The 144,179-nt window shown below is 37.4% G+C and overlaps 2 protein-coding genes and 2 pseudogenes across 2 annotated transcripts; 1 reads left to right on the top strand and 3 right to left on the bottom strand.

The window, feature by feature from the left end:
* Positions 1-30,365: 30,365 nt before the first annotated feature.
* On the bottom strand, positions 30,366-43,759 carry LOC110288972 (chitinase-like protein 4). The gene is made up of 11 exons (XM_085835256.1): positions 43,735-43,759; positions 39,212-39,241; positions 38,505-38,706; positions 36,026-36,082; positions 35,215-35,380; positions 34,550-34,674; positions 32,635-32,758; positions 32,229-32,414; positions 31,308-31,427; positions 31,084-31,225; positions 30,366-30,397 (listed from the first exon to the last, which is right to left on the bottom strand). Exons 1-11 carry the CDS (start codon positions 43,757-43,759, stop codon positions 30,366-30,368), a joined length of 1,209 nt encoding a protein of 402 aa, XP_085691382.1.
* Positions 43,760-52,415: 8,656 nt separating this feature from the next.
* Positions 52,416-54,318, bottom strand: LOC110288973 (chitinase-like protein 3; annotated as a pseudogene).
* A 17,653-nt stretch (positions 54,319-71,971) lies between these two features.
* On the bottom strand, positions 71,972-74,074 carry LOC147005478 (ubiquitin carboxyl-terminal hydrolase 39 pseudogene; annotated as a pseudogene).
* A 13,498-nt stretch (positions 74,075-87,572) lies between these two features.
* On the top strand, positions 87,573-121,038 carry LOC110288201 (chitinase-like protein 3). Its single transcript, XM_085836039.1, has 6 exons — positions 87,573-87,705; positions 88,212-88,413; positions 117,069-117,198; positions 117,697-117,882; positions 118,683-118,802; positions 120,895-121,038. Exons 1-6 carry the CDS (start codon positions 87,573-87,575, stop codon positions 121,036-121,038), a joined length of 915 nt encoding a protein of 304 aa, XP_085692165.1.
* The last annotated feature ends 23,141 nt before the right edge of the window (positions 121,039-144,179 follow it).

Genomic DNA, 144,179 nt, shown 5'->3' with positions numbered 1-144,179 from the left:
GGAATCGGTGTGTAGGGAAGTGGGGGGGGGTATGGGAGACTTTTGGGATAGCATTGGAAATGTAATTGAGGAAAATATGTAAAAAAAAAAATTTCATCTCCTCTTTCCAAACACTGTATGAGACTAGCATGTTTTACTAAATTTTTGATTTCTAGAAATTATTTACTTACCACCTTAAAAAAATCTTTTGTGTGCTTCTCCTCAAGCTCTCTTGACCTGTTCTTTCAAGTCTAGATCAAAAACTCTCTTTACCACACAATAATATTCTCTTTCTCATATTCCCTGTGGGCATTGCATCACATATTATCTGTCCTGTCAATATGAGCTACATAGTAATACCCAGATCTCACCTTATGGCAAAAAGTATATTTATTCATGAAATGTTGGCTCTTTTCTGGGTTAATGGACAATCAAATAAGTGTCTCTAGTTAAAATATTTTGTAATTTAAACCTGCCTGTTCAACATAGAGTGATTAGGACTTCAACTTTTGTTACTCATTCAGAGGAGTATTCAGATGTTGTAGAATCCCTATGTGGAATTATTTCCTTGTAGAGTTATCATGAATAAATTCTCAAAGCACTTATTTTATTTTAGAGTTTGGATAAGGTAGGTCATTATGCCACTATATCATTTCTCATCCACTGATAAAATTCCAAAGAAGGAAGGAATAGTCTATCTTAAAATTTGACACTATTTTCCATCTTTGTAGAGAAACCAGGAAGGACCAGAAAGCACTACAACCACTGTCAAGACCTTACAGAGAATAAAACATGGCTCCTCACTTGTTCTTCTCTAACTACATTCTGTCATTTAATATTCATTACCTAGAGAAATCTGTCTAGATAGTTGAGCATCTCACAATATTCACAACTTTACTTCATCAACTACTATAAAAGACACCCCATGCATATTGCCACATGCCAAAGAGTTGTGGATAACCCTGTATCATGACACACTTCACATGTGATTACAAGTTATGTTAGCATGAGAAGCAAAACTGGACAGCAAACTTTTACTAATCTATGTATTAGTTATAGGCATATGCATACAGGTAACAATGATCAGATTGAATTATTGTATTTATGTGCAAAGAATATATCATGCATAGGAATGATAAATATATGGTGTGATTTCAAAAGTAAGTTAAATACATTCAAAAAAATAATCAGTCACTTAGCATAATCTAGCAGTCATCTGTACAATTAAATGTAGTTGAATTCAGTAATTTTTTCTTATTTTTTGCCTTCTGATTTTGTGATTATATGTAATTATGTCATTTCCCTGCATCCTACATCCAAAGCCTTTCATGTATCCTTCTTTGCACACTTCACATTCTTTTTTTTTTTTAAAAACATAGGTTCAAAGACATCATCTACCATGATCAAGTAGCTTCATCCCAGGGATACAGGAACGTTCACTCTCTGTGTCCTAATTGTTATTCAATGCTAAGTTTACTATAACTGCAAAAAGTTAATATTGAAAGAATTCAAAATTCTACCTCCTTAGTTGACATACATTTATTCCAAGAGCTGTAATGAATCAAGTCTTCTCCAGCTGCTCACCTAAAGTAGAACAGAGTATCTATTGGAGACTTTTTGCTATGTGAAAGCGTGGATTAAAAGCAGTTGCTAGAGGAAATATGATGAGTGACTGACAAAATATTTTGTAGTATTGTACAATAAATATATTGTACTAAAACAGTTTGAAATCTCTTCTCTTTAAGTTTTAGTTTGTTTATTTGTTTGATTTCTTGTTTTGTGTGTGTGTGTGTGTGTGTGTGTGTTTGTGTGTGTGTGTGTGTGTGTGTGTGTGTGTGTCTGTCTGTCTGTCTGTCTGTGTCTACATATCATGGTGTCTCATAAGTTACCCAAGATTTGTTTTGTATTGGAAAATCTTCTGACCGTGCTTTTATGTGGTGAGGTTTTAGTTGTGAATCATTGCAATGAAGTTCCGGGAACTCTAATCTGATTCTTTTACATATTTTCTGAAACTGTACACATTTTGTAAATCACAGATGCCCAGAAAACAATAAGCTTTGAACAACTTGACTTAGAACAGTGACTAACTTTAACTATAGCGGTGATTGTATGTTAATCTAGGACAGTTCTATGTCATCAAAGAGAAAGGAAAATGGGGGACAAATGAGAAATGATTCTCAATAGAGAAGTGGCAAGAAATGTGGATAGTACTATCTCCAATTCTACTGATTTCCACCCCCTCAAAATAGGCTGCATGACAGCAATCAAAATAAAGTCACAGAATTACACTTTCAGTAAGGAGGCATAGGAAGAGGAGGAGTAGGGTAGTAAATTGCTGGACAAAAGAAAAATAGCAAATAATCCTTGAATGATGGTGACACATTATTGCCATGGTTGTGGCATCAATGTAGGCATAAGTGTTCTCCCAGCAGATAGAGTTATGAGAGCTAGAAATATCCTGAATAAGGTGACACAGTTTAAAATGATGAATGAAGAATCCTAAAACATAATGTTGTAGAGTTAAAACTGCTTCTTTGGTATGATATATTGAGGAAGAAGAACTACACAAGATTAAGTCTCTATGTCTGATTTTTAACTTACTTGTGAAAAGAATGAGCTTGGCCATGTGTGCTACAGAATGCTCATTTGGCTTTTTACATCATTTCAGACCCTGTTTATCACATTTTCTAGGTAGTAAGTTTTTACCAGAACAGGTGTGTGGCCCATTATTAAGCCAAGATTCACCTACTCTCTACTTATCTCTACTAGTATATCACCAATACCTTTATTGTTCTGTAAAAAGTTCCTTGTTTCCTAAGAGTAGGTGAAAATTATCATCATAATGAGTAATTCATTTAAGATAAATTTGGCAGTTCCTAGACATGTATAATCTTTTCCAATATAGCAACTCATTTTTACTGTGTATGCTTCTTATCTAATCAAACAAATTCTTATTCAAAAGTAGTGAATTGATTCAGTGGAAGATTAAGTCATTTCCCTACCTTTAGTCACTCACATAAATCTTTTAAGGCCAGTGTCTGGGGGACTTGTAACCTTTTACAGCCACTTCCTAAATACTGAGCCAACTCTTGTTCCTTAGAGTGATTTCCAGGTAAGTTTACAAGATATTTTTTTTCTCAAAAATATATATGCACAAGTACGTTTATTTTCCAGCTCCTAAGTACTCCCTAGTCTTCAATATGTATGCTGATATATTGTAAAAATAGAAACCTTTCCTATTCATAAATATGTAAAGATGTTTATGATAAAATTTTTCCTTCACTAGAGTATCAGACATCTGCTTTAAGGCTTGTGCATTTAAAATCAACTCCAATTTACTCTTCCAAATTCTATATGATGCTAACTTATTATATTAAATCTTGTTTTACTAATTCAAGACCGCACACACATTGTAAAATTCTATCCCAACCCCAATCATAGTAACTCTTCAAATTATAGATCATTCTATATATCTATCATCCATTTATATCATCTTCCTTTTCACTCTTATAGAATTTCTTGGGTATATTTTCTATATTTTCTGTATGGTATTGACATGGGATTATATGGTATATGAAGTTGATGGAAATATGTGTTGTTCATGGCACATAAGCACCATAACATGTAGAGAGAATATCTTGTTTCTCTATGAATGTGGTTCCTTTCAATAATATGTGATGACAGGAAACAGGAAGTGGTCATCTGGGAGACAGAAAGGATTCTAAGTTAGTGCCAGGCACTAGAGATTTGCTGGCAAGATTTGATGGGAAGAGACTGGCGCATGGTACCTGAGTACAGGTAACCAGCCAAATGGCAGAATATAGGTTAAAATTGATGGAATATTCTAAGTTATATTTAGTCAGAGAAGAACCTATCTATATGCACAAGATGTTTATGAATACATTTTGAGTCTGTGTCTAATTTCTTGGGCCATGGGGCTGGGAGGAAGAAGCAAGACCAAAATTTTACATTACCAAAGTTCTTGTGAGTCCAGAAAATTTTACCTATTTAATAAGTTTGCAAGTTGAATGTATGCATTCATTCTAGGATAAATATCACTTGATTGTTTGACAACCATTTACAAGTTTATACAGTGTCTAGTAGATATTTTGTGAAGAATGATTTACTTGAAGTTATATCAACAGATTGTAGAAGCACTTGTTATATTCTGGGTTAGTATGAGAAATTCATCCCTCTGCTTTAGATCATACCTGTGGCTGTGATGAAATAAATACTTGTAATATGCCACAGAGATCAACTGTGGTTCACTTGGATAAAAATTCTATACTATTGATCATTATGTGGTGAATTCAAGAAGATAAAAGCAGTGCATCCAAAGTCAAGTGTAGAGAGAGATTCAAAAAGAGAAGACTGCTGTCTTCTAGGTGTCTCCAAATATTGGTATTTAAGGAAATCTTACCTTGAAAATTATGACTCACTTAATATGTAGAGAATTCTTATATCAATTAATTTTTAAGAAAGAGATAATTACACAATAATATATGTAGAATCCAAATGGATTTAAATAATTCCTAAATTAGTCTGATTTCTGAACTCATTGTATTTTGCCTCAGATTGATACATACATTTTAGCTGTCACCTATGCTTAAGATTAAAGTTTACTAAAAATACAGCCAAGGAGCTTGCTCATATTGTTATGTTTTAGAGGTAGAAAAAATTTACTACATCAAAGATATGTACCCAGAAACCTGCTTTTGATTAGATAAACATCAAGTGGTTTGTTGTTTTTGTTGTTTTGGGTTGGATTGGATTGGTTTTTTGGATTAGGGTAAATTAGGAATGGAAGTTCAGGATGGTAATGTCCAATTGCAGTTTCCATGTAAAAATCATGAAGCACAGGAGAAACAGGACACTAAAAGAATATATACTGATTGTAAAACACAAGAACTTCAAGTAGAAAATGTCAGAGCATTAGGTATTTTACCAGAAGTCCAATTTATTGGATTAATATCAGTTGAAGTTTTCAGAAGCTGATAGGCAGCAACATTGCAGCACATAAATAATGAATTGAAAATATTGTGAATGCCAAAAATCCCACAATTTTGAAAACACATTACACCACAGTTTCTGAATTATTTTCATAAAGAAAGAAGAATGTTCAAAGCCAAAGGCATTTTTAATATTTTCAACAAAATCATAGAAGGAAATTAATGAAATTGAGAGTAAAAACATACCCACAGTCATAGAAGATTCCCACACTACAAGCAATATATATGACCAGAAGAGGGCCTAGGCACCAAATATTATACCTAAGACTCAACAATCAACAAACTGATCAAAGGATAATGAAGAATATGAGAGAAGTACCAAATTGCATATGAAGTTAGACCCATCAGAAAAATTACTTATGTGTGAGAAACTTTACAGACAGAAGGGCTTAGAAATATGTATTCCAAATCCTTGAACATGAGGACTGATAAATCAAGTTATTATTCCCATCAATACTATCTATAAAATTTGAATGATACATGAAATCTCAATCATGGGAGGCAGAGGGAGAGTCATGGGTGGAAGAGGGGAGGGGGACAGGTAAAAGGGAACATGATCAGGTATGGAGGGTGGGGAACAGGAGAAAAGTCCCGAGGGCCTGCAGAATGAATGGAAACATGCAACTGCATGATGTGGGAGGTGGGAGACTCTCTAGAAAATACCAGAGACATGGGAGGTAAGAGACTCTCAGGACTCAAAGCTTCTAAAACAATAAAAGTAATAAATAGGATACATGAAATCTATGTATGTTAAAAAGATGTTAAAAGAATTCAGAAACAAATCAGTACCTCAGAGAATTCACAAACAAACAAACAAACAAACAAACAAAACTTTGGATTAGAGATAGAGATAAGTCCCCAAAACACAGGAGGAAACAAAACAGCACCAGAACAGTTTATCAAATGAGATCTGACAAAAGAAAGCAGAACTGTCTTTTTTCTAAAGCTATATACTTTTTAAAATTAGATATTCTCTTTAAAATTCTATCAGAGAACTCCTAAACCTGATAAACAGCTTCAGTGAAGTAGCTGGATATAAAATTAACTCAAACAAGTCAATGGCCTTTCTCTACACGAAGGATAAATATGCTGAGAAAGAAATTAGGGAAACAACACCTTTCAAAATACTAACAAATAATATAAAACACCTTGGTGTGACTCTAACTAATGAAGTAAAAGATCTGTATGATAACAACTTCAAGTCTCTGAAGAATGAAATCAAAGAAGATCTCAGAAGATGGAAAGATCTCCCATGCACATGGATTGGCAGGATCAACATTGTAAAAATGGCTATCTTGCCAAAAGCAATCTACAGATTCAATGCAATACCCATCAAAATTCCAACTCAATTCTTCAATAAATTAGAAAGGGCAATTTGCAGATTCATTTGGAATAATAAAAAAAAAACCTACTATAACAGAAACCCTTCTCAACAATAAAAGAACCTTTGGTGGAATCACCATGCCTGATCTAAAGCTTTACTACAGAGCCATTGTGATAAAAACTGCATGGTACTAGTATAGCGATGGACAAGTAGACCAAAGGAATAGAATTGAAGACCCAGAAATGAACCCACACACCTATGGTCACTTGATCTTTGAGAAGGGAGCTAAAACCATCCAGTGGAAAAAAGACAGCATTTTCAACAAATGGTGCTGGCACAACTGGTGGTTATTATGTAGAAGAATGCAAATTGATTCATTTACATTTCAAATGTTATTCCCAAAGTCCCCTATAACCTTCCCCAACACTACTCCCCAACCCACACACTCCTGCTTTCTGGCCCTGGTATTCTCCTGCATTGGGGCATATGATCATCTCAAGACCAAGGGCCTTTCCTCCCATTGATTGCTGAGTAGACCATCCTCTGCTACATATGCAACTAGAGACACATATCTGGGGGGGGAGGTTGCATTGCTGGGTAGTTCATATTTTTGTTCCACCTATAGGGTTCCAGACCCCTTTAGCTCCTTGGTTGCTTTCTCTCGCTCCTGTGCTCCATTCGATAGATAACTGTGAGCCTCCACTTCTCTATTTGCCTGGCACTGGCAAAGCCTCACAAAAGAGAGCTATATCAGGGTCCTTCCAAGAAGAAGGAAGACCAAAGTGTGGATACCTCGCTCCTTCTTAGAATGGGGAACAAAATACCCATGGAAGGAGTTACAGAGACAAAGTTCAGAGCTGAGACAGAAGGAAGGACCATCCAAAGACTGCTGCTGCTGGGGATCCATCCCATATACAACCACCTAATCCAAACACTATTGCATATGCCAGAAAGATTTTGCTGACAGGACCCTGATATAGCAGAACTGTCAAAATGACAGCAGTGTATATATTTCATTTTAGCAACATATAACTTTGAGTATTAGCTGTCTCACTTCTGCAATAAACTAACTAGATGAAAAAAGGAAATGAAATCTGCAAATAGTGATATTTTGATTTCTTCCTTTCCAATTTGTATCACCTTGAACTCCTTTTGTTCTCAAATTGCTCTGGCTAGGACTTCAGGTTCTATCTTGAATAGTTAGGGAGAAAGTGGGCAACCTTGTCTATTCCCTGATTTTAGTGGGATTGTTTTGAGTTTCTCTCCATTTAGTTTGATGTTGGCTACTGGTTTGCTGTATATTGCTTGTATTATGGTTAGGTATGTGACTTGAATTCCGAATCTTTCCAAGACTTTTATCATGAAGGGGTATTGGATTTTGTCAAATGCTTTCTCAGCATCTAAGGAGATGATCATGTGGTTTTTGTCCTTGAGTGTGTTTATATAGTAGATTATGTTAATGGATTTCCGTATATTGAACTATTCCTGCATCATTGGAATGAAGCCTACTTGGACATGATGGATGATCATTTTGATCTGCTCTTGGATTCGGTTTTTGAAAATTTTATTGAGTATTTTTGCATTGATATTCATAAAGGAAATTGGTTTGAAGTTCTCTTTCTTTGTTGAATCTTTTTATGGTTCAAGTATCAGAGTAATTGTGGCTTCATAGAATGAATTGGGTAGAGTACGTTCTGTTTGTATTTTTGTGGAATAGTTTGAGGAGAGTTGGAATTAGGTCTTCTTTGAAGGTCTGATAGAACTCTGCACTAAACCCATCTGCTCCTTGTCTTTTTTTGGTTGGGAGACTATTGATGACTACTTGTATTTGTTTAGGGGAAATGGGACTGTTTAGATCGTTATTTTGATCCTGATTCAATGTTGGTACCTATTATCTGTCTAAGCAGTTGTCCATTTAATCCAGGTTGTCTAGTTTTGCTGAGTTTAGCCTTTTGTAGTAAAATCTGATGATATTTTGGATCTCCTCTGGTTCTGTTGTTATGTATTATGCTTCATTTTTAATTTTGTTAATTAGAATACTGTCCCTGTGCCCTGTAGTTAATCTGGCTAATGATTTATCTATCTTGTTGAATTTTTTCAAAGAACAAGCTTCTGGTTTGGATGATTCTTTAATAGTTCTTTTTGTTTCCACTTGGTTAATTTCAGCCCTGAGTTTGATTATTTCCTGCAGTCCACTCCTCTTCGGTGAATTTGCTTCCTTTAGTTCTAGAGTTTCTAGGTGTCCTGTCAGGCTTCTAGAGTATGTATGCTCTCTCTAGTTTCTGTTTGGAGGCAGTCAGGGCTATGAGTTTTCCTCATAGGACTTCCTTCATTGTGTCCCATAAATTTGGGTATGTTGTGGCTTCATTTTCATAAACTCTAAAAAGTCTTTAATATCTTTCTTTTTTATCCTTGACCAAGGTATCATTGAGGAGATATAAATCCCCTCTCCCCACTGTCTGGAGTTTTCTCAAAGGTCACTCCCTGTGAGTCCTGGGAGTCTCTCACCTCCCATGTCTCTGGTGAATTCTGGGGTGTCTCCTAACCTACTATTTCCTGAGGTTGCCTGTTTCCATTCTTTCTGCTGGCCCTCAGAGCTTCAGGTCTTTTTCTTCACCCAAAAAGTTATGTGTCATGAATGCCCTCTGAAAGACCTAAAAAGCAGCTGAAAGAGTCAGAAGCAGATATTTGCACCAAACCAATAGACAGAAGCAGCTGACCCTTGTTGTTGAATTAGGGGAGGCTGAAAGAAGCTGAGGAGAAAGGTGATCCTATAAGAGGACCAGCAGTCTGAATTAATCTGGACCGTTGTGGTCCTTAAAACATTGGACCACCAAACAGACTGCATACACCACCTGATATGAGGTCCCCAACACACAAACAGAAGAGAGCTTCCGGGTCTGTATTCATTCAGAGATGATGCACTTAACCATCAAGAGACTGGAGGCCCCAGGGAGTTTAAGGTCAGATGGAATGGGAAAAAGGTATGGGATATGGAACAGCCAGTTGGAAGGTGGACAGGATTGGGGGAATAAAATATGGACTATATAAGCAAATAAATAAATCAAAAAAAAAAGAAAAAAGAAATTAAGGAAATAATATCCTTCACAAAAGCTTTAAACAATCTTGGGGTAACTATAAACAGTCAAGTGAAAGACTTTTATTTATGTCTTTAACCTATTATTTTATTATAATTTGTCTATATTTGAAATGATATCCCCTCCAGAAAACCTTTATCCTATCATCCCTCCCTCTGCCTCAATGAGATTGCTCACCCAACCACCCACTCCTACATTACCACCTTGGCATACCCCTACACTGGGGTATTGAACCCAATCAGGCCCAAGGGTCTCTCCTCCCACTGATGTCCAACAAGGCTATCCTCTGCCACATATGCAGCCAGAGCCATGGGTCCATCCATGTGTATTCTTTGGTTCGTGGTGCAGTCCACAGGAGCCCCAAGGGGTCTGGCCAGTTTCCACTCTTGCTCCCCCCATTTGGCTGCAACCCTCCTCAGTACCTTCAGTCCATTCTCCAGCTCCTCCACTGCAGAACCCTGCTTTTAGGCTAATGGTTGGAAGTGGTCATCCACTTCTGCATTTGTCAAGCTCTGGCAGAGCTTCTAAGGAGATAGTCATATCAGGCTCCTGTCAGAAAGCAGTTCCCAGCATCGAAAATATCATCAGGGTTTGTGGACTGTATATGGAATGGATGCCCTGGTGAAGCAGTCTCTGGCTAGCCTTTCCTTCAGTCTCTACACCACCTTTGTCTCCACATTTCCCTCTGTATTTTGTTCCCCCCTCTAAGAAGCACTGAAGCATCTACAATTTGGTCTTCCTTCTTCTTGAGCTTCATGTAGTTTGTGAATTGAATTTTGGGTATTCCAAACTTTTGGGATAATAATCACTTATCAGTGAGTACATACCCTGTGTGTTCCTTTGTGACTGGGTTACCACACTCAGGATGATATTTTCCAGTTCCATCCACTTGACTGTGAATTTCATGATGTCATTGTTTTTACTAGCTGACTAGTATTGCATTGTGTACAAGTAACACATTTTCTGTATCCATTCCTCTGTTGAAGGACATCTGGGTTGTTTCTAGCTTCTGGCTATTATAAATATGGCTGCTATGAACATAAAGGTTCATGTGTCCCTTATTAGATATTGGAGCATCTTCTGGTTATATGACCAGGATTGGTTTTGCTCGGTCCTCTGGTAGTACTATGTCCAGTTTCCTGAGGAACCGCCAGACTGATTTCCAGAGTGGTTGTACCATCTTTCAATCCCAACAACAATGGAGGAGTATTCCTCTTTTTTCACATCCTCACCAGCATCTGTTGTCACCTGAGTATGTATGTACATATGTATGTATGTATGCATGTATGTATGTATTTATCTTAGCTGTTCTCACTGGTGTGAGGTGGAATGTCAGGGCTATTTAATTTCCATTTCCTGATGAATAAGGATGTTGAACACTTCTTTATGTACTTCTTTGCCTTCAAGTTTCCTCATTTGAGAATTCTGTTTACTTTTGTTCCCCATTTTAATAGGGTTATTTGAATCTCTGGCGTCTAATTTATTGACTTTTTTGTATGTATTGAATATAAGCTATCTATCAGATGTATGATTGGGAAAGATTTTTTTTCTGAATCTGTTGATTGCCATTGTGTCCTATTGACAGTGTCCTTCACCTTACAGAAGCTTTGCCATTTTATGAGGACCCATTTTTCAATTATTGATCTTAGAGTATAAGCCACTGGTGTTCTGTTCAGAAAGTTTTCTCCTGTGCCCATGTATTCAAGGCTTTCCCCCACTTTCCGTCTATTAGATTCAATGTATCTGGTATATATTTAAATTAGATATTATCTTTATTTACATTTCAAATGTTATCCCCCTTCCCAGTTTCCTCTCCAAAAATCCCCTATCCCTTTCCTTATTGCCCTGCTCCCCAATCCACTCACTCCAGCTTCTTGGCCCTGGCATTCCCCTATAATGGGGCATTGAACCTTCATAAGACCAAGGGTCTGTCCTCCCATTGATGGCTGACTAGGCAATCATCTGCTATATATGCAGCTAGAGACGCTAGTGCCACCATGTGTTTTCTTTGATTGGTGATTTAGTCTCAGGGAGCTCTGGGGATACTGGCTAGTTCATATTGTTGGTTTTCCTATAGGGCTGCAAATCCCTTCAGCTCCTTGGGTAATTTCTCTATCTCCTTCATTGGGGACCCTGTGCTCCATCCAATGGATGATTGTGAGAATCCACTTCTGTATTCTCCAGGTACTGGGAGAGTTTTCGGGAGCAAGCTATATCAGGCTTCTGTCAGCAAAACTTTGTTGACATCTTCCATATTGTCTGGGTTTCGTGGTTATTTATGGGATGGATCACCAGGTGGGGCAGTCTCTGGATGGTTATTCCTTCAGGCTTCCTTCCAAACTTTGTCTCTGTAACTCCTTCCATGGGCATTTTGTTCCCTCTTCTAAGAAGGATAGAAGTATCCAAACTTTGGTCTTCCTTATCTTGAGTTTCATGTGTTTTGCAAATTGTATCTTGGGTATTCTAAGTTTCTGGGCTAATATCCACTTATCAGTGGGTGCATACAAAGTGACTTCTTTTGTGATTGGGTTACATATCCTCCAGATTCATCCATTTGCCTAACAATTTTATGAGTTAATTCTTTATAATAGCTGAGTAGTATTCCATTGTGTAAATGTACCATATTTTCTGTATCCATTCCTCTGTTGAAGGACATCTGGGTTCTCTCTAGCTTCTGGCTATTATAATTATGGCTGCTGTGAACATATTGGAACATGTGTCCTTATTACAAGTTGGAGCACATTCTTGGTGTATGCCCAAAAGTGGTATTGCTGGATCTTCCGGAAGTAGTATGTCCCATTTAAAGAGAATCCACCAAACTGATATCTAGAGTGGTTGTACCAGCTTGCAATCCCACCAGCAATGGAGGAGTGTTGCTCTTTTCCACATTCTCACCAGCATCTGCTGTCACCTAAGTTTTTTTTATCTTAGCCATTCTGACTGGAGTGAGGTGACATCTCAGGGTTGATTTGATTTGCATTTCATTCATGATTAAGAATATTGAACATTTTTTGTTTTTAGGTGATTCTCAGCCATTCTATATTTTTCATTTGAGAAATCTTTGTTTAGCTCTTTCCCCCCATTTTTTAATAGGGTTATTTGGTTTTCTGGAGTCCAACTTCTTTCTTGAGTTCTTTATGTATATTGGAAAATAGCCCCCTATCAGATTTAGGAGTGGTAAAGATGGTTTCCCAATCTATTGGTGGCCTTTTTGTCTTGTTGACAATGTCTTTTGCCTTACAGAAGCTTTGCAATTTAATGAATCCCCATGTGCTTATTGTTAATCTTACAGCACAAGCCATTGGTGTTTTGTTCAGGAAGTTTTCCCCTGTGCTCATATATTTGACGATCTTCCCCAGTTTCTCCTCCATAAGTTTCTGTGCCTCTTTCAAAATTTTTATTAGATATTTTTTCATTTACATTTAAAATGCTATCCCAATTGTCCCCTATACAGTCTCCCTGCCCTGCTCCCATACACACCCACTCCCATATATTGGCCCTGGCATTCCCCTGTACTGGGGCATATATAGTTTGCAAGACCAAGGGGCCTCTCTTTCCAATGATGGCAGACTAGGCTATCTTCTGCTACATATGCAGCTAGAGACACGAGATCTGGGGGTACTGATTAGTTCATAATGTTGTACCACCTATAGGGTTGCAGACCCCTTCAGCTCCTTGGGTACTTTCTCTAGTTCCTCCATTAGGTGACCTGTGTTCCATCCAATAGATGACTATGAGCCTCCACTTCTGTATTTGCCAGGCACTGGCATAGCCTCACAAGAGACATCTATATCAGGGTCATTTCAGCAAAAACTTACTGGCATATGCAATAGTGTCTGCATTTGGTGGCAGATTATGGGATGGATCTCTGGGTGAAGCAGTCTCTGGATGGCCCATCCTTTCGTCTCAGCTCCAAACTTGGTCTCTGTAACTCATTATGTGGGTATATTTTCCCTATTCTTAATAGGAATGAAGTATCCACACTTTGGCCTTCCTTCTACTTGATTTACTTGTGTTTTGCAAATTGTATCTTGGGTATCCTAAGTTTCTGGGCTATTATACACTTATCAGTGAGTGCATATCAAGTGAGTTCTTTTGTGATTGGGTTACCTCACTCAGGATGATATCCTCCAGATACATCCATTTGCCTAAGGATTTCATAAATTCTTTCTTTTTAATAGCTGAGTAGTACTTCACTGTGTAAATGTATCACTTTTTCTGTATTCATTCCTTTGTTGAGGGAAATCTGGGTTCTTTCCAGCTTCAGGCTATTATAAATAGGGCTGCTATGAACATAATGGAGCATGTGTCCTTATTACCAGTTGGAACATCTGGTTATATGCTCAGGAGAGGTATAGCTGGATCTTCTGATAATAATATGTCCAATTTTCTGAGGAACCTCCAGACTGATTTCCAGAGTGGTTGTACAAGCTTGCAATCCCAACAGCAAAGGAGGGTTGTTCCTCTTTCTCCATATCCTCACTAACATCTGCTGTCACCTGAATATTTTTCTTAGCCATTATGACTGGTGTGAGGTGGAATCTCAGGTTTGTTTTGATTTTCATGTCCCTGATGATGAGGATTTTGAACATTTTTTCAGGTGCGTCTTAGACCTTCGGTATTCTTCAGGTGAGAATTCTTTGTTTAGCTCTGAGCCCCATTTTTTAATGGGGTTATTTGATTTTCTGGAGTCCACCTTCTTGAGTTCTTTATATATATTGGATATTAGTCCCCTATCTGATTTAGGATTAGTAAAGATCTTTTCCCAATCTGTGGTAGCCTTTTTGTCTTATTGACAATGTCTTTTGCCTTACAAAATCTTAGCAATTTTATGAGTCCCATTTGTTGATTTTTGATCTTACAGCACAAGCCATTGCTGTTCTATTGAGGAATTCTTCTCCTGTGCCCATATCTTCAAGGCTTTTCCCCACTTTCTCCTCTATAAGTTTCAGTGTCTCTAGTTTTATGTGAAGTTCCTTGATCCACTTAGATTTGACCTTAGTACAAGTAGATAAGAATGGATCAATTCCCATTCTTCTACATGATAACCGCTAGTTGTGCCAGCACCATCTGTTGAAAATGCTGTCTTTTCGACTGGATGGTTTTAGCTCCCTTCTCAAAGATCAAGTGACATAAGGTGTGTGAGTTCATTTCTGGGTCTTCAATTCTATTCCATTGGTCTACTTGTCTTTTGCTATACTAGTACCATGCAGTTTTTATCACAATTGCTCTATAGTACAGCTTTAGGTCAGGCATGGTGATTCCTCTAGAGGGTCGTTTATCATTGAGAAGAGTTTTTTCTATCCTAGGCTTTGTCTTATTCCAGATGAATCTGCAAATTGCCTTTTCTATTTCGTTGAAGAATTGAGTTGGAATTTTGATGGGGATTTCTTTGAATCTGTTGATTGCTTTTGGCAAGATAGCCATTTTTTCTATATTGATCCTGCCAATCCATGAGCATGGGAAATCTTTCCATCTTCTGAGATCTTCCTTAATTTCTTTCTTCAGAGACTTGAAGTTCTTAGCATACAGATCTTTCACTTCCTTAGTTAAAGTCACACCAAGGTCTTTTATATTACTTGTGACTATTTAGAAGTGTTTTTTTTTCCCCTAATTTCTTTCTCAGCCTCTTTATTCTTTGTGTAGAGAATGGCCATTTAGTTTTTTTAAGTTAATTTTATATCCATCTACTTCTCTAAAGCTGTTTATCAGGTTTAAGAGTTCTCTAGTGGTATTTTTTGGGTTACTTATATATACTATCATATCATCGGCAAATAGTGATATTTTGATTTCTTCCTTTCCAATTTGGATCCCCTTGATTTATCTTTGTTGTTGAATTGCTCTGGCTAGGACTTTGAGTACTATACTGAATAGGTAGGGAGAAAGTAGGCAGCCTTGTGTAATCCCTGATTTTAATGGGGTTGCTTCCAGCTTCTCACCATTTACTTTGATGTTGGCTACTGGTTTTCTGTAGATTGCTTTTATCATGTTTAGGTATGGGACTTGAATTCCTGATCTTTCCAAGACTTTTATCATGAATGGGTGTTGGATTTTCAAATGCTTTCTCAGCGTATAATGAGATGATCATGTGGTTTTTGTCTTTGACTTTGTTTATATAGTGGATTATGTTGATGGATTTCCCTATATTAACCATCCCTGCCTCCCTGGTATGAAACCTACTTGGTCAGGATGGATGATTGTTTTGATGTGTTCTTGGATTTGGTTAGTGAGAATTTTATTGAGTATTTTTGCATCGATATTCATAAGAGAAATTGGTCTGAAGTTCTCTATCTTTGTTGGGTCTTTGTTTGCTTTACATATCAGAGTAATTGGGGCTTCATAGAATGAATTGGTAGAGTATCTTCTGTTTCTATTTTGTGGAATAGTTTGAGGAGAACTGAAATTAGATCTTCTTTGAAGGTCTGATAGAACTGTGCTCTAAACCCATCTGCTCCTTTGCTTTTTTTTTTTGGAAGACTATTAATGACTGCTTAAAAAGTTTTTTTTTTTTTTTTAAAGCCAAGCACCACCCAATTCTTATTGTGTCATAATTCCTAATTCTCTCAAGACAACTTCTCCCCTGCCTTTGGCTTAGAGCCAGGCAAGTTCTTTAGAATCTTATTCCTCTTAAGAGATCAATACCCATGGAAGAACTTTGTTAATATTTACTCTCTCCTTTTTGAATAATAGGCTGTGCCTAAACCCACTTTAATTAGTCAGTGTCCAAGACTATGCATTCAACCATAATGATCCTAGTCTTTTCTATGTACTAAACTGATATTTTTTTATCTATGAGTTACACAGCTAAATCCTGAGGCAATAGGTTTATACTATATCTCCCAACATACCAATGATTAAAACTCACACATAAGTGATAAAATAACTAATTTGATGCATTAATTATACTGAACATTTATGAATGGTATCCTCAATAAATATGAATAGAAAACTCTGAAACTACAGGACAAAGGGTAGAAAGCTTTTAATTCCTAGCAGGTTAGATAGTTTGCTTAATACTCTGTTTTCTAATGTAGGAACCAACACTGATAAAGTCGGACCAATATGTCTGCCCAAAGATGTGTTAAACAAGATCAACAGCAATATATATGCCAATGAGAATGGACAAACTACACTAAGATTCAGTTCTATATAATGAACTGCAAGTAGAGGAGTGCTGAGAATGGGACAAAATACTCTCTAATGAAGGAACACACCAATTACTTATTGAATATCAAATACCAAAATGTTTCATACAAACAACATTATATCAACTGAGCAGGTCATATTTTAAAAGTACATATATATATATATATATATATATATATATATATATATATACTTTTACAAATGCGTTTAAGGCATGTAAAATAAGTAATAGGGGGACCAGACAAAGAATTGAAGTGGGCAAAGAGAATACATGAAAGGATTTGGAGGTAGAATAAAATATTACTTATAATTTCAAAAATGGAAGGCAAAAAAATAGGAAGAAAATTGTACTGAATTCTCTTAATAGTAAGTACAGGGATACTTCCCAAATTAGGCTAAGTTATTGTGATTCATTGTTTTTTTTGAGTATATTTTATTTATCTTTGCTATCATAATAATTATATGATTCATATATACCTATGTATTCATATTATTCAGAACAGATATATAATGGCTCAATTTAAACATTGTTACTAGTATAAATATGATTATAGTTAGTACAAAGATGTGCCTAATTTGCTTTCCTTTTTATCTTTCTTGCTGACACAACCTGTAATCACCTGTGAAGTGTTTCTCGGTGAGAGATCACACACACCTCTTTGGCATGTAGAAATATTCATGAGGTATCTTTTATAATAGTTGATGAAGTAATTCTTTCTGTATTGTGGGTGTACAATTATCTGGACAGAATTTCTCTAGGTAGTGAACATAAAATGACAGATGATAGCTAGGTAAGAACAAATGAGGAGCCATGTTTTATTCTCTCTAAGGTCTGGACTGTGTATGTAGTACTTTCAGGTGCTTCCTGACTTGTATAAAATAATGGTATGTGGCCTGAAATTTAAAGCCAAACAGACTATTTCTGCCTTAAGTGGCATTTTTTTTGGAGGGTGAGAAATGATACAGTTACATAAAGTCCATATCCTAACTCTAAAATAAAATAAGAGCTTTTGTAATTTATTCATGATTTATTTTTCAAAAGCATTATTATAGAGAGGATTAATACAAGATTTTTGTACTCCTGTGAGTGGGAAAGAAACAATGATGTCCTAATAATTCTAGGTTGAATAGGTAAATTTAAATCACAAAATGTTTAAATAGAGATGATTATGTGATTGTCCATAATCCCAGGCAAGGGGGGATGTGCTATGATAAACTTTTGCCTATAACCTGAGTGTTGTGTCATGTCACTCCTTAAAATAAAGACAGAAAAAAAAATATGTGATAGAATATCTATAGGGATTATGAGCAAGAGAGTATTATTCAATGGAAAAGAGAGGTCCAAATTCAGAAAGTGTTCTGCTGAAATCATGGCAGAGAAGAGACCTTGAAGAGTGGCATATAAATGGTAATTTTAGGGTAGAATGTTGATAATTTTGGAGAAATCAATATTTAATAAAACTTGTGAGTATCACAAGGTGTTTGGAAGTATTGGAGTGAATTCTAAACATAGAATTCTAAAAGTATTTATGTGGCTGACATTGGCATAAAATTGCCATTTGAATGTAATCATTCATATGCAGCAGCAGGAGGGGATAGCTTTCCTAACTATGTATGTCAAGAGACAGAATGGATGGACTAGAAAGGACTTGGGGATATTAGATGCAACATGATTTGACCCACAAATTTCCTCCAAAAAAAAAAAAGCCAAAAACACTGGAACAATGTCCAAAGAGCTGCCCACAACATCCAAAATGCCCTAAGATAATGTTCTCATGATTAAGGTAAATGAAGGAAGGGAGTGCCATGTCTTCCATGGAATCAACTTCATTATTTTTCAATGTGAATGAGATTTGCTTAGGTATAAAATATATACAATAAGCATTAATTCTAATATCCAAAGATATGCTGAGTCCCTGGAACTGCTAAGATGGTCTTAGCTGGACGATTAGTGCACAAGGTGAAGATATACTCACTTCTTGGAAACAGCTACTTTGTCTGAACCAGTGATAAATGTTGCTGGTTATGTAATAAGGGAGCTTATTCAACAGTATGAAGCTATGGATTAAAAGATTACCCACAAAGACTTCCTGCTGCAAACTTTCCATTTTCAAAACATTATGAAAATCATGGTCTCAGAGTATATAAAAAGCCAGCAGAGGCTCTCCAGAAACAATCTTGAAGACACCATGGCCAAGCTCATTCTTGTCACAGGTGAGTTGATAATCTGATATAGAACTTCAGTGTTGCCTGTTTTTTCTCTCACAGGATCTGACAAGGAAGCAATTTGTACACTACAGATCTATGCTTTTCCATTCTTTGTTATTGCAACTTTTCTTTTCAGTTTTCAGTGCTTCCTTAGGTCTGATAAGTTTATGGGCTCAAAGGATACTTCTGCCTTCACTGATACCACAGCCATAACAGTAATAGCTCACCTTCATTCAAGGCTTGTTTGCTCTGTGTTTCCCACTCATTTCTTACCATGATCCCCTTGCTGTATCATGTGTCTGAAATTCCTATTGTGTTTATTTGCATGGTGCTGTTCTAGAATAACTTTTTCAGAGACAGGCAGCAGTAGAATCTGAGATAGAGCTATCCCAGATTTGTTTGCCCTTCTCCTTTCAGAATTATTTTACATTTATGCTACTTTGTTCTTCTCCATTGATGACTGAAATTGACACATGAAGAAGAATTAAGTTAATCATAGAGCTAGAATCAGGTGTTTTAAACCAAGTTTTTTCAAAATATATGAGTTGTTTTAAATCTGTGCCCCTCAACAGTTTTCAGTTTCATAAATTCATTCAAATGAAGGATGAAGCTCAATGTTCAAAAAACTCACAGAAGAGGTGCTCTACTTACATAATGATTCAAATCCAGAATCTCTGCATTGAAGAGGCACAGTCAGAACACTCTGCAATAGAAATCCAGCCATACCTACATAACAAGTTTGCCTGACTTAAAAAGCAAATCAACACAAAGAGAAAACCTCTTCAAAACTAAACTTCTCCCTTGTTGATAAAAATGGCATCTCAGACAAAATAATGTATATCTGTGGCACAGTTTCTTGACCGTTTGTTGCAAACAATTACCAAATTCAAACGATTTTGAATGGTGTATTTTAGATGCTGTCTTGGCTTGGGGAAGGCTTGGTGCTTTACAGGTCTGGAGACTGAGGCTACTATATGTTTGTTCACTAATTAGAGGACTTGTGAAAAATTCCATTCAGTATCACTTGCAGAGGGAACAGATTTCAAATTTTATAATAATTAGGATATAGGAGTTGGAACATGAGGACGTTTCCTTGTTTTACTGATCACTATAGATTTTAATGGCGTTGTGTCTTCAAGGTCCATAGCTCTTGTAACTGTAGTTTCTAGGGGAAGTAATGATCATGAGCCAGTAGGATGGCCCTGTAGGTTTTTTTCTCACTAAATTTCATATAAAATGATCAAAAATCTTGAACTTTATGTTAAATGAGCCATAGCTCATTTTAATAGGTATTTTACTAGGCATTTACTTCATCAGAATAAGAGATACGTTACTAACAGGGAAATGTGAAAGTCTTATGCCAACCCAGCATATAATAAATGCTTTTACAAGTTGGTGATGTAACTTTCAAGTAAATAATCCTCCAAACATATCTCCCTAGATTTTATTAAGTCTTATAAATGGTAATGAAACCATAAAGTATTATTTATTCTAAAATGAATACATAAATTGAACTTGCAAACTTAATAAACAGGCATAACTTTCCAGACTCCCAAGAACACTGATACTGTAAAAGTTTTATACTGGTTCATCCTGACAGTTCCATGTACACAGAAATAAGAGTCAAACTCAAAATGCATTTATAAATCCCTTGTACAGATAGCTTGACTCTTCTCTAATTAGATATCACATAAAAGATACCCTTTATTCTAACCTATATCCTGCCACATAGCTAGTTACCTGTGTGCAGATAGTAAGCATCCATCTCATTGTCCCATCGTCCCATCTTCCCAGCAAATATCTAGTGCCTGGTACTAACCTAGAATCTTCCAAGCTTCCTAGAAGCCCCACCTTTCTTTCTTACTTAAGATATAGGTTATCAAATTTATTATCAAAAGGAACCACATCCATACAGAAACAACATATTTTCTATATATTGTAACGTATTTATATACGAAATTTTCATTACCTTTGTATATTATATGACACCATGTCAATACCATACAGAAAATACAGATAATATTCTTTGGAAATTCTACAGAAATTAAGAGGAAGATGTTATCAATAAATGATAAAGAATGGATACGTTATTGAGTTTTAAGAATTAATATTGGGGTTGGGATAAAAAATTACAATGGACTATGTGTGCTCTCTTGAAGTTGTAAGTACACAATTTTGCTTAACTTGAAATTTAATATGATATACTAGTTTCAGAAAGAATTTGAAAGAGTAAACTGGAATGAATTCTAAACACAAAATCCTAAAATTATGTGGACAATATTGAAGGAATGGAAAAATTTTACAAAAATCAACTTACATATTAGTGTCTGGGAATGGTTTCTACTTATTTTCTATCAGCATACATACAGAACACTAGAGGAAGCTTCTGAGCTGGAAATGGAACATGCTTGGGCCCATTTATCCTTAGAGAAAAAAATGTCTAGTAACCCTACCTAGAAACCTTTCTACAGTACAAGAGTTGCAGAATATTTATAAAGTGGCCATGAAAAAGATAAATTTTCTCTAACACTGGCCTTAAGACTTTCCTGTGACTGACTGAAAACAGTTAATTGTTTTACAATGGCTAAATCTTGCACTAAATCATTTCATTAGTTCTGAATACGAATTTGGCTACATCGGAAGCATGCACAATAAAAATGAATTGCTGTATCCGAAAAGAATATGCATTTCTGGGTCCTTCCAAATTTATTTAAAATGAATTATTTCGTAGGTTGATAGTTTTCATCCATCTTAGGAGTATGAGAGGGGACACTTTTAGTTATATGGAACCATAAAAGTGTTGGTCAGATATTAACAAAGATAAGTCAACAGTAGGAATCTATTGGACTCATAATTGTCCACACACGTATTCTAGCAAAAACTCACTACCTAGAGAATGTTGTAATAATCAGGGTCTGAAATGATACAAAAAGCCAACTGAATGAAGAATTCTGCAGCAGTCCCAAAGACATCATAGCCAATCTCATTGTTGTCACAGGTAAGTTGAAAATAAGACATAGAGCCATAGTCTTGCCTGAAAGAAACAGTATTAACTACACAACAGTATGTTTTCTAATTCTTCATCTATCATTTCAAATTGTGTCAATTTATTCAGGATTTTCTAGCTCTCATAAGTCTATCTTCAGGGACAACACTCATGCCTACATTGATGCTGCAAGCTCAGCACTAATATCTCACCTTCATTCCAGGGTTCTTTACAGTTTGTTTTTTGTTCAGCCATTCATTACCCTACACCTCTTCCTATGCCCCATTTCCTAAAATGCAATTTTGTGACTTTATTCTAATTGCTGTCCTGGAACCTATTTTAAGGGATGGGAATGAGTAAATTCTGAGAGAGAGCTGTCTTCATTTCTTGCTTCGTATCTATTCAGCATCATTTCACATTAGTCTTCCATTATTCTTTTTCTTTGAGGATATAGATCTGTCATAGACAGACAGTTATCTGAAGAGTTAGTTAGTCACTGTTTTATTCAAGTTGTTCAAAACTCATTATAGTCTTTACATCTGTGATTCAGAAACATGGTACAGTTCAGAAAGTTATTTGAATAACTTGATTCTCAATGTGCAAAAAATCAGATTAGAGGAGCTTTAGTTTATAATGATGAGTCACACCTAAAACTCATCACCTAAAAGGCACAGTCAGAAGGTTTTCCAATACAAAATCAGATTTGTGCAACTAATGAGACATCATTTATTCAAAGTACACACACACACACACACACACACACACACACACACACACACACACACACTACAAGAAAACAAAAATGCCATCAACAGGAATAATTCCCATCCTAAGCTGCACACTGATAGTCCAAACTGATAATTGGAGTCAGTCATTATGTTTTCTCTGGCAACTGCATGTGATCAATGTTTTCAAACATCCAAAAGATTCCTGGAGATACTCAGTTATGTGCTTTAGATGTTGCATCAGCTGGAGAAAACTTGATTCATTACAGCTCCTAGGACTAAAATTCATACATATACAAACATTAAGCAGGTGAAACTCTGAATAATTTCATTCAGAAATGTTTCTAGTTCTGGTAGACTTAATGTTGGATAACAATTTGGACACTGAGGGTGAAATATGAAATATTGATAGGTTGTACTACAGGGTAAAGCAAATTTTGGAAGACATGATCACGTTAAGGTATCCACATTGTTGAAGCAATATTTTTTTTTTTTTTTGCAAAGGTATTCTTTTGTATGATGTAATGATCTACAGGTAGTAAGATGGTCTACAAGGATTACAAATTTTATTTTATGCCAATTGTTATGCTTATACCAATTTATCCAGCACAAGAAATGTGTTCTCCCTCTCTTTCTCTATTTCTAGGCCTGGCAATTGTTCTGAACATACAGCTGGGTGAGTTTTTGATCAAACTTTTCTTCAACATAAATCTTTAATACTGATTCATTATTTTTATTGTGATTTTCTGCTACTCATTATTCATTTTCATTTGATATACAGACTCAAATATCAAGAGATAATTGGTTGGTAGAAATGTAGTAGATTTTCCTCTTGGGTAGTAGAATCATATCAGTTTTCTCTACTGTCTTAACTAATGAGCTGTGTTGAGAGTTTTGAAATTGACAACTTTTGGGTTTTACAGATATTGTACTTTTCTCTTTTTTTTTTTCATGAGGCTTAAAAATTTAACTGAGTTTTGACTACGAATTTGTTACAATTATAAGCATTGGCTGGTTAGTAAGTGATACTCTTTTGCACAAATATCTGCAGCATTCATCTCTTCCTGACTAGAAAATGTCTGATACTAAACAAAGAAAATAATAAACGCAAAACTGTTAGCCAAAGTTAAGGAATCTACATCAAGACACTATTCCTCTGATAACTTTCCATAGGATCTACCTACCAGCTGATGTGCTACTATACCAGGTGGGCTAAGGAGAGGCCAAGAGAAGGGAGTTTCAAACTTGGTAATATTGACTCCTACCTGTATACTCACCTGATCTATGCCTTTGCTGGGGTGCAGAATAATGAGATCACTTACACAAGTGAGCAAGACTTGCGGGACTATGAAGCATTAAATGGTCTGAAAGACAGGTAAGGACAGAGATATCTGGTGGGTATTAGTGTTCCAATATTTGCTTTATCTCAGTTCTTCCTAAAATGTATGTCAGAATCATCAAAATTGTATGTTGATTCCATCAATGTATTCTTCAGTTTTAAATTGAGACAGGCTGTACCTTCATCCTTATTTATTTTATCACTAATGTGCTTGGATTTTGCATATACATCTGTATGTCTCACAACCATATGTTATGCCACTCCATATTTTGTAAGTAGGGTTCTCTCTATACATATTTCTTGAAATATTCTTCCTGCTTCATTCCGCTGTTTGACCAACACTATATTTCTATTGCTCAGTTAGAATCATCATTTAATGTTCACATTGTATGTGTTTAAATATTATAGATATCATTTGTACTTCAGACCATATTTTATTTGTCTGTCTTACACCTATTTCATTTAATACTATGCCCATGAGTTTCAAAAATATATTTCCAAAAAATTTTAATTTTAATGTTTGAGTAGTGTTTCTGGATATATGTGAAACACAACACAACACATTTGTCCTTCACCTAATTCTTGATGATTACTGTGACTTAAGTTGTATTTGTGAATCAAGCTACAGTTACTCTTGACACACTGCCTCCTCTTGAAAACCTTGGGTATGTGTACTTTGGAGATAAACTGAAGAATGAGTTTTTTTTGATCATGTGGCATGGCAGATCTACCATTCTGAAATGTATTCATAATGATTTTCTGTGTAACTGTACTTAGTTATATTTACACCAAGACTGTACAATTTTTTACTTCATTCATATACTTGATGATATTGATTTGGTTTTATCTTCTACTGTTATAGCTGCCTAGAGAGACATGAAAAGATAGGCCAATGCAGATGAAATTTAAATTTTCTTTTAATCATAGTGTTAGGTTTGGTAAATTCAACTGTTAAACAAGTGTCTTTCTTTGAGAACCGTGTCTCAGGATTTTCCTTTTTTACAAAATGGTTTTTATTCTTGATACCCAATTACTGATTTATGCATTTTATATTAATTCATAGTCATATTATATTTTGCAACTCACACCAGTCTAAACCTCTAAATCTGTATTCAGTTTATTTCATTACCTACTTTATTTGTTAGAAAAAAACAACAAAGCTATTTTAATCTTTCATTAGTAACTTGTAAATTTGCCATACATAATAAAAATATTCATGGTCCAAATCTATCACATCGAGGTTTCTCCATGTTCCTTCAATACTTTAGAAGGTTCATATCTTATGTTTACCTCCCACTCCACTTTCAGGTTATTTTGTCTGTAGTGTGAACCTGGGACACAAGTTCTTGTAGAATTACTTATGTGAACACTATTTTCCTAGGAACCTTCTGCCCTGGGAATTCTATCACTTAAAATTACAAAAAACTGGAATAACAAAAAAACCTAGGGTAGCAAAAACTCTTCTCAAGGATAAAAGAACCTCTGGTGGAATCACCATGCCTGACCTATATCTGTACTACAGAGCAATTGTGATAACAACTGCATGGTATTGGTATAGCGACAGACAAGTAGACCAATGGAATAGAATTGAAGACTCAGAAATGAACCCACACATGTATGGTCACTTGATCTTTGACAAGGGAGCAAAAACCATCCAGTGGAAAAAAGACAGCAATGTTCAACAAATGGTGGTGGCACAACTGGTGTTATCAAGTAGAAGAATGTGAATTGATCCATTCCTATCTCCTTGTACTAAGGTCAAATCTAAGTGGATTAAGGAACACCACATAAAACCAGAGACACTGAAACTTATAGAAGAGAAAGTAGGGAAGAGCCTTGAGGATATGGGTACAGGAGAACAATTTCTGAATAGAACAGCAATGGCTTGTGCTATAAGATCGAGAATCAACAAATGGGACCTCATAAAATTACAAAGCTTCTGCAAGGCAAAAGACAACTTCAAGAAGACAAAAAGGCCACCAACAGATTGGGAAAGGATTTTTACCTATCTTAAATTAGAAAGGGGACTAATATCCAATATATAAAAAGAACACAAGAAGGTGGACTACAGAAAATCCTATAACCCTATTAATAAATGGGGCTCAGAAGTAAACAAGGAATTCACACCCGAGGAATACCGAATGGCTGAAAACACCTGAAAAAATGTTCAACATCCTTAATCATCAGGGAAATGCAAATCAAAACAACCCTAAAATTCCACCTCACGCCAGTCAGAATGGCTGAGATAAAAAATTCAGGTGACAGCAGATGCTGGCGAGGATGTGGAGAAAGAGGAACACTCCTCCATTGTTGGTGGGAGTGCAAGATTGTACAACCACTCTGGAAATCAGTCTGATGTTTCCTCAAAAAATTGGACATAGTACTACTGGAGAATCACACAATACCTCTCCTGGGCATTATCCAGAAGATATTCCAACTGGTAAGAAAGAGACATGCTTTACTATGTTCATCCAGCCTTATTTATAATAATTAGAAGCTGAAAAGAACCCAGATGTCCCTCAACAGAGGAATGGATACAGAAAATGTGGTAAATTTACACAATGGAGTACTACTTAGCTATTAAAAAGAATGAACTTATGAAATTCCTAGGCAAATGGATGGACCTGGAGGGCATCATCTTGTTTGAGGTAACCCAATCACAAAAGAACTCGTACAATATGTACTGACTGATAAGTGGATATTAGCCCAGAAAATCAGAATACCCAAGATATAAGATACAATTTGCTAAACACATGAAACTCAAGAATAATGACGAGCAAAGTGTGGACATTTTGTCTCTTCTTAGAATTGGGAACAAAACAACCATGGTAGGAGTTACAGAGACAAAGTTTGCAGCTGAGACGAAAGGATGGACCATCTAGAAACTGCTGTATCCAGGGATCCACCCCATAATCAGCTTCCAAACCCTGACACCATTGCATACAGTAGCAAAATTTTGCTGAAAGGACTCAGATATGGCTGTCTCTTTTGAGACTATGCTGGGTCTGGCATACACAGAAGTGGATGCTCACAGTCAGATATTGGATGTATCACAGGGCCCCCAATGGTGGAGCTAGAGAAAGTACCCAAGGAGCAGAAGGGATCTGCAATCCTATGGGAGGAACAACAATATTATATAACCAATATCCCCCAGGAGCTCGTGTCTCTAGCTGCATATAAATTAGAAGATGGTCTAGTCGGCCATTAGTGGAAAGAGAGGCCCATTGGTCATGCAAACATTATATGCCTAAGTACAGGGGAACACCAGGGCCAAGAAGTTGGAGTGGGTGGGGGAGCATGTGGGAAACTTTTGGAATAGCATTGGAAATGTAAATGAAATAAATACCCAATAAAAAAACAAATTGGAAAAAATTACAGAACCATATGTTAAGAACAAAGAAGTACATAATTAAGAACAAAGAAGTACATAATTCCTTTTTTTTTTTTTTACACAATCTACACTTCCTGTGTAAAAGATATCATAGTGTTGGAAACATCAGTGGTGTGGTTCATCTTTTCTTTGTCAGAGTTTTTTTTTTTTTTTGAAAACAACAAAATCTACAATCTTTGCTAATTACTTCAGGAAGCTAGGATTGTGGGCTATTAGGAGGTAAATATCCCTGCTCCCAAGATCATAAATGTTTGATATCTATAAATTTTTTTTATATTTAACAATAAACTGAACATTTATTTCCACCAATTGACATGTTAGGCAGTTTATTCATACCAATGGTCTAGAAGACTCAGGTGACATCTTCTTTATGTAGTAACATTATCTTTAGGAAAAATCTAAGCTATAATTTCAAACTGGAAATGAGTTCAATACAAAGTCTTATATCTAACAATATTGCTCACATGCCTTTCATCAAAACTAAATGGATTACTGAAAGCAATGCCTATTCCTACCACAGATCACAGAAAATGAATCTCTAAGGAAAGGGAAGGAACCTAGTTAGTTATATACTCCATTTTTTATTGGGTTGTTTGGATTTTTGGTGGTTAGATTCTTAAGTTCTTTATATAATCTGGATATTAGCCCTCTGATGCTCTACAGTGGAGAGAGTGAAATTGTAATGTCCACCTCTAGTGGTGGAACACGATATCAATTGGAGGGATAGGATTGCCATCCCACTGTCATAAGCACTTTCCCAGAATTTGTCCTGTCAGAAGGAACTTCAGGGACAAAATTAGAGAAGAAAATAATAGAATGGAGATCCAGTGACAGGCCCAAATTTGGTTGTAGCTCAAGGAGAGGCCCCATGGCCTGACATTTTTACTTATGCTGTGTTGTGCTTGTAGATAGGAGCCTAGCATGAATGGCTTGCAAGAAGCCCAACAAGCAGTTGAAGGACTGTGCTGTAGATAACTAGCACCCAACCAATGGACTAAAGCTGGGGACTTCTGTGGTTGAATTCGGGAAAAGCTGGAGGAGGAGGGCAACCCCATGGGAAGACCAGCAATCTCAACTAAACTGGAACCCTGAGAACACTCAGACACTGAGACACCAACCAGGCAGCATACAGTACTTTAGATGAGGCTCCCAACACATATACAGGAGAGGCTGCTTCGTCTGTCCTCAATGAGAAAGAATGCACCTAACCCTGGAGAGACTTGAGGACCCAGGGTATGGGGAGGCTTGCTAGGTTGCAGGTAGGTGAGAGGAGTTATGGGAAGTGAAGTGGTCAGGGGGCAGACAGAGAGTGTGATGAAGAATGGACTGTAAAAAAAGAATTAAATTAAAGAATATAAAAAATAAAATAACACCAATAATTCAATGTAGTCACTGTCAGCAGTGGGCTTTGAAGTTAGGAACTAGGGATAGACATGACACTCACTGGGTATATCCCTTAGTTACACTTTTCTAAAATAAAACCTATAATGTGAATGATCAAATATGTCAAAAAAGTAGTGAATTATGTTGTTTTTCAATTTTAATGCATATTTCTATATATACCTAAGAATTCATAATATATATTTAAATATAGGACATATTTTAAACGTAATATATGATATGAAATGTATATCATATGTATTATATTTATGAATAGCTTTCTAATACTTAAATATAATTTAAATATATTCAACATCAACTGTTCTACCTAAGAAATCTGGGAATCTCTGCTCACATGCGTAGAGCCTCACGAATAGACTTTTTTTCTACCTCTAACTGAATCAAAGTTTATCTACTCTTGTATTCATGATGGTGGAGTTCTCTTTTTTAATACATGGTATAGCAATTTTATTTCCAGGTATTCATTCAAAAACTAAAATTTACATTGAAGAGAAATTTGTAAATTGTCCAGAGTAATAGTCTGACCTACAGATAATGAAGAAATAATTAGTATTATTTGGGGGATAAAAAGCTTAAATAGAGTTAATTGCATGCAATTTACATTAAGCTGAATATGGTGATGAATGATAAAATATCAAAGATCTATAAAGACATTATTGTTAGTGTCAATACAAATTCTCAACTTGATAAAATATGTATGTGCACACAAATATCAGGTTTGGAAAATCAAAGTCAGAATAACAAAGAAGAATGAGTATGTCCATGACTGATATACAAATGTTTGAAAGTGGCTGAGTTTTAGTGATACCATGAGTCCTGTGATAAACAATGTTGTAGGATATTTTGGTGGTACTGTTTGAATAACATTTTAATACAATAATGAATATGTCTGAGAGATATCAAATTCATCCAAAGAAGGTGAGTATTGTAAAGTCTATATTCACTCCTAAAACAAAGTGTGCAAAATGACTTAAAATCATTTGATAATGAACGCCAAGTAAACCAAAAGAGAAAGAAGTTAGAAGTTGTGGGAAACAAATCTGACGCTAAGAAACTTGGTGTTTTGGGAGGAATGTGTTTCAATCTCAGTATGCAGAAAGTAAATCATGAGGAACATTTAGAGGTCTTCAAAAGCTGTAAACTCAAGAAGGGCTCAAACAACTCTGTTTTATCAAGACCTGTATAAAACTGACTTGGAGTGCATAACTAGTTATGTCAAATTTCACTGTGTGTATGTTGTAATCCTGAGACTACTGTAGCTACTTCTGGATTATAGACAAAGCACCATAACGCATCCTCTTCATGTTGTCATTCTCAGTCTGAACCAATCATTAAACATTTCCATCTCAAAGCCTGAAGCCAAATAGAAAATCCAGAGAAAATTGGTTTAATCACTACTTCCCACAGCCATTTTATTACTATAACCCTATGAGCAGAAATGATTTCCTCAAAATTTCACATGAAGCACTGCAGATGCTGATGCTTTGAACATGGAATTTATTATGAAAGCAAGGAAGGTGGTTTTACAGGAAGCAAAAATGTTCAGAGCTTAGCCAAAGCTGACAGATGAAGATAATTTTTTGTTTCTTCCCTGCTGGTATAGCAGACAAAACATATATCTTAGTTCTACTCTGGGATTCAATTCAAGAAAGATCGTGAGTTAGTTCTATTATTCTCCATGTAAGCATGATGCAGAATCCATAGTGGAAAAACCGTTGAATTTGCTCTTCTTCTGAGAGTTTCAAGTAGAAATCATTGTCTAAAGCTCCCCTCGATAAGGGGCCTTGCAGCCTGAAACACACAGAGTAAGACACAGCAGTTACCCTGGAGGCAAGTGGGAAAGAAATCTACAATCTAGGATCTAAGAAAGCATTTTACTTCAGTGTCTTTCAGTTTATATCAGACAATAAATCCAGACATAGTATTTTGGGAATTTACAACATCATCGCAGTGGTTAACCTATTTCCAGGTTTCAAAATCCTACCTCAGAGCAGGCTGGACTAGCAATTAAAAATATTGCTTTTACCATCCATGCCATAAGCAATACTTCCTTGATACCCAGTGGGTAAACCAGTTTGTTAAAAATCTCAGAATAAAGTAGAATATACAATCAATATGGACAGACACATTCATGCCAGTATTTACAAAGTATTTCTGAAAAAAAGTCCCAAAGGATGACATGGCTAGAAGAGGAGAAAAATCTGATAGCAAGGGTGAATATAGTTTCTGCAATCTCATAACATGAATAGTTAATAGTCCTCGCAAAACCTGCCTCACATCAAGGTATTCCTGGTTGCTAATAAGTGTGCAACATGAGTTAATGGAATTGAAGAGAGGGGCGAGGTGTATATAACTTTTAAAAGAGCACATCAATGAATGGGAAAATATGACTCAGGAGTTAGATTGGGGGTATTCAGGCAAGCTTTGAGTGAATGAAGGGTATTATATACTGTGCTTAAAACTCTAGTGTCTCATACTTGCACTGTGTATATAGAGATCGCTCTTTAAAGTAGATGTCAGAGGGAAACGTCCCTGGTGACAGAAAGAACCACTGAAGTCATCCATGTCCAGGGGCCAGACCACAGCACCTCCTAAATTGTTGTCCTTGAGCCACTGAGCCTGTTGAAACAGAAGACATTTAGTCACTTGATTTCCTGGGAATCAGACTGCTATCTCAGCACATTCAATGTTCTAAGCTTACCTTCAACTTGAAGCTCCTCACATTGTCATAACCAACCCACTCATTACCCAGATAGGCATAGGGTACTTCCTGGGTGGCATCAAAGATCTCAGTGGCTCCTTCATTCAGAAATGTACAAATCTTTAAATAAACAGATTCAAATCTTGTAAATATTAATTCCAAGAAGGTAAAAACATTCAAGTTATTTATCATTTCTCCATTCTCGTATGGAGTTTTCTCTATTTTCTAAAAATGCTTTAATTGTCTTAGAGTTAAAAGATATTTCCCTGAGTTTCCTGGTCCTACAGGCCACAACTAGACATTTCCCCAGACTAGGGATGTAAACTAATTTGAGGTGCATCACTAGTCCTCTTTAGAACATTATTACTTTCTGAAACATTGTCCTGATTAATAGCTAAGATAGTAGTATTCAAACGGATGATTCTTATATCCCAGGTTCCTAAAATTTGATATTCTAAGTATTAATTATGAGGGTTCTCAGTAATCTTCTTAGCTTATACTGCCATAGTGTGATTCCATCTATGTATACACACTTCTGTACATTGAATTTGAGGTCAAGTATATCAAACTAGGCAAGGACACAATGGAATATTAATGCTTGAATTATTTTTAAAATGATCCCATGTTGCCCTCATACTTGTTCTGTATTTTTAGAATCAACCCCAGCAGTAAATAGACATACTATAGTCATATTTATGAATATTATTTTTTGGTATGTTGTACCAACTTGTATATTCTAAATTACCTCTCATTATTAATTACATGAATGTATACTATAAAATATGTAAGCACTTGTCATATTGTATCTGCTTAGGAAGAGTACATACTGTCTACACTAAACATACACTTCAGGTGATTCCAATTCTCAAACATAGATATGGGTCTGTAAATCACTAAGCACACTAAAACCAATATACTGACCTCAAAGTAAGCCAGGAGTCCTTGTTCATTTGTGTACTTTCCTGGTGGTCCAGCACTAACAGTAGGGGCACCTATTCCATTCTTAGAAGGGTCACTCAGGATAAAGGTATGCCCATATGCTGGAAATCCCATAATGAGCTTCTCAGAAGCTCCTCCATGGTCCTTCCAGTAGGTAATAATTGAATCCTGTAGTGACAGAAAGTAAAATTTTTGCTAGAACCTCTGGAAACCTGTGTTTATATAGGTTAGTTCTCCCTTCTTGTATCTCAAATTGTGTGAATTTATAGGTAAAAAATAAAATCTGTTTTCCAAAATGGATTACTTAGTTATAATTTTTCAGATAAAATAAATGGCATAGGCTCATGCATTAATTTCTCAATTCCATTTGAATCTGTTAATGTCTTACCACATTTAGATCAGCACTCTTTCCAATGTCATATGGAGATTTATAGAGGGGACTATTTTCCCCAGTGTAGCCATCCTTGGAATCATGGAGATCATATGTCATGACCTGAATATAGTCAAGAGACCTGGAGTAAAGGAAAGTTCTTAGAATCAATGTTTCTGTTAATTTTCTTCAAGTTCATCCTTGTATTCTTCCCTAATATACATTCTAATATATGCATCATTTTTCTTCCCATGGACTCCTGTGTAGTTCTCTGATTTCATTTTTCTACTGCTATGTGGGCTGAAAGACAGGTTTGTGTAAAGTTATCATCTGCCAGTCCAAAGAACAAAAATCAAGCAAAGGTATAAATAGACCATCATTGAAATAAAACAGTTAGGAAGTAGATTGTTAATAAACTTAAGCATGGAGCTTGGGGGAGACTAGGGAAAAAATCATGACTTGGAAATAAATAAAGGATATAGAAAAGATAATCTAGTGAATATACTAACTTGTAATCTAAAAATATATAATATTCACAGTTGAATAGATGTAATATGAATCAGTAATACTGCTACTGCAAAGAGACATGAGCTATTAAATGAAAACATCAGTGTCAGGCATGTTATACTTCTAATACATTATTTTTGTACGGTCATCATAGACACCAAAAATAATCCAGCATATTGTAAAAGCTCTAGGATGTTCACCATAACTTGATGCTAAAACCATACTGATGAACAATGCACATTAACTTTAGACATAGCAAAATCAAACCACCAAGCAAATAGTACAGATAGGGAGACCTTTGGCTCCATTCCTGTATGTAGCACAGGATAGCATTGTCTGGCATCAATAGGAGTAAAGGTCTTTAGTCCTATGAAGGCTAAATTCCCCAGCATAGGGGAATGCCAGGGCAGTGAGGAGGGTATAGGTTGGTTTGAGGGGAAGCTCCCTTATAGAAACAGTTGGCAAGGGGTTGTGATGGGGGTTCCTGGAGGGAAAACTGGGAAAGGGGATAGCATTTGAAATGTAAATACATGTAGTATCTAATAAAAATGAGAAAACATTTTGTCATAGCAGCTTGTGTTATATGCACAATACTTGCATGATATTATGTCTCACAAAATTCTAGCACTTTGGGCATGAGTTCTAGACCCAAGCCCACCATATTATAAAGAAGGTATTACTTAATGGCTGCAAAATGAATCAGTTTCAAGCTGTCTTAGGAATGAGGCCTTTGGTAGGTGCCTGTATTCTCATGGATGAGCCATGAGCCAGGTGTATATTGGATTTAGAACTTGTGTAAGGGAAGATTAACTTCATTAAAAACTGAAAGCATTTACCCTAGAACTCCCTGTTACTAAACTACCAATCAAAGAAACCACATGGTGGGACTCAGGGCTCTAGCTGCATATGTAGCAGAGAATAGCCTAGTCAGTCATCAGTGGGAGGAGAGGCCGTTGGTCCTGTGAAGGTTCTATGCCCCAGTATAGGGGAATGCCTGGCTCACAGAATGGGAGTGGGTGTGTTGGGCTATAGGGGCATGGGAAGGGGTTAGGAAATTTTCAAGGGAAAACTAGGAAATGGGATAACATTTGAAAATGTAAATAAAGAAAATATCTAATAAGTAGAAAACATCTGAAAGCCAAAAACCTATAATTCAGAAGAATATACTTACAGCTATTAGGATGATTTACAGAGGAAGCTATTAGTGAATGTATATGATCAAAATGCATTATATTAATGTATGAAATGATTCTATAGATAAACACATTATATAAGACAAATAAATATAAAGTTAGAATTCTTTCTTAGGACCATTTTCATTCCTATGTAGTCAAAGCATACACATAACAGTGCCTTGAAGCAACCAATAAATAAGTGACCTCTGCTTAAACCTGCACAGGAGTCCTGAAGATGGATTCTCACTTACTGAGACAGTTCAGGGATATTGTAACCAGACTTGATTAAGTCTATGATTCCTGCTCCTGTGGAAGTGAGTAGCAGCCTTGGAATGTCTTTCTCCACGGATTCTTCCTCAAAAGCTTTACGCATTTCCTACAAAAAGTACAATGTACTCACATGTTGTTTCATAGTTTTATGATAACTATGAGTCATGTAAATTTTTTCAATGGACGTTTACAATTTATTTTTACTTTATTGTGTAAATACCTCAATAAATCATTGAAATTGATCATATTAATTTATGGCAACCTCATTTGTATAGAAATTTAAAAAACTTCTGGCTTATAAGGATTGAACTATGCATGCAAACAACAAAATTAGTTGTGAAACTTACTAGCTATGTGATCCTGGAAAGTTACTCAAACACTCTCTGTATATTAATGGTTTTTTTGGTAACATGAAGATCATGACACATGACTCACTCCCCAGAGGGCATATTATGATGTACTATTGTTCTTGAACAGCATGGAAAGTAATGTCTCACATGTTTGTTGAACAAAGGACTCATAAGTTAGGACACACACAGTGCTGAGATTCTACAATTCTGTATTTTTTGGTTTAGTAAAATTCATAGTTCTTGAAATGGAGAGATTTAAACCTTTTAGGACCAAAGTATTTTTCCAATAGACTGACCTGCACCAGAACACTGAAGAGGTGTTTGTCCTTAGGAGGGCTTCCTCGAGACCCAGGGTACTGCCAGTCAAGGTTGAGGCCATCAAACTTATATTGACGGAGGAATCTGATAACTGACTTAATGAATGTCTGACGGGTCTGAGGAGTAGAGACCATGGAACTGAACCTTATGCATATTGAAAGAAGTTAGCGTTAGACTTCTATGACATGGATACCTTGGGCACAAAACAGTTCACAGTTGATTTTTGACTCTTTGTCCTTCACCTAGGTGCCCTGTTTCTCTCCCATCCTCCCTTTATATTTACATCACCTATCTAAATAATACCCTTTATTTTCCTAGCATCATATTAACTACTAATAACTTTCCCCGGCATTTGAAATTTATGTTCATCCTAACCCATATTTGTCTTCAAACATTCCAAGTTCATATCTAATACACAAAAATCTCTTTCTAATAAGGGGCCATAGTTTTATTTCTTGAAAAGTTAGTCTAGAGCAAAATATAACATCTGTCTGTGCTGGAGAACATGAAATACTGTAAGTGAATGACTGTTCATTTATTAGTAAAAAAAAATATTCTCATAGCATGCATCCCGAAATATTAGGACAAATGTGAAATTTTGAAGGACATACATGTACATGGGAAGAACGTTTACTGTTTATTTGAGGCCCTATTAAAATTATTTACATATTAACCTACATACTCAATTCATTTCCTTCAATTTCCTTGCAAAATGTGAAATAATCAACATGTGATTTTACATCTCTAGCTCCCCTACAAAGTCTAGTAGTCCATGTTTATAGAACTTACGGGGCAGGTCCAAACTTCCATCCTCCAATGGCCAGGAGAGTTTTTAGCTCAGTGTTCCTCAAAAAGGACAGAAAAAGCAAAATATCAAAACACTTGGCATCCTTTATATAAAATATTTGTGCTTTTTATAAATTACTCATACTAGTCATTTTTCTGACATAACATTATAGAAGTTTTTCAATATTGAGTAATACTTAATAGTTCTTCATTATCATACTTTAAGCTCAGGCTACTTAAATAATAGTAAATTTCAGACGTGATTACCAAGTAGTGTAGTGACTACTTGTCAGTTCAAGTAACTTAGAACCATAATTAACTCACATTCTCCCTAGTAACAAAAGTGACAAGTATATGGATCTTTATTATTTCTCAATCCTCATCAGTAAATACAAACCATTCCTTTTGGAAGTATACATCTTCACTTAAATACTTTGTTTGACACATCAAATTCCATAATAATTGATTAGCAACTTTGAGAAGACATTAAACTTTTAGGGTCCTTGCCTTTCCTCAGAGATTCATTTTCTATGATCTGTGGTAGGAATAGGAATTGCTTTCAGGCATCTACTTATAGTTTTAGTGAAAAGCATGCCAGGGATACTATTGGGTATAAGACCTTGTATTGAACTCATTTGCAGTTGGAAATTATACCTTAGATTTTTCCTAAAGTTAATGTTACTACCTAAAGAAGATATCATCTGAGTCTTGTAGACCGTTGGTATGACTAAACTCCCTAACCTGTCAATTGATGGAAATAAATTTTCAGTTTATTGTTAAATATAACAAAACTTTTACAGATATCAAACATTTCTGATTCTTGGGAGAAGAGATATTTACCTTCTAATATCCCACACTTCTAGATTCCTGAATTAATTCATAAAGATTGCAGTTTTGTTGTTTCTCAAAAAACAAACAAATGACAAAAAAAGATGAACCACAACACTGATGTATCCAAAACTAAGATATCTTTTACAAAGTCAGAGAAGGTAATAAAAACAATCACGTACATCTTTGCTATTAATCATGTGGCTTTCTACTTTTAAGTGACAAAATTCCCACAGCAGAAGGTTCCTAGGAAAATAGTGTTCACACAAGTAATTCTTACAGGAAGTTGTGACCCAGGCTCATACAACATAAAAATATTACCTGAATGTGAAGTGGGTTGTAAACATAAGATATGAAGGTTCTAAATAATTGAAAGAACATGGAGAAATCCCCATGTGGTTGATTTGGACCATGAATATTTTTATTATGTATCAGAAATTTACAAGCTACTATTGAAAGATTAAAATAGCTTTGTTGTTTTTCTTTCTCACAAATAAAATTAGGGAAAGAAATAAAGTCAATAGAGAAAGGAGGTTTAGACTAGAGAGAGTTTCAAAATGTAATATGATCATGAATTAATATGATCATGCATAAATCAGTAATTGAGTTTCAAAATGGAATATGATCATGAATTAATATGATCATGCATAAATCAGTAATTGAGTATCGAGAATATAAACCATTTTATAGAAAAGGAAAATCCTTGGAACAATGTCCTCAAAGAAAGACTTCTGTTTAACAGTTGAATTTAGCAAACTTAACACTATGATTAAAAGAAAATTTAAATTTCATCTGCATTGGCCTATCTTTTCATGTCTTTCTAGGTAGCTATAACAGTGGAAGATAAAAGCAAATCAATATCATCATGTATATGGATGAAGTAAAAAATTGTACAGTCCTGGTGTAAATATAACTAAGTACAGTTACACTAAAAGCATCCTGAAAATCTTTTAGAATGGTATAATTGCCACATGATCTAAAAACTCACTCTTCAGTTTATCTCCAAAATACACATACCCAGGGTTTTCAAGAGGAGGCAGTGTGTCAAGAGCAACTGTAGCTTGATTCACAAATACAACTTAAGTCAGAGTAATCATCAAGACTTAGGTGAAAGGACAATGTGCTGTGTTTCCTATATATCCAGAAGTATTACTCAAACATTAAAAGTATTAAAATTGGTGTTGTTTCTGTGGAAATGTATTTTTGAAGCTTGTAGTCAAGGTATTAAAATAAATAGGTGTAAGACAGACCAATAGAATATGGTCTGAATCACAAATGGTATCTATAATATTTGAACACATAGAATGTGAAAATAAAATGATGATTCTAACTGAGAGATAGGAACATAGTGTTGGTTAAACAACAGAATGAAGCAGGAAGAATATTTCAAGAACTATGTATAGGAAGAACCCTACATATAAAATATGGGGTCATATAACATGTGGTTATGAGACATTCAGAGGTATATGCAGAATCAAGGACATGAGTGATAGAATAAATAAAAAGATGAAGGTATAGCCTGTCTCAATTTAAAACTCAAGAATACACTAATGGAATCATCATTTATTTTGTTGATTCTGACATACATTTTAGGAAGAACTGAGATATAGCAACTATTAGAAAGCTGATATCAACCAGATATTTCTGTCCTTACCTGTCTTTCAGACCATTTAATGCTTCATAGTCACGCAAGTCTTGCTCACTTTTGTAAGTGATCTCATTATTCTGCATCCCAGCAAAAGCATAGATCAGGTGAGTACACAGGCAGGGGTCAATATTACCAGGTTTGAAACTCCCTTCTGTTGGCCTGTCCTTCACCCAACTGGTATAGTAGCACATCAGCTGGTAGGAAGATCCTGTGGAAAGTTATCAGTTGATGTCCTGATGTAGATGCCTTATTTTTGGCTAACAATTTTGCCTTTATGACCTTATTTGTTTAGCATCAGACATTTTCTTGTAAGGAAGAGATGAGTGTTGAAAATATTTCTGCAAATGAGTATCTCTTACTAACCAGTCAATGACTCGGTTGCTTACAATTGTAACAAATACATAGTCAAAACTCAGATACATTTTTGTGCCTCGTGAAAAAAAAAACCCAAAGAAATGTACAATATCTGTAAAATCCAAAAGTTGTCAATTTCAAAACTCCCAACTCATCTCATTAGTAATGACAGCAGAGAAAACTGATGCTATCCTACTACCCAAGAGGAAAATCTACTACATTTCCACCAACCAATTATCTCTTGATATTTGAGTCTATATATCAAATATAAAGTAATTATGATTATCAGAAAACCACATTAAAAATAATGAATCAGGATTAAAGATTCATGTTGAAGAAAGATTTGATCAAAAACTCACCCAGCTGTACATTCAGAAGAATTGCCAGACCTAGAAAGAGAGAAAGATAGGGAGACAACATTTCTTTCCCTGGATCAATTGATATAACCATAACAATTGGAATAACATAAAAGTTGTAATCCTTGTAGACCATCTTAGCATCTGTAGCTCATTTCCTCTTGCAAGAGAATTTATTTTGGCAAAAACAAAAAAAATACTGTTTCAACAATGTGGGGACCTTAAAGTTATCATGGCCTTCAACCTTTGCTACACTCTCTAGTCCACACTATCAATATTTCATGTTCCTCCCTCAATGTCCTAATTGTTATTCAACATTAAGTGTACTAGAACTACAAGAATTTCTGATTGAAATTATTTATAACTATACCTGCTTAATGTTCATACATGTATGAAACTTAGTTCTAAGATCTGTAATGAATCAAACCTTCTCCAGCTGATGCCATATCTAAAGCACATAAGAGTATCTCCAGGAAACTTTTGGATGTTTGAAAACATTGAACACCCACAGTTGCCAGAGAAAACATAATGACTGACTCCAGTTATCAGTTTGGACTATCAGTGCACAGCTTAGGATGGGAATCATTCCTGTTGATGGCATTTTTGTTTTCTTGTACTGTGTATGTGTGTGTGTGTGTGTGTGTGTGTGTGTGTGTGTGTATGTGTGTGTGTGTGTTTTGAATCATGGTGTCTCATTAGTTACCCAAATCTGGCTTTCTATTGGAAAAACTTATGAGACACGGTGAGTTTTAGGTTTGAATCATCATCATGAATTAAAGCTCCTCTTATCTGATTCTTCTAAACATTGAGAATTAAGTCATTTGAATAACTTTCTGAAACTGTACAACATTACTGAATCACATGAACAGAGTATAGTGAGTTTTCAGCAACTTTATTAAAACAGTGACTAACTATCACACTTGGAATAACTGTGTGTTTGTATAGGACAGATCTATGTCATCAAATAAAAAGGATAAAAAAGGACAAATGTGAAATGATGCTGAATAGAGAAGAGGCAAGAAAAATAGACACTTCTCTCTCAGAATCTACTGATTCCCTTCTCTTAAAATAGGTTCCAGGACAGCAATTAGGATAAAGTCACAGAATTGCATTTTCAGTAAGGAGGCACAGGAAGAGGTGTAAGTTAATGAATGGCTGCACAAAAGACAAACAGTAAAGAATACTTGAATGTATATAAGATATTAGTGCTAAGCCTGTGGCATCAATGTAGGCATGAGTGTTCTCTCACAAGATGGACTTATGACAGCTAAAAAAATATCCTGAGTAAAGTGACACAATTTCAAATGATAGATGAAGAATTTGAAAGCAAAATGTTGTGGAGTTAAAACTATTTCTTTCAGCAAGACAAAGGCTCTCTCTCTGATTTTCAACTTACCTGTGACAACAATGAGCTTGGCTATGATGTCTACAGGACAGCTATAGAATTCTTCATTCAGTGGGCTTTTTGCATCACTTCAGACCCTGATTATTACGTTTTCTAGGTAATACCATATTTTATGGTAGAAAGTTTTTACCATAATATGTGTGTGGACAATTATTAAACCAATAGTTTCCTACTGTTGACTTATCTACTTTAATATCTGACCAACAATTTTATAGTTCCATATAACTAAAAGTGCCCTGTCTCCTACTCCTAAGATGGGTGAAAACTATCACCCTAGGAAACAATTCATTTTAAATTATTTCGACAGTTCCCAGAAATGCATATTCTTTTCAGATACAGGAAGTCATTTTTATTGTTCATGCTTCTTAGCTATTAATATTCTTATTCAAAAGTAATAAAATGATTCAGTTGCAAATTTAGGCACTGTTAAACAATTTACTGTCTTCTTTCAGTCACAGGTATGTCCCAAGGCCAGTGTTTGTCTTTATCTTTTTAATGTCCACTTTGATTGATTGATTGATTGATTTACTATTTTTATTTGATATTTTCTTCATTTACATTTTAAATGTTGTCTTCTTTCCTTGTTTCCCCTCTGAATATCCCCTATGCTTTCCCAACTCACCCTGCTCCCAAACTTACACACTCCCATTCCAAATCCTGGCATTCCCCTACACTGGGGCATAATACCTTCACAGGACCAAAGGCCTCTCCTCCCATTGATGATCGACTAGGTAGGTCATCATCATCTAGATATACAGCTAGAGCCACATGTCCCACCATGTGTTTTCTTTGATTGGTGATTTAGTTTCAAGGAGCTCTGGAGGTACAGGTTAGATCATTTGATGTTACTCCTATTGGGAATCAGACCTATTTAGCTCCTTGGGTATTTTCTTTAGCTCCTTCATTAGGGACCTTGTGCTCCGTACAATGGATGATTCTGCCAACTCTTGTACTGTAGAAAAATTTCTAGGTACGGTTATTAGACATTTCTTTCTCTAAGGATAAATGGGCCTATGCATGTTCCATTTCCAGCTCAGAAGTTTCCTCTAGTGTTCTGTATGTATGCTGATAGGAAAAAAGTAGAAACCATTCCCAGACACTAATATGTAAGATGCTTTTGGTAAAATATTTCCATTCCTTCAATATTGATCAGATATTATTAGGACTCTGTGTTCATTCCAGTTTACTCTTCCAAATTCTATATGAAACTAGTATATCATATTAAATTTAAAGTTAATCAAAAATGTGTATTTACTAATTCAAGATAGCACACATAGTCCATTGTAAGATTTAATCCCACTCCCAATAATATTAAATCTTAAAATACAATAACATATCCATTCTTTACCATTTATTGATATCATCTTCCACTTAATTCCTGTAGAATTTCCAGAGAATATTATTTATATTTTCTGTATGGTATTGACATGGGATTATACACTCTACTAAGGAGGTGAAAATTTGTATTTTTCATTGTACATGAGCACCTTACCATATAGAGAAAATATCTTGTTTCTGAATGGATATGGTTCTTTTTGATAATAAATTTGATGACCTATATATTAGGTAAAAAAGAGGAGGTAGGGATTCTGGGAGGCATGAAATATTCTAGGTCAGTACCAGGTATTAGATTATTTGCTGGGAAGATGGGACAATGAGATACGTACATGATATCTCCACATAGGTAACAAGAAATGTGGCAGGATGTAGGTTAGAATAAACAGTATATTCTATGTTATAGCAATAAGACAAGAGCCAAGCTATCTGGACAAGAGATTTATAAATACATTTTGAATCTGACTCTTATTTTTGGGAGTATGGAACTGGCAGGATGAACCAGTACAAAACTTTTACAGTACTAGCTTTCTCATGAGTCTTAAAAGTTATACCTGTTTAATAATTTTATAAGTTAACTGTATGTATACATTCTAGGATAAGTAATATTTTATGGTTTTATTACCATTTATAAGACTATACTAAATTTAGGAGATATTTTGATAAGAATTATTTACTTGAAATTTACAGCAACAAATTATAAAAGCATCTATTATGTGCTGGGTTGGCATAATAATTTCATGCTGCTCTTTTGTAACTTATCTCTTTTTCTGATGAAAGAAAGAACTAGTAAAATACCACAGAGATGAGCTATGGCCTATTGACTTAAAGTTCTAGACTATTGATCATTATATATGGAATCTAAGGAAAAATCCTACTGGGCCATCCTACTGATTATTGATCATTACATCCCCTATAAACTTTACAGTATATGAGGTATGGACCTTGAAGACATAATGCCAGTCAAACTCCTCCACAGTGATCAGTAAAATCTGGCAATGTCCTCATGTTCCACTTTCTATGTCCTAATTGTTATAAAATTTGAAACCTGTTACTTCTGCAAGTGATATGGAATGAGATTATTCACAAGGTCCTCTAATTAGTGAGCATACATATAGTAGCCTCAGTCTCCAGAGTAGTAATCAACCAAGCCTTCCATAAGTCAAGACAGCATATAAAGTATGCTATTCAATATCATTTGAATTTGGCCATTGTTTACATCAATCTGTCAAGAAACCATGCCACATAAATAGAATGTTTTGTCCAAGATGCTATTTATAGCAACAAAGTAACAGTTTATTTTTGAAGAGGGTTTCTCTTTGTGTTGATTTGCTTTTTAAATCAGGTGTCTTATCATGTATATTTCTATTGGTGAGTGTTCAGTGCAAAGATTTTGGATTTGAATCAGTATGTAATCTACTGATTACACCTCTCAGATTCTACTCCGGCCTCTCTCTGAAAAAGTAACTGAAATAAACACAATAGGAAATTCAACAGGTGGCACAGCAAGGAGAGCAGGGTAAGGAATGAGTAGGAAAGGAAGAGCAAAACAAGCCCTGAATGAAGGTAAGCCATTATTGTTATGGCTGTGCTACCACTGAAAGCAGAAGAATTCTCTCAGCTCATGAATTTATGAGAGCTAGAGAAACCCTGAAAATGGAAAGAAAATGAGCAATTACAAAGAATAGAAAAGCATAGAGCTGTAGTGTACAAATTGCTTCCTTGTCAGATCCTGTAAGGGAAAAACCATGCAAGAGTGAAGTTCTGCATCAGATTATCAACTCACCTGCGACAAGAATGAGCTTGGCCATTGTGTCTTCAGGATTGCTTCTGGAGAGCTTTTGCTAGCTTTTTATACACTCTGAGACCAAGATTTTCATAATGTTTTGAAAATGGAAAATTTGGAGCAGGAAGTGTTTGTGAATAATCTTTTAATTAATAGCTTCACATTGCTGAATAAGCTCCATTAATATATAACCAGCACCTTTTATCACCGGTTCAGTCAAGATAGCTATGTTTATAAGAAGTGGACATTTCTTTACATTATGTATCAATCATCCACTAAGACCATATTGGCAGTTCCCAGGGACTCAGCATATCTTTGGATATTGGAATTAATGCTTATTGTATTTATTTCATAGCTAAGCAAATCTTATTCAGATAGAAAATTAAACAAGTTGATTCTATGGAAGACATTTTGCTGACCTCATTCATTTACTATAATTCTGAGATAATTATCTAAGGGCATTTTGGATGTTATGAGCAACTCTGTGGACACTGATCCTGTGTTTTTTGGTTTGTTTTTTTTTTTTCATGAGGAATATCAGTTTAATCATAAGAAAGAGTAGTATCATTATCTTTGAACGCAGAGTTTTTGACACTGAATAATTAAATGGAATATAGGCACACCCTATTCTTCAGAAATAAGTGAGTAAATCTTACAAAATTCTTTCATGGATATTGATTTCCTAAGAGTTCCAAAGAACTTGCATGGCTCTAAGCCAAAGGCAGGGAAAATGTTTTCTTGAGAGAATTAAGAATTGTGTCAAGGTAAGAATTGGGTGGTGGTTGGTATTAAAATCTATTTAAAGATTTACACAACCCTGAGGTTTGCTAAAGAGCAGAGTAGCAAGTAATCAGAGAACTATGAGAAAGAATTAAGTTTTGTCTCCAAATATGGTCAAAGGTTTAAGTTCAGATTCATTAGTATATATACAATGATCTACAAAACTGTTCAAGGGGCAGACAAAAGAAAGTGACCCTGCTGAGGATCACATAATTAAGAAGGACATTAACTAGTGATCAAGGGAAACATTGCTACTTGTCTCAACATGTCTGCTCCTACCCCTTTTTCTATATTCACACACTGTTCCTCATCTCTTTTCCTTGGTGAGATATTACTTTAATTGCTCTTAGAGAACTTAGAGAACATGAGATTGACAGTGAAATAATCTTGTGTTGATTTAATATTTTTGAAATTAAGATTGGTCTAAAGGCAAACAATACTATTGATAAACAATCACTGTGATAGATGAGGTTATAATTTAATGATAATATAGAGTGGACACTCAGAAAACAAATCAACAAACTGCCCATTTCTTTCCCTCAACATAACTCAGAAGTATCACCTCTCTTCACACTTATTCCTTCTCTAAATTCAGTTGTAAGAACACATGTAAAAATCACGTCCTTTTTCAGCCTTTGCTCTTGATAAAAAATTATGTTTCTTTAATTTGGCTATTTCTCATTTTCTTCTTCTATGTTGTATTCATCATATTACAAATACTTTCCTTGTTACTTCCATGCTCAGCTGACTCTTCCCCATATTTCTCATTGTTATTCAGATCTCATCACTGGATATCACATCAGGAGTCATCAGACAGTGGCCTCAACATTGAACATCACATATTAGCCATCAGACCCTAAGATAGTTATATGTGCAGTGCAGATAATATGTCACCCGATACTATACCCTTTCTCATTTTTGTGGCCTTTGAATAGCTCCAAAGTTCCACTCTTCATTTAAGGCCTTACAAAACTTTTTTTGGAACCTTTACTGTTCCCTGATCACATGCAAATCAGTGAATTCACATTCCCCATTCATAGATCATGAAATACTCTAAACTGTGCAGCCTCCTGTATTTTCTTGCCTATTACCATATCCCTGAGAATAAACAGTGAGAGAGTTTGCTCCTGTAGGCCTGTTAACTACACAATATACTGGGTGTTTCGACACAATGCCAATCACACAATTAGTAAGCTTCATTCTTCAATATTGCCTTGGGATATTTTTTTCTTATTACCTATTTTGGGGACTCAACAGTCTTTACTCAGATCATACTTCTGACTTTGCTGCTTTTGATCACAATTAGTATTCTACTCTTTGTGTACAAAAACACTTTAAAGTTTTTGTTTGTTTCTTCTGTTTCTTTGGTCATACTTTATTTTATATATAGCAGTACAATTCAGATGTTTAATTCACTATACTGGAATGATTTCACAATTTTTTAAACATAAAGAAGTTCAGAAATAGTTCAGGACAAAGAATGTACTCCCTCAGAGCAAATCTGAAAAAAGAGAACTTACTTCTCCTTTTTATTTTCAATTCTCACCACTGTATACAGTGTCTAGTCATGTGTGATTCCAGTGCACTGATTACAAAAGAATCAAACAAAAGCCCAATGCTAACAATTTCTGCCTCAAAATACTGGCATATGTTGGGTGTCTTTAGAATATAAATATTGACCTTGGTACTTCAATACTTAGAAAGATAAATTCAGATAACAACCACTAAAACTAGGGTGAAACAGGTTTATATTCCTCATTCAGTAATGAAGCATTCCTTTCCCTGAACTCTATCCTTCAGTGACAATGAATATCACTGTCCATTTGTCACCTTTCTAAATCTTTGAACTTGGCCCACACTGAAAACCTGTGGTGTGTGTGTGTGTGTGTGTGTGTGTGTGTGTGCGTATCAGACAGACTATGGTCTGAACATGATGGGAATTTTATTTATTTTTTAATTTTGTTTATTTGTTTGTTTTTCTTTATGATTTTGGAAGTTGCCCTCCTTTCATTTTTTTTCCTGGTATTTTTTTCCTTTTCATTTCTTAAAAATGAAAACAAGTTAACTGTTTTCTATCCTCTTCATAGCACTCTTGAATACTTCCAGGTAAAACTCTGAAATATAAACCTCCTCCACAAGACTCTGAAAGTAAAAGCAAGAAATAGAAAGAGAAGTTGATGATTCAATGTCCAAAGGAGAAAAAGAGTATCAGGAAACTTCAAACTCAGTGACAGAATACCAAAAACGTACAAAGGAAGAAAAATAGTTGGTACACTGAATAAAAATATTCAGGTTTGAACAGAGCTTCTGCAACATGCAGCCCTGCCTGGAAAGACAGCATAAAGCAGGAAGCTCTTTCAAACAGTATAATAATAAAACTAGTAAAATACAACTATAAAGTAATAGCATGGAAAACTACACAAATTGCACCAATACTTGAAGGATAAGTAATACTTTTTAATGACCAATGTGCTATTGAAGAATCAGTGGAGAAATAAAATTTTCCAAAGTCAAATGACAATATAAAAACAAAATTGTAAGTATATTTGGAATAGAGATAAGAAGTTCCAAGAGATAATGTGAGTTAAATATGTATAGATGTATGGTAAACTTCTCATAATGCTGTAACTCAAGGAATCTGAAAAAACAAATAAACAAACGAAAAACTGAAGCCTCATACAAGTGTATCGCAAGAAATGATTAATATCAGTTAGGAATTAATAAAGTGAAACCAGAAGATAATACAGAGAGAGAGAAAGAGTGAGAGTGAGAGTGAGAGTGTGTGTGTGTGTGAGAGAGAGAGAGAGAGAGAGAGAGAGAGAGAGAGAGAGAGAGAGAGAGAGAGAGAGAGAGTAAGAGATTTAGTAATAAATATGTCACAGTGACAGCCTGACTGTCTTACGGAATAGTGTAAAAACCTATATTCCCAAACAACCTCCAGTAGGGTGTGTGTGACTAGTTCCACAGACTGAGGCGATTGACCTCAAAAAGGGGAGGCCTCCTGGAACTGGTTGTGGAACTCTTTGCCTGAGAAAAAATATTGAACTGTAGTTCTCATTGCAATCTATCTCTTTTATTTTCTCTTTTTCCTCTTCTTATTTACATGTTCCAGGTAGCCCAGGCCAAGATCTTAAGTGAGAATAATGGGTAAGGAACCATCTCTAGAGATGGGGCCACTAACATGACCTTATCGCTGGGGAAACCAACACTTTGCTTTCTAAATCATTTACAAAACTATGATGATAAAAACTTTCCCAATAATAAATTTTTTTTTTATTTCTACTGTATATAAGTACACTGTAGCTGTCTTCAGACACTCCAGAAGAGGGAGTCAGACCTCATGGTGGTTGTGAGCCACCATGTGGTTGCTGGAACTTGAACTCAGGACCTTCGGAAGAGCAGTCTTACCCACTGAGTGGGTGCTCTTACCCACTGAGCCATCTCTTACATTTACACAATGGAGTATTACTCAACTATTAAAAAGAATGAATTTATGAAATTCCTAGCGAAATGGATGGACCTGGAGGGCATTATCTTGAGTGAGGTAACACAATCACAAAGGAACTCACACAATATGTATTCACTGATAAGTGGATATTAGTCCAAAACTTAGGATACCCAAGATATAAGATACAATTTGCTAAACGCATGAAACTCAAGAAGAATGAAGACCAAAGTGTGGACACTGTGCTCCTTCTTAGAAGTGGGAACAAAACACCCATGGAAGGAGTTACAGAGACAAAGTTTGGAGCTGTGATAAAAGGATGGACCATCTAGAGACTGCCATATCCAGGGATCCATCCCATAATCAGCTTCTAAACGCTGACACCATTGCATACACTAGCAAGATTTTGCTGAAAGGACCCAGATATAGCTCTCTCTTGTGAAAGTATGCCGGGGCCAAACAAACACAGAAGTGGATGCTCACTGTCAGATATTGGATGGATCACAGGGTTCCCAATGGAGAAGCTAGAGAAAGTACCCAAGGAGCTAAAGGAATCTGCAACCCTATAGTTGGAACAACATGATGAACTAACCAGTACCCCGGAGCTCTTTTCTCTAGCTGCATATGTATCGAAAGATGGCCTAGTAGGCCATCACTGGAAAGAGAGGCCCATTGGACTTGCAAACTTTATATGCCCCAATACAGGGGAATGCCAGGGCCAAAAGAATGGTAATGGGTGGGTAGGGAAGTGGGGGGGGTATGGGGGACTTTTGGGATAGTATTGGAAAAGTAATTGAGGAAAATATGTAATAAAAAAATAAAATTTCATATGGCTACACGTGTGTCATCAGAGGTAGATTTTGTGCTATGGTAAAGAAAACCTTAATTAGAAAGAATTAATATAGTTCAAACTTATATTTAAGATTGTAAAAATTCAGGCACTAGATGTTAAATAATAATTGATCATGGGGCTGGAAAGTTAGTTCAGCTGTTAAGAGCACTGACCATTAAAGATTTACTAACCTGCTCCTGGAAATATGCCACTAGCCTTGGACAACAGCCCCCATTGATTACATCCTTTTAGAACAGTTATATTTTGATGATTTATAATGTTATCTGTTCTGCTTGTGATTCACTGAATACATAGTTTCAGAGTTGTAATGCATGGATGAGTTTTGTGCTTTACTGTGCCAAATAATTTTTAATGGTATCTGTGATTGTTTCATTGGATATAGTTTCTAAGAGATGTAATGTTTGTTTTTTTAATGTATAACAATCCCCTGCTTGAGGGCTGCAGCAGAATACACTCAGATTCAAACTGGCTCTGTGTTTGTTTCTGTTTGTCACCACTGAATCCTTCCCCAGCTAGCTTCAAGAACCCTCGTTCCAGGGACCACCATACCCAACTAGGGTGGTCCATGGCAAAAACCTACAGGTGGATAAATGTATATGCCCAAATGACCTATCACACTAAAATTAAAAGCATAAATCAAGTTATGAGATTTAAACAGTAATAAAATTCTCCCAATATAGAAAATCCAAGGATTTCTAAATCTTCAAAGAATAATTAAACTACCCCACTAAACAGTCTAGTAGAGACGGAGAGACACAGTTGCAGTGGCCTTGTATAGAATCCCATCCTTACAATGTCCAAGATTTTAATGCTTGGCTGAAATAAAACTAATATATAACCTTGTTTTCTAAATGTTAGAGGACTATTTGATCTACTTGCTTAGACTGAACAAATACACGAGTGACATTTAAGAAAAGCAAAATCATAAAATCAGCTTTCAAGAAGACATTGGCTGAAGTCACAGGGTCATCTCAAAGGAAGGATGTTTCAATACCTAAGACCAGACTTTTCTCAGAGATTCACCCCTGAGGGGATCTCAGGGGCACAATACAAGAATAACTCAGCAGTTAAACAAGAAGGGATAATCTGTTTGGGGTGGTAACTGACTCAGTGGCAGCTGAGATGGCACTTATGCTGATGTACAGAGTATTCCTGTAGGTACTGTTAATCCTTTTGGTTAAGCATAATAAATGTCTTCTTGTTTAGATGGTATTACCTTTAGAAATATTTTGAGGAGTTTTAGTAACATCTATTATACACACAAAAGGAAGAAATTGGTCAAAAACTAATGTGTGGATCCTACTTTGCAAGAGTACCAGAGATTATCTTAGGAGGCATGTCCTAATGTACTACAGTTCCAGAGTGGAACAACTTGATAGGAATATATTATTAAATAGGCATGTTCATTTAGAAGTAAGACCAACAAAGTATTTAGGGAATGAGGTGCAAGAACTAGCCTTGGAAGAAAGGGCTAGAGAGAGCTACATGTTGTATTACTTCAGTAGCCAGTCTCAGGTAAGGTTTATACTTTGGCCAAAGAAACACATGGAAAAGGAATGCAGCCACATAAAGAGAAGAACTGAATGATGGAGCAAGTTAGCCTTCGGATTTCTGGGTAGTAGCAGACATGACAACACATGCTTGCAAGCATACTTCTTTCTCAGTATCAGTTTTGTTTTGTTTTGTTTTTGAAGTCTGACTATTGGCTATTCATATTTTGAGACATCATTCCATCTGGATAAATAGAATATGACTGACATGAAAAACAGAAAGGCTTCATCACATTGAGGCCCCAATCTACCATTTCAAAGGCAAGATCACACTGAATATTATACTGTAGGACCCTAAAAGGCAGCGTACTTCCTTGTCCAGAATAGGCTTGAAACCCTGGTAACCCTGAAAGGACAGAAGGCATTTTGCCATGTTCCTGAAAGAAGGCCACAGCCCTCCATAGCTTTATGGCCATCAGTCATACAGGGCAAAGTCCCAATTACTTCCACAGGTAAAGGATGTGACAACAAGTCATGTAGCCTCAAGACATAACTCCATTTTAATGAGGTACCTAAAGGCCTGAAGGGCTCAGACAATTAAGCTTTCCTTCCCAGATACTCCTCCTTGAAAAAACAATTTTACTCAGGCCGCCCTGAGGACTGGTGTACAGTTTTTTCGCATTTACTTTCTATCATGACAAAAAAGCCTTAAAACACTGAACTGCCTGTTTTGATTAGAATAGGCCATGGGGAGCAATGGGGGACTTCTCCTAGATATCTGTGCATCTAATCTCCTATGGAGGGTTCTGTGTGTCCCCAGTGACCACCAAGCCAAGCTAGTAGCAGACAAGCCAAGGATTATCCCCACAGGACACAGCCAGATTTCCCCCACTTGTCCTAAGTCACCAGGCTAGATCCAGTCTTGGAGCCCCCAGTCTGTTCTCAGCTCTTTTGCAGAATCCTTTGGCATCTGGGTGTCCAACAGATTGACAATTATATGGTCAAGACCTTGTCACAAGCCTGGTGACTCCTGAGCCATCTCTGGTTGTCTCCTGGACTTCAGACTGTGTTCCCCCACCTCCTAAATGGTGTTCCACAGCTTTCCCATAGTCCAACACTCTCAATTTACTAGAGTGGGATAAGGGCCATCAAACTCCCATGTCCTTTTTTTCCAAGTGGCCCTGGCCTTGTGGTGGGGCAGATGCAGGACCCCAACAAACCCTACACTATCCAAGAATCAGTAGCATCACAAATTCTACAGAAGGAAAAAGGAGGGAAAAGGAGATAAGAGATGGAAGGGTATGAAAAACTTACTTTCCACAAGGAAACCTGCTCACTACTCAGTTTTACCCTATATCATCATCAATATCTTAATAAATGAATAATAGATTCCAGGTATAAAAACTAAGTATATAAATTGTCAATAACTGAAAATAAATTAATAGAACAAAAATTGTACTTCAATGTTGTAAAACATTTATAAACAATGCCTTTATGGGAGGAAGCTTTAAAAACAACTGTTACATCCAAATCCACTTGTACTTTCACTACTATGAAAATTTTGTTGTGCTCATTTGCAATACAGAATACTTCTGTATTGTCCTTCTAAAAGTACTTTCAAAACTCCTGCTAAATTACATCCTTTACATCTTTTCCTACTCATGAGGGCTGGGCATGATGCCTTTACATATTTGTACTCTGGCCTTTTGTTGGTACTTTTTAGGAATCACATTGCTTCATTTCATGGAGTAGTAAAAACCACAGTGTGTCCAGGAAATGGAAATCTCAACACAGATGGATACAAAACTTATTTCTACAAACATAGTCTAAATTTTTCCCAGCTGCTGATAAGTCTTTGAAATAAAGGAGATTGTTTGACCTTGTATCCTCATACTGTAAAATTAGCATACAAATGGACTAAGTACTGAATATTTAAAAAAAATACAGGACTAAGAAGAACAGGAAACCAAAAATTGGTGACAGGCCAGGATAATGGGATTCTCAGGCTCTTGGATGTCCAGGTGCCACTGGGAGTTGAGGAAGAACTGGGAACTGAATTGAGACTTGTTGGTTGGGTCAAGCCCAGAATCTATGGAGGGGTGTGGAAGGGCAACTATTGCTGGGCTGTATTCTCTTGGAACACATTTTTTAAAACTGTGGTTGAAGGAAACTTGTTGTTTTTGTGACAGAAAGTACCAATGAAGTCATCCATATCCAGGGTCCAGAACATAGCACCTCCAAAATTTTTCTCCTTGAGCCACTGAGCCTGTTTTAAAAATGAAAATGAGATTGGGTCATGGTGGCACACACCTTTTATCCCAGTACTCAGGAGGCAGAGGCAGTCTGATTTCTGAGTTCGATGCCACCCTGGTCTATAAAGTGAGTTCCAGGACAGCCAGGGCTATACAGAGAAACCCTGTCTCGGGAAAAACAAAACAAAACAAAATAAAATGAACATGAGATCTATGGTTACCTGTGAGTCAGTGCTAAGATCTCAGCACATCTGTTTGACTGAGCTTACCTTCATCTGTCAGCTCTGGACATTATCATAGCCAACCTACTCTCTGTTCTTAAAAGCATAGGGCACTTCCTGATTGACATTCCAATTCTCAGTGGCTCCCTCCTTCAGGAAGCTGCAAATCTTTAAACATTCAACAGACTCAAATATTGGAATATCAATACCAAGAAAGAAAAATAACATGAACTTTGCTTTTCTTCCGTTGTATTCCCTTTAGAGATGTTGCTCTTTTTCTAAGGAGATTTATTTGTGTTAAAGAAAATGGAGACAATGTTCTTTACTCCTGATAGGCATGACATACAGGTCTTAGCTCAGGCTATGTAAATGATCTATCTATAGCTGAGGTCTATCTTGAACTCTGACTATTATATTTTTCCATTCTGACAGTGTCTAGTTGTATTGCTAAGACATTCTACCAACTAATAATCTCCTGCCCAGGCGTCCTTCAGGTTGAGATTCTAGGAGTGATGATCTACATATCTGAGTACTATTCATGGCATCTACTTGTAATATGTAATTTCATTTATATATATAGTAATGGCAACAGCACACAAGGGCAAATTCATCAAACAAAGCTAGAACACAGAGGAATTGTGGAGATATGTTTATTTTCATATTCATATATGTCATTCTTATATAGCCATATAATTTCAGAATTTACAAAGTTCATACATGACATGATAGGTAATTATTTGTACCGTATCTACAGTCTTATTAGTACACTTAATAATAAGATCTAGTGTTAGTAGAAATTTTATATTTTCTAAAGTGCTATTAATTATTAATATTTAAATATAAATCAAATAATTTAAAATATTCTTTCAAGTTAGTATGTAGGTACTGGACATGATAATGATTTGGTTTTAGCAGATTTTTATTCCCAGTTTAAAGAACTGGACCAGCAATTCACTGACAAAACTACAACAACTTACTGACCTCATAGTAGGCCCAAGTTCCTGCTTCCTTTGTGTACCTCCCTGGTTGGCCAGCTCTACTGGTAAGGGCACCAGTCCTATTATCAGAGGGGTCCCTTAAGGTGAAGAAGGTATGCCCATATGTTGGGAATCCAACAATGAACTTCTCAGGAGCACAACCATTGTTCTTCCATTAGGACATGATGTAATCTTGCAGTAGAAGATGATTAGTTGTAGGTTTAGAGCAGTTGGTGATTTTTTCTTACTTAGGTTAGTTGCCTGTTCTGAAATCTCAAATTATATAATGTAAATGAAAAAATGTATTATAAAATATATTGCTAATATACAGTTTTTCAAATATTCTAAGTAACTTAAGAGGTCTGCCTAAGCTCAGCAAGTGAACAGTATGTATGAATCTCTCAAGTCATAGAACATATCAAATTTTCCTTTGAATTTATCCAGTATCTTACCACACTGAGGGAGGTGGTAATGCCATGGTCAAATGGAGAATTGCAAAGGGGACTGTTTTCTCCAGTATAGCTATCCTTGGAGCTCTGAAGACTGTATGTCATAACCTGAATATAATCAAGGGATGTGGAAAAAATAAAAATTCTAAGAATAGTAATTCATTTGGTCAAATTTCTAGAAGCCCTTCCTTGTACCCCTCTGAAAACATTGAGAGACACAATTAAACTAACAGACGCTTTGAATCAAATGGATCTAACAGACATTTATAGAACATTTCATCCTAAAGCAAAAGAATATACCATCTTCTTAGCACCTCCAGGTGCCTTCTCCAAAATTGACCATATAATTGGTCACAAAACAGGCCACAACAGGTACAAGACGATTGAAATAATCTCATGCACCCTATCAGAGTCACCATGGAGTAAGGTTGGTCTTAAATACCAACAAAAACAAGGGAAAGCACACATACACATGGAAGCTGAATAACACTCTACTCTGTGATCAGAGGAAGAAATAAAGACATTAAAAGCTTTTTAGAATTTAATGAAAATGAAGACACAGCATACCAAAAATGATGGGACACAATGAAGACAGAGGTAAGAGGAAAATTCATAGCTCTAAGTGCCTCCAAAAATAAATTGAAGAGAGCTTACAGTAGCAGCTTGAGAGCACACCTGAAAGCTCTAGAATAAAACAAGCAAACACACAAAAGGAGTAGAGGGCAGGAAGCAATCAAATGTTGGGCTGATATCAACCAAATAGAAATAAAAAACTATAAAATAGCAAAATAAAATCAGGAACTAGTTCTTTGAGAGAATCAACAAGATAGATAAACCCTTAGCCAAACTAAGCAGAGGGCACAGAGACAGTATTCAAACTGATAAAATCAGAGATGAAAAGGGAGACATAACAATGAAATATATCTGAAATAATTATTCTGTTTGTTGAATATTAACACTTGGAAATATTAAAATCATGTTCTACAAACATCATGGAAATATTATTGACAACTTTTTAAAAAAATATATTTTATTACGTATTTTCCTCAATTACATTTCCAATGCTATCCCAAAAGTCCCCCATACCCTCCCCCCTCTCCCCCATTTCCCTACCCACCCATTCCCATTTTTTTTTTTTTGGCCCTGGCGTTCCCCTGTACTGGGGCATATAAAGTTTGTGTGTCCAATGGGCCTCTCTTTCCAGTGATGGCCGACTAGGCCATCTTTTGATACATATGCTGCTAGAGTCAAGAGCTCTGGGGTACTGGTTAGTTCATAATGTTGTACCACCTATAGGGTTGCAGGTCCCTTTAACTCCTTGGGTACTTTCTCCAGCTCCTCCATTGTTTAATATATGGTGAGTTCTGGAGGCATTCTTTAGGAAATAAATGTCTGGAATCACCCCCACCCCAACAAAAACACACAGTGATGAGAGGTAATCCAAATATTAAGATGATACTAGAATTATACATAATTCTGACTGAGTTTACTGGGCATAGATTCCAACCTGTTACCCAGTTGTTACTACCCTTTTAGCCCATCAATTCAACATATCAATAGAGAGAATGTGGGGCTTATGTGGGGGCATTGATTCAGCTATAGTAGCAGCTCTCTAAAGTAGTGCAAAATTGATGCAGAACAAAGCTGGAAGTCATTACCAGAGAGCCAAATTTAAGACTGTCTCTGAGAAGACATTGAATCCTGGATTCTGGCCATGGGTTTTGAACTTTATGAAAAATTTGAATGTTTTTCCATGTTAGTATGGCATATATTTATTAATGTCTTATTAGAGTGTTACTGCTGTGCAAAGACACCATGAGCAAGGCAAGTCTTTAAAAAAATTTAGTTGAGGCTGGCTTAAAGGTTCAGAGGTTCAGTCCATTATCATCAAGGTGGGAGAGTGACCCAGAGTGAGAATATTAAGCCCACACCGACAGTGACACACCTACTCCAACCAGGTCACACCTATTCCAACAAGGCCACATCTCCAAATGGTGCCACTCCATGGTCCAAGAATGTACAAACCATCACATTCCTCTCACTGTTACCCATAGACTTGTCCAAACACATGAGTCTATGGGGGTGGGTGTACTGGCTATTTTTGTGTCAACTTGACACAGCTGAGTTATCACAGAGAAAGGAGCTTCAGTTGAGGAAATGCCTCCATGATATCCAACTGTAAGGCATTTTCTCAATTAGTGATCAAGGAGGAAAGGCCCCTGTGGGTGGGACCATCCCTGGGCTGGTAGTCTTGGGTTCTATAAGAGAGTAGGCTGAGCAAGCCAGGCGAGGCAAGCCAGTGAAGAACATCCCTCCATGGCCTCTGCATCAGCTCCTGCTTTCTGACCTGCTTGAGTTCCAGTCCTGACTTCCTTTGGTGATGAACAGCAGTATGGAAGTGTAAGCTGAATAAACCCTTTCCTCCCCAACTTGCTTCTTGGTCATGATGTTTGTGCAGGAATAGAAACCCTGACTAAAACAGGGGGGCATACTTAAACATAGTGTAATGCAAAATACATTAGTCACACTTTCAAAGACCTCATAGTCTATAGCAGTCTCAAAAATGTTAAAAGTCAAAAGTTCAAGGGTTCTTCTGAGATTCATTAAATCACTTAACTGTAATCCCCAAAGAAAGACAGGAAACCAGCTGGGCAAACGCCAAACTCTGTATCTCCATGGCTGATGTCAAAGTGGTCTTCAGATCTCCACTTTTTTTCCTCTTTGTTGACTGCAACAAACTGCTCTCTCCTGGGATGGTTAGACTCCCTGTTATCAGCTTTCCTCAGCATGTATCCCATGGCTCTGGCATCTTTAACATCTTTGAGTCTCCAAGGCAATTTCAATGTTACAGCTTCTTGTTTCATTGCCTGGGATTCCACTTGATCTCCTCCTAAGGGCTGGTATAACTTCTACAGTTCTGCCCTCTATAGCACTCTAAGCTCAGGTTGATCCACTCCACTACAGCTTCTATTCTTGGTGATCATCCCATGGTACTGACATCTCCAATACACTGGAGTGTTCCACTCTAACTAGGCTTCACCAATAGCTTCTCACAGGCTCTCTTCATGGTGCCAAGCCTCAAATCCTTTGCATGACCCCTTCAGTCCTAGGCCATCAACTACAGCTGAGGCGACACCTTCTCCAATGGCCTTCCATGACCTTTCAAAGTACCAAGCCTCAGCTGTTCTCTTCATGACACCTTCATGCCTTCAAAACCAGTACCACCCAGGTGACTCTTACACATTGCCAAGTCCAGCTGCAGCGTGAGGCTATCTTAGGAACACAACTTCTATGTGCTCCCAGAAAACAATTCCCAGAAGATTTGACCTCAGTGGTGCTGGTCTCTTCTTAATCATTGCTAATTTCTTAGCCCCGGCTAACCAGCATCAATTGTACCACTAGTTCCTTCCATTCTTAACTCTAGAGCCAGAGTCACATGGCTGAAGCTGCTGAGTTCTGCTGCTTTCAGAAACTAGAACATGACCCCCTTGTACTATCACATTATCACTGGCTTTATGTTTTCCAAATCCTTCACTGCCTAAGCTTGGCTATCCTGGATCTTGCTCTGTAGATTGACCTTGAAGGCAGAGATCACCATGCCTATCTCCAGGGATTAAAGTGTGTACCATGCCTGGATCTTTAGCTGGGGAGGATCTTCCCCCAAGGTCCCACTCCCTTAATCTGTTATCTTCTAGAACACAGGATTTTGCTCCATTTCACTTCCTGGTATCCCTTTAGTACTCGAACCATATATTTCATATTTTACCTTCTAAACTTGCTATGCTTGTTCAAACTTCTCTTCATAAGACTTAACCAGAGAACAAAGGCTCTATTGGGCATTTTTGAATCTTCCTTTGTCAATGCAATTAATCTGAGTCTCTTTACCTTAGCCTCAGGCAGACTTTTCAGACAAGGGCAAAAAGTAGCCAATTTCTTGACCAAAATACCGCAAAACAGTCTAGGCCACATTCTGAAATTTTTCTCCTTTGAAATCCCTTGGGACAGGTCAACACAGTTCAAATTATTCCCAGCAAACAAAGTCTTCCATATTCCTACTAGGATGACCCATTAAGCCCCATTTAAAGCATTCCACTGCTTTCCAAATCCAAAGTCCCAAAGTTCACATTCTTTCAAATAAAAGCATGATCAGGCCTATCACAGCAATACCCTACTCCTGGTACCAACTTCTGTCTTAGTTAGGATTTTACTGCTGTGCACAGACACCATGACCAAGGCAAGTCTTATAAAAAACATTTCATTGGGACTGGCTTACAGTTCATAGGTTCAGTCCAAAATCATCAAGGTGGGAGCATGACAGTATACAGGCAGGCATGGCACAGACAGAGCTGAGAGTTCTATGACTTCATCTAAAGGCTGCTAGTGAAGACTGACATAGGGTGAGAGTATTAATCCCATACCCACAGTGACACACCTACTCCATCCAGGTCACACCTATTCCAACAAGGCCACATCTCAAAATGGTGCCAAGCCCTGGTCCAAGAGTATACAAACCATCACAACTAAATTTACTTAATCAGAAATTATTGTGATATTGACACAGAATAAAGCAAGATAAAGCAAGAAAAAATACCAAGAAATTATTTTAATACTGTGAAAATACTTTAGGAAAATCTGAATAAACTTGAAATAACAATATTGCATAATTTTTGTAGGAAATGCATAAAGCTTTTGAGGATCAATCCACAGAACTACAAAGGACCAGGCTGTTAATCCCTGCCACAGTTTCTGGTATCATCTCAACCATTGAGTCTGGGTATAAAATCCCAGAATTATCTGAGTAAGTGGCAATCCATATTCAGAACTTTTATGGGTAATTACAGTAAACACGTATTTCCCTTTTCTTTTTTGGTGCTGTAGTGCTCTAAGAATGGTTCACATAAAGAGACTGTATGACCTATCTTGTCAATAAAAACGGGCCTCAGAATGAATGGGATTTGAAGGGTTTTTTCCTTATTTTTATTATTTAAATGTGTTTTCTACATCAAACATATTAATAACATTGAGCATTTTGAGAAATGATATATAAAAATTTATTCAATTTTATATTCATATACTTTCATACCATAAATATCATTAATGAATATTTAATACTATCCATAACTGAGGATCCTATATCTAATGTTGGATACCAAATTGTATCAAAATGTACAAAATATTCTTTGGCAATTATACATTGTAAAGGAGCATAAAATTCATTAAAAATGAATCATTAAGAAATATATTCAAAAGCCCTTATATTACGTCACTTGACATAGTGAGAGAGTATTTAATAGTAATTATATATCTGTGTACATTGTGTAACTAACAATTTACTTTAAAAAGATTATCAGTATTTCTAGGAGAGTAATTATTTTATTAGTAAGTATATTTTAAAAATTTTAAAATAGCCTAAATTCTTCCAAATGCTGACACCATTGCATACACTAGCAAGATTTTGCTGAAAGGACCCAGATATAGCTGTCTCTTGTGAAACTATGTAGGGGCCTAGAAAACACAGAAGTGGATGCTCACAGTCAGCTATTGGATGGATCACAGGGCTCCCAATGGAGGAGCTAGAGAAAGTAACCAAGGAGCTAAAGGGATCTGCAACCCTATAGGTGGAACAACATCATGAACTAACCAGTACCCCGAAGTTCTTGACTCTGGCTGCATATGTATCCAAAGATGGCCTATTTGGCCATCACTGGAAAGAGGGGCCCATTGGACAAGCAAACTTTATATGCCCCAGTACAGGGGATCGCCAGGGCCAAAAAAATGGGAATGGGTGGGTAGGGAAGTTGGGCGGAGTGTATGGGGTACTTTTGGGATAGAATTGGAAATATAAATGAGGAAAATATCTAGTAAAAAAATTAATTCTAAAAAAAAAAATCTAGTCATGACTAATGAAGAAGAAGAGGTATATCAAACCACCCTCAAAATCTTTATCCCAAAATTTTCCTGCCAAAAAGCATAGAAGGAGTGGAGACGGAGATATAGTAGAGATTGTGGGTATTGCCAACCAATGACTAGTCCAACTTGAGACACATACCAAGGAAGAGAGCCCTCTACATAGACACACACTATTATTGGAGCATAAAAAGAATGAAGACTGCTTTTACAACTCTGATTTGTTTTAATCACGTCAAATTTATATGAAGTGTAAAAGGTAATTTAAAGAAAAATTGAATTACAGTCTGATTTAAGAATGGCAGCTAAAATTTTTAAACACATAGAAAGGGAATGTAAAATGACGATATTCATCAAATGGTAGGAAGCGATTAAATGCAGTAAATGTGGCCAACGTTTAATCATGTATGAAATATATGTGCGAGAACAACAGGTAGGAAATTTTACCACATTCGGCAGGAGAGATATGATATATACATAAATGAGGTCATAAACTATTGTGCAGTGTAGATAAAATTCAAGGGCAACATTGAGTAAAAACATTCAGTTTGTCTCAATTTCAGATAAAAAACCCAACCATTGGAAGAATGTTAACTCAAGCACACTGATTCTGAGCTACCCATAAATAAGCATTGAATTGTGACAACTATTGACACACAGATTCCAAAGCAAAGAGGTATCTCTTTCCAGGTATTTCTTACCTAATCTTTCTGTTACATGGGTTTCAGGTAACTTAATACTTTATATTCCGTTGAGTTCTCATTATTTATCACGGAAATCTCATTGTTCTTCATCCCAGCATATGCATAGATCAGATGAGTATATAAGAAAAGGTCAATGTTACCACGTTTGAAGCTCCCCAAGCCAGGACATTCCTTGGCCCAACTGGCATAATAGCACATCAGCTGGTAGGCAGAACCTAGGAAAACTATTATAAAAACAATGTCCTAATGTAGATACCAGTAAATTTGCTTACAGTTTTGCCAGGACTCTTTTACTTGCCATGCTTCTTCCATCAGGTACATAGGATGTTTCAAATTAATAATTACTCATATATTGATAATAGTGTTGATTCTTCATTAAAGCTTAGATTACCAATGGAGCCTCTCGTGAAAACAAACCCATTCTTTCCTGTGAAACCCAGAAGTTGCCAGTTACAATACTCTCACCAACTCACTAGAGAGGAGAGCAGTGAGAACGGAGCTGAGTCTACCACACTCAAAGCCAACCCATCCCTTTTGTCCAAGCAAATTTTCTCTTAACATTTTTTGCCAATAAATTAATATGAAAAAGTAATATGAAACTGATTCATGATAGGCAGACAATTGCATGAGGAATCATTAATCAGGATTAAAGCCATAATGAAATAAGGTTTTTGCCAACAACTCACCCAACTGAGCACTCAGCACATTGGCCAAACTTAGAGAGGGAAGACACATTTTCTCAGGATCAGTTGCTAGAAACATAAAGATGTAATTTTCAGTTGTGGTAGGCCATGCTACTTACTCTAGATCATTACATCCCCTAGAAACTTTACAGTTATTCAAGGTGTTGCCCTTGAAGTCATGCCATTCAAACTCCTCTTCACTGATTAGTAAATACTTGCATTATTCTCCTTTGTCCTAATTTTTAGAAAATTTAACTCTCTTACCTTTGCCAACAGTACTGAATGAAATTACTCACAAAACCTACTTAATGATTAGTAACAGTAGCTTCAGTCTCTAAAGCTGTAATGCATCAAGGGCTTTCCCAGTCAAGACAATAACTAAACTACATCATTCACTATCATTTGGAATTTGCCAGTATTTGGAATTATATATCAAGAGCATTTGCTTGAAGAGATATAATCTTTTGCTCCAAATAGCATTTTAAGCTTCTATGGACCCTGTGAGTTTTGAGGATGGTTCTCTTTTCTTGTGTTTTTTGGCCACTTATTTAAGGTGTCTCAGAATGTAGCCCAGGGTGTCCTTCTACTGAAAAGATTTCTTATTGTGTCTAATTAGTGCAGAGATTTGGTGTCTGAATCATGATCATGTACCTAGAACACCTTTACTGTGAATATTTTAAACACTGTGCTTTGGTCTTCACTTGAATACATTTATGAAGCTGTAAAATTGTGTAGGGCACAGATTTAGAGCTACTTGTAAGTTTTGAAGAACTTGGCTTAAAACTCGTAAATACATTTCTTTGACAACTGAATGTTTCATTCTGTGTCAACTTGAGTTATCAATGAAACAGGACTTTGGAGGATAGATGGAAAACTATGAAAGAAGGGCAAAGAAACCTCAGATAGCTCTATCCCAGATTCTACTGATATCCAACTCTGAAAAACTTGTTCTAGGACAGTAACTTGAAAATAAAAAGAGTAGGAATTTCATGCAGGTGGTACAGCATGAGGAGCAGGATACTGAATGTCTAAGAATAAAGAAGGGCAAAACAAGACTTGAATGGAGGTGAGCCATTACTGTTATGTCTGTGGTATCAGTGAAAGCAGAAGTATTCTCTCAGCTCATAGACTTATGAGAGCTAGGGAAGGAATGAGTAAGGAAAGAAAAATTTAAATTCCTAAGAGTGGAAAAGCATACAGTGGTAGTATCAAAATTGCTTCTTTGTCAAATCCTGTAAGTGAACAGTCAGGCAGGACTGGGGTTCTCTGGCTGATCATCAACTCACCTGTGGAAAGAATGATGTTGGCCACATAGTGTCTGCATGATTGCCCAAGGAGTTTCTGCTGTCTTTTTATACTCTCTAAATCTAACCATGTTTTTCATAAAGTTTTGAAAACGGCAAGTGGGTAATCTTTTAATCCATAGCTACATACTAATGTCTAAGCCCCCTTATATCACCAGAACCTTTTAACATCCTATTTGAACAAAATAGATATGTCTCTAAGAAGTGTGTGTGTGTGTGTGTCTGTGTGTGTGTGTGTGTGTGTGTGTGTGTGTGTGTGTGTGTGAGAGAGAGAGAGAGAGAGAGAGAGAGAGAGAGAGAGAGAGAGAGAGAGCTATCTTCACTTTATGTATCAATCACACAGCTAAGATTATCATGGCAGTTAATATAGAGTTGGCATCACCTTGTATATTTAAAATAATATGTATTGTATTTTTTATGCCTAAGCAAATATCATTCTTATTGGAATGTAAACAACTTGAAACCATGGAAACCACTGCATTTACTTCATTCATTTACCTTAATCTGGAGACCATTATCTATGGGCCTTTTTCATTTTATGGGAAACTCTGGACATTTTTCCAACATTTTTTTTTCACAAGGAACTTTAGGTAAGAATATATTATATTCTTACCTAAGAACATATGGGACAAACATTATTGACCCTCATTTCCCCAAGTACTACCTAGTCTTTCCATTCTGTCTCCTGATGTACAGAGTGAAGAAAACTAATCCTATTTGCTACTACATAAAGATGCTGAAGTTAAAGTGAAAAATTTATACCATCCTCAGCCACATAAATATATTAAGAATTTCATCTCCTCTTTCCAAACACTGTATGAGACTAGCATGTTTTACTAAATTTTTGATTTCTAGAAATTATTTACTTACCACCTTAAAAAAATATTTTGTGTGCTTCTCCTCAAGCTCTCTTTTATACTCCGTTTCTATAGAACCTGTTCTTTCAAGTCTAGATCAAAAACTCTCTTTACCACTCAATAATATTCTCTTCCTCATATTCCCTGTGGGCATTGCATCACATATTGTCTGTCCTGTTTATATGAGCTACACAGTAATACCCAGCTCTCACCTTATAGAGAAAAATATATTTATTCATGTAATGTTGGCTCTTTTCTGGGTTAATGGACAATCAAATAAGTGTCTCTAGTTAAAATAATTTGTAATTTAAACCTGCCTGTTCAACATAGAGTGATTAGGACTTCAACTTTTGTTACTCATTCAGAGGAGTATTCAGATGTTGTAGAAACCCTATGTGGAATTATTTCCTTGTAGAGTTATCATGAATAAATTCTCAAAGCACTTATTTTATTTTAGAGTTAGGATAAGGAGGTCATTATGCAACTATATCATTTCTCATCCTCTGATAAAATTCCAAAGAAAGCAGGAATAGTCTATCTTAAAATTTGACACTACATGCCATTATTGTAGAGAAACCAGGAAGGACCAGAAAGCACTACAACCACTGTCAAGACCTTAGAGAGAATAAAACATGGATCCTCACTGTTCTTCTCTAAGTACATTCTGTCATTTAATATTCATCACCTAGAGAAATCTGTCTAGATAGTTAAGCATCTAACAATATTCACAACTTTACTTCATCAACTACTATAAAAGACACCCCATGCATATTGCCACATGCCAAAGAGTTGTGGATAACCCTGTACCATGACACATTTCACATGTGATTACAAGTTATGATAGCATGAGAGGCAAAACTAGGCAGCAAACTTTTACTAATCTATGTATTAGTTATAGGCATATCCATACAGGTAACAATGTTCGGATTGAATTATAGTATTTATGTGCAAAGAATATATCATGCATAGGAATGATAAATACATGGTGTGATTTCAAAAATAAGTTAAATATATTCAAAAAAATAATCAGTCACTTAGCATAATCTAGCATTCATCTGTACAATTAAATATAGTTGAATTCAGTAATTTTTTCTTATTTTTTGCCTTCTGATTTTGTGATTATCCGTATTTATGTCATTTCCCTGCATCCTACCTCCAAAGCCTTTCATGTATCCTTCTTTGCACACTTCACATTCTTTTTTTTTTTTTTTTTAAAACATAGGTTCAAAGACATCATCTACCATGATCAAGTAGCTTCATCCCAGGGATACAGGAACGTTCACTCTCTGTGTCCTAATTGTTATTCAATGTTAAGTTTACTATAACTGCAAAAAGTTAATATTGAAAGAATTCAAAATTCTACCTCCTCAGTTGACATACATTATTCCAAGATCTGTAATGAATCAAATCATCTCCAGCTGCTCACCTAAAGTAGAACAGAGTATCTATTGGAGCCTTTTTGATATGTGAAAGCATGGATCAAAAGCAGTTGCTAGAGGAAATATGATGAGTGACTGACAAAATATTTTGTAGTATTGTACAATAAATATATTGTACTAAAACAGTTTGAAATCTCTTCTCTTTAAGTTTTAGTTTGTTTATTTGTTTGATTTCTTGTTTTGTGTGTGTGTGTGTGTGTGTGTGTGTGTGTGTCTGTCTGTCTGTCTGTCTGTCTGTCTGTCTGTCTGTCTGTGTCTACATATCATGGTGTCTCATAAGTTACCCAAGATTTGTTTTGTATTGGAAAATCTTCTGACCGTGCTTTTATGTGGTGAGGTTTTAGTTGTGAATCATTGCGAAGAAGTTACGGCAACTCTAATCTGATTCTTTTACATATTTTCTGAAACTGTACACATTTTGTAAATCACAGATGCCCAGAAAACAGTAAGCTTTGAACAACTTGACGTAGAACAGTGACTAACTCTAACTATAGCGGTGATTGTATGTTAATCTAGGACAGTTCTATGTCATCAAAGAGAAAGGAAAATGGGGGACAAATGAGAAATGATTCTCAATAGAGAAGTTGCAAGAAATGTGGATAGTACTATCTCCAATTCTACTGATTTCCACCCCCTCAAAATAGGCTGCATGACAGCAATCAGAATAAAGTCACAGAATTACACTTTCAGTAAGGAGGCATAGGAAGAGGAGGTGTAGGGTAGTAAATTGCTGGACAAAAGAAAAATAGCAAATAATCCTTGAATGATGGTGACACATTATTGCCATGGTTGTGGCATCAATGTAGGCATAAGTGTTCTCCTAGCAGATGGAGTTATGAGAGCTAGAAATATCCTGAATAAGGTGACACAGTTCAAAATGATGAATGAAGAATCCTAAAACATAATGTTGTAGAGTTAAAACTGCTTCTTTGGTATGATATATTGAGGAAGAAGAACTACACAAGACTAAGTCTCTATGTCTGATTTTTAACTTACTTGTGAAAAGAATGAGCTTGGCCATGTGTGCTACAGAATGCTCATTTGGCTTTTTACATCATTTCAGACCCTGTTTATCACATTTTCTAGGTAGTAAGTTTTTACCAGAACAGGTGTGTGGTCCATTATTAAGCCAAGATTCACCTACTCTCTACTTACCTCTACTAGTATATCACCAATACCTTTATTGTTCTGTAAAAAGTTCCTTGTTTCCTAAGAGTAGGTGAAAATTATAATCATAATGAGTAATTCATTTAAGATAAATTTGGCAGTTCCTAGACATGTATTATCTTTTCCAATATAGCAACTCATTTTTACTGTGTATGCTTCTTATCTAATCAAACAAATTCTTATTCAAAAGTAATGAAGTGATTCAATGGAAGATTGAGTCATTTCCCTACCTTTAGTCACTCACATAAATGTTTTAAGGCCAGTGTCTGGGGGACTTGTAACCTTTTACAGCCACTTCCTAAATACTGAGCCAACTCTTGTTCCTTAGAGTGATTTCTAGGTAATGTTACAAGACATTTGTTTTCTCAAAAAATATATATGCACAAGTACATTTATTTTCCAGCTCCTAAGTACTCCCTAGTCTTCAATATGTATGCTGATATATTTTAAAAAATAGAAACATTTCCTATTCATAAATATGTAAAGATGTTTATGATAAAATTTTTTCCTTCACTAGAGTATCAGCCATTTTCTATATGGCTTGTGCATTTAAAATCAACTCCAATTTACTCTTCCAAATTCTATATGATGCTAATTTATTATATTAAATCTTGTTTTACTAATTCAAGACTGCACACACATTGTAAAATTCTATCCCTACCCCAATCATAGTAACTCTTCAAATTATAGATCATTCTATATATCTATCATCCATTTATATCATCTTCCTTTTCACACTTATAGAATTTCTGGGGTATATTTTCTGTATGGTATTGACATGGGATTATATTGTATATGAAGTCGATGGAAATATGTGTTGTTCATGGCACATAAGCACCGTAACATTTAGAGAGAATATCTTGTTTCTCTATGAATGTGGTTCCTTTCAATAATATGTGATGACAGGAAACAGGAAGTGGTCATCTGGGAGACAGAAAGGATTCTAAGTGCCAGTCACTAGAGATTTGCTGGCAAGATTTGATGGGAAGAGACTGGCACATGGTACCTGAGTACAGGTAACCAGCCAAATGGCAGAATATAGGTTAAAATTGATGGAATATTTTAAGTTATATTTAGTCAGAAAAGAACCTATCTATATGCACAAGATGTTTATGAATACATTTTGAGTCTGTGTCTAAGTTCTTGGGCCATGGGACTGGGAGGAAGAAGCAAGACGAAACTTTTACATTACAAAGTTCTTGTGAGTCCAGAAAATTTTACCTATTTAATAAGTTTGCAAGTTGAATGTATGCATTCATTGTAGGATAAATGTTACTTGATTGTTTGACAAACATTTATAAGTTTATACAGTGTCTAGTAGATATTTTGTGAAGAATGATTTACTTGAAGTTATATCAACAGATTGTAGAAGCACTTGTTATATTCTGGGTTAGTATGAGAAACTCATCCCTCTGCTTTAGATCCTACCTGTGGCTGTGATGAAATAAATACTTGTAATGTGCCACAGAGATCAACTGTGGTTCACTTGGATAAAAATTCTATACTATTGATCATTATGTGGTGAATTCAAGAAGATAAAAGCAGTGCCTCCAAAGTCAAGTGTAGAGAGAGATAAAAAAGAGAAGACTGCTGTCTTCTAGGTGTCTCCAAATATTGGATTTAAGGAAATCTTACCTTGAAAATTATGACTCACTTAATATGTAGAGAATTCTTATATTAATTAATTTTTAAAAAGAGACAATTAAACAATAATATATGTAGAATCCAAATGGATTTAAATACTTCCTAAATTAGTCTGATTTCTGAAATCATTGTATTTTGCCTCAGATTGATGTATACATTTTAGCTGTCACCTATGCTTAAGATTAAAGTTTACTAAAAATACAGCCAAGGTACTTGCTCATATTGTTATGTTTTAGAGGTAGAAAAAATTTACTACATCAAAGATATGCACCCAGAAACCTGCTTTTGATTAGACAAACATCAAGTGGTTTGTTGTTGTTGTTGTTTTGGGTTGGATTGGATTGGTTTTTTGGATTAGGGTAAATTAGGAATGGAAGTTCAGGATGGTAATGTCCAATTGCAGTTTCCATGTAAAAATCATGAAGCACAGGAGAAACAGGACACTAAAAGAAAATATACTGATTGTAAAACACAAGAACTTCAAGTAGAAAATGTCAGAGCATTAGATATTTTACCAGAAGTCCAATTTATTGGATTAATATCAGTTGAAGTTTTCAGAAGCTGATAGGCAGCAACATTGCAGCACATGAAATAATGAATTCAAAATATCGTGAATGCCAAAAAACCACAATTTTGAAAACACATTACACCACAGTTTCTGAATTATTTTCATAAAGAAAGAAGAATGTTCAATGCCAAAGGCATTTTTAATATTTTCAACAAAATCATAGAAGGAAATTAATGAAATTGAGAGTAAAAACATACCCACATTCATAGAAGATTCCCACAGTACAAGCAATATATATGACCAGAAGAGGGCCTAGGCACCAAATATTATACCTAAGATACTACAATCAACAAACTGATCAAAGGATACTGAAGAATATGAGAGAAGTACCAAATAGCATATGAAGTTAGACCCATCAGAAAAATTACTTATGTGAGAAACTTTACAGTCAGAAGGGCTTAGAAATATGTATTCCAAATCCTTGAACATGAGGACTGATAAATCAAGTTATTATTCCCAGCAATACTATCTATAAAATTTGAAAGATACATGAAATCTCAATCTTGGGAGGGAGAGGGAGAGTCATGGGTGGAAGACGGGAGTGGCACAGGTAAAAGGCAACATGATCAGGTATGGAGGGTGGGGAACAGGAGAAAACTCCCGAGGGCCTGCAGAATGAATGGAAACATGCAACTGCATGATGTGGGAGGTGGGAGACTCTCCAGAAAATACCAGAGACATGGAAGGTAAGAGACTCTCAGGACTCAAAGCTTCTAAAAAAATAAAAGTAATAACAAGGATACATGAAATCTATGTATGTTAAAAAGATGTTAAAAGAATTTAGAAACAAATCAGTACCTCAGAGAATTCACAAACAAACAAACAAACAAAACTTTGGATTGGAGATAGAGATAAGTCCCCAAAACACAGGAGGAAACAAAACAGCACCAGAACAGTTTATCAAATGAGATCTGACAAAAGAAAGCAGAACTGTCTTTTTTCTAAAGCTATATACTTTTTTTATTAGATATTCTCTTCAAAATCCTATCAGAGAACTCCTAAACTTGATAAACATCTTCAGTGAAGTAGCTCGATATAAAATTAACTCAAACAATTCAATGGCCTTTCTCTACACGAAGGATAAACAGGCTGAGATAGAAATTAGGTAAACAACACCCTCCAAAATACTCACAAATAATATAAAACACCTTGGTGTTACTCTAACTAAGGAAGTGAAAGATCTGTATGATAACAACTTCAAGTCTCTGAAGAATGAAATCAAAGAAGATCTTAGAAGATGGAAAGATCTCCCATGCTCATGGATTGGCAGGATCAATATATTAAAAATGGCTATGTTGCCAAAAGCAATCTACAGATTCAATGCAATACCCATCAAAATTCCAACTCAATTCTTCAATAAATTAGAAATGGCAATTTGCAGATTCATTTGGAATAGTAAAAAAACCTATTATAACAAAAACCCTTCTCAACAATAAAAGAACCTTTGGTGGAATCACCATGCCTGATCTAAAGCTTTACTACAGAGCCATTGTGATAAAAACTGCAAGGTACTAGTATAGCGATGGACATGTAGACCAAAGGAATAGAATTGAAGACCCAGAAATGAACCCACACACCTATGGTCACTTGATCTTTGAGAAGGGAGCTAAAACCATCCAGTTCTAAAAAGACAGCATTTTCAACAAATGGTGCTGGCACAACTGGTGGTTAATGTGTAGAAGAATGTGAATTGATTCATTTACATTTCAAATGTTATTTCCAAAGTCCCCTATAACCTTCCCCAACCCTACTCCCCAACCCACACACTCCTGCTTCCTGGCCCTGGTATTCTCCTGTACTGGGGCATATGATCATCTCAAGAACAAGGGCCTTTCCTCCCATTGATTGCTGAGTAGGCCATCCTCTGCTACATATGCAACTAAAGACACAGCTCTGGGGGGGGTTGCATTGCTGGGTAGTTCATATTTTTGTTCCACCTATAGGGTTCCAGACCCCTTTAGCTCCTTGGTTGCTTTCTCTAGCTCCTTCATTGGGGGCCCTGTGCTCAATTCGATAGATAACTGTGAGCATCCACTTCTCTATTTGCCTGGCACTGGCAAAGCCTCACAAAAGAGAGCTATATCAGGGTCCTTCCAAGAAGAAGGAAGACCAAAGTGTGGATACCTCGCTCCTTCTTAGAATGGGGAACAAAATACCCGTGGAAGGAGTTACAGAGACAAAGTTCAGAGCTGAGACGGAAGGAAGGACCATCCAAAGACTGCTGCCGCTGGGGATCCATCCCATATACAACCACCAAATCCAAACACTATTGCACATGCCAGAAAGATTTTGCTGACAGGACCCTGATATAGCAGAACTGTCAAAATGACAGCAGTGTATATATTTCATTTTAGCAACATATAACTTTGAGTATTAGCTGTCTCACTTCTGTAATAAACTAACTAGATGAAAAAAGTAAATGAAATCTGCTAATAGTGATATTTTGATTTCTTCCTTTCCAATTTGTATCACCTTGAACTCCTTTTGTTCTCGAATTGCTCTGGCTAGGACTTCAAGTTCTATCTTGAATAGTTAGGGAGAAAGTGGGCAGCCTTGTCTAGTCCCTGATTTTAGTGGGATTGTTTTGTGTTTCTATCCATTTAGTTTGATGTTGGCTACTGGTTTGCTGTATATTGCTTGTATTATGGTTAGGTATGTGACTTGAATTCTGAATCTTTCTAAGACTTTTATCATGAAGGGGTATTGGATTTTGTCAAATGCTTTCTCAGCATCTAAGGAGATGATCATGTGGTTTTTGTCTTTGAGTGTGTTTATATAGTGGATTATGTTGATGGATTTCCGTATATTGAACTATTCCTGCATCATTGGAATGAAGCCTACTTGGTCATGATGGATGATCATTTTGATCTGCTCTTGGATTCGGTTTTTGAGAATTTTATTGAGTATTTTTGCATTGATATTCATAAAGGAAATTGGTTTGAAGTTATTTCTTTGTTGAATCTTTTTATGGTTCAAGTATCAGAGTAATTGTGGCTTCATAGAATGAATTGGGTAGAGTACGTTTTGTTTGTATTTTTGTGGAATAGTTTGAGGAGAGTTGGAATTAGGTCTTCTTTGAAGGTCTGATAGAACTCTGCACTAAACCTATCTGCTCCTGGGCTTTTTTTGGTTGGGAGACTATTGATGACTACTTGTATTTGTTTAGGGGAAATGGGACTATTTAGATCGTTATTTTGATCCTGATTCAATGTTGGTACCTATTATCTGTCTAAGCAGTTGTCCATTTAATCCAGGTTGTCTAGTTTTGTTGAGTTAAGCATTTTGTAGTAAAATCTGACAATATTTTGGATTTCCTCTGGTTCTGTTGTTATGTATTATGCTTCATTTTTAATTTTGTTAATTAGAATACTGTCCCTGTGCCCTCTAGTTAATCTGGCTAAGGATTTATCTATCTTGTTGATTTTTTTCAAAGAACAAGCTCCTGGTTTCGATGATTCTTTTTTTTTTTTTTTTTTTTTCAAACAGGAGTATATTTAATCCATCCCACACGTCCCACGAGGAGATGAAGGGAGCTACAGGAAAGCCACTACCTATGACAGAAGGGTGCTGCTGACTTCACGTTTATTCCTAGGGTCTCCAGACCTGATGTTTTACCGAACTATCTGTTCTTTGATACTTGCAGCAATTCAAATAAGGCATCCATCTGTAAGAGTTCTGCCCGCTGATGCTGAAAGGGAAGAAGTGTTGACCACAACGTGCTGCCGGAGACAGACAGCGCAGAACATCAGGGCAGACAGGCTCCTTAATGGTGATGCAGCCAGAATCCATAAAAACTGGACTGGGGCAGGAATCTTTCAGTCAGTCTGTGTTCAGCTACAGCTTCAGTATTTTTATTTACCATCTTCAGCCATAGCCCTTGGGAATAAAAACCCAACAAGGCATTCAAGCCCCCTGCTGGTTGGTTTCATCATTGTCCCGCCTCTTCCAAATCTGAATGTACGCCTCAGACAGTGTGATCATCTGGGGCAGAATGTCACCTGGAGGTCTTGTAATTCATACCACTTGCCAGTCCCATGATGAAGCACGTGGATCCTGTAGGAGCCCTCAGAGGGCTTGCCATCATGCACGATGTTGGCAATGAGATCATAGGTGGTGTTCTTGTGGAAGGCTTGGACTTCTTCAGATAAGTATTCTCTCAGATCCACATTTGTGATAGGGAAGTTGACAATTGTTGGATTCTTCTCCACAAAGAAGTTGTTCTTAGTAAATCTCTTGATGCAAAAGATTAGATACGGAGGCAGCTTGGTGAGCTGGAAGCGTTTCAGGAAGTTCTCCTTATAAGTCTTGTATTCCTTCTCCGTGATGCCGTTGAACTTGGCCAGGATGTTGAAGAGAGGCACCTGGGGGATGATGAGCTGCTCCTTCTCATCCTTATAGAGCAGGGCCGTGGGAAGGTCCAGCGTCAGATACATGAACGTGGACTCTACCATCGTCTCTTGGTACTCGTCATTGTGGAGCAGCTGCTCTTTCTCTTCCGCTAGCAGATCAGGATGAGGAAGCTTTTTGGTGAAAATTCTCATTGATCCCTGGAAAACATCATCCACAATAGTCTTTTTCTTCTTCTTGGTGCCTCCCAGAGCAGAGTGCAGAGCATTCAGAAACCAAGACAGGAAGTCAACTCCATCCCCTTGTTTGGTAATTTGGAAAGTCTTCTTGCTGCAAAGTACGACAGCCTGAAGCATCTCATGAGGAGAGACATGCGCCTTGAAGTTTCGGGGATTCCAGAGCTTTCTCATCAGCTCTCCAAAACGCTGAACCAACAAGAGCATGATGTTCCCCGGAGGACGCTTGATGTTCTTGTAATTGTCTTCCTCCAGGAAGTAGTTCCGAAGAGGAGGAACATTAGATAGAGCCTGCAGCACAGCATTTGCATAGTCGTTGGCTTTTATGTTGTTCAGTCCCACGATCCCTGGCAGGTAAGTGGTACCATCATATGCCCGGGACAATTTGGCTTGCTTATCCAAGTTTGCAATTTGCTGCTTTGTGAAAGTAGGCTTCAACACATACGTGATATCCTCCAGCGAGGAATCAATGATCTCATAGTTGTCAGGAAGGCAGTAAAACTTGAGAGTGTGGAGGTTGAGGAAGACATGGTGGCTGAACTGGACACTGTGGATGTAGGCATGAGACTTTAAGCCCCGGCCTTGAAAGTACTTGCCACACACCAGGCAGGCGTATGCGTTGATGTGCGAGAGAGAAATGGAGCAGAGTTTCTCAAAGTCGAAGTCCAGCACACTCCTATTAATGGTATCCAAGTACGGACAGTGACGACTCCTCCGGTCTTCAGAATCCACTCGGCTATTCTTTGCTCGCACCTCCCGCTCGGCTCGGGTTCCCGAGTCTTCATCAGCCTCGCGCTCACTCTTCACCCTCACGACGGGGAGCGCGGGTGCCGGGACCTCTCGCGCAGCCAGCACGGCCTCCCGCTTCACGCGGACCGGGCTACCCCGGGAGCTCGCCACCTCGGGCTCCTTCTCACGGTCTCGCTCCTTCTTGATGTGACCCGAGCTGCCACGAGACTCGGACTCACGCTTCCCGCGGGTGGAACCATGGGACTGCCCCTTGGACCGGCCAGACATCGCCACCACCAGTTTCGATGATTCTTTAATAGTTCTTTTTGTTTCCAGTTGGTTGATTTCAGCCCTGAGTTTGATTATTTCCTGCAGTCTACTCCTTTTGGGTGAATTTGCTTCCTTTAGTTCTAGAGTTTCTAGGTGTCCTGTCAGACGTTTAGTGTATGCTCTCTCTACTTTCTTTTTGGAGGCAGTCAGGGCTATGAGTTTTCCTCATAGGACTTCCTTCATTGTGTCCCATAAATTTGGGAATGTTGTGGCTTCATTTTCATAAACTATAAAAAGTCTTTAATTTCTTTCTTTTTTATCCTTGACCAAGGTATCATTGAGGAGATATAAATTCCCTCTCCCTACTGTCTGGAGTTTCCTCAAAGGTCACTCCCTGTGAGTCCTGGGAGTCTCTCACCTCCCAGGTCTCTCATGAATTCTGGGGTGTCTCCTAACCTACTATTTCCTGAGGTTGCCTGTTTCCATTCTTTCTGTTGGCCCTCAGGGCTTCAGGTCTTTTTCTTCACCCAAAAAGTTATGTGTCATGAATGCCCTCTGAAAGACCTAACTAGCAGCTGAAAGAGTCAGATGCAGATATTTGCACCAAACCAATAGACAGAAGCAGCTGACCCTTGTTGTTGAATTAGAGAAGGCTGAAAGAAGCTGAGGAGAAAGGTGATCCTATAAGAGGACCAGCAGTCTCAATTAATCAGGACCGTTGTGGTCCTTAAAACACTGGACCACCAAACAGACTGCATACACCACCTGATATGAGGCCCCCAACACACATACAGTAGAGAGCTCCCAGGTCTGTATTCATTCAGAGATGATGCACTTAATCCTCAAGAGACTGGAGGCTCCAGGGAGTTTAAGGTCAGATGGAATGGGGAAAAGGTATGGGATATGGAACAGCCAGTTGGAAGGTGGACAGGGTCGGGGGAATAAAATATGGACTATATGAGCAAATAAATAAAAAAAAAAAAGAAAAAAGAAATTAAGGAAATAATATCCTTCACAATAGCTTTAAACAATATAAAATATCTTGGGGTAACTATAAACAGTCAAGTGAAAGACTTTTATTTATGTCTTCAACCTATTATTTTATTATATTTTGTCTACATTTGAAATGATATACCCTCCAGAAAACCTTTATCCTGTCATCCCTCCCCCTGCCTCAATGAGATTGCTCCCCCAACAACCCACTCCTACATTACCACCCTGGCATTCCCCTACACTGGGGCATTGAACCCCATCAGGCCCAAGGGCTGCTCTTCCCACTGATGTCCAACAAGGCCATCCTCTGCCACATATGCAGCCAGAGCCATGGGTCCATCCATGTGTATTCTTTGGTTCGTGGTGCAGTTCCCAGGAGCCCCAAGGGGTCTGGCCAGTTTCCACTCTTGCTCCCCCCATTTGGCTGCAACCCCCCTCAGTACCTTCAGTCCATTCTCCAGCTCTTCCACTGCAGAACCCTGCTTTTAGCCTAATGGTTGGATGTGGTCATCCACTTCTGCATTTGTCAAGCTCTGGCAGAGCTTCTAAGGAGATAGTCATATCAGGCTCCTGTCAGAAAGCAGTTCCCAGCATCGAAAATATCATCAGGGTTTGTGGACTGTATATGGAATGGATGCCCTGGTGGAGCAGTCTCTGGCTAGCCTTTCCTTCAGTCTCTACACCACCTTTGTCTCCATATTTCCCTCTGTATTTTGTTCCCCCTTCTAAGAAGCACTGAAGCATCTACAATTTGGTCTTCCTTCTTCTTGAGCTTCATATAGTTTGTGAATTGAATTTTGGGTATTCCAAACTTTTGGGATAATAATCACTTATCAGTGAGTACATACCCTGTGTGTTCCTTTGTGATTGGGTTACCACACTCAGGATGATATTTTCCAGTTCCATCCCCTTGACTGAATTTCATGATGTCATTGTTTTTACTAGCTGACTAGTATTGCATTGTGTACATGTAACACATTTTCTGTATCCATTCCTCTGTTGAAGGACATCTGGGTTGTTTCTAGCTTCTGGCTATTATAAATATGGCTGCAATGAACATAAAGGATCATGTGTCCCTTATTAGATTAGCTCTCTTCTGGTTATATGACCAGGAGTGGTTTTGTTCAGTCCTCTGGTAGTACTATGTCCAGTTTCCTGAGGAAACGCCAGACTGATTTCCAGAGTGGTTGTACCATCTTACAATCCCAACAACAATGGAGGAATATTCCTCTTTCTTCACATCCTCACCAGCATCTGTTGTCACCTGAGTATGTATGTATGTATGTATGTATGTATGTATGTATGTATGCATGTATGTATGCATGTATGTATGTATTTATCTTAGCTGTTCTCACTGATGTGAGGTGGAGTGTCAGGGTTATTTAATTTCCATTTCCTAATGAATAAGGATTTTGAACACTTCTTTATGTACTTCTCTGCCTCAAGTTTCCTCAGTTGAGAATTCTGTTTACTTCTGTTCCCCATTTTAATAGGGTTATTTGAATCTCTGGCGTCTAATTTATTGACTTTTTGTATATATTGAATATAAGCTATCTATCAGATGTATGATTGGGAAAGATTTTTTTTCTGAATCTGTTGATTGCCATTGTGTCCTATTGACAGTGTCCTTCACCTTACATAAGCTTTGCCATTTTATGAGGACCCATTTGTCAACTATTGATCTTAGAGTATAAGCCACTGGTGTTCTGTTCAGAAAGTTTTCTCCTGTGCCCATGTATTCAAGGCTTTCCCCCACTTTCTTGTCTTAGATTCAATGAATCTGGTTTATTTATTTATTTAAATTAGATATTAATCTTTATTTACATTTCAAATGTTATCCCCCTTCCCAGTTTCCTCTCCAAAAATCCCCTATCCCTTTCCTTATCGCCCTGCTCCCCAACCCACTCACTCCAGCTTCTTGTCCCTGGCATTCCCCTATAATGGGGCATTGAACCTTCATAAGACCAAGGGTCTGTCCTCCCATTGATGGCTGACTAGGCAATCATCTGCTATATATGCAGCTAGAGACACTAGTGCCACTATGTGTTTTCTTTGATTGGTGATTTAGTCTCAGGGATCTCTGGGGATACTGCCCAGAGCAGTTAGTTCATATTGTTTTTTTTCCTATAAGGCTGAAAAACCCCTTCAGCTCCTTGGGTAATTTCTCTAACTCCTTCATTGGGGACCCTGTGCTCCATCCAATGGATGATTGTGAGAATGTACTTTTGTATTCTCCAGGTACTGGGAGAGTTTTCTGGAACAAGCTATATCAGGCTTCTGTCAGCAAAACTTTGTTGACATCTTCCATATTGTCTGGGATTCGTGGTTATTTATGGGATGGATCACCAGGTGGGGCAGTCTCTGGATGGTTATTCCTTCAGGCTTTCTTCCAAACTTTGTCTCTGTAACTCCTTCCATGGGCATTTTGTTCCCTCTTCTAAGAAGGATAGAAGTATCCAAACTTTGGTCTTCCTTATCTTGAGTTTCATGTGTTTTGCAAATTGTATCTTGGGTATTCTAAGCTTCTGGGCTAATATCCACTTATCAGTGAGTGCATACAAAGTGACTTCCTTTGTGATTGGGTTACATATCCTCCAGATTCATCCATTTGCCTAACAATTTTATGAATTAATTCTTTATAATAGCTGAGTAGTATTCCATTTGTAAATGTACCACATTTTCTGTATCAATTCCTCTGTTGAAGGACATCTGGGTTATCTCTAGCTTCTGGCTATTATAATTAAGGCTGCTATGAACATATTGGAACATGTGTCCTTATTACAAGTTGGAGCACCTTCTTGGTGTATGCCCCAAAGTGGTATTGTTGGATCTTCCGGAAGTATTTATGTCACATTTTCTGAGAATCCACCAAACTGATATCTAGAGTGGTTGTATCAGCTTGCAATCCCACCAGCAATGGAGGAGTGTTGCTCTTTTCCACATTCTCACCAGCATCTGCTGTCACCTAAGTTTTTTTTATCTTAGCCATTCTGACTGGAGTGGGGTGAAATCTCAGGGTTGATTTGATTTGCATTTCATTCATGATTAAGAATATTGAACATTTTTTGTTTTTAGGTGACTCTCAGTCATTCTATATTTTTCATTTGAGAAATCTTTGTTTAGCTCTGTCCCCCCATTTTTTAATAGGGTTATTTGGTTTTCTGGAGTCCAACTTCTTTCTTGCGTTCTTTATGTATATTGGAAAATAGCCCCCTATCAGATTTAGGAGTGGTAAAGATAGTTTCCCAATCTGTTGGTGGCCTTTGTGTCATGTTGACAATGTGTTTTGCCTTACAGAAGCTTTGCAATTTAAGGAATCCCCATGTGTTGATTGTTAATCTTACAGCACAAGCCATTGGTATTTTGTTCAGGAAGTTTTCCCCTGTGCTCATATATTTGACGCTCTTTCCCTGTTTCTCCTCCATAAGTTTCTGTGCCTCTTTAGTTTTCAAAATTTTTATTAGATTTTTTTCATTTACATTTAAAATGCTATCCCAATTGTCCCCTATACAGTCTCCCTGCCCTGCTCCCATACACACCCACTCCCATATATTGGCCCTGGCATTCCCCTGTACTGGGGCATATAAAGTTTGCAAGACCAAGGGGCCTCTCTTTCCAATGATGGCAGACTAGGCTATGTTCTGCTACATATGCAGCTAGAGACACGAGATCTGGGGGTACTGATTAGTTCATAATGTTGTTCCACCTATAGAGATACAGACCCCTTCGGCTCCATGGGTACTTTCTCTAGTTCCTCCACTAGGTGCCCTGTGTTCCATCCAATAGATGACTATGAGCCTCCACTTCTGTATTTGCCAGGCACTGGCATAGCCTCACAAAAGACAGCTATATCAGGGTCATTTCAGCAAAAACTTACTGGCATATGCAATAGTGTCTGCTTTTGGTGGCAGATTATGGGATGGATCTCTGGGTGAAGCAGTCTCTGGATGGCCCATCCTTTCGTCTCAGCTCCAAACTTGGTCTCTGTAACTCATTATGCGGGTATTTTTTCCCTAGTCTAAATAGGAATGGAAGTATCCACACTTTGGCCTTCCTTCTACTTGATTTTCTTGTGTTTTGCAAATTGTATCTTGGGTATCCTACGTTTCTGGGCTATTATACACTTATCAGTGAGTGCATATCAAGTGAGTTCTTTTGTGATTGTGTTACCTCACTCAGGATGATATCCTCCAGATACATCTATTTGCCTAAGGATTTCATAAATTCTTTCTTTTTAATAGCTGAGTAGTACTTCACTGTGTAAATGTACCAGATTTTCTGTATCCATTCTTTTGTTGAGGGAAATCTGGGTTCTTTCCAGCTTCAGGCTATTATAAATAGGGCTGCTATGAACATAATGGAGCATGTGTCCTTATTACCAGTTGGAACATCTTCTGGTTATATGCTCAGGAGAGGTATAGCTGGATCTTTTGATAATACTATGTCCAATTTTCTGAGGAACCGCCAGACTGATTTCCAGAGTGGTGGTACAAGCTTGCAATCCCAACCGCAAAGGAGGAGTGTTCCTCTTTCTCCATATGCTCACCAACATCTGCTGTCACCTGAATTTTTGATCTTAGCGATTATGACTGGTGTGAGGTGGAATCTCAGGGTTGTTTTGATTTTCATGTCCCTGATGATTAAGGATTTTGAACATTTTTTCAGGTGCGTCTTTGCCCTTCGGTATTCCTCGGGTGAGAATTCTTTGTTTAGCTCTGAGCCCCATTTTTTTAATGGGGTTATTTGATTTTCTGGAGTCCACCTTCTTGAGTTCTTTATATATATTGGATATTAGTCCCCTATCTGATTTAGGATTAGTAAAGATCTTTTCCCAATCTGTGGTAGCCTTTTTGTCTTATTGACAATGTCTTTTGCCTTACAGAATCTTAGCAATTTTATGAGTCCCATTTGTTGATTTTTGATCTTACAGCACAAGCCATTGCTGTTCTATTGAGGAATTCTTCTCCTGTGCCCATATCTTCAAGGCTTTTCCCTGCTTTCTCCTCTATAAGTTTCAGTGTCTCTAGTTTTTTTGTGAAGTTCCTTGATCCACTTAGATTTGACCTTAGTACAAGTAGATAAGTTGGATCAATTCCCATTCTTCTACATGATAACTGCTAGTTGTGCCAGCACCATCTGTTGAAAATGCTGTCTTTTCGACTGGATGGTTTTAGCTCCCTTCTCAAAGATCAAGTGACATAAGGTGTATGGGTTCATTTCTGGGTCTTCAATTCTATTCCATTGGCCTACTTGTCTTTTGCTATACTAGTACCATGCAGTTTTTATCACAATTGCTCTATAGTACAGCTTAGGTCAGGCATGGTGATTCCACTAGAGGGTCATTTATCATTGAGAAGAGTTTTTTCTATCCTAGGCTTTGTCTTATTCCAGATGAATATGCAAATTGCCCTTTCTATTTCATTGAAGAATTGAGTTGGAATTTTGATGGGGATTTCGTTGAATCTGTTGATTGTTTTTGGCAAGATATCCATTTTTTCTATATTGATCCTGCCAATCCATGAGCATGGGAGATCTTTACATTTTCTGAGATCTTCCTTAATTTCTTTCTTCAGAGACTTGAAGTTCTTAGCATACAGATCTTTCACTTCCTTAGTTACAGTCACACAAAGGAATTATATATTGTTCGTGACTATTGAGAAGGGTGTTGTTTCCCTAATTTCTTTTCAGAGTGTTTTTCCTTTGTGTACAGAAAGGCCATTGAATTTCTTGAGTTAATTTTATATCCAGCTACTTCATTAAAGCTGTTTATCAGGCTTAGGAGTTCTCTGGTGGAATTTTTAGGGTCACGTATATATATTATCATATCATGTGCAAAGAGTGATATTTTGACTTCTTCTTTTCCAATTTGTATCCCCTTAAAAAAGCAAGAAAGTAATCCCTCAACAAACCAACAAGAAGACAGCCACAAGAACAGAATGCCAACTCTAACAACAAAAATAAAAGGAAGCAACAATTACTTTTCCTTAATATCTCTTAATATCAATGGACTCAATTCCCCAATAAAAAGACATAGACTAACAAACTGGCTACACAAACAGGACCCAACATTCTGCTGCTTACAGGAAACCGATCTCAGGGAAAAAGACAGACACTACCTCAGACTAAAAGGTTGGAAAACGATTTTCCAAGCAAATGGCCTGAAGAAACAAGCTGGAGTAGCCATTCTAATATCAAATAAAATCAACTTCCAACCCAAAGTTATCAAAAAAGACAAGGAGGGATACTTCATACTCATCAAAGGTAAAATCCTCCAAGAGGAACTCTCAATTCTGAATATCTATGCTCCAAATGCAAGGGCAGTCACATTCATTAAAGACACTTTAGTAAAGCTCAAAGCACACATTGCAACTCACACAATAATAGTGGGTGACTTCAACACACAACTTTCATCAATGGACAGATCGTGGAAACAGAAACTAAACAGGGACACACTGAACCTAACAGAATTTAAGAGACAAATGGACTTAACAGATATCTACAGAACATTTTATCCTAAAACAAAAGGATATACCTTCTTCTCAGCACCTCATGGGACCTTCTCCAAAACTGACCATATAATTGGTCACAAAACAGGTCTCAACAGATACAAAAATATTGAAATTGTCCCATGCATCCTATCAGACCACCATGGACTAAGAATAATCTTCAATAACAACATAAATAATGGAAAGCCAACATTCGCATGGAAACTGAAAAACACTATTCTCAATGATACCGTGGTCAAGGAAGAAATAAAGAAAGAAATTAAAGACTTTTTAGAGTTTAATGAAAATGAAGCCACAACATACCCAAACCTATGGGACACAATGAAAGCATTTCTAAGAGGGAAACTCATAGCTCTGAGTGCCTACAAAAAGAAACTGGAGAAAGCACACACTAGCATCTTGACAACATATCTAAAAGCTCTAGAAGAAAAAATGAAGAAAATTCACCAAGAGGAGTAGACGGCAGGAAATAATCAAATTCAGGGACCAACCAAGTGGAAACAAGAAGGACTATTCAAAGAATTAACCAAATGTGGAGTTGGTTCTTTGAGAAAGTCAACAAGGTAGATAAACCCTTAGCTAGATTCACTAGAGGGCACAGGGACAACATCCTAATTAACAAAATCAGAAATTAAAAGGGAGACATAACAACAGATCCTGAAGAAATCCAAAACACCATCAGATCCTTCTACAAAAGGCTATAGTCATCAAAACTGGAAAACCTGGATGAAATGGACAAATTTCTAGACAGATACCAGGTACCAAAGTTAAATCAGGATCAAGTTAACGATCTAAACAGTCCCATATCCCCTAAAGAAATAGAAGTATTCATTAATAGTCTCCCAGTCAAAAAAAGCGCAGGACCAGATGGGTTTAGTGCAGAGTTCTATCAGACCTTCAAAGAAGATCTAATTCCAGTTCTGCACAAACTATTCGACAAAATTGAAGTAGAAGGAACTCTACCCAACTCATTCTATGAAGCCACAATTACTCTGATACCTAAACCAGAGAAAGATCCAACAAAGATAGAGAACTTCAGACCAATTTCCCATATGAATATAGATGCAAAAATCCTCAATAAAATTCTTGCTTACGGAATCCAAGAACACATTAAAGCAAGCATCCATCCTGACCAAGTAGGTTATATTCCAGGGATGCAGGGATGGTTTAATATACGGAAATCCATCAACGTAATCCATTATATAAACAAACTCAAAGACAAAAACCACATGATCATCTCATTAGATGCGGAAAAAGCATTTGACAAGATCCAACACCCATTCATGATAAAAGTCTTGGAAAGATCAGGAATCCAAGGCCCATGCCTAACCATGATAAAAGCAATCTACAACAAAACAGTAGCCAATATCAAAGTAAATGGTGAGAAGCTTGAACCAATCCCTCTAAAATCAGGGACTAGACAAGGCTGTCCACTTTCTCCATACCTATTCAACATTGTACTTGAAGTCCTAGCCAGAGCAATTCGACAACAAAAGGAGATCAAGGGGATACAAATTGGAAAAGATGAAGTCAAAAGATCACTTTTTGCAGATGATATGATAGTATATATAAGTGACCCTAAAAATTCCACCAGAGAACTCCTAAACCTGATAAACAGCTTCAGTGAATTAGCTGGATATAAAATTAACTCAAACAAGTCAATGGCCTTTCTCTACACAAAGAATAAACAGGCTGAGAAAGAAATTAGGGAAACAACACCCTTCTCAATAGTCACAAATAATATAAAATATCTTAGCGTGACTCTAACTAAGGAAGTTAAAGATCTGTATGATTAAAAACTTCAAGTCTCTGAAGAAAGAATTTAAAGAAGATCTCAGAAGATGGACAGATCTCCCGTGCTCATGGATTGGCAGGATCAACATTGTAAAAATGGCTATCTTTCCAAAAGCAATCTACAAATTCAATGCAATCCCCATCAAAATTCAAACTCAATTCTTCAACGAATTGAAAAGTGCAATGTGCAAATTCATCTGGAATAATAAAAAACCTAGGATAGCAAAAACTCTTCTCAAGGATAAATGAACCTCTGGTGGAATCACCATGCCGGACCTAAAGCTTTACTACAGAGCAACTGTGATAAAAACTGCATGGTACTGGTACAGTGACAGACAAGTAGACCAATGGAATAGAATTGAAGACCCAGAAATGAACCCACACAGCTACGGTCACTTGATCTTCGACAAGGGAGCTAAAAACATCCAGTGGAATAAAGACAGCATTTTCAACAAATGGTGCTGGCACAACTGGTTGTAATCATGTAGAAGAATGCGAATCAATCCATTCCTACCTCCTTGTACTAAAGTCAAATCTAAGTGGATCAAGGAACTTCACATAAAACCAGAGACAATGAAACTTATAGAGGAGAAAGTGGGGAAAAGCCTTGAAGATATGGGCACAGGGGAAAAATTCCTGAACGGAACAGCAATGGCTTACATGGTAAGATCAAGAATTGATAAATGGGACCTCATGAAACTACAAAGCTTCTGCAAGGCCAAAGATACCGTCAATAAGACAAAAAGACCACCAACAGATTGGGAAAGGATCTTTACCTATCCTAAATCAGATAGGGGGTTAATATCCAATATATATAAAAAACTCAAGAAGGTGGACTCCAGAAAATCAAATAACCCCATTTAAAAATGGGGCTCAGAAGTGAACAAAGAATTCTCACCTGAGGAATACCGAATGGATGAGAAGCACCTGAAAAAATGTTCAACATCCTTAATCATTAGGGAAATGCAAATCAAAACAACCCTGAGATTCCACCTCACAGCAGTCAGAATGGCTAAGATCAAAAATTCAGGTGACAGCAGATGCTGGCGAGGATGTGGAGAAAGAGGAACACTCCTCCATTGTTGGTGGGATTGCAAGCTTGTACAACCACTCTGGAAATCAGTCTGGCGTTTCCTTAGAAAATTGGACATAGAACTACCGGAGGATCCAGCAATACCTCTCCTGGGCATATATCCAGAAGATGTTCCAACCGGTAAGAAAGACACATGCTCCACTATGTTCATAGCAGCCTTATTTATAATAGCCAAAGCTGGAAAAAACCCAGATGTCCCTCAACAGAGGAATGGATACAGAAAATGTTGTACATTTACACAATGGAGTACTACTCAGGTATTAAAAAGAATGAATTTATGAAATTCCTAGGCAAATGGATGGACCTGGACGGCATGATCCTGAGTGAGGTAACACAATCACAAAGGAACTCACACAATATGTACTCACTGATAAGTGGATATTAGCCCAAAAATTTGGATACACAAGATATATAATACAATCTGCTAAACACATGAAACTCAAGAAGAATGAAGACCAAAGTGGGGTCACTGTACCCTTTCGTAGAATTGGGAACAAATCATCCATGGAAGGAGTTACAGAAACAAAGATTGGAGCTATGACGAAAGGATGGACCATCTAGAAACTGCCATACTCAGGGATCCCTCCCATAAATAGCTTCCAAACGCTGACACCATTGCATACACTAGCAAGATTTTGCTGAAAGGACCCTTTTATAGCTGTCTCTTGTGAGGCTATGCCGGGGCCTAGCAAACATAGCAGTGGATGCTCACAGTCACCTAGTGGCTAGATCACAGGGCTCCCAATGGAGGAGCTGGAGAAAGTATCCAAGGAGCTAAAGGGACCTGCAACCCTATAGGTGGTACAACATTATGAACTAACCAGTACCCCAGAACTCTTGACTCTAGCTGCATATGTATCAAAGATGGCCTAGTCGGCCATCACTGGAAAGAGAGGCCCATTGGACACACAAACTTTATATGCCCCAATATAGGGGAATGCCAGGGCCAAAAAAAAAAAAAAAAAAAAAAAGTTGGGAATGGGTGGGTAGGGAAATGGGGGAAAGGAGGGAAGGTATGGGGAATTTTGTGATAGCATTGGAAATGTAATTGAGGAAATACTTAATAAAATATATTAAAAAAAGAATTTGAAAGAGTAAACTGGATGAATTCTAAACACAGAATCCTAAAATTATGTGGACAATATTGGAGGAATGGAAAAATTTTACCAAAATCAACTTTACATATTAGTGTCTGGGAATGGTTTCTACTTTTTTCCTATCAGCATACATACAGAACACTAGAGGAAGCTTCTGAGCTGGAAATGGAACATGCTTGGGCCCATTTATCCTTAGAGAAATAAATGTCCAGTTATCCTACCTAGAAACCTTTCTACAGTACAAGAGTTGCAGAATATTTATAAAGTGGCCATGAAAAAGATAACTTTTCTCTGACACTGGCCTTAAGACTTTCCTGTGACTGACTGAAAATAGTTAATTGTTTTACAATGGCTAAATCTTGCACTGAATCATTTCGTTAGTTATTAATAAGAATTTGGCTACATGGGAAGCATGCACAATAAAAATGAGTTGCTGAATCCGAAAATAATATGCATTCCTGGATACTCCCAAATTTATTTAAAATGAATTATTTCATAGGTTGATAGTTTTCACCCATCTTAGGGGTAGGAGAGAGAATACTTTTAGTTATATGGAACCACAAAAGTGTTGGTCAGATATTAACAAGATAAGTCAACAGTAGGAATCTATTGGTCTAATAATTGTCCACACATGTATTATAGCAAAAACTCACTACTTTGAAATTGTTGTAATAATCAAGGTCTGAAATGATATAAAAAGCCAACTGAATGCAGAATTCTGCAGCAGTCACGAAGACATCATAGCCAATCTCATTGTTGTCACAGGTAAGTTGAAAATAAGACATAGAGCCATAGTCTTGCCTGAAAGAAACAGTATTAACTACACAACAGTATGTTTTCTAATTCTTCATCTATCATTTCAAATTGTGTCAATTTATTCAGGATTTTCTAGCTCTCATAAGTCTATCTTCAGGGACAACACTCATGCCTACATTGATGCTGCAAGCTCAGCACTAATATCTCACCTTCATTCCAGGGTTCTTTACAGTTTGTTTTTTGTTCAGCCATTCATTACCCTACACCTCTTCCTATGCCCCATTTCCTAAAATGCAATTTTGTGACTTTATTCTAATTGCTGTCCTGGAACCTATTTTAAGGGATGGGAATGAGTAGATTCTGAGAGAGAGCTGTCTTCATTTCTTGCTTCTTATCTATTCAGCATCATTTCACATTAGTCTTCCATTATTCTTTTTCTTTGAGGATATAGATCTGTCATAGACAGACAGTTATCTGAAGAGTTAGAGTTAGTCACTGTTTTATTTAAGTTGTTCAAAACTCATTATAATCTTTACATCTGTGATTCAGAAACATGGTACAGTTTCAGAAAGTTATTTGAATGACTTGATTCTCAATGTGCAAAAAAATCAGATTAGAGGAGCTTTAGTTTATAATGATGAGTCACACCTAAAACTCATCACCTAAAAGGCACAGTCAGAAGGTTTTCCAATACAAAATCAGATTTGGGCAACTAATGAGACATCATTTATTCAAAGTACACACACACACACACACACACACACACACACACACACACACACACACACACAAACACACATACAGTACAGGAAAAAAATGCCATCAACAGGAATAATTCCCATCCTAAGGTGTGCACTGATAGTCCAAACTGATAATTGGAGTCAGTCATTATGTTTTCTCTGGCAACTGCATGTGATCAATGTTTTCAAACATCTACAAGGTTCCGGGAGATACTCAGTTATGTGCTTTGGATGTTGCAGAAGCTGGAGAAAGCTTGATTCATTACAGCTCCTAGGACTAAGATTCATACATGTACAAACATTAAGCAGGTGAAACTCTGAATAATTTCACTCAGAAATATTTCTAGTTCTGGTAGACTTAATGTTGGATAACAATTGGGACACTGAAGGTGAAATATGAAATATTGATAGGTTTTACTACAGGGTAAAGCAAATTTTGGAAGACATGATCACTTTAAGGTATCCACATTGTTGAAGCAATAATTTTTTTTGGCAAAGGTATTCTCTTCTATGATGTAATGATCTACAGGTAGTAAGATGGTCTACAAGGATTACAAATTTTATTTTATGCAAATTGTTATGGTTATACCAATTGATCCAGCGCAAGAAATGTGTTCTCCCTCTCTTTCTCTATTTCGAGGCCTGGCAATTGTTCTGAACATACAGCTGGGTGAGTTTTTGATCAAACTTTTCTTCAACATACATCTTTAATACTGATTCATTATTTTTAATGTGATTTTCTGCTACTCATTATTCATTTTCATTTGATATACAGACTCAAATATCAAGAGATAATTGGTTGGTGGAAATGTAGTAGATTTTCCTCTTGAGTAGTAGAATCGTATCAGTTTTCTCTACTGTCTTTACTAATGAGCTGTGTTGAGAGTTTTGAAATTTACAACTTTTGGGTTTTACAGATATTGGACTTTTCTCTGTTTTTTTTTCATGAGGCTTAAAAATGTAACTGAGTTTTGACTACGAATTTGTTACAATTATAATCAACTGAGTCATTGGCTGGTTAGTAAGTGATACTCTTTTGCACAAATATTTGCAGCATTCATCTCTTCCTGACTAGAAAATGTCTGATACTAAACAAATCAGATAATAAAGGCAAAACTGTTAGCCAAAGTTAAGGAATCTACATCAGGACACTATTCCTCTGATAACTTTCCACAGGATTTTCCTACCAGCTGATGTGCTACTATACCAGTTGGGCTAAGGACAGGCCAAGAGAATGGAGTTTCAAACTTGGTAATATTGACCCCTGCCTGTGTACTCACCTGATCTATGCCTATGCTGGGATGCAGAATAATGAGATCACTTACACAAGTGAGCAAGACTTGCGGGACTATGAAGCATTAAATGGTCTGAAAGACAGGTAATGACAGAGATATCTGGTTGGTATTAGTGTTCCAATAGTTGCTATATCTCAGTTCTTCCTAAAATGTATGTCAGAATCATCAAAATTGTATGTTGATTCCATCAATGTATTCTTCAGTTTTAAATTGAGACAGGCTGTACCTTCATCCTTTTATTTATTTTATCACTAATGTCCTTGGATTTTGCATATACATCTGTATGTCTCACAACCATATCTTATGCCACTCCATATTTTGTATGCAAGGTTCTCTCTATACATATTTCTTGAAATATTCTTCCTGCTTCATTCTGCTGTTCGACCAACACTATATTTCTATTGCTCAGTTAGAATCATCATTTTATGTTCACGTTGTATGTGTTCAAATATTATAGATATCATTTGTACTTCAGACCATATTTTATTTGTCTGTCTTACACCTATTTCATTTAATACTATGCCTATGTGCTTCAAAAATATATTTCCAAAAAATTTCAATTTTAATGTTTGAGTAGTGTTTCTGGATATATGTGAAACACAACATATTTGTCCTTCACCTAATTCTTGATGATTACTGTGACTTAAGTTGTATTTGTGAATCAAGCTACAGTTACTCTTGACACACTGCCTCCTCTTGAAAACCTTGGGTATGTGTACTTTGGAGATAAACTGAAGAATGAGTTTTTTTGATCATGTGGCATGGCAGATCTACCATTCTGAAATGTATTCATAATGCTTTTCTGTGTAACTGTACTTAGTTATATTTACACCAGGAGTGTACAATTTTTTACTTCATTCATATACTTGATGATATTGATTTGGTTTTATCTTCTACTGTTATAGGTACCTAGAGAGACATGAAAAGATAGGCCAATGCAGATGAAATTTAAATTTTCTTTTAATCATGGTGTTAGGTTTGCTAAATTCAACTGTTAAATAATTGTCTTTCTTTGAGAACCGTGTCCCAGGATTTTCCTTTTTTACAAAATGGTTTTTATTCTCCATAATCAATTACTGATTTATGCATTTTATATTAATTCATGGTCATATTATATTTTGCAACTCACACCAGTCTAAACCTCTAAATCTGTATTCAATTTATTTCATTACCTACTTTATTTGTTAGAAAAAAACAACAAAGCTATTTTAATCTTTCATTAGTAGCTTGTAATTTTGCAATACATAATAAAAATACTTATGGTCCAAATCTATCACATCAAGGTTTCTCCATGTTCCTTCAACACTTTAGAAGCTCCATATCTTATGTTTACCTCCCACTCCACTTCCAGGTTATTTTGTCTGTCGTGTGAACCTGGGACACATGTTCTTGTTAGAATTACTTATGTGAACACTATTTTCCTAGGAACCTTCTGCCCTGGGAATTTTATCACTTGAAATACAAAACCTCTGGAATAACAAAAAAACTTAGGATAGCAAAAACTCTTCTCAAGGATAAAAGAACCTCTGGTGGAATCACCATGCCTGACCTAAATTTGTACTACAGAGCAATGGTGATAAAAACTGCATGGTAGTGGTATAGCAACAGACAAGTAGACCAATGGAATAGAATTGAAGACCCAGAAATGAACCCACACACTTGAATTTGGCAAGGGAGCAAAAACCATCCAGTGGAAAAAAAGACAGCATGTTCAACTGATGGTGCTGGCACAACTGGTGGCTATCAAGTAGAAGAATGGGAATTGATCCATTCCTATCTCCTTGTACTAAGGTCAAATCTAAGTGGATTAAGGAACTCCACATAAAACCAGAGACACTGAAACTTATAGAGTAGAAAGTAGAGAAGAGCCTTGAGGATATGGGTACAGGAGAAAAATTACTAAATAGAACATAAATGGCTTGTGCTGTAAGATCGAGAATCAATAAATGGGACCTCATAAAATTGCAAAGCTTCTGCAAGGCAAAAGACACCTTCAAGAAGACAAAAAGGCCACCAACACATTGGGAAAAGGTCTTTACCTATCCTAAATTAGAAAGGGGACTAATATCCAATATATATAAATTACTCAAGAAGGTGGACTACAGAAAATCATATAACCCTATTAATAAATGGGACTCAGAGCTAAACAAAGAATTCTCATCTGAGGAATACCGAATGGCTGAAAACACCTGAAAAAATGTTCAGCATCCATAATCATCAGGGAAATGCAAATCAAAAGAACCCTGAGATTCCACCTCACATCAGGCAGAATGGCCAAGATCAAAAATTCAGGTGACAGCAGATGCTGGCCAGGATGTGGAGAAAGAGGAACACTCCTCCATTGTTGCTGGCAATGCAAGCTTGTACAACCACTCTGGAAATCAGTCTGGTGGTTCCTCAAAATTTGGACATAGTACTACTGGAGGATCCCACAATACCTCTCCTGGGCATTATCCAGAAGATATTCCAACTGGTATTAAGGACACATGCTTTAGAATGTTCATAGCAGCCTTATTTATAATAGCCAGAAGCTGGAAATAACCCAGATGCCCCTCAACAGAGGAATGAATACAGAAAATGTGGTACATTTACACAATGGAGTACTACTCAGCTCTTAAAAAGAATGAATTTATGAAATTCCTAGGCAAATGGATGGAACTTGAGGGCATCATCTTAAGTGAGGTAACCCAATTACAAAATAACTCATACAGTATGTACTCACTGATAAGTGGATATTAGCCCAGAAATTCAGAATACCCAAGACATAAGATACAATTTGCTAAATGCATGAAACTCAAGAAGAACAAAGAGTAAAGTGTGGACATTTTATCCCTTCTTAGAATTGTGAACAAAACAACCATGTCTCTTTGTTACAGAGACAAAGTTTGGAGCTGAGACGATAGGATGGACCTTCTAGAGACTGCCATATCCGGGGATCCACCCCATAATCAGCTTCCAAACGCTGACACCATTGCATACAGTAGCAAAATTTTGCTGAAAGGACTCAGATATGGGTGTCTTTTGTGATACTATGCCGGGTCTGGCATACACAAAAGTTGATGCTCACAGTCAGCTTTCGGATGTATCACAGGGCCTCCAATGGTGGAGCTAGAGACAGTACCAAAGGAGCAGAAGGGATCTTCAATCCTATAGGAGGAACAAAAATATTATCTATCAAATACCGCCCCCCCCCGAGCTTGTGTTTCTAGATGCATATAAATCAGAAGATGGCCTAGTCGGCCATCATGGAAAGAGAGTCCCATTTGTCGTGCAAACTTTATATGCCTCAGTACAGGGGAACGCCAGGGCCAAGAATTGGGAGTAGGTTGGTGAGCATGTGGGAAACTTTTGGGATAGCATTGGAAATGTAAATGAAATAAATACCCAATAAAAAATAAATTGGAAAAAAATTACAAAACCATATGTTAAGAACAAAGAAGTACATAATTCCTTTTTTTTTTTTTTTTTTTTTTTTTTTTTTTTTTTTACACAAACTCCACTGGCTGTGTAAAAGATATCATAGTGTTGCAAACATCAGTGGTGTGGTTCTTCTTTTCTTAGTCAGAGTTTTTTTTTTTTTTGAAAACAACAAAATCTACAATCATTGCTAATTACTTCAGGAACCTAGAATTGTGGGCTATTAGGAAGTAAATATTCCTGCTTCTAAGAACCATAAATGCTTAATAACTATAAATTTTTTTTATATTTAACAATAAACTGAACATTTATTTCCATCAATTGACATGTTAGGCAGTTTATTCATACCAACGGTCTAGAAGACTCAGGTGACATCTTGTTTAGGTAGTAACATTATCTTTAGGAAAAATATAATCTATAATTTCAAACTGGAAATTAATTCAATACAAGGTCTTATATCTAACAATATCGCTCGCATGCCTTTCATCAAAACTAAATGGATTACTGAAAGCAATGCCTATTCCTACCACAGATCACAGAAAATGAATCTCTGAGGAAAGGCAAGGAACCTAGAAGTTTAATGTTTTCTCAAAATTACTAATCAATCATTATGGCATCTGATGTGTCAAAAATGTATTTTAGTGAAGATGTATACTTCCAAAAGGACTGATTTGTGTTTACTGATGAGGATTGAGAAAATAACGAAGATCCATATACTTGTCACTTTTGCTACTAGAAGAATGTGAGTTAATTATTGTTGTAAGTTACTTGTACAGACATGTAGTCACTCCACTACTTGGTAAATACTTCTCAAATTTACTATTACTTAGGTAGATGGCCCTAAAAGTATTATAATGAAGAACTTTATCAAGCATTACTCAATATTGAAAAAATTCTGTAATGTGATGTTATGTAAGAAAAATGAATAGTATGAGAAATATTTTTTAAAATCTCTGATTTTTATATAATAGTGACCAAGCATTTTGATATTTTGCTTTTTCTGTCCTTTTTGAGGAACACAGAGCTAAAAACTCTCCTGGCCATTGGGGGTGGAAGTTTGGAACTGCCCAGTAAGTTTTATATCCACGTGCTACTTATATCTAACAATATCCCTGGCATGCCTTTCATCAAAACTAAATGGATTACTGGAAGCAATGCCTATTCCTACCACATGATCTTAGAGCATATGCCATTGATGTCCTCTTCAGGAACTCACCCCTGTGCCCATGTGTTTGAGGTTTTTCCCCACCATTTCTTCTATTAGATTCACTGTATCCGGTTTTATGTGGAAGTCCTTGAACCACTTAGACCTGATCTTCGTACAGGGAGATCAGAATGGATCAACTTGTATTCATCTATATGTTGACTGCCAGTTGGATGAGCAACATTTGTTCAAAATGCTGGCTTTTTTCCACTGGATGGTTTTAGCAACTTTGTCAAAGACCAAGTGACCATAGGTGTCTGAGTTCATTTTGGGGTCTTCAATTCTATTCCATTGATATACCTGCCTGTTACTGTAACAATACCATGTAGTTTTTATCACTGTTACTATGTATAAATACTTCTTGAGGTCAGGGATGGTGATTGCCCTCAGAAGTTTTTGTTTGTTTGTTTGTTTGTTTTGTTTTGTTTTTCTTTTCTTCTTTCTCTTACTATCTTTTTTTGCTTGGAGTTCTTTATCTCTTCCTGAGACAGAGAGAATGGAAACAAAAGAAACAATGTCAGGCACACATAGACACATGCACTCTGGATGAAGCACAAAGGGACTACAAATACTTTTATTTTTGCTTCCAGCTTTTCATAGCTGTTTAGACAAAAGTTCCTATGTAAGAAAAAGACTACTTCATAAATAATATGTTACACAAAAGGGGAGGTACAGAAGAATTTAGTTAGTAAGTTCAAAGCATTGTTTCATTCTATAATCTCATTAATAATTCAAAGCAGCACTATCACTTGGTCTTGTTGCAGAATAGTTCATACCTTTTTTCATCCTTGGGCATGATATAGAATAAATATTTTTCTTGATCACAAATCTCTTGCAAGCCTATTTCTCATCTAAATGAAATTTATGAAAGCTGATTGTATTCCTCATTATGCAGCCTTTACTTAATATTCTATTAGGAGGAGCCACATTCTATTTTCGACTTTTTTTTCAAGACAAAAAAGTTTTTTTATATCAAGAAGTTGATTAATATCCAGTTTTAAGCTTCATGGTATGAAATGTGATTTCACACCCTGTACTGGATTTAGCTTCAGGAGTAGGGGATCACCAATATAAATGAGTAGAATATAAAGCAATTCTTGTGGTGATTTCCTTGCATGTTGTTCATCATGTAGGGGAAAAAATAAAACCCAACAATCAGCATGAGGAAAAAAAGTAACATGGCTTAGCCCTCATTTATTGTAACAAGTGCTAGACCAGGACTCTAGAGTTGGGCCCGGACCATTTTTCTTTAGTAATCTTTTTTTCTCTAGTCATACTAAGGCACAATATAATTTTGAAAAAATTATTCAAATAACAATAAACCCAGTTCTAACATTATAACAATTTAACACATGTTTACAGTGACATTATTTACAAAACATATCTGCTCAATTTTACAAGAATGGGTTCTGTTGACAGAGAAACTGACTATGATTTTGGTGTCTCTGCAGCTCCACTGAGGTCAACACAAAGTGTGTGGCTGTCAGTAGTGTCTGGATGACATAAGATAACACACAAAGTCTCTTAGGCTGTTGTAAAGCCCAAATTATATCACTTTTACAGATTGGATTTATGGTCTAAAAGTGATGCTTAAGGTTTTCCAGGGAAAGGGTTTGGGAAAAGTAAATTCTAGTAGATATGGGAAGAACCTGTTTACCAGAGAACAAAGGCTCACCAGATTAACCTGCATCATTGCCAGCAATCCAATAAGAACATCTATGCATGTTAATCTCTTGTAGAGGGAAGTTGTCTCTAAAAAGTTTCAATATTAAGTACTACTGAATGACAAGGTATTTTTTATATAACTTTGACAGAAATAGAATCTGAAAATAAACTATATTATGATTCTGACTGACATTTACAATAATGAGTGATTTTATTAAACAAGACAAAATTTAAGCACACATGCTACAATTTGTAGGCTTAACATTTGAAGTGATCTATAACACCCATTTTCTCATGACTTCGACAAGTAAAATGTTCTCATCATTTCATCCTCTTATGTCAGAGACCATCCCGTGAGAAATCAAGCCCTTCACAATCTCCCTGACAGGCCAAATGGCCTCGTGCTAGGAGCTGGTTATCATCCCCTCCTCCCTATTCCTTTCCTGGCACTTGAAGCTGTAAAAGCTGAATTAGAGTCCCCTCTTCCCTATCTCTTCCTGAACTCCCATGCCATTCAAGGACATGAGTCATGCCTGAGCCCAGCCTGACACCCAAGACTGTCAAGAAGGATCTATGTTCCGGAGATAAGATGTAGAGTGCCTGCTGCCTGGCACCTGACTTTGGCCACCATGTCAGCAGATGCCCGTATCTTTGTTCTTTGTAAAATTCCCGCTTGACCCCTCCTCTATTCCCTGCGATTTATGCTTTAAAAACAATGCACCTCTTCCTAATAAACGAGGCCTTGATAGGTACCATCTTCTTGGTCTCCTGTTTCTCTTTTTTTCCTCCCATTTCCTTCCAGGTTTGTGGTCCCCCTTGTACCCACGAATAACTGAATCCCGTGGGACAGGATAAGTGGTGCCCTACATGATCATAATTCCTACCAGTGGAGGTTCCAGAGAAGTTCGTTGAGACCCCAAGAATTTAGAAGTAGTGAAGGACCCCTTCCACCACTCATGGAAGAGTGAGAAGTCCTTGGTGAGTTGAATCATCTCCACTTCAGGTTATGGGAAATAAGCTATCTAAAGAGGCAGCCTTCATCAAAGGATTAAAGATAGCTCTGAGGGAAAGAGGAGTATGAGTTAAAAAGAAAGATTTGACAGACTTTTTATTTTCATAGACCAGGTATTTCCATGGTTTATTATAGATGAAGCAGAGATACGTTGTAAAAAATGGTGAAAGGTAGGTAGAGATTTAAATGATAAACTAGCTAATGAGGGTCCCGATGGGGTCCCTGCAACTATCTTTTCTTATTGAGGAGTAACTATCAGAAGCAGCCACTGTGCCTCCTCTCCCTTCTCTTGCAGAATTCCCAGAAGAAAGAGATAAAGAATTAGAGTCTGAACATGAGAGAGAGAAAATAAGTTTCCGAAAAGCAGTTATCCCCTGTTTGGGATCTTTTAGCAAAAAAAGAAAGAAAATGAAAATAAACTATTTCTCCTAGGGACAGAAGGAAAACAGGAGATGTCCTGCTTCCTCTCTGGCTCCTATGGAGATATTCTTAGCTCTGGTTAGGATATCTGGGTCCCTTTGAGACATCAAATTCTATTCCCTGTCTGTCTTTTGTCTGTTTTTGGTGCACCAAATTGTCCATATGTCTGTCAATTCATGTTTGCTTTTGTTTTGTTGTTTGAATGATTGTTGTTCTGTGTTTCATGTGAAAAAAATGGTTAAAACTTTATCTGCTGGCTGTACATCCTTTGGTTTAATTTAACTTGTTTGAAAAGCAGTATCAGTTTACACAGCAGAAACTTATAAGTTATGCTGCACTGTGGCTGGGAGTCAAGTACAGCTGAAAAAGCCCTGCTGAGTGCCAATTGCAAAAGGAGCTCTTAAAGGGGCAGGCAGCCTTTTGCTTGTAACAGAAAGTTAGCTTAAATTTGGGAACTCAGGGTTAGAGTCATTCTAAACAACATGCAGAATGAATAAACCCAGGAAAATAGGTCGTTAAAGATACTTCAAAATAGGGATAATCTTTGGGCCAGGACTCTGGCAGAATGCTCAGATTGAGAAAAAGTTTGCATTTTGGTTGACACTAACCTCAGAGAGAAGCAGCCTTAGCGAGGCTTGTGTAGCAACTTCTTTTGTTTCTCAAACCGTGACTAGGGAAACCTGGGACTTCAGCTCTCCCTCTCTTTATTTTAGCTGAAAGAGCCTTGTTACAGACCTAGCCAGATGTTGTTCTAAATAAAGTTTAAATTCAAAAAGTTTATAAAAGGTCAATCAGGCTGTGGAATTTATCAAGACATTGCGATTTGACTTGCCTACTTTATATAAAGTTATAGTGTACAGAGTTTGCTTATATGTATAAGTGTCTGTTCATTGTTCCAAACATTAATTTGGTTATTACAGAATATTGATGTTTGATCTATTGCATACCATCATTTTAAATAAAATTGATAGTTATTATCCTAAGATAAGTTAAAAATTGTTTTTATGCATGCTCCTATATCTTCTATAAATTCATGCATGCATGCATCCCATTTACTGTGTTTAAAAACAGCCCTTCTATGGGAAAAAGTATATGTGAATTAGATCACACACTTATTCTTTTGAGTTTCCTCCAGTTTCAGCACAGATAATTAAATTGTGTGCTGTAGATGGTGTTTAAAAATGTTAAACAGTCAAAATTTGAGTTGTATATTAATAGTCAATATTATATCTCAGAGCTTAGAATTGCTTAAAATTGTTCATCCTTCAGATGCTATTAATTCTCAAGCTTGCAATTGCTTATGCAACTTATAAGAAAAAAAATACTGTTCCTTTAAGAAGACTGTTTTTGGACAGTTAAGAAATTGTCCTGGGTTGCCTGGAAAAGACCCCCAAGATTTGCTTTTGTGTTATAGAGATTTACATAAAGCTTTAACTGATAAAGATTACAGATAGCTCCTGAAAAGGTACAAACTCAGGATCCTTATAATTATTTGGGTTTTAGACTTACTGATTAATGTGTTTTTCTCTAGAAGATAGTTATTCGCAGAAAAAACTTAAAGACTTTCTCTTATTTCTGATTAATAAATAAATAAATTATACACATGTGACTATAATAAATTTTCAAGCATTCTAGTTACAACCACTCTTCAAGAGAAACAATTGAAAGTGTAGTCACTGTCCATGTTATATTAAGGCTGACTATAACAGTTCAGTATTTAAGCGTGTTTTGTCAACAATTTTATAATTCTCAAAGACAAGGTATTATAGAACTTTAAAAACTCTGTCTTCTTAAAAACAAAAAAGGGGAGAAATTATACCCCCGTGTACATTATTTAAATCGTACTTTTGTTTTTAAGAATTTTGAAATTTAGATGTCAAAGAACTTAATAAATGCTTTATAGTATCTTAAAACTAGACATAATCATGTCTAGGTGAGATGAAAAGGATCCACTTATTGACACATGGCATGATCCTGAACAGAAAGTTATTATGGGGAAAAGGGGGTGGTTCTTTTTTTTCCACAGAACACTACAAAAGCATGCTAGCTTCCAGAATGATTCGTGAGACAGGCTGACCTGTGAGTTCATGAGTGCCCTGGCAGTGATGACAAGAAAGCTGTGTTGAATGCACAGAGAAAGAAGAATCAGGGAGAGCACCCACTTACAAACAAGAGGAAGAAACTTCCTATCTTCGACATGGGCTACAGCAAGGAGAGCAGACCTGGTGTCAATATGAGGACAGCTATAAATGATGACCCGTGAGGTGGAGAGACTGCCACAGTGTATTTAACAAGATTTCATCAGAGACACTGTTTTTGGCCATTCAGGCCAACTCCCCTGTAGCTGTGAAAGCTTGTGTACCTTACCTATATGCTATATTGTTAGATAATTTTAAGAGTTAAGATCACCAATCTTGACAAGTCTTTTCACATTCATTGTAATTGTTGTCAATTAACTAATCGTGAAGATCCTAATTTAGATAAGGAATTTGCTGCTATGATTTTGTTAAGATAAGAGACCTGCCTATGTTTTGCTACCTGTTAGAGTTAGGAAATGATCCTTAGTTTAAAAATCCGGGAATGCAAATTTTTAGAAAAGATCAAATGAGCAATTTTAAGATTTACTGCTTTAATTGCAATTTTAACTTCAATATCTACCACAGCTTTAGATCAACAGCTGCATACTGCTCGTTTTTGTTAATCATATGCATAAGAATATTTCCATAGCCTTGCCAGAGAAATTTATTGTAGATAAAATATTAGAGGCAAAGGTTAATGTCTTAGAAGTATTGGTCTCAACAATAAGACAGGATATAAAAATATTAAGGCTACAAAGACAGAAATTTCAGGTATTAGAAGAATGTTATTTTTACTCTGATAGACTTGCTTAGTTCAAGATAGCATAGACAAAGTTAGACCTAGTTTAGAAGAGAGAAAATGCAGCAGAGAAAACCAAGAATACTGGTTTAAAAATTGGTTTTCTACTTCTCCTTGGGTCACCACCTTACTTCCCAGCCTTTTGGGACCTTTCATGGCTATTTTGCTGCTTTTCTCTTTTGGCCCCTGGGCCTTTGGAAAATTAACCAGTTTTGTTAAGTCACAGATTGAAGCTGCTTTAAATAAGCCAGTTGCAGTCCACTGCCATCAGCTGGATATCCAGGACTCAGACGAAGAAGATCCTCCTCCTACCGAGGCAGAAACATCGACTCGTCTCCAATTTTCCATCCTTGCTGCTAATGCAGGGTCCCCTTGATTCCTCAGGCTTCGGAAACAATAGGGATGAAAAAGGGTGACCTTCAGCTCCTATTATAGCTTAAGAGCCACAAATTGTGGTGTTACAATTGGCATAATTCTTGTAGGGTCCTTACTGAGTCTGAGGTTGACAATTCTCCTATGGGAGCTGCACAGAACTCAGAACTGTTCATGCTGGTTCGTGATAATACGAATCCTGTATGGGCCCAGCATGGGTGCAAGCTAAGCTTTGCAGGGGAAGGTCCAAATAGACCATTTCTGAGTTCCCTGAGAGACAAACCCGGTTTGGATGGAGGTTGGTATCTAGTTTCAGTTGCAAGTAAAGAATTCTAAGGCTCTGCCTCCCCTTCCCAAAAGATACCAATAGCAACAAGTGTGGGTCGTGACAGCACCCACAGGAGGAATCGGGTCAATGTCCCCCCCAGCCATGGTAATGCCCACTCCTCTAAGGATGAGAAGATTATTTGATCACCTCAGTTAAGTGTGGTCTTATTAAATTTAATTCAGAAGGGGGAGATGTCAGAGACCATCCCGTGAGAAAGCAAGCCCTTCACAATCTCCCAGACAGGCCAAATGGCCTCGTGCTAGGAGCTGGTTATCATCCCCCCTCCCTATTCCCTTCCTGGCACCTGAAGCTGTAAAAGCTGAATTATAGTCCCCTCTTCCCTATCTCTTCCTGAACTCCCATGCCATCCAAGGACATGAGTCACGCCTGAGCCCAGTCTGACACCCAAGACTGTCAAGGATGATCTATGTTCCAGAGATAAGATGTAGAGTGCCTGCTGCCTGCCACCTGACTTCGGCCCCCTATATCAGCAGATGCCCCCTTCTTTGTTCTTTGTAAAATTCCCCCTTGACCCCTCCACTATTCGTCAGGATGTATGCTTTAAAAACAAGGCACCTCAGCCTAATAAACGAGACCTTGATAGGTACCATCTTCTTGGTCTCCTGTTTCTCCTTTTCCTTCCAGGTTTGCGGTCCCCATTGTACCCATGAACAACTGAATCCCGCGGGACTGGATACTCTTAAATCATGGCAACATGAGGTGCTTTGCTTCTTTTTTCATTTCATAAAATTTCACTTTAACTCACTTTCCTACCTCTGTGCTCAACTAAATCCATGTCTTCTCCCACCTCTCTCTCAAAAAAGAAATAACGCCATGAATAATACCCACAAAACAGATCAGAAGACAAAATGAGAAGAAGAATGAACACAAGAAATACACATATACTTTTAAACAATGAGTGTCACACCCAAATAATTCAGCTATGAGAGGAACCTGAATTTAAAGATATGATTAGACACATGTAGAATTCTGTGGATTGTAAACAGGCACTGAATTTGACCTCTTACTCAGGTCTTACCATCTTCTCATTTCAATATTTCATTAGGCAGGATATAGGTCATATTAGCTAGTTCTACCACAGAGCAATGCAAGCATCTCTCTGCACCATTGCAAAAGGTTACTGGCTCAGATGGGAGTCACTTCCAGAGTGCAGGATTCAGAATCAGCTTTGATCAGCCATTGGAGCCTGTATTCTAATCATGGATTCCTAAAATTTCTTTTTTCAAATTTCTATATATATTAGGTAGTCATAAATTAATATATTCAATTATAATGATTTATTGAGGTATTTACACAATAAAGTAAAATAATTGTAAATGTCCATTGAAACAATTTTATAGGACTCATAGTTATCATAAAAATATCTAAAATAACATGTAAGTATATTGTACTTTTTGTAGGAAATGCGTAAAGCTTTTGAGGAAGAATCCATTGAGAAACACATTCCAAGCCTTCTACTCACTTCCACAGGAGCTGGAATCATTGGCATAATCAAGTTTAGGTACAAGATCCCTGAACTGTCTCAGTAAGTGAGGATCCATCTTCAGGATTCCTGTGCGGGTTTAAGCAGAGGTCACTTATTTATTGGTTACTTGTAGCTTCAAGGCATTGTTATGGGTATGCTTCATAGCATGTATGACTACATAGAAATGAAAATGGTCCTAAGAAAGAATTCTAACTTTATGTTTTTGATCATAAAAATACTGTGTTTATCTAAAGAAATATTTCATATATTAATGTAGTGTGTTTCAATCATATACATTCACAAGTAACTTTCTCTCTAAATCATCCTAATAGCAGTAATTATATCCCTCTGAATTATAGGTTTTCTGCTTTCAGTTTTTTCTATTTATTTTTTATTAGATATTTTCTTTATTTACATTTCAAAGGTTATTCTCTTTTTTTGTTTTCCCTCTGAAAATCCCTATCTCTCCCCCTCCCGCTGCTCCCCAATGCACTCAATCCTTTTTCCTGGTCCTGGCATCCCCCTACATTGGGGCATAGAGCCTTCACAGGACTAAGGGCCTCTCTTCCCATTGATGACTGACTAGGCCATCCTCTGCTACATATGCAGTTAGAGCCATGAGTAGCACCATGTGTTTTCTTTAATTGGTGGTTTAGTCCCAGGGAGCTGTGGTTACTGTTTTCAGTTTTTAATGATGTTAATATCGATTTACAGAAAATTTAAAGCCAATATATGTATGGCTCTTGGATCATCTGTGAGAAAAGAGGCACTGACCAATGGCCACATTCCTAAGAGAGGTTGAAACTTACTCAGTTAGCACACAGTAAGTAATAACTTCTTTATAATATGTTGGGCTTGGGACTAGAACTCCTGCTGAAAATGCTGCAATTTTGTGAGACTTGATATCCTGCAGGTAATGTGCATATAACACAAGCTGCTATGAGATAATGTTTTCTTGTTTTTATTAGATATTGTATGTATTTACATTTCAAATGTTATCCCCTTTCCCAGTTTTCCCTCTAGAACCCCCATCACATCTTCTTGCCACCTGTTTCTATGAGGGTGCTCCCCCTCAAAACAACCTATATGCTCCTCACTGTCCTGGAATTCCCCTACACTATGGAATTGAGCCTTCATTTGTTGAGGATCTCTACTCCTCTTGATTCCAGACAATGCTATTCTGTTCTACATATGAGGTTAGAGCCAAATGTTCCTCCATGTGTACTAGTTGCTTGGTTGTTTAGCACGTAGGAGTTTTGGGGGGGGGTCTGGTTGGTTGAGATTTTTCTTCTTACTATGGGGTTGCAAACCCCTTCAGCTTCTTCAGTCCTTTCTCTAACTCCTCCATTGGGGTACCTGTGCTCAGTCCAATGGCTGGCTGTGAGCATCTGCCTTTGTATTTCTCAGGCTGTTGCAGAGACTCTCAAGAGATAGTATTAACAAGTTCTTGTCAACAAGCACTTCTTGGCATCTGCAATAAAGTCTCCTTTTGATGTCTGTATATGGGATCAATACCCAGGTGGGGCAGTCTCTGTATGGTCTTTCCTTCAGTTTCTGCTCCAAATTTGTCGCTGGTTTTCCTTTAGACAAGAGCCATTCTGGGTTGAAAATTTGCAGTTAAGTTATTGGCCCCATCCTCTAACAGAGGGCCATGCCTAACCTTTTGGTATGGTCTCTATGGGTTCTTCCTCTCCTGTGTTGGGGACTTAAGCTCATCTCATGGCTGTTGAATCCTGGAAGCCTCTTGCTTTGTTGACATCTGGGGCTTGCTGGTGGCTACCCCAGTTCCCCATCTCCCACTACTACATATATCTGTTCAAATTCTTGACCCTCTGTATATCATCCCCATCTCCTATCATCCTGATTCTGCCCAATTTCCCCCCCCCCTCCTCCTCCTCTCTTCTTCCCAATTCCCTCTCATTATTTACCTCCCATGAGTATTTTGTTCTTTTTTCTAAGAAGGACTGAAACATCCACACTTTGGTCATCCTCTTGAGCTTCATATGGTCTGGAAATGAGGTCTTGGGTATTCCAAGATTTTGGGCTAATATCCACTTATTAGTGAGTGCATACGATGCGTGTTATTTTGTGACTGTGCTCCCTCACTCAGGATATTTTCTAGTTCAATCTATTTGCTTAAGAATTTGATGGAGTAATTGTTTTTAGTTATTGAGTAGTTCTCCATCGTGTAAATGTATGGCATTTTTTTTGTATCCATTCTTCTGTTGAAGGACATCTAGGTTCTTCCCAGGTTCTAGTTATTATAAATAAGGCTACTATGAACATCATGGAGAATGTGTAATTTTTTATGTTGGAGAATCTTTTGTGTATATGCCCAGGAGTGGCATAGCTGGGCCCTCAAGTAGTACTATCTCCAATATTTTGAGGAACTGCCAGACTGATTTCCAGAGCGTGTATACCCGCTTGTAATGGAAAAGTGTTTCTCTTTCTCCACATCTTCACCAGTATCTACTGTCACCTATGTTTTTGATCTTACCCTTTTTCACTTGTTGTGGTGAACCAACAGCCTAGAGATGGAGGGATGCTTCAATATATGGAAATCCATTATTGTAATCCACTAAATAAATGAAATCAGAAAACAAACAAACAAAGAACAGAACATCATCTCATTAGATGTTAAGAAAGCATTTGTCAAAATTCAAAACCCCTTCATGATAAAAGTCATTGAAAGATCTGGAATTCAAAATATCCACACATATTGTCACTTGATCTTTTACAAAGGATCTAAAACCATTCAGTGGAAAAAAGACACCATTTTCAACTAATGGTGCTGGGTCAACTGTAGGTAAGCCTGTAGAAATATGAAAATCAATTCATTTTTATATCATTGCACAAAGCTCAAGTCCAAGTGGATCAAGGACCTCCAAATAAAACCAGGTACACTGAAACTAATAGAAGAGAATGTGGGGAAAGGGCCTTAAACACATGGGCACAGGGGGAAATTTCCTGAAAACAACACTGATGGCTTATGCTCTAAGATCAAAAATTGAAAAACAGGACATCATAAAATTATCAAAATTCAGTAAGGCAAAGGCAGCTGTCAATAGGACAAAATGGCAAGCAACAGATCGGGAAAAGAGTTTTACCAATCCTACATCTGATAGAGGGCTAATATCCAATACATACAAAGAACTCAAGAAGTTAGAATCCAGAGAACCAAATAACCCCTTTAAAAATGGGGTATAAATCTAAAGAATGAGTTCTTACCTGAGTAATATCAAATGGCTGAGAAGCAAATAATGAAATGTTTAACATAGTCATCAGGGAGATGTTTCCATCAGCCACATATGGTGAAGAAATCAGCATTTCACCATCTTCCTTCCTTTTTTAGCAGCAGTAAATTATTCATAAAACCCTCTTGTATCATATTCTTTGAACCTTGACTATGAGGGATGTTAGTAGAAATGTCATGTCTATTGTAGTCTCCCTTTCCCCAGCCTGGAACCTGCTTGCTCAAGGGTGGAGCTTCCTGCTCATTCGTCCTGCCACGCCTACTGCTGGACCCTGTCACTTTGCTGCTTGGAGCCACACATGTGTTCATCCTGCTACTGGATCCCGAGATTGTTTGGTGGGAAATCAGGTTCCCTCCCCCTTCCTTTATAACTGAGTGTGTGAAAAAGTAAAATTGAGCTTTGATCAGAATGCTGTCTTAGCTGCAATTCTTTCTCTCACTGCCTAGCCCCTCTTCTCTTCCAGGTTTCCAAAATGCCTTTCCAGGCTAGAACCCAGGCTGTGGTCTGCTGGCCGGACACAACATTTGGCAAACCAACTCGGGACTGAGAAACGGCAAAGGATTTTTGGAAGAGGCACTGCTGGTTTGGAGCTCCATGGAATAATTAAAGGATAAAGGAAATTCATACTGGAGAAGGTATGGGTAAGCTGAGACAGCATTTAACCCGAGCGCTGGTTCACTTTGGTTCAGCAGTGAAGCTTAAGAGGAGCTGGGCACAGGCGGTAGGCTGTGGCTCACAAAAGCTACATTTTTAGGCGTGAGAAAGGAAAGGGTTTATTGAAAAGAAATTAATAATCAGGTGGATTGCCGCAGTTATAAAAACTGCATCATGAAGGAGGAAATTGTCCCAAAAAGCAGAGAGAAATTTCAGGAGTGCCATACTTCATTCTCTCTGGGCCTTATAGCAGGAGTACTCTGTCTCCTTTTTGTGTCTTGTTTAATGTCTGGTGCACCAATCTGTTCTTGTGTTCAATTCATGTATGTTCGTGTCCAGTCTGTGTGAATGAATGTTCTATGTTTTATGTTGGATAATAAAGATGGTATAAAAAACTTTATCTGCAAAGCCGAGAGCTGCCATGTGCTTCAGCCAGGAACCAGACACGTGGCAGGAGGACCCCTGCTGGAAAAACTGTTCATTTTAGAAAAAAGCGTCAAGTGCACAGCCTCTTAGTTTCGGAGTAAAAAGCCTGATAAATGGTTCATGATTAATGTGTTTAACAATGGTAAAGTGCTTTTTTATTCTATGATTGTAGCTACAAAAATTAATATTCTCTGATTGGTCTAAAATTAACTGCTTCATTTGGTTCTTTTTTATTGATAATGTGCTCTGCATGTTTTCACATTCAGCTCATAAGTTGTTGGTTAAGATTAATAATTGTTACATTGCTACAGATGGTTAGTGGTAAATTTGATAACTCAAGTTTAGAGTCCTTCCTACACCTGGCCTAAGGCAGGCCTAGAGGCTGGGTCTCTAAAGATATTTCTAGTTTAGATAATAATTAATGTGGTTCCTATCCTAAATAGTAAAATTTAAGATAAGATTTAAAGCAATGCCTCTTTAGTAAAGCGTTAAAGCTTGCTTTAATAGGTATTCATAGATATTGATTGACATACAAACTTCGTAATATGATAGTAATGCTTCAAATATTGATTTTAAAAATGATAAATAGTTTTAAACTTAGGTTTTGCTTTCCCAAAGTTGTAGATATTAACCTAACCTTGCACAAGAAACTTAAAAATTATGGTTAAAATTGCCATTGTTCCATTGACTGCAGCTTGCAGTTTGATTGCAAATTTAAGATTGATGCTCAGATTAAAAAGTATTTTACGTTTGAGTCAATGCAGGGCTCTGGGCAGCCCCAGAGCGGCTTGTGGCCTTTCTTTTGTTTTGCAAACAATGCCTGAAAAAGTTTTTCCCTGTGTTCAAGAAAATTTCTTTTTAACAATGTTACAGATCTATTCAGATGTTTAGAATAATGCTTAAATTCAAAGATTTTTGCTTCTAGTAAACTGGTAATCACTAGAAAATTTTGCCTCTAGGTATGGCTAATGTAGCTTTACATTATGTAAGAAAAAATTTTATTGTTTCTGCTTCTATACAAGAAGCCAAACGTTTTAATCTTTCAATGTATATTGTTTCCTAAGTGGAAAGTATTTTATTAACTAATGCTTCTCAAGGGAAGTTTACCTTAAATCCTTGCTCTCACCCAAAAGATTCAGAGACAATATCCTTTTATTACTTAGTGTTTTAGTTCACTACAAAAGGTTTTACAAAAAATAAAGAAAGCTTTTATAATTGTTATTAATTGGTAATTAAAAATTAGTTGTGCCCAAGACAATTCTTTGGCCAGAAAAAACATTATTGTAAAGTCATTTTTCTCATCCTCCCAGCCGATCGTTGGCCCACGTGGCCCAACTAGCTGCTGTGGGGTGGAGTCTTAAGACGCACAGTTGCCCCTATTCCCAGCACAAATAATCTGGTTGTGTTCTGTAGATGGTGTTTTAAAATGCTGAACAATCAAACCTTAATTTGTATATTAATAGTCAATGCTATATCTCTGAGCTCATAATTGCTTAAAATTGTTCGTCCCTCAGATACTATTAATTCTCAAATTTACAATTGCTTATACATATTTATAGTTAATAAATAAATAAATTATGCATGTGTGACTCTTAATAACTTTTCAAGCTTTCTAGTTACAACCGTTCCTTAAGGAAAATGATTGAAATTACAATTAGTCACTGCCCCTTTACAGCCAAGTATTTAAAATGTTTTGTCCAACAAGTTATTAATTCAAAGGATTAGATATTGTGAAACTTAATACTTTAATTTCTTAAAGACAAAAAAGAAAGAAATTGTATCCCCATATATACTATTTAGTGCATTCCCATGCACACTATTTAAATCATACCTTTATTTTCAAAATTTGAGATTAAAATGTCAAATTTAATAAATGCTTTATAGTATCTTAAAAGGATCTACTTATTGGCTTATAGATTGATCCTAAAACAGCTACCTTATTAGGAAAGGGAAAAACAGGTTCTCTCCACAGAACGCTGCAGAAGCATATTAGTGATTCGTGTGCAGAGCTGACAGGTAAGTTAACTCAGTGTCCTGATTAAAAGGACTAAAAAATTAAATTCATGTCTTAGATCCATTCTTACTTGTTATTTTTCCAGTTTAAACTAGCTTCTAGCCTTTTAACTTTATGGCAATAGTACATCAGAGACTGTATATTCAGACTTAGTAAAATTAGTCATTTAATAGAGTCATAATGATTTTTCACTTTTCTTCAGTGTGACCAGCCATTCTAACTCAATCTTAGACTGGTCTAATATTCAGTCCAATATTAGAGATTCCTATATTCTAAATTACCTAGCAAAGTTAATTCAGAGCATATCCCCCAAGGTCACCAAAGGCTCATCTTGCCTTCACCTTATTTGTCCTAAACTTTTTGCAAACTGATATTAAAGGTCAGTCTACAGCAGATCGCCATTGGCATCCAGTTACTTCTAATTCTTATGCATTGGTAAAATGGAAGGACCCCCGGACTAACGAATGGAAGGGTCCAGATCTGGTTCTAATCTGGGGAAGAGGCTCGGTTTGTATTTTTTCACGAGATGAAGATGGAGTGTGGTGGCTGCCAGAGAGATTAATTCGTCAGATAAACACATATCCTGACTCTTCTGGTAAGTATCATTCTGAAGACTAAAATTCCTCTTGTGCTTAGAATTCAGCTGGGAACGGAAGCTCCCAGAAATTCTGTTTTCCTCTGAGCCATCTCTCCTACAGGAGACCAGAGACTAGCCTTAGCTTTACAATTTGCATCTGAATAAAGTACCTGGACTTCTCCAAAAGGAAAATTTACATTGCTACTTTCTCATTGTCTAGATCTCTTTCTTTTTTCAAGCAGGTCAATCTACATTCTCCAGCCGGACCTGCAGGCGTACCTTCCCCTCCCCCAAGAACACACAGGTGGCAACTATTATCTTCCTTCCAAGGACGTTCCAGCACGTGGCTTTCAGTCTGAGATAGAATTTAGATTTACCTAGAGGGCTAGAAAGGTAGAAATTTCATATAATAATAGAGATTGGATTTTATTTTGGTAGAGATGGGCTTAGTCCCTTAGTTGGCCTCTGGCTTTTCACCCTTGCTGTTATTGCAAGGTGTCCTTAGTTCCTCAGGCTATGGGAATAACAGAGATGAGGAGGAAAGACTTCCAGCTCCTATTTTAGCTGCAAATTGTGGTGTTACTAATGACATAATTCTTGTCTAGGCCTTGCTAAATTTGAGGTTGACAATTCTCCTTTAGGGGCTGCGCAGTACTCAGAGCTGCACATACTGGTTCGTGATCATACAAATACAGTATGTATCGCTTGGTGCAGAAGATTACTGCGGGGGAAGGTCCAGCTTGACCGATTCTGAGTTCCCTGTGCAACATACCTGATTTAAAATGGAGGTTGGTATCTGATTCCAGCTAAAACCAAAAATACCTAAGGCTCTGCCTCCCCTCCCCAAAAGATACTGAGAGCCAGAGATGTGGGTCATGATAGCACCCATGGGAGGAATCGGGTCAATGTCCACCCAAGCCAAGGTTAAAGGCCCACTCATCTACGGATGAGAAAATCATTTGATCACCTCATTTAAGCGTTGCCTTATTAAACTTAATTAATAGGGGGGAGAGAGGTTGGAGATCGTACTGTCGAAAGGGCAAGCCCTTCACTGCCTCCCACCCAAATAAAAAAGCCAATTGGCCTTGTACTAAGGAGCCGGTCTTACCCCTTCTCCGTGTTTCCCCGCCTGTCATTCAAAAATTGCAGAGGAATATCAACTCAGTGTTATTCTTAATAAAGCATATTTCAAATTTGTTCAGTCAAACTTAGCCAGGGTTCCAACGCCCTACTTAAAACGCAACCAGGAAGTTACCTATTCAGCACTAATTAGCATTATAAAGTCAGAGCCTACAGCTCAGCACTATTCTGTTAGTGGTTTACTAGGATAATAAGGACAGTCTGAGCCAGATACAGTTTACCATTAGAAAAGTTAGAGAATCCCATGGAAACAGGTTTTTTTTTTTTTTTTTTTTTTCTCTAAGAACTCAGGCAGAACTACTGAGCATAGATAATTTTTCTGCCTCAGGCCAGCCTTTTCTTTTTTTATTTTTTTTTTTTTTGTTAACAAATGGGAGGAGATGTAGTCTCCCTTTCCCCAGCCTGGAACCTGCTTGCTCAAGGGTGGAGCTTCCTGCTCATTCGTCCTGCCACGCCTACTGCTGGACCCTGTCGCTTTGCTGCTTGGAGCCCCACAAGTGCTCATCCTGCTACTGGATCCCGAGATTGTTTGGTGGGAAATCGGGTTCCCTCCCCCTTCCTTTATAACTGAGTGTGTGAAAAAGTAAAATTGAGCTTTGATCAGAATGCTGTCTTAGCTGCAATTCTTTCTCTCGCTGCCTAGCTCCTCTTCTCTTCCAGGTTTCCAAAATGCCTTTCCAGGCTAGAACCCAGGCTGTGATCTGCTGGCCGGACACAACAGTCTATAGCTGAGAAACCAGATTTACTTAAGATTCTATACTTTAACCAATAATGAGTATACAAATTAAGAACATTTATTCAAAAAGCAGATATTCTGGAAAAAAATCTAAAGCATCATATACCTATGGAAACATTAGCATATATGAATGATAGTTTAATAGTATGACAATCTAGCAAAACAACAAATGTTGGCTCCATGTTGGGCCTGTGAGTTTCTAAAGCATGAATGTTTAGGCAGTTTTACTGTGACAGATATGAAATACAACCAAAGTTCAGCCTCATATACATTCAGAAATCAGGTGTTTACCTCCATAATGATAATCCCTTTAGTGTATAACTTTCATGGTGTGGGTAAAACCATTGGTGTCTTTTTACCTCAGAAGCCTATCTTATATATTGGTCATGGTGTAGTCTTCTTGTAGGAAGAGAGATTGCACCATACATTTCAGGTTGATTTTTCCATGTTTAGAGCTAATGTGCATTGTTCATCAGTATGGTTTTAGCATCATGTTATAGTGGACATCCTAGACCCTTTACAATATGCTGGATTGTTTTTGGTGTCGTTGATGACTGTACAAAATAATGTATTAGATGTGTAACATGACTGACACTGATATTTTCATTTACTAGCTCATGTCTTTTTGCAGCACTAGTATTACTGATTCATATTACTTGTATTCAAATATATTATGAGTATTATATTTTATTTAGATTATGAGCAAGTACATTAACTTAATTTTCTTTTCTATATCCTTTATTTCTTTCTATGTCATGTTCTTTATCCTAGTCTCCCCCAAGACACATGCTTTTTTTTTAATTGTTAATATTTTTTATTACATATTTTCCTCAATTACATTTCCAAAAGTCCCCCATAGCGCCCCCCACTTCCCTACCCACCCATTCCCATTCTTTTGGCCCTGGCATTCCCCTATATTGGGGCATATAAAGTTTGCAAGTCCAATGGGCCTCTCTTTCCATTGAAGGCCGACTAGGCCATCTTTCGATACATATGCAGCTAGAGACAAGAGCTCCGGGGTACTGGTTAGTTCATCATGTTGTTCCAACTATAGGGTTGCAGATCCCTTTAGCTCCTTGGGTAATTTCTCTAGCTTCTCCATTGGGAGCCCTGTGATCCATCCAATAGCTGACTGTGAGCATCCACTCCTGTGTTTGCTAGGCCCCTACATAGTCTCACAAGAGACAGCTATATTTGGGTCCTTTCAGCAAAATCTTGCTAGTGTATGCAATGGTGTCCGTGTTTAGAAGCTGATTATGGGATGGATCCATGGATACGGCAGTCTCTAGATGGTCCATCCTTTCATCACAGCTCCAAACTTTGTCTCTGTAATTCTTCCATGGGTGTTTTGTTCCCAATTCTAAGAAGGGGCACAGTGTCCACATTTTGGTCTTCATTCTTCTTGAGTTTCATGCGTTAAGCAAATTGTATCTTATATCTTGGGTATCCTAAGTTTTGGGCTAATATCCACTTATCAGTGAATACATATTGTGTGAGTTCCTTTGTGATTGCATTACCTCACTCAAGATGATGCCCTCCAGGTCCATCCATTTGGCTAGGAATTTCATCAATTCATTCTTTTTAATAGCTGAGTAGTACTCCATTGTGTAAATGTACCACATTTTCTGTATCCATTCCTCTGTTGAGGGGCATCTGTGTTCTTTCCAGCTTATGGCTATTATAAATAAGGCTGCTATGAACATAGTGGAGCATGTGTCCTTCTTACCGGTTGGGACATCTTCTGGATATATGCCCAGGAGAGGTATTACTGGATCCTCGGGTAGTACTATGTCCAATTTTCTGAGGAACCACAAGACTGATTTCCAGAGTGGTTGTACAAGCTTGCAATCCCACCAACAATGGAGGAGTGTTCCTCTTTCTCCACATCCTCGCCAGCATCTGCTGTCACCTGAATTTTTGATCTTAGCCATTCTGACTGGTATGAGGTGGAATCTCAGGGTTGTTTTGATTTGCATTTCCCTGATGATTAAGGATGTTGAATATTTTTCATGTGTTTCTCTGCCATTCGGTATTTTTCAGGTGAGAATTCTTTGTTCAGTTCTGAGCCCCATTTTTTAATGGGGTTATTTGACTTTCTGGTGTCCACCTTCTTGAGTTCTTTATATATATTGGATATTAGTCCCTTATCTGATTTAGGATAGGTAAAGATCCTTTCCCAGTCTGTTGGTGGTTTTTTTGTCTTATTGATGGTGTCTTTTGCCTTGCAGAAGCTTTGCAGTTTCATGAGGTCCCACTTGTCAATTCTCGATCTTACAGCACAAGCCATTGATGTTCTATTGAAGAATTTTTCCCCTGTGCCCATATCTTCAAGGCTTTTCCCCACTTTCTCCTCTATAAGTTTCAGTGTCTCTGGTTTTATGTGAAGTTCCTTGATCCACTTAGACTTGACCTTAGTACAAGGAGATAGGAATGGTTCGATTCGCATTCTTCTACATGTTAACAACCAGTTGTGCCAGCACCATTTGTTTAAAATGCTGTCTTTCTTCCACTGGATGCTTTTAGCTCCCTTGTCGAAGATCAAGTGACCGTAGGTGTGTGGGTTCATTTCTGGGTCTTCAATTCTATTCCATTGGTCTATTTGTTTGTCACTATACCAGTACCATGCAGTTTTTATCACAATTGCTTTGTAGTAAAGCTTTAGGTCCGGCATGGTGATTCCACCAGAGGTTCTTTTATCCTTGAGAAGAGTTTTTGCTATCCTAGGTTTTTTGTTATTCCAGATGAATTTGCAGATTGCACTTTCTAATTCGTTGAAGAATTGAGTTTTAATTTTGATGGGGATTGCATTGAATCTGTAGATTGCTTTTGGCAAGATAGCTATTTTTACAATGTTGATCCTGCCAATCCATGAGCATGGGAGATCTTTCCATCTTCTGAGCTCTTCTATAATTTCTTTCTTCAGAAACTTGAAGTTTTTATTATACAGATCTTTCACTTCCTTAGTTAGAGTCACGCCAAGATATTTTATATTATTTGTGACTATTGAGAAGGGTGTTGTTTCCCTAATTTCTTTCTCGGCCTGTTCATTCTTTGTGTAGAGAAAGGCCATTGATTTGTTTGAGTTAATTTTATATCCAGCTAATTCACTGAAGCTGTTTATCAGGTTTAGGAGTTCTCTGGTGGAATTTTTAGGGTCACTTATATATAGTATCATATCATCTGCAAAAAGTGATCTTTTGACTTCATCTTTTCCAATTTGTATCCCTTTGATCTCCTTTTGTTGTCGAATTGCTCTGGCTAGGACTTCAAGTACAATGTTGAATAGTTATGGAGAAAGTGGACAGCCTTGTCTAGTCCTTGATTTTAGAGGGATTGCTTCAAGCTTCTCACCATTTACTTTGATATTGGCTACTGGTTTGCTGTAGATTGCTTTTATCATGTTTAGGTATGAGCCTTGAATTCCTGATCTTTCCAAGACTTTTATCATGAATGGGTGTTGGATCTTGTCAAATGCTTTTTCTGAATCTAACGAGATGACCATGTGGTTTTTGTGTTTGAGTTTGTTTATATACTGGATTACATTGATGGATTTCCGTATATTGAACCATCCCTGCATTCCTGGGATGAAACCTACTTGGTCAGGATGGATGATTGTTTTGATGTGTTCTTGGATTCGGTTAGCAAGAACTTTATTGAGGATTTTTGCATCAATATTCATAAGGGATATTGGTCTGAAGTTTTCTATCTTTGTTGGGACTTTTTGTGGTTTAGGTATCAGAGTAATTGTGGCTTCATAGAATGAGTTGGGTAGAGAACCTTCTGTTTCTATTTTGTGGAATAGTTTGTGAAGAACTGGGATTAGATCTTCTTTGAAGGTCTGATAGAACTCTGCAGTAAACCCATCTGGTCCTGGGCTTTTTTTGGTTGGGAGACTATTAATGACTGCTTCTATTTCTTTGGGGGATATAGGGCTGTTTAGATCATTGACCTGATCTTGATTCAACTTTGGTACCTGGTATCTGTCTAGGAACATCTCCATTTCATCCAGGTTCTCCAGTTTTGTTGAGTATAGCCTTTGGTAGAAGGATCTGATGGTGTTTTGTATGTCTTCAGGATCTGTTGTTATGTCTCCTTTTTCATTTCTGATTTTGTTAATTAGGATGCTTTCCCTGTGCCCTCTAGTGAGTCTGGCTAAGGGTTTATCTATCTTGTTGATTATCTCAAAGAACCAGCTCCTTGATTGGTTGATTCTTTGAATAGTTCTTCTTGTTTCCACTTGGTGGATTTCGCCCCTGAGTTTGATTATTTCCTGCTGTCTACTCCTCTTGGTTGAGTTTGCTTCCTTTTGTTCTAGTGCTTTTAGGTGTGTTGTTAAGTTGCTAATGTGTACTCTCTCTAGTTTCTTTTTGGAGGCACTCAGAGCTATGAGTTTTCCTCTTAGAAATGCTTTCATTGCATCCCATAAGTTTGGGTATGTTGTGGCTTCATTTTCATTGAACTCTAAAAGTCCTTAATTTCTTTCTTTATTCCTTCCTTGACCAAAGTATCTTTTAGAAGAGTGTTGTTCAGTTTCCACGTGAAGGTTGGCTTTCTATTATATATTTTGTTATTGAAGATCAGCCTTAGTCCATGGTGATCTGATAGGATGCATGGGACAATTTCAATATTTTTGTATCTGTTGAGGCCTGTTTTGTGACCAATTATGTGGTCAGTTTTGGAGAAGGTACCATGAGGTGCTGAGAAGAAGGTATATCCTTTTGTTTTAGGATAGAATGTTCTGTAGATATCTGCCAGATCCATTTGATTCCTAACTTCTGTTAGTTTCACTGTGTCCCTGTTTAGTTTCTGTTTCCATGATCTGTCCATTGGTGAAAGTGGTGCGTTGAAGTCTCCCACTATTATTGTATGAGGTACAATGTGTGCTTTGAGATTTACTAAAGTTTCTTTAATGAATGTGGCTGCCTTTGTATTTGGAGCATAGATATTCAGGATTGATAGTTCCTCTTGGAGGATTTTACCTTTGATGAGTATGAACTGCCCCTCCCTGTCTTTTTTGATGACTTTGCGTTGGAAGTCAATCTTATCAGATATTACAATGGCTACTCCAGCTTGTTTCTTCATACCATTTGCTTGGAAAATTGTTTTCCAGCCTTTCATTCTGAGGTAGTGTCTATCTTTTTCTCTGAGATGAGTTTCCTGTAAGTAGCAAAATGTTGGGTCTTGTTTGTGTAGCCAGTTTGTTAGTCTATGTCTTTTTATCGGGGAGTTGAGTCCATTGATATTAAGAGATATTAAGGAAAAGTAATTGTTGTTTCCTGTTATTTTTGTTGTTAAAGTTGGCATTCTGTTCTTGTGGCTGTCTTCTTTTAGGTTTGTTGAGGGATTACCTTCTTGTTGTTTCTAGGGCATGGTTCCTGTCCTTGTATTTGTTTTTTCCTGTTATTATCCTTTGAAGGGCTGGTTTCGTGGAGAGATAATGTGTGAATTTGGTTTTGTCGTGGAATACTTTGGTTTCTTTATCTATGTTAATTGAGAGTTGGGCTGGGTATAGTAGCCTGGGCTGGAATTTGTGTTCTTTTAGTGTCTGTATAACATGTGTCCAGGATCTTCTGGCTTTCATAGTCTCTGGTGAAAAATCTGGTGTAATTCTGATAGGCTTGCCTTTATATGTTACTTGGCCTTTTTCTCTTACTGCTTTTAGTATTCTATCTTTATTTAGTGCATTTGTTGTTCTGATTATTATGTGTCGGGAGGTATTTCTTTTCTGGTCCAGTCTATTTGCAGTTCTGTAGGCTTCTTTTATGTTCATGGGCATCTCTTTCTTTAGGTTTGGGAAGTTTTCTTTTATAATTTTGTTGAAGATGTTTGCTGGTCCTTTGAGTTGAAAATCTTCATTCTCATCCACTCCTATTATCCGTAGGTTTTGTCTTCTCTTTGTGTCCTGTATTTCTTGGATGTTTTGAGTTAGGATCTTTTTGCATTTTACATTTTCCTTGATTGTTGTGCTGATGTTCTCTATGGAATCTTCTGCACCTGAGATTCTCTCTTCCATCTCTTGTATTCTGTTGCTGATGCTCGTATCTATGGTTCCATATTTCTTTCCTAGGGTTTCTATCTCCAGTGTTGCCTCATTTTGGGTTTTCTTTATTGTGTCTACTTCCCTTTTTAGGTCTAGTATGGTTTTGTTCATTTCCATCATCTGTTTGGATGTGTTTTCCTGTTTTTCTTTAAGGACTTCTACCTGTTTGATTGTGTTATCCTGTTTTTCTTTAAGGACTTTTAACTCTTTAACCATGTTCTCCTGTAATTCTTTAAGTGAGTTATTAAAGTCCTTCTTGATGTCCTCTACCATCATCATGAGATATGCTTTTAGATCCGTGTCTAGCTTTTCCGGTGTAATGGGGTGCCCTGGACTGGGCGAAGTGGGAGTGCTGGGTTCTGATGATGGTGAGTGGTCTTGGTTTCTGTTAGTAAGATTATTACGTTTACCTTTTGCCATCTGGTAATCTCTGGGGTTAGTTGTTATCGTTGTCACTGTTTAAAGATTGGAGCAGACTCTGTGTTCCACTCACCCGAAGTCTCAAAATCCTGTGGCGGGTGTCGTGGGTAGCTGGCGGTGTCAGCAGACCCTGTGCTCTAGCTACCCCGGTGCTGGTCCAGCCGGAAGAGGCCTGTGGCCCTACTCAGGCCGGTTTTCTGCTTCCCTAACTAATGCAGTCTCAGGTCCCGCGTGCAATTGGATTGGAGCAGAAGCTGTGTTCCACTCACCAGAAGTCTTAAGATCCTGTGGCGGGTGTTGTGGATAGCTGGCGAGTGTCAGCCAACCCTGCGCCCTAGCCTCCCCGGTTCTGTTCTGACCAGAAGAGGCTTGTGGCCCTACTCAGGCCGGATTTCTGCTTCCCCAACCAAAGCAGTCTCATGTCCCGCGTGATTGGATTGGAGCAGAAACTGTGTTCCACTCACCAGAAGTTTCAAAATCCTGTGGCGGGGGTCGTGGGTATCTGGCGGGTGTCCGCCGACCCTACGCTCTAGCTACCCTGGTGCTGGTCCGGCCGGAAGAGCGACACATGCTTTCTTAAGTATATTAACAATGTAACTCCTAACTGTTTTATGTCACTGATGTTCTATTATACCTTTGCTTTATTTTTGTTCTTTGTAGTGGTAGATGATAACTTTACATATACATTTTTTTCAGCACACATAGCAGCAGACAAAATGAATTCAGAGAACTAGGTGTGAGTCCATGGGAGGACATTGATGCATATATTAGGATGTATATTTGGGAAGAATACATGGATGAACTTGAACTAATGTTATGGAAACATGTAGGTTTCCTTCTAGGAAGAGAGATTTCACCATAAGTTTCAGGTTGATTTCTCCATGTGTAGAAATAATGTGCATTGTTCAACAGTATGGTTTTAGCATCATGTTATGGTGAACATCCTAGAGCATTTGATTCTAAGAACTTTCCTTTACTCCAAGTATCTTGACTATATTCAGGTCATGACATATGATTCCATGATTTCAAGGATGGATACACTGGAGAAAATAGTCCCCTCTACAGATTTTCATATGAGACTGGAAAGAGTGCTGATCTCAGTGTGGTATGACATTAACAGATTCTAGTGAAATTGAGAGATTAATTCATGAGCCGATGTCATTTACTGTATCTGAAAACTGTAACTAAGTAATCCATTTTGGAAAACAGATTTTATTTCTTAGCTATAAATTCACACAATTGGAGATACAAGACGAGAGAACTAACCTATGCAAACACAGGTTACCAGAGGCTCTAGCAAAAATTTTATTTACTGCCACTACAGGATTCAATCATCACCTACTGGAAGGAGCATGGAACAGCTTCTGAAAAGCTCATTGTGGGATTTCCAGCATATGAGCATACCTTTATCCTGAGAGACCCCTCTAAGACTGGAATTGGTGACCCTACTATTGGTCCTGACCCACCAGAAAATTACAAAAGTGAAGCAGGACTTCTGGCTTACTTTGAGGTCAGTATATTGGTTTTAGTGTGCTCAGTGAATTACAGACCCATTTCTATGTTTGAGAATTGGAATCAGCAGAAGTGTATGTTTGTTGGTTCCAGTATGGACTCTCCCTAAGCACATACAATATGACAAGTGCTTACTTATTTTTATAGTATATATTCATGTAATTAATAATGAGAGGCACTTTAGAATATACAAGTTATTACAACATACCAAAAATAGTATTCATGAATATGACTATAGGATATCTATTTACTGCTAGCATGGAGTCTAAAAATACAGTAGAAGTATGAGGGTAACATGTGATCATTTTAAACATAATTCAAGCATTAGTATTCCATTGTGTCCTTGCATAGTTTTATATGCTTGACCTCAAGTTCAATGTACAAAAGTGTGTATAGATAGATGGAATCACAGTATGGCAATATAAGCTAAGAAGATTACTGAGAACCCTCATGATTAATACTTAGAATATTAACTTTAAGGAACCTGGGATATAAAAACTGTCAGTTTGAATACTACTATGTTATCTGTTAATCAGCACAAAATTTCAGAAAGTAAAAATGTAGTAATGAGGACTAGTGATGTACCTCACATTATATCACTTCTGTAGTCTGGGGAAATGTCTAGTTGTGCCTGTAGAATCAGGAAATTCAGGTAAATGTCTGTTTGCTGTAAGACAATTAAAGGGTCTTTAGAAATGGAGAAAACTACACAAGAGAATGGAGCAATGATAAATAAATTGAATGCTTTTTCCCTATTTGGAATTAATATTTAAAAGATCTGAATCTGTTTGTTTAAAGTTATGTACATTTCTGAATGAAGGAGCCAATGAGGTCTGGGATGCACCCCAGAAATTACCCTATGCCTATCAGGGTAATGAGTGGGTTGGTTATGACAATGTCAGGAGCTTCACATTGAAGGTAAGCTTAGAACATTGATTGTGTTGAGATTGCAGCCCGATTCCCAGGAAATCACGTGACTAAATGCCCTTTGTTTGAACAGGCTCAGTGGCTCAAGGATAACAATTTAGGAGGTGCTGTGGTCTGGTCCCTGGACATGGATGACTTCAGTGGTTCTTTCTGTCACCAGGGACATTTCGTCTGACATCTACTTTAAAGGGAAACCTGAATGTACACAGTGCAATTACGACATACTAGAGTAATACTCAGTGTACCATGCCCTTCATTCACTCAAAGATTTCCTGAACAACCCTATTCTAACTCCTGAGTCATATTTTTTTCATTTATTCATGTGCTCTTTTAAAAGTTATAGACACTTCCCCCTCTCTTCAATTCTCTGAATTCATCTTACACAGTTACTAGAAATCAGGGATACCTTGAGGGAGAGGCAGGCTGTTCCCAGTCTATTAACTATTCAGGTTATGAGTCTGTAGAAACTATACCCACCCTTACAATCACATTTTTCTACTCTTTTATCCATGTCATTACAGTGCTAATCTATCCTTTTGGGGACATTTATCAGAAATACTTTGAAAATACTGAAATGAATGTGTCTGTCCATATTGAATATATTTTTTAGTTTACTCTGAGATTTTTTTCTTTTTTTTTCAGAGGAGTTGTATTTTTTAATTAGGTATTTTCTTCATTTACATTTCAAATGCTATCCCAAAAGTCCCACAGACCCTCCACCCCCCACTCCCCTACCCACCCACTCCCAGTTCTTGGCCTTGGTGTTCCCCTGTAGTGAGGCATATAAAATTTGCAAGAGCAAGGGGCCTCTATTCCCAATAATGGCCGACTAGGCCATCTTCTGATACATATTCAGCTAGAGCCATGAGCTCCTGGGGTACGGGTTAGTTCATATTGTTGTTCCACCAACAGGGTTGCTGAACCCTTTAACTCCTTGGGTACCTTCTCTAGCTCCTCCATTGGTGGCCCTGTGTTCCATCCAATAGCTGAATGTGAGTATTCACTTCTGTGTTTGCCAGGCACCCGCATAACCTCACAAGAGATAGCTATATCAGGTTCCTTTCAACAAAGTCTTGCTGGTGTATGCAATGGTGTCAGTCTTTGGAGGCTGACTATGGGATGGAACCCCCGAGTGTGGCTATCTCTAGATGGTCCATCCTTTTGTTTCAGCTCCAAACTTTTTCTCTGTAACTCCTTCCATGGGTGTTTTGTTCCCAATTCTAAGAAGGGGCAAAGTGTCCACACTTTGGTCTTTGCTCTTCTTGAGTTTCATGTGTTTTGCAAATTGTATCTTGTATCTTGGGTATTCTAAGTTTCTGGGCTAATATCCACTTATCAGTGAGTACATATCATGTGAGCTATTTTGTGATTGGGTTACCTCACTCAGGATGATGCCCTCCAGGTCCATCCACTTGCCTAGGAATTTCATAAATTCATTCTTTTTAATAGCTGAGTAGTACTCCATTGTGTAAATGTACCACATTTTCTGTATCCATTCCTCTGTTGAGGGACATCTGGGTTCGTTTCGGCTTCTTGCTATTATAATTAAGGCTGCTATGAATATAGTGGAGCATGTGTCCTTCTTACCAGTTGGAACATCTTCTGGATATATGCCCAGGAGAGGTATTGCAGGATCCTCCAGTAGTACTATGTCCAATTTTCGGAGGAACTGCCAGACTGATTTCCAGAGTGGTTTTGCAAGCTTGCAATCCCACAAAAAATAGAAGAGTGTTCCTCTTTCTCCAAATCCTCGCCAGCATCTGCTGTCACCTGAAGTTTTTTCTTTAACAAACTCATTTATCCAATGGGTAACAAGGAAGTAGTGCTTATGACATGGATGGTAAAAAGCAATATTTTTAATTGCTAGTCCAGGCAGCTTTGAGGTAGATTTTTGAGACTTGGAAATAAATGGACCACTGAGATGATGTTGCAATTTCCCAAAATACTATGTCTGGATTTATTGTCTGATATAAACTGAAAGACCATGAAGTCAAATGCCTCTCTAGTCCATGTCACCTAGATTGTACATTTTCCCCCCACTTGCCTCCAGGGTCATTTTTATGTCTTGTTCTGTGTGTTTCAGGTTGCAAGGCCCCTTATCGAGGGGAGCTTTAGACAACGATTTGTCCTTGAACTTGTTTTTAATGAAGTTCAACGGTTTTTCCACAGTGGATTCTGCATCACAGTTCCATGGAGAATAATAGAACTAAGTCATGGTCTTTCCTGAATTGAATCCCTGAGTAGTACTAAGATGGATGTATTGTCTGCTGTACCAGCTGGGAAGAAACAAAGAAATGGTCTTCATCTGTCAGCTTTGGCTAAGCTCTGAACATCTTTTGCTTCCTGTAAAACCACCTTGCTTGTTTCTTGCTTTCATAATAAATTCCACATTTAAAGCATCAGCATCTCCAGTGCTTCATGTGAAATTTTGAAGAAATCATTTCTGCTCATGGGTTATAGTTAGAAAATGGCTATGGGAAGTAGTGATTAAACCCAGTGCCTTTGGATTTTGTATTTGACTTTAGCCTTTCTCATGAGTGAGACTGTGAGATGGAAATGTTTGGTTCTGAAATGACTGATTCAGACTGAGAGTTACAACATGAAGAGGATGGGTTTATGGTATTTAGTCTATGATCCAGAAGTAGCTACTATAGCCTCAGGATGACCGCATACCCCCAGCAATGTTTGACATTACATATTATGTACTCCAAGTTTTTGTTTTTGTTTTTGTTTTTGTTTTTTTACATGTCTTGAGGAACCAGAGTTGTATGAGCCCTTCTTGAGTTTGCAACTTTAGAAGACCTCTAAGTATTCCTCATTCTTATATTCTGAGTATGCCAGTTGAAACGGGGTCCTCCTAAACCAACAAATTCCTTATTACCAGGTTTGTGTGCCATCTGTTCTCCCCTCATTCTGTTTTGGTTTACTTGGACTTAACTAACAAATAACATTAAGTCCTTTTGTATACTTTGTTTAAGAGGTAGATATATAGATTTTACCATATTCACCTTCATTGATTGCAGTTCATTTCTTTCAGACATTTTATAAGTGTATTCAAATGATATTCAAACAGCATCATTAAACAATCCCACAATATTTTTTTATCCTAGAACTCAAGGTCACACTAAAACTCGGCCAATCTCATACTTTCATATATCAGTCATGGAAATGCTCATTCTTTTTTGATTCTCTGACTTTGATTATTTTCAAAACCTGGTATTTGTGGGAACATACATTTATAATCAAGATGAGAATTTGCTTTGTCCATAAAGATAATACCTCTGAAGATCTTTGTCATTTTGTCATTCTTTGGCTTATTCAGTTTAATCTAAATTGCCTGCATTAACCCTACCTAATCCTTTTATCCCTTAATAACCAATTACCTCTTCCTTTATCTCTCAGTCAGACTATTATTCTAGGCATTAACAGACAAATTTCTCTTCATTGTTTATTTTCAGTTTTCTGAAAAAGAATATATATAATTGCTATATATTGTATTCCAGAAGAGGACTCCACAATCATGAGTACAAGAGCAGATGAAATCGGACGCAGTAAGAGGTAGAAGGAACGTCTAGCTGGGCAGGAATAGGCATGTGAGCAGCAACTCCCAGATTTCTTTGGTTGAGGAGTAGATGGTGAATATATTTAAATTACTTATAAATATCAGAATTACTTTGTGACATTTTTATTTCTTTGCCTAATTTACCTTACTCAGCACGTTTTCCATCTCGATCCATTTTCACAATGTATTTTCTTCTTTTTTTTAAAAAAATTAATGTTTTGTTTTCTTTTTGCAGTTGAATAGCATTCCTTTGTGTATGTGCAGCACATCTCATTGGCTATTTACAGATCGTTGGACATCTAGGTTGTTTCCATTCCCTAGTTCTTATCACTAGCTAAGCAATGAACATGGCTGAGCAATTAACTGTGAGGTAGTACATTGGGTACATTTACTCTAAAGCCCATATTTGACACATCTTTGAGTTTCAAATGGATTGTAGTAATCTGTGCTATGAGGGTGGCCCACATGCCTCAGAATTAGAATGGTGAGGTTTCATGGAGCATACCTCAGAGTAGATTTGAGTCCTCTGTCTGTAGGTTTGGTTTATCTGCTGACTGACCATTAGCCTAAGTCATTGATATCAACTTTGTCATAAAAAATCTTTTCCTACCATATGTATTGAAATCTTACAAGTTATTCTTACTATAATTTCCTGCATATTAAGTGTGCTTTTAAAAATTATGCTACAGGATTATGATATGTATAAGAAAAACATTAATAAATAAACCAACCCAGGAAGAAGGGAGCTTTCTTTGTGGAATGACTGTTTCATCTCAAGACTCAGTGCTGTAGTGTGCCCAAAGCAGTAATGGTAGAACTTCACAGGAATGGAGGACATGATTCTTTATTGCCCTTCTATGCTCATATATGCAATGAAAATGGATCTCTAACACTCTAAATAAGCAAGTTCAAGTCAGAGCCAGATGACTGGGTTGAAATCTCTGGACTCATGTTTAAGAGGGTTCACACCAATCAATTCTTGTACAAGAACATCCTGAGATATATCAAGAGGAGGCGGCATGTCCAAACTGCTAGCAGATTTCATTGTTATCTAAACTAAGCTTCTTATCTTAATCCCCACTTCCCACAGACTCTTCCTATCAGTTGGGTTGCTAATATACCATGGCCCAAGACTGGCCAGATATGGGAAGATTCAATCCTGCTGATATTGACCCCTTGTTGAGAACTCACCTCATCTATGACTTTGTTGGAATATGAGCCAGCAAGATCACCAGAAGAAGCATGGATGGCTTTTGTAACTGCCAAATTTAAATACTCTGAAACACAGGTCAGGGGAGAGCAGGGATATCTGATTTTGTGAGACTTGGTACATACCAATGCTTATTAAAATATAAGTTTTTTTAATGCCTGGCCAATACCTTCTCTATGCTTTAACTGTTAGTATATGGGTATATTTATCACAAACATCATTGTCTTTATGTCCTCCAACCTTCCCAAATGGTTCATGATCTGAATAGCACGTGAGACTTCACTCATCTTTTGTCATGATATAAAGTCTTTGTAGAGAGATATTAAAATTATTCTTATTTTACTATGATTTATTTTTTGAACAATATTTTCAATATTACTTTCCTTACCCAGTCTTTGATTACCACTATTTTATTTTCATTTTGTGTGAGTTAAAATATATTTGTTTCTACTTGTACTTGAGACAATGTGTTATTTGTATTTATGTATTTTTTCCAATTTTGTTGTAAGTGACAGATTTCTAATTTATTTACATAGTAGCTATAGAAAACATATTTTTCATCTATTCATCCATTGAGGATATACACCATGATTCTATATCTTTGATAATGTGAAGAGTACTATAGTCATTATCCCCATGGTACTCTGTCTTAAAAACAATTATATTTAATTTTGTTGGATATAAACTAATTTTGTTACTGCATCATGTGGCAAGTCTCTATAATTTTTAGATGAACTTCCATTGTAATCTTAATTGCTGGCTATAATCATTTATGTTTTTTATCAATACTATCCACTCCTTTCATTTAATATAATTTTCTCAGCAGCAGTTCATTCTGTCCTTATTCTATTAGTTTTACAGTACATGGGGTCATAAATTTGTGTGACTATAACTTAAGTGTTTCCCATTAATTAAATTGATATGACATCATTTTATATGACCATTAGTCATTTAATTCCTAGCCGGGTCTACTCAGCAGTTTTGAACATTTTCCAATGATTATTTTTTTTTTTAGAATTTGCTAGTATGTATTATATTCCCTAATGTATATTTTGATTTGTTACAAGTTTTTTTGGATCTTTAATAGTATCTTTTACTGTACTTAGAGGAAGGTTCTAACATCTTCATCACAGCTTAGTGAATATGTAGTAGTAAGTACCTTTATTTCATTAATGCTACCACATGAAAAGTAGGTAAATATTTTGGAAAGTACTTTTTTAAATCTTGTTAATTTATGCAGTGCACTATGTAAAATTGAGTAGCATCATACTAGTTTGCTATGTGGCCCTAATATTGAACCATCAACAAAAGAGTTAGTGTTACTTACATAAAATAAATGAATTTATTGGCCCTCATGAGAGAAGAGTTTTTTGGATAAGAAGGGAACCAACATAAGACCATGGCTTGATAATGTGTGGAGAATAAGCGATTACATTGTGAAGTCCCCTAAATGTAACACTTTCACCTTAAAAGGTTTATAAATCATCCAAAAAGACAAACAATATTTTCCAGAGCCAGTGACAGTGGATGGCTCCAGTGAAACTGTGTTTTCTGAATATATCAGGGATAATGCACAAATGAACTGAGAACAGTTGTGGGTGGATACATAAGACCTGCACCAAATCAAGCCAGAAAAAAAATGACAACATGGAAAAGGAGGGGACAGAGACTTCCACATCTAGTTGAGGAATTCTTAGGTAGAGTACTGCTGACTGAGAGTCAGTTTTATTAAGGGTTTTGAACCCTGAGAGCTTCAAAATGCTGCAATTCATAATATTTGCAATTATATTGAATTACTAAAAAGAGTTAAATAAAACCTGAAATGATGGGCTGGAGAGATGGCTCAGCAGTTAAGAGCACTGACTGGTCTCCTAGAGGTCTTGAGTTCAATTCCCAGCAACCACATGTAGCTCACAACCATATGTAGTAGGATCTGATGCCCCCTTCTTGTTTGTCTGGAGACAGTTACAGTGTACTCATATGCATTAAATAAATACATAAATAAGTAAGTAAGTAAATAAATAAATAAATAAAATCTTTTAAAAATTAAACTGAACACATGAACTTGAAAAAGAGGTGTCATACTTTTCAGTACCCTTTGTTCAATTTGTTGATTTTAGTGTCATAGGTATAATATGTGGTGCCTAATTTCTCTTCTGGTCATATCTATTGCTTTGCTGTGTGAATCTTCTATGAATATGGGAATTTTTTCCTCTCAATTTCTTTAATTTACTTCCTTGATTTTGTTGAAAATATTACGTATGCTTTTGGCCTTGAGCATTTTTCTTTCTTTTTGACCATAATTCTCAGATTGTATTTTGATGTATTTTCAAAATTGTTATTTTTTACATTCACAATATTTTGAATTCATCATTATTTTCATGTGGTACAGTGTTGCTACCTACTAGCTTCTAAAAGCTTCAAATGATGTTAATCTGATAAGTTGTTTGTATGATAAGCCCTGGCAAAATACCTAATGCCCTGATAGTTTCATAGTGAATTTCTTTTGCTACACAACCTGTATACTTCCTTTTCATGTCCTGTCTCTCCTGTTGTTCTTGATTTTAAGGTAGAAAATGGAATTGGACCACCTTAAATTTCCTACTTTACCCTCTTCCAAAAACAAAGAAACAACAACAACAAACCCCAGATTTTTGTCTAATTAGAAGCAGGTTTCTGGATGCATATCTTTGCTGTAGTAAATTTTTAATACCTCTAAAATATAACAATTTATGCTTCTTGACTTTAGTTTTTGGGAACTTCAATTTTAACAATGGGTGACTTCTGCTTAAATATAAATATCAACCAAAGGCAAAATACAATCTTTTCAGAAGACAGATTTAGGAATTATTTGAATCCATTTGGTTTGTGGATATATTTTTGGGTAATTATCTTTTTTCTAAGTATTAATGAATATAGGAATAGGCTACATATCAGGGGAGTCATAATTTTCTAGATAGGATTTCCTAAAATATTAATATTTGGAGACATTTAGAAGACAGCATTTGCCGAGTCTTGTATTTATTCTCTCTCTACACTTGCCTGTGGATTTATTGCTTTTATTTTCTTCCTTAGTTCACCATATAACGATCAGTAGCCTAGAATTTTTATCCAAATGGAACACAGCTGATCTTTGTGGTATTTTACAAGTATTTATTTCATCAGAGGAACACGAACTATACTAAAGCAGTGACATGAATTTCTTATACTAACCCAATACATAACAAGTGCTTCTATGATCTTGTGTCCAGGGTCCCTCTGAGACCAGTTTGCACAGGTGAGTGAGTGAACTGCGGAGGGTGAGCAAGCAGAGTGCAGAAGCAACACAGCTTCTGGGCAGACCCCTTTTTGGGCTCCAGACATCCGGGCACCTCCTCACCAGAGGAGAGATGGCCACCTGGGAGGGCTCTGACCTCCAGAGCAGGTGAGGGAGCCATCTTGTGTCTGGGGTCCCTCAGAGACCAGATCTGTCTTTGCAGGTGGTACCTTGGATGGCAGAAGCAACACAGCTTCTGGGACAGACCCTTTTATATGCTCCAGGCATCTGGGCACATTCCCTGCCAAAGGAGAGATGGCTGCCTGGGAGGGCTCTCAACACCAGAGCAGGTGAGGGAGTCATCTTGTGTCCCTGGTCTTTCAGAGACCAGTCTGCACAGGTGAGCATATGGACTGAGGAGGATGAGCTAGTGGACTGCAGAAGCTACACAGCCCCTGGGACAGGCAGAACCTACAAAACTTCTGGGACAGACACTGTTTCAGGCTCCAGACATCAAGGCACCTTGCCTGCCAGAGAAGAGGTGGATGCTGGGGATGGCTATGACTGCTGACAGAGGCTAAGAGAATCACAGGTGGAACAAGCTTCAGCCAGAGACAACTATAACAACTAACACCAGAAATTTCCAGATGGTGAAAGGCAAATGTAAAAAGCTTACTAACAGAAACCAAAACCTCTCACCATCATCAGAATCCAGCACTCTCACCTCAGCCAGTCATGGATACCCCAACACACTCGAAAAGCAAGATTCGGATGTAAAATCATATCTCATGATGCTGGTAGAGGACTTTAAAAAGGGCATTAATAACTCACATAAAAAATACAGGAGGACACTGCTAAAGAGGTAGAAGGCCTTAAAGAGGAAACACAAAAATCCCTTAAAGTATTACAGGAAAACACAACCAAACAGGCAATAGAATTGAACAAAACTCTTCAAGGACTTCAAAGGGAAGTAGAAACAATAAAGAAAACCCAAAGTGAGACAACTATGGAGATAGAAACCCTAGGAAAAAATCAGGAATCATAGATGCAAGCATAACCATCAGAATAGAAGAGATGGAAGGGAGAATCTCAGGTGCAGAAGATTCCTTAGAGAACATGGGCACAACAATCAACGAAAATTCAAAAGGTAAAAAGATCCTAACGCAAAATATCCAGAAAATCCAGGACACAATAAGAAAACCCAACCTAAGAATAACAGGAGAAGATGAGAATGAACATTTTCAACTTAAAGGGCCAGCAAATATATTCAAAATTATAGAAGAAAACTTCCCATACCAAAAGAAAGAGATGGCCATGAACATACAAGAAGCCTACAGAAATCCAAATAGACTGGACCAGAAAGGAAATTCCTACTGACAAATAATAATCAGAACAACAAATGCACTATATATAGACAGAATATTAAAAGCAGTAAGGGAACATGGTCAAGTAAAATATAAAGGTAGGCCAATTAAAATTACACCAGACTTCTCATCAGAGACTATGAAAGCCAGAAGATCCTGGACAGATGCTATACAGACACTAAGAGAACATAAATGGCAGCCCAGGCTACTATACCCAGCAAAACTCTCATTTACCATAGATGGAGAAAGCAAAGTATTCCACGATAAACCCAAATCCACACAATATCTTTCCATGAATCTAGGTCTTCAAATGATAATAAAGGGAAAACACCAACAGAAGGACAGAAACTACATCATAGAAAAAGCAAGAAAGTAATGCTTCTACAAACCTAAAAGAAGACAGCTGCAAGAACAGAATCCCAACTTTAACAACAACAACAAAAATAACAGGAAGCAACAATTACTTTTCTTTAATATCTCTTAACATCAATGGACTCAATTCCACCCCCCCCAAAAAAAAAGACATAGACTAAGAGACTGGCTACACAAACAGGACCCAACATTTTGCAGCATATAGGAAACCCACCTCAGGGAAAAAGACAGACACTAGCTCAGAGTGAAAGGCTGGAAAACAATTTTCCAAGCAAATGGTCCAAAGAAACAAGCTGGAGTAGCCATTCTAATATTGAATAAAATTGACTTCCAACCCAAAGTTATAAAAAAAGGGGGGTACTTCATAAAATCTACCAAGATGAACACTCAATTCTGAATATCTATTCTCCAAATGAAAGGCAGCCACATTCATTAAAGAAACTTTAGTGAAGCTCAAAGCAAATATTGTACCACATACAATAATAGTGGGAGACTTCAATACCCCACTCTCATCAATGGACAGGTAATGGAAACAAAAACTAAACAGAGACACAGTGAAAATAGCAAAAGTTATGAAACAATTGTATTTAATAGATATCTACAGAACATTTTATCCTAAAACAAACAAACAAAAAAAATACATTCTTATCAGCACCTCATGGTACCTCTTCTAAAATTGAACTTATAATTGGGCACAAAACAGGCTTCAACAGATACAAAAATATTGAAATTATCCCATGTATTCTATCAGATCACCACAGACTAAGGCTGATCTTCAATAACAGCATAAATAATAGAAAGCCAACAATCGTGTGGAAACTGAACAACACTCTACTCAATGATACCTTGGTCAAGGATGAAATAAAGAAAGAGATTAAAGATTTTTTAGAGTTTAATGAAAATGAAACCACAACAGACCCAAACTTATGGGACACAGTGAAGGCAGTCCTAAGAGGAAAATTCATAGCCCTGAGTGCCTTCAAAAAGAAACTAGAGAAAGCATACTCTAGCAGCCTGGCAGCACATCTAGAAGCTCTAAAATGAAAGGAACCAAACTCACCCAAGAAGAGTAGACATCAGGAAATATTCAAACTCAGGGATGAAATCAACCAAGTGGAAACAAAAAGAGATATTCAAAGAATCAACCAAACCAGGAGCTGGTTCTTTGTGAAAATTAACAAGATAGATAAACCTTTAGCCAGACTAACTAAAGGGCACTGGGACAGTACCTAATTAACAAAATCAGTAATGAAAAAGGAGACATAAATACAGAACCTGAGGAAATCCAAAACATTATCATATCCTATTACAAAAGCCTATACTCAACAAAACTGGAAAATCTGGATAAAGTAGATAACTTTCTAGACAGATACCAGGTACCAAAGTTAAATGAGGATCAGATTAATGATCTAACAGTCCCATTTCCCTTAAAGAATTAGAAGCAGTATTCAATAGTCTCCCAATCAAAAAATTGGGAGCAGATGGGTTTAGGGCAGCGTTCTATCAGACATTCAGAGAAGACCTAATTCCAACTCTCCTCAAACTATTCCACAAAATAGAAAAGGAAAGAACTCAACACAATTCATTCTATGAAGCTACAATTACTCTGATACTTAAACCACATAAAGACCCAACACAGAAAAAGACCATCAAACCAATTTCCCTTAGGAATATCGATGCAAAAATACTCAATAAAATCCCTGGAAACTGAATCCAAGAACACATCAAAAGTATCATCCATCATGATCAAGTAAAGTTCATCCCAGAGATGCAGGGATGGTTTAATATATGGAAATCCATTAATGTAATTCAATATATAAATAAACTTAAAGACAAAAATCACATGATCATCTCATTAGATGCTGAGAAAGCAATTGACAAAATCCAACACCCCTTCATGATAAAAGTTGGAATGATCAGGAATTCAAGGCCCATACCTAAACTTAATAAAAGCAATATACATCAAACCAGTAGCCAATATCAAAATAAATGGAGAGAAACTCTAAGCAATCCCACTAAAATCAGGGACAAGACAAGGCTGCCTACTTTCTCCCTTCCTATTCAATATAGTACTCTAAGTCCTAGCCAGAGCAATTAGACAACAAATGGAGATCAAGGGGATACAAATTGGAAAAGATGAAGTCAAAATATCTCTCATTGCAGAGGATATGATAGTATTTATAAGTGACCCAGAAGTAGCTGGATATAAAATTAACTCAAACAAATCAATCGCCATTCTCTACACAAAGGATAAACAGGCTGAAAAAGAAATTAGGGAAACAACACCCTTCTTAATAGTCACAAATAATATAAAACACCTTGGTGTGACTCTAAGGAATTGAAAGATCTGTATGATAAGAACTTCAAGTCTCTGAAGAAAGAAATTAAAGAAGATCTCAGAAGATTGAAAGATCTCCCATGCTCATGGGTTGGCAGGATCAATATAGTAAAAATGGCTATCTTGCAAAAACCAATCTACAGATTCAATGCAATCCCCATCAAAATTCCAACTCAATTCTTCACAGAGTTAGAAAGGGAAATTTGCAAATTCATCTGGAATAAAAAAACCCTAAGATAGCAAAAACTCTTCTCCACAATAAAAGAACGTCTGGTAGAATCACCATACCTGATCTCAAACAGGACTACAGAGAAATTGTGATTAAAACCTACATGGTCCTGGTACAGCATCTGACAGGTATATCAATGGAACAGAATTGAAGATCCAGAAATGAATACACACATCTATGGTCACTTGATATTTCAAAAGGGAGCTAAAACCATCGAGTGGAAAAAAGACAGCATTTTCAACAAACAATGCTGGCACAACTGGTGGTTATCATGTAGAAGAATGTGAATTGACCCATTCCTATCTTCTTGTACTAAAATGAAATCTAAGTGGATCAAAGAACTCCACATAAAACCAGAGACACTGAAACTTATAGAGAAGGAAGTAGGTTAAGCATCGAAGACATGGGTATAGGGGTAAAATGATACTTTAGGGTCACATATATACTATCATATCTTCTGCAAATAGTGATATTTTGATTTTTTCCTTTCCATCTTGTATCCACTTGATGTCCTTTTGTTGTCAAATCGCTCTGTCTAGGACTTTAAGTGCAATATTGAATAGGTAGGGAGAAAGTGGGCAGCCTTGTCTAGTCCCTGATTTTAGTGGGATTGCTTTCAACTTCTCATCATTTACTTTGATGTTGGCTACTGGTTTGCTGTAGATTGCTCTTATCATGTTTAAGTATGGGCCTTGAATTCCTGATCTTTCCAAGACTTTTATCATGAATGGGTGTTGGATTTTGTCAAATGCTTTCTCAGCATCTAAGGAGATGATCATGTGGTTTTTGTCTTTGAGTTTGTTTATATAATGGATTATGTTGATGGATTTCCATTTATTCAACCATCCCTGCATCCCTGGAATGAAACCTACTTGGTCAGGATGGATGATTGTTTTGATGTGTTCTTGGGTTCAGTTAGCGAAAATTTTATTGAGGATTTTTGCATTGATATTCATAAGGGAAATTGGTCTGAAGTTCTTTATCTTTGTTGGGTCTTTCTGTGGCTTAGGTATCAGAGTAATTGTGGCTTCATAGAATGAATTGGGTAGAGTACCCTCTGTTTCTATTTTGTGGAATAGTTTGGAAGAACTGGAATTAGGTCTTCTTTGAAGGTCTGATAGAACTCTGCACTAAACTCATCTGGTTCTGGGCTTTTTGTTGTTGGGAGACTATTAATGACTGCTTCTATTTCTTTGGGGGATATAGGACTGTTTAGGTCATTAATCTGATCCTGATTTAACTTGGGTATATGGTATCTGTCTAGAAATTTGTCCATATCATTCAGCTTTTCCAGTTTTGTTGAGTATAGCCTTTCGTAGAAGGATCTGATTGTGTTTTGTATTTCTTCAGGATCTGTTGTTATGTCTCCCTTTTCATTTCTGATTCTGTTAATTAGGATGCTGTCCCTGTGTCCTCTAGTGAGTCTGGCTAAGGATTTATCTATCATGTTGATTTTCTTAAAGAACCAGCTCCTCCTTTGGTTGATTCTTTGAATAGTTCTGTTTCCACTTTGTTGATTTTGCCCCTCAGTTTGATTATTTCTTGCTGTCTACTCTTGGGTGAATTTGCTTCCTTTTGTTCTAGAGATTTTATGTATGTTGTCAAGCTGCTAGTGTGTGCTCTCTCTAGGTTCTTTTTGGAGAGTCTCAGACCTATGAGTTTTCCTCATAGAAATGCTTTCATTGTGTCCCATAATATTGGGTATGTTGTAGCTTCATTTTCATTGAACTCTAAAAAGTCTTCAATTTCTTTCTTTATTCCTTCCTTGACCAAGGCATCATTGAGGAGAGTGTTGTTCAGTTTCCATGTGAATGTTGGCTTTCTATAATTTATGTTGTTATTGATCATCAATCAGCCTTAGTCCATGGTGATCTGCTAGGATGCATGGGACAATTTCAATATTTTTGTATCTGTTGATGCCTGTTTTGCGACCAATTATATGGTCAATTTTGGAGAATGTACCATGATGTGTTGATAAGAATGTATATCCTTTTGTTTTAGGATAAAATGTTCTGTAGATATCTGTTAAAACCATTTGTTTCATAACTTCTGTTAGTTTCACTGTGTCTCTATTTAGTTTCTGTTTCCATGATCTTTCCATTGATGAAAGTGGTGGACAGGATCTTAAGACTTCTGGTGAGTGGAACACAGCTTCTGCTCCAATCCAATTGTGCGCGGGACCTGAGACTGCCTTCATTAGGGAAGCAGAAAACCGGCCTGAGTAGGGCCACAGGCTTCTTCCGGCCTGAACAGCACCAGGGTAGCTAGAGCGCAGGGTCGGCTGACAGCCGCCAACTACCCACGACCCCCAACACAGGATTTTGAGACTGCTGGTGAGTGGAACACAGCTTCTGCTCCAGTCCAATCACGCGGGACCTGAGACTGCTTTGGTGGGGGGAGGCAGAAATCCGGCCTGAGTAGGGCCACAAGCCTCTTCCAGCCAGAAAAGCACCAGGGTAGCTAGGGCGCAGGGTTGGCTGACACTCGCCAGCTACCCACAACACCCGCCACAGGATCTTAAGACTTCTGGTGAGTGGAACACAGCTTCTGCTCCAATCCAATTGCACGCCGGACCTGAGACTGCATTAGTTAGGGAAGCAGAAAACCGACCTGAGTAGGGCCATTGGCCTCTTCCGGCCGGACCAGCACTGGGGCAGCTAGAGCGCAGGGTCGGCTGACAGCTGCCAGCTACCCACGACACCCGCCACAGGATTTTGTGACTTCGGGTGAGTGGAACACAGGGTCTGCTCCAATCTTTAAACAGTGACAACGATAACAACTAACCCCAGAGATTACCAGATGGCGAAAGGTAAACGTAATAATCTTACTAACAGAAACCAAGACCACTCACCATCATCAGAACCCAGCACTCCCACTTCACACAGTCCAGGGCACCCCAACACACCGGAAAAGCTAGACACGGATCTAAAAGCATATCTCATGATGATGGTAGAGGACATTAAGAAGGACTTTAATAACACACTTAAAGAAATACAAAGGAACACTGGTAAACAGGTAGAAGACATTAAAGAGGAAGCACAAAAATCCCTTAAAGAATTGCAAGAGAACACTGCTAAAGAGTTACAAATCCTTAAGGAAAAACAGGATAACACAATCAAACAGGTAGAAGTCCTTAAAGAAAAACAGGAAAACACATCCAAACAGAAGATGGAAATGAACAAAACCATACTAGACCTAAAAAGGGAAGAAGACACTTTAAAGAAAACCCAAAATGATGCAACACTGGAGATAGAAACCCTAGGAAAGAAATCTGGAGAAAAGCACCGGGGTAGCTAGGGCGCAGGGTCGGCTGACACTCGCCAGCTACCCACAACACCCGCCACAGGATCTTAAGACTTTTGGTGAGTGGAACACAGCTTCTGCTCCAATCCAATTGCGCGCGGGACCTGAGACTGCATTAGTTAGGGAAGCAGAAACCGGCCTGAGTAGGGCCACAGGCCTCATCCGGCCGGATCAGCACTGGGGTAGCTAGAGCGCAGGGTCAGCTGACACCCGCCAGCTACCCACGCCCCCCGCCACAGGATTTTGAGACTGCTGGTGAGTGGAACACAGCTTCTGCTCCAGTCCAATCACGCGGGACCTGAGACTGCTTTGGGTGGGGAGGCAGAAATCCGGCTTACTTAGGGCCACAAGCCTCTTCCAGTCAGAAAAGCAACAGGGTAGCTAGGGCGCAGGGTCGGCTGACACTTGCCAGCTACCCACAACACCCGCCACAGGATCTTAAGACTTCTGGAGAGTGGAACACAGCTTCTGCTCCAATCCAATTGTGCACGGGACCTGAGACTGCATTAGTTAGGGAAGCAGAAAACCGGCCTGAGTAGGACCACAGGCCTCTTCCGGCTGGACCAGCACCGGGTACCACCAGCTACCCACCACCCCTGCCACAGGATTTTGAGACTGCTGGTGAGTGGAACACAGCTTCTGCTCCAATCTTTAAACAGTGACAACGACAACAACTAATCCCAGAGATTACCAGATGGCGAAAGGTAAACGTAATAATCTTACTAACAGAAACCAAGACCACTCACCATCATCAGAACCCAGCACTCCCACTTCGCACAGTCCAGGGCACCCCAACACACTGGAAAAGCTAGACACGGATCTAAAAGCATATCTCATGATGATGGTAGAGGACCTCAAGAAGGACTTTATTAACACACTTAAATAAATACAAAGGAACACTGGTAAACAGGTAGAAGACATTAAAGAGGAAGCACAAAAATCCCTTAAAGAATTGCAAGAGAACACTGCTAAAGAGTTACAAATCCTTAAGGAAAAACAGGATAACACAATCAAACAGGTAGAAGTCCTTAAAGAAAAACAGGAAAACACATCCAAACAGATGATGGAAATGAACAAAAGCATACTAGACCTAAAAAGGGAAGAAGAAACTTTAAAGAAAACCCAAAATGATGCAACACTGGAGATAGAAACCCTAGGAAAGAAATCTGGAGAAAAGCACCGGGATAGCTAGGGCGCAGGGTGGGCTGACAGTCGCCAGCTACCAACAACACCCGCCACAGGATCTTAAGACTTTTGGTGAGTGGAACACAGCTTCTGCTCCAATCCAATTGCACGCGGGACCTAAGACTGCATTAGTTAGGGAAGCAGAAACCGGCCTGAGTAGGGCCACAGGCCTCATCCGGCCGGATCAGCACCGGGGTAGCTAGAGCGCAGGGTCGGCTGACACCCGCCAGCTACCCATGCCCCCCGCCACAGGATTTTGAGACTGCTGGTGAGTGGAACACAGCTTCTGCTCCAGTCCAATCACGCGGGACCTGAGACTGCTTTGGGTGGGGAGGCAGAAATCCGGCCTACGTAGGGCCACAAGCCTCTTCCGGTCAGAAAAGCACCAGGGTAGCTAGGGCGCAGGGTCAGCTGACCCTCGCCAGCTACCCACAACACCTGCCACAGGATCTTAAGACTTCTGGAGAGTGGAACACAGTTTCTGCTCCAATCCAATTGCGAGCGGGACCTGAGACTGCATTAGTTAGGGAAACAGAAAACCGGCCTGAGTAGGACCACAGGCCTCTTCCGGCTGGACCAGCACCGGGGTACCACCAGCTACCCACCACCCCTGCCACAGGATTTTGAGACTGCTGGTGAGTGGAACACAGCTTCTGCTCCAATCTTTAAACAGTGACAACGACAACAACTAACCCCAGAGATTACCAGATGGCGAAAGGTAAACGTAATAATCTTACTAACAGAAACCAAGACCACTCACCATCATCAGAACCCAGCACTCCCACTTCGCACAGTCCAGGGCACCCCAACACACCGGAAAAGCTAGACACGGATCTAAAAGCATATCTCCTGATGATGGTAGAGGACATCAAGAAGGACTTTAATAACACACTTAAATAAATACAAAGGAACACTGGTAAACAGGTAGAAGACTTTAAAGAGGAAGCACAAAAATCCCTTAAAGAATTGCAGGAGAACACTGCTAAAGAGTTACAAATCCTTAAGGAAAAACAGGGTAACACAATCAAACAGGTAGAAGTCCTTAAAGAAAAACAGGAAAACACATCCAAACAGATGATATAAATGAACAAAACCATACTAGACCTAAAAAGGGAAGTAGACACAATAAAGAAAACCCAAAATGAGGCAACACTGGAGATAGAAACCCTAGGAAAGAAATTTGGAACCATAGATACGAGCTACAGCAACAGAATACAAGAGATGGAAGAGAGAATCTCAGGTGCAGAAGATTCCATAGAGAACATCGGCACAACAATCAAGAAAAATGTAAAATGCAAAAAGATCCTAACTCAAAACATCCAAGAAATACAGGACACAATGAGAAGACCAAACCTAGGGATAATAGGAGTGGATGAGAATGAAGATTTTCAACTCAAAGGACCATCAAACATCTTCAACAAAATTATAGAAGAAAACTTCCCAAATCTAAAGAAAGAGATGCCCATGAACATACAAGAAGCCTACAGAACTCCAAATAGACTGGACCAGAAAAGAAATACCTCCCGACACATAATAATCAGAACAACAAATGCTCTAAATAAAGATAGAATACTAAAAGCAGTAAGAGAAAAAGGCCAAGTAACATATAAAGGCAAGCCTATCAGAATTGCACCAGATTTTTCACCAGAGACTATGAAAGCCAGAAGATCCTGGACGGATGTTATACAGACACTAAAAGAACACAAATTCCATCCCAGGCTACTATACCCAGCCCAACTCTCAATTAACATAGATGGAGAAACCAAAGTATTCCACGACAAAAACAAATTCACACATTATCTCTCCACGAATCCAGCCTTTCAAAGGATAATAACAGAAAAAAACCAATACAAGGACAAGAACCACGCACTAGAAACAACAAGAAGGTAATCCCTCAACAAACCTAAAAGAAAACAGCCACAAGAACAGAATGCCAACTTTAACAACAAAAATAACAGGAAACAACAATTACTTTTCCTTAATATCTCTTAATATCAATGGACTCAACTCCCTGAAAAAGACATAGACTAACAAACTGGCTACACAAACAAGACCCAACATTTTGCTGCTTACAGGAAACTCATCTCAGAGAAAAAGATAGACACTACCTCAGAATGAAAGGCTGGAAAACAATTTTCCAAGCAAATGGTATGAAGAAACAAGCTGGAGTAGCCATTCTAATATCTGTTAAGATTGACTTCAAACCCAAAGTCATTAAAAAAGACAGGGAGGGACACTTCATACTCATCAAAGGTAAAATCCTCCAAGAGGAACAATCAATCCTGAATATCTATGCTCCAAATACAAAGGCAGCCACATTCATTAAAGAAACTTTAGTAAATCTCAAAGCGCACATTGCACCTCATACAATAATAGTGGGAGACTTCAACACACCACTTTCACCAATTGACAGATCATGGAGACAGAAACTAAACAGGGACACAGAGAAACTAAGAGAAATTATGAATCAAATGGATCTGGCAGATATCTACCGAACATTCTATCCTTTTTTTTTTTTTATATATATTTTTATTACATATTTTCCTCAATTACATTTCCAATACTATCCCAAAAGTCCCCCATAGCGCCCCCCACTTCTCTACCCACCCATTCCCATTCTTTTGGCCCTGGCATTCCCCTATATTGGGGCATATAAAGTTTGCAAGTCCAATGGGCCTCTCTTTCCATTGATGGCCGACTAGGCCATCTTTCGATACATATGCAGCTAGAGACAAGAGCTCCAGGGTTCTGGTTAGTACATCATGTTGTTCCAACAATAGGGTTGCAGATCCCTTTAGCTCCTTGGGTACTTTCTCTAGCTTCTACATTGGGAGCCCTGTGATACATCCAATAGCTGACTGTGAACATCCACTCCTGTGTTTGCTAGGCCCCGGCATCGTCTCACAAGAGACAGCTATATTTGGGTCCTTTCAGCAAAATCTTGCTAGTGTATGCAATGGTGTCAGCGTTTAGAAGCTGATTATGGGATGGATCCCTGGATACAGCAGTCTCTAAATGGTTCATCCTTTCATCACAGCTACGAACTTTGTCTCTGTAACTCCTTCCCTGGGTGTTTTGTTCCCAATTCTAAGAAGGTGCACAGTGTCCACACTTTGGTCTTCATTCTTCTTGAGTTTCATGCGTTTATCAAATTGTATCTTATATCTTGGGTATCCTAAGTTTTGGGCTAATATTCACTTATCAGTGAATACATATTGTGTGAGTTCTTTTGTGATTGTGTTACTTCACTCAAGATGATGCCCTCCAGGTCCATCCATTTGGCTAGGAATTTCATAATTTCAGAAACTAAGAGAAATTATGAATCAAATGGATCTGGCAGATATCTACCGAACATTCTATCCTAAAACAAAAGGATATACCTTCTTCTTAGCACCTCATGGTACCTTCTCCAAAACTGACCACATAATTGGTCACAAAACAGGCCTCAACAGATACAAAAATATTGAAATTGTCCTATGCATCCTATCAGATCACCATGGACTAAGGCTGATCTTCAATAACAAAATAAATAATAGAAAGCCAACCTTCACGTGGAAACTGAACAACACTCTTCTCAATGATAACATGGTCAAGGAAGGAATAAAGAAAGAAATTAAGGACTTTTAGAGTTCAATGAAAATGAAGCCACAACATACCCAAACTTATGGGACGCAATGAAAGCATTTCTAAGAGGAAAACTCATAGCTCTGAGTGCCTCCAAAAGGAAACTAGAGAGAGCACACATTAGCAGCTTGACAACACACCTAAAAGCACTAGAACGAAAGGAAGCAAACTCACCCAAGAGGAGTAGAAGGCAGAAAATAATCAAACTCAGGGGCAAAATCAACCAAGTGGAAACAAGATGAACTATTCAAAGAATCAACCAATCAAGGAGCTGGTTCTTTGAGAAAATCAACAAGATAGATAAACCCTTAGCCAGACTCACTAGAGGGCACAGGGAAAGCATCCTAATTAACAAAATCAGAAATGAAAAAGGAGACATAACAACAGATCCTGAAGACATCCAAAACACCATCAGATCCTTCTACCAAAGGCTATACTCAACAAAACTGGAGAACCTAGATGAAATGGAGAAGTTCCTAGACAGATACCAGGTACCAAAGTTGAATCAAGATCAGGTTAATGATCTAAACAGCCCTATATCCCCCAAAGAAATAGAAGCAGTCATTAATAGTCTCCCAACTAAAAAAAGCCCAGGACCAGATGGGTTTAGTGCAGAGTTCTATCAGACCTTCAAAGAAGATCTAATCCCAGTTCTTCACAAACTATTCCACAAAATAGAAACAGAAGATACTCTACCCAACTCATTCTATGAAGCCACAATTACTCTGATACCTAAACCACAAAAAGACCCAACAAAGATAGAAAACTTCAGACCAATATCCCTTATGAATATTGATGCAAAAATCCTCAATAAAGTTCTTGCTAACCGAATCCAAGAACACATCAAAACAATCATCCATCCTGACCAAGTAGGTTTCATCCCAGGGATGCAGGGATGGTTCAATATATGGAAATCCATCAATGTAATCCAGTATATAAACAAACTCAAACACAAAAACCACATGGTCATCTCTTTAGATGCGGAAAAAGCATTTGACAAGATCCAACACCCATTCATGATAAAAGTCTTGGAAAGATCAGGAATTCAAGGCCCATACCTAAACATGATAAAAGCAATCTAGAGCAAACCAGTAGCCAATATCAAAGTAAATGGTGAGAAGCTTGAAGCAACCCCTCTAAAATCAGGGACTAGACAAGGCTGTCCACTTTCTCCATACCTATTGAACATTGTACTTGAAGTCCTAGCCAGAGCAATTCGACAACAAAAGGATATCAAAGGGATACAAATTGGAAAAGATGAAGTCAAAATATCACTCTTTGCAGATGATATGATAGTATATATAAGTGACCCTAAAAATTCCACCAGAGAACTCCTAAGCCTGGTAAACAGCTTCGGTGAAGTAGCTGGATAAACAATTAACTCAAACAAATCAATGGCCTTTCTCTACACAAAGAATAAACAGGCTGAGAAAGAAATTAGGGAAACAACACCCTTCTCAATAGTCACAAATAATATAAAATATCTTGGCGTGACTCTAACTAAGGAAGTGAAAGATCTGTATAATAAAAACTTCAAGTCTCTGAAGAAAGAAATTATAGAAGATCTCAGAAGATGGAAAGATCTCCCATGCTCATGGATTGGCAGGATCTACATTGTAAAAATGGCTATCTTGCCAAAAGCAATCTACAGATTCAATGCAATCCCCATCAAAATTAAAACTCAATTCTTCAACGAATTAGAAAGTGCAATCTGCAAATTCATCTGGAATAACAAAAAACCTAGGATAGCAAAAACTCTTCTCAAGGATAAAAGAACCTCTGGTGGAATCACCATGCCGGACCTAAAGCTCTACTACAGAGCAATTGTGATAAAAACTGCATGGTACTGGTATAGTGACAGACAAATAGACCAATGGAATAGAATTGAAGACCCAGAAATGAATCCACACACCTACGGTCACTTGATCTTCGACAAGGGAGCTAAAAGCATCCAGTGGAAGAAAGACAGCATTTTCAACAAATGGTGCTGGCACAACTGGTTGTTAACATGTAGAAGAATGCGAATCGATCCATTCCTATCTCCTTGTACTAAGGTCAAGTCTAAGTGGATCAAGGAACTTCACATAAAACCAGAGACACTGAAACTTATAGAGGAGAAAGTGGGGAAAAGCCTTGAAGATATGGGCACAGAGGAAAAATTCCTGAATAGAACAGTAATGGCTTGTGCTGTAAGATCGAGAATTGACAAGTGGGACCTCATGAAACTACAAAGCTTCTGCAAGACTAAAGAAACCATCAATAAGGCAAAAAAACCACCAACAGATTGGGAAAGGATCTTCACCTACCCTAAATCAGATAAGGGACTAATATCCAATATATATAAAGAACTCAAGAAGGTGGACTCCAGAAAATCAAATAACCCCATGAACAAATGGGGCTCAGAACTGAACAAAGAATTCTCACCTGAGGAATACCGAATGGCAGAGAAGCACCTGAAAAAATGTTCAACATCCTTAATCATCAGGGAAATGCAAATCAAAACAACCCTGAGATTCCACCTCACACCAGTCAGAATGGCTAAGATCAAAAATTCAGGTGACAGCAGATGCTGGCGAGGATGTGGAGAAAGAGGAACACTCCTCCATTGTTGGTGGGATTGCAAGCTTGTACAACCACTCTGGAAATCAGTTTGGCGGTTCCTCAGAAAATTGGACATAGTACTACCGGAGGATCCAGCAATACCTCTCCTGGGCATATATCCAGAAGATGTCCCAACCGGTAAAAAGGACACATGCTCCACTATGTTCATAGCAGCCCTATTTATAATAGCCAGAAGCTGGAAAGAACCCAGATGTCCCTCAACAGAGGAATGGATACAGAAATTATGGTACATTTACACAATGGAGTACTACTCAGCTATTAAAAAGAATGAATTTATGAAATTCCTAGCCAAATGGATGGACCTGGAGGGCATCATCTTGAGTGAAGTAACACAATCACAAAAGAACTCACACAATATGTATTCACTGATAAGTGGATATTAGCCCAAAACTTAGGATACCCAAGATATAAGATACAATTTGCTAAACGCATGAAACTCAAGAAGAATTAAGACCAAAGTGTGAACACTGTGCACCTTCTTAGAATTGGGAACAAAACACCCAGGGAAGGAGTTACAGAGACAAAGTTCGTAGCTGTGATGAAAGGATGAACCATTTAGAGACTGCCGTATCCAGGGATCCATCCCATAATCAGCTTCTAAACGCTGACACCATTGCATACACTAGCAAGATTTTGCTGAAAGGACCCAAATATAGCTGTCTCTTGTGAGACGATGCCGGGGCCTAGCAAACACAGGAGTGGATGTTCACAGTCAGCTATTGGATGTATCACAGGGCTCCCAATGTAGAAGCTAGAGAAAGTACCCAAGGAGCTAAAGGGATCTGCAACCCTATTGTTGGAACAACATGATGAACTAACCAGTACCCCGGAGCTCTTGTCTCTAGCTGCATATGTATCGAAAGATGGCCTAGTCGGCCATCAATGGAAAGATAGACCCATTGGACTTGCAAACTTTATATGCCCCAATATAGGGGAATTCCAGTGCCAAAAGAATGGGAATAGTTGTGTAGGGAAGTTGGGGGTGCTATGGGGGACTTTTGGTATAGCATTGGAAATGTAATTGAGGAAAATATGTAATAAAAAATATTAAAAATTAAAAAAAGAAAGTGGTGTGTTGAAGTCTCTCACTATTATAGTGTGAGGTGTATTGTGTGCTTTGAGCTTTACTAAAGTTTCTTTAATGAATGTGGCCACCCTTGCATTTGAAGCATAGATATTCAGAATTGAGAGTTCCTCCTGGAAGATTTTATCTTTGATGACTATGAAGTTCCCCTCTTTGTCTTTTTTGATAACTTTGGTTTGGAAGTCGATATTATTCGATATTAGAATGGCTATTCCAGCTTGTTTCTTTAGACTGTTTGCATGGAAAATTGTTTTCCAGCCTTTTACTCTGAGGTAGTGTCTGTCTTCTTCCTTGAGGTCAGTTTCCTGTAAGCATCAAAATGTTAGGTCCTGTTTGTGTTGCCAGTCTATTAGTCTATGTCTTTGTATTGGGGAACTGAGTCCATTGATATTAAGAGTTATTAATGAAAAGTAATTGTTACTTCCTAGCACTTTTGTTGTTAGAGTTGGCATTCTGTTCTTATGGCTGTCTTCTTTTAGGTTTGTTGAAGCATCACTCTCTTGCTTTTTCTAGGGCATAGTTTCTGTCCTTGTATTGGCGTTTTTCTATTATTATCCTTTGAAGGGCAGGATTCATGGAAAATATTGTGTGATTTTGGTTTAGCCATGGAATACTTTAGTTTCTCCATCTATCTTCATTGAAAATTTGGCTGGGAATAGTAGCCTGTGCTGGCATTTGCGTTCTCTTATGGTCTCTATGACATCTGCCCGGATCTACTGGCTTTCATATTCTCTGGTGAGAAGTCTGGAATAATTCTAATAGGCCTGCCTTTATATGTTACTCGACCTTTTTCCCTTGCCGCTTTTAATATTTTGTCTTTATTTCATGCATTTGTTGTTCTGATTATTATGTGTCCGGTGGAATTTCTTTTCTGGTCCAGTCTATTTTGTATTCTGTAGGCTTCCTGAATGTTCATGGGCATCTCTTGATATGGGAAGTTTCTTCTATAATTTTGTTGAAGATATTTGCTGGCTCTTTAAGTTGAAAATCTTCATTCTCATCTACTCCTATTATCTGGAGGTTTTGTCTTCTCATTGTGTCCTGGATTTCCTGGATGTTTTGACTTAGGATCTTTTTGCATTTTGCACTTTCTTTTATTGTTCTGTCCATGTTCCTTATCGAATCTTCTGCATCTGAGATTCTCCTTCATCTCTTGTATTTTGCTGCTGACTCTCAAATCTATGCTTCCAGATTTCTTTCATAGGGTTTCTATCTCCAG

The sequence above is a fragment of the Mus caroli genome, unplaced genomic scaffold (genome assembly GCF_978045245.1).
Source record: "Mus caroli unplaced genomic scaffold, Mus_caroli_1 scaffold_3, whole genome shotgun sequence".
Classification (NCBI taxonomy): domain Eukaryota; kingdom Metazoa; phylum Chordata; class Mammalia; order Rodentia; family Muridae; genus Mus; species Mus caroli.
The sequence above is the reverse complement of the archived record's forward strand: the minus strand, read 5'-3'. Positions and strand labels throughout refer to the sequence as shown.

Excerpts from the sequence above, each read along its gene's own strand:
- LOC110288972 (XM_085835256.1), bottom strand. The coding sequence starts at position 43,759 with ATGGCCAAGCTCATTCTTGTCGCAG. Across the intron at positions 35,381-36,025 it reads TGGAAGTTTGGACCTGCCCC|GTTCAGTTCCATGGTCTCTA; the intron begins GTAAGTTCTATA and ends AATATGCATAAG. Across the intron at positions 32,415-32,634 it reads AGAGTGCTGATCTAAATGTG|GATTCAATTATTACCTACTG; the intron begins GTAAGACATTAA and ends CTGTCACTACAG.
- LOC110288201 (XM_085836039.1), top strand. The coding sequence starts at position 87,573 with ATGGTCTACAAGGATTACAAATTTTATTTTATGCAAATTGTTATGGTT. Across the intron at positions 87,706-88,211 it reads TGTTCTGAACATACAGCTGG|GATTTTCCTACCAGCTGATG; the intron begins GTGAGTTTTTGA and ends AACTTTCCACAG. Across the intron at positions 117,883-118,682 it reads GACTTCTGGCTTACTTTGAG|TTATGTACATTTCTGAATGA; the intron begins GTCAGTATATTG and ends GTTTGTTTAAAG.